Here is a 121,896-nt window from a genome sequence, read left to right as displayed (position 1 = left end):
ATTCTTTGAATTGGAGCAGCTGAGCTGACATGTGGCTCACTTGCCAGTTTCTGAAACTGCAGTGCTGGGGAACTCTAGGATTTTGATATTCAAACTCTGTATTTGTACCGCCAACATTTAACCTCACATTCCAGGGCGGGGTTGGGCTCAGAGCCCGGGACATTCCAAAAAGCATTCCAGCCAGCAAGGCCCTGGAGGTAGACCCACAGTGAGTGCATCCACACTAAAGGCTGGTAAAAATATCTCTGCATTCCCATTCACGTTTCTAGTAAGCAAAATACAGGGAGTACGAGTTACAGATCTCCCTATACCCATGGACCACACTTTGGCAGGGATCATTATAAATACTCTCTGCAGCATCACTACCAAAAAATAAATATAACTGCTTTTTAATGGTACCCCTGGGACAAAAATCCCGCTAGTTGCTTCACAGAGTTCCGCAGGATTAACAGCAAAACATTTTCACCAAGCAAATACTTAAAAATAGAGCATGGCTTTCATTGGTGTTGGCCAAGTATATTCACACCACATTAAAAAAAATTATAAAAAAAGTTTCTGAAAAGTACAGCTAAATATCCTCCAACCCAGCTGTGGTCTCAACTGACACCCTATTCAAGAATGCTGAAGTGCAATGGCTGGATTGGTAAATACTGCAGAAGTCAGCGTATTTTTCTGAAAACAATAAAAAAACCTGCCACCTTCTGTTTCTGGAAGGTACAGCAGGGAAGAGAAGCAGGGCAGAAACTGACAGTAACCAGTTGCTCTTAAAAGCAATGAGAACGTAAGGATTTCTAGGAGGAAAGCACTGGAGTAATTACCTCGCCACCAGTACTGAGACGGAAACACATACGATAAATACAGTTATCCTATCTGTAGAACTGGTTAGCATGAATTGAATCAAAGCAGGGTAAGCTGTCACACATTAGTTGTAACAGAATCATAAGGAATCAAAGTATGTAACAGGAATACATTAAATCACAACATTCTGACAAGTGCGTACACACACACACATATATATTTTTTATATATATATATATATATGTGCAACTTTGATTCTTCCTGAAGCTGATCAAAGGTGTCAAATGTTACTTTCTAGCCATTTACCAGAATTACAGCCCTTCTATATTTAGCACTACAAGCTCATTCCAACAGACTGACTCCTCACTCCCATTTTCACAGGCTCCATTTGGCCTATCCATAACTACAGCACAGACAACCCCGTCAATGTGTACAACCAGTGCAGACAATTAAGAGGAGTAAGTGTAACATTGGCAACCATGTAATAATTTCAGAAAGTATTTGAAAACATGCAGTTATTAGAAAACAGAAACCTTTAGCACACCCATTTGATTTAATACATACACTTTGCAGACTAGTGTTAACATAGAATTTGTTTCACTCTTACAAATCTATGCAGCCAGTTTTATCCACCTGTCTCCATCAACCAAGCCAAGGTACATATTCTGTAATAAAAGATGAGTAGTAAAGCACCTCCAGGCTGGTACTTACACCACCTGTGTTAAGGCATCTATCTTCAACTACAGTTACATGTGAATTTTTGACAGCATCCTGCAGAAATCTGCTAGCCTGTTCAAATGAACCCAAGATTTACAACTTCTCAAGCAGCACTGGAACATCCACCTTTCACCACAAACCTGTGTTCTGAATTGCATGGAGTCACTGTCTGGAAGGAAGCAATATGAAAAGTCTGCACAGGCTGAACCTCACTAAGGAGGCAGGAGGGTGCACATTCACATCCCATGACAAAATACCAGAAATAAAAACCCCCAGGGTACAAATACTGCTATGAAGGCCTTGGCTCCTAAATTGAATAATCCTATCTCTCTTCTGTAAGAAGTTCAAGTCAGCAGTGGCACACTTTCTCCTGAGTAATCTCTGGGTTTTTTCTGAGTCAAAAGAGAAACATAATGCTTCTCTCATGACTGAGTTATCTACAAACTCATCCCAATCCACTGTAACTTCCACTGATCCACAGTAATTGCTGTCATACAAGTCCATGCTGTACTTAGACACCACCATCTATATTGCCCAAAGATTCAATTTTCCTTTTATACAGACAACGATGACAAGACTAAGCCAGATCCTTCTGTGTGGCAGGACAAGAGGCAATGGGCACAAACTGAAATACCATGTAGAAAAAGGGAAAAAACCCCACTTTTCCTTACCTTAAGGGTGCTCAAACACTAGAACAGGTTGCCAAGAAAGGTTGTGGAGTCTCAATCCTTGAAGTTGTGCAAAATCCAGCTAAGACACAGTCCTGGAAAACCTGCCCTTGTTCACCCTGCTTTGAGCACAGGGTTTGGACCACACAATCTGCAGAGGTCCTTTCCACATTCAAACATTCCATGATTCTATTACATTAAACCTTGCAAACCACACTGGTAGCAGGACCTAAAAATGACTTTTTCTTTATTATTAAGGCTCCCACACTTCTGACAAAAGTAAGATATCCAGATAGAACTTATAATAGGAAAAGGGCTACTTCTGAAATTTCTGATTAATACTGCAAATTTTTTTAGTGCTTCAGAGTAAAACTGTAGCACTAAAATGATATCAATTGTAAACATATTTAAATGCATTTACTGCAATGTACAAATTGAACAAGAAAAACTTTCTTCTTCCCAGACTGCATAGATTTACTGCAAAGTACTCTAATCAAAACAGCAGACATTTGAACTTCACAAGCCTGAATATTATCTGATGAGATATTGTTCTTCCTTTTTAAAAGAATGGTTTAATTTGGCACTATCACTTGAGGAATCAAATACAACCAAATGAATTATATCTTGTACATTCTTTATACAAAGTACTTTAGAGATCATGATACATCCCCATCGTTTTGTTTTCAGACCAGAGCTGATAATCTCAAGATCCTTTGCACTGTTGAGGGAAACCAAGTCACCATTTCAATAAACTGTTAATAACAGAAATCTCTGAATTCTTTTGGCATTCTTTTGAAGATTCGGAACTCTAATTTAAATCAGACAAGCTCGGCTGAGTTGCCATGCATCAGACAAGGTCTATATCCTCTCTTGGCATATAGAATTTACTTATAGTTTACTCTAATAGGAAGTTGTGATGATAGAGAACCAAGAAGAGAACATGGGCCTTTGATCAAGACCCCTGCATCACCAACAGCTGATTACTGAGACTAACAAGGTCACACTTCAAGAACACACAAGGCCCTATTTGAATGGCCATTACTGCAAGTAATAGAGATATTTGTGAGGACTTTCAAGTTCAAAAGACAAAAACTCAAAGGGCCTTCATTCAACAAAGTCATTGCTACCAGGCTTGGCTCCAGCTCCTTACTGGAAAGACACAATTGTTAACACCTAAGACCAGGAAAGGATGGTTAATTCTACTGTCATACTTCTGAAGGGTAAAATGTAGAAATCATCACAGAAAAACATTATTTTAATGCTTCTCTTACAATCTTTAAGTTCTTCCCTCTACGAGGGGTGTAACCAAAGCTTGCAAAGCATGCATAAAACTCAGTTGACACAACCATGTCTACTTTGCTATTAATTATTTTCCTACATTGATTTTTCTGATTAACTACACAATTCCAATATACAGTTCTGTTCCTCTGCTTGTGGATGATGTATTAACACATCTCTTACTAGCACACTGTAGACTTATTAAAAATAAAAAACAGGTAATGAAACCAATGACAAAATTGCTTTGAAAATACCTGATATTTTAAAAAAGTTTATTATTGGGATTAACTTCTCCATGTTCTTTAAAATCAAGTTGCTAATTATCATCTGAAAGGCACCATAGGGACAGTGAGTGGTGAACAGTAAACATCTCAGTGGCATTTTTCACAACTGGGAAATTTATCTGTCTCTGGGAGAATCCAAGTGAAATGTGAACAGCAAGATATACAAACAGGAGCTCATTTGTGGCTGCATGGACCTCTAATTTCCATGCTATCGTGGCATCTTTGGCACATCCATGTCAGAAGCTTCTTCAATAAAATTAGCTCTTTTCTGGGAAGGTTCAGCAAGCTCCTCTCCCGAGTCTCTGCTAATCACACACTCCTGCTCTCCCCTCTTGCGCTTGTTCATCAGGTGATTCTCTCCCTCGCAGAGCTTTCCCTCTGGGACACCCAATGTTCTCAGACAGACAATAGCTGCAGCCTGTTCTGCCAGCTTCTTGGACTTGTCCCTGAAGAGCAAGCACACAGAGCACACATAAAAGTAGAAACTGAGGTCTCTGCACTGCCAAGAGACCATTTCCTGTCTCTGATGCAACACCATGAAACAAACCGCATTTGTAGCCGAGGACAAAACAGGTCAGATCCAGAAATTATTTCAGTCTTGCTAGATGTCAAGTGTTGATACCTCACTCCTGATGCAATATTCCTAGACTATCTGTTTCTATCAGGTCTTGTCTCTCAAACTCCATTTCAAAGGTACATGGTCAATGTGTGTTTGGCTCACACAATCCTCAGACAGGTAACTTCTACAAATCTGATCACTAAACAAAACTGAGTTATGAAGGATCATTTTCTTCAAAGAGGCTCAGGCGTAAGTATATTTTCTGGCAGATGTACAAGTTCATTGATGCTGACAAAAGCAGGAACTGGTCCATAATAATAAAAAATTCTGTCACTTCTGAGCAAGACTGCACATCACACGTTTGTGGAAGTCAGTATTTGACAACATTATCTTCTCAAAATTTCGTATCAGCTGAGCATAACTTCCTAAAGTCTCTGAACAGAAAGGCTGCAAAGCAGATGTGTGCACTTGTCCTGTTTTAAATGTTCAATGCTGAGCTCTAGCTTTGCAGTTAAATCAAGATCACCTTAGGTGCAAATGCCTCAAGTCAACTCCAGTATTAATAGATGATTGTATAAAATATCATCATGAAACTTTAGAGCAGCCCTGGATGTAGCTGCTAATTAACTGTGATCTCCAAGAACTCAGTGTACTGTCCTCTGCTTCACTGGATACAGACACTTAGTCCTGACCTCTTATTGGGAATGGATCTGCTGTAGTGCCTGAAGACAACCTCCTCCAACATCCCCCCTCTGCCTCCCTTGGCTTCTTTCTGAACTCGTCACTTACAGAATGGAACTGGGTCACCTATTTGCTCCCCCTCCAATACAACTCGTGGACTAACACAAAGTGAATTAAAATCTGTAACTGTTTACTTGATTGTGCCAGTGCTTATTTCCTCTTGTCACATTCAATTCTCACAAGTTTTTAATCCTTTCTCCCTCCTAGAAGTAACTTTAGAAGGTAGCTTTAACTAGATTTTTATCAAAGTCAACTGGAATATCCATTTAATGCAAGTTTTTAAGCAACATTTCAGAAACAAAAATCCAGCTGAAAAACCCATTAAGGAAGGCTTACCACAGGGTTGATCGATATTTTCGCTCAGCTACTGTCACTACTGAACAGAATAATCTATCCAGTGGTCTTTGAACCTGTACAAAAAATGAATTAATAGGAGAGGGGATGTCAAAAACCAGTCATGTAATTTACAGAAGAAACAACATCATCAACATTCCTTCACAGGTATAAAGACAAGAACAACAAGTAACATAACTTTAAAATCATCCTAATTCACACCATACATTTCACCATACATATTCAATATTGTTAAAACTGTAAATATTTTTGCTTTACAAAAATAAAAAGTAATCAAATAATGTCTGCATCTAACCAAACAGGTGCTCCTGTCCCATACAGTTCCTATCTGTAACCGTGTGCAACAAAAGCGAAAACATTCCAAGACTTAATTTTTTACTTCACAGTAGCAGTAAAAGCAAGTCAGTCATGGGCTCCTATATAATGACCAAGCAGTTACAGCAATTTCTTTCAAAAAATCAGAAGCAGACTGAAGGTCTGAGTTTTAATTTTTTATTTTCTAATAAAATAAGCTGCTATTTTCATACCTATGTGCACTACCATTTCTGCAGCTGCTTTCTGAAAGAGCTACTACACCAGACTGGCAAGCAGAATTTCTCACTACTTTGAGTCCTAAAATACTTAATTTCATACACAAGGCAAAGGAAGAGGTTTGAAAGGGTTTTACATTGACTCACAGTTTCATAAACAGGCTGGGGATGCTTTTCTTTCCTGCACCATTCCAGAAGATACATTTTTGGAGTGATCTGTGGTGGATACTCTCGCCTAGACAAAAAAATTTGTGGTCAACAACTGTGCACAATGTTCTGTTTTAAAACAGACAGCACTGCTTAGTGTATTACTTCTAGCAGTTATTTGAGCTCATAATTTGAGCTCAAATTATGAAAAAGATGCTTCTTCCTCATTTGATAACTCAAGTAATAAGTGTGGCAAAACATCTAAAATAATAAAGTTTTCTATTAATTCTTCCCAAACATTTACATCCTGTAGTAATACAGGTAGAGAAGAGATACTTACCAGAAAGGAGATTCTAACTAAATAGGTGACACAGAAGAGAGATATAGTTTGGTACTGCTTATTATAAGCATCAATTAAATATTAGTAGAAGAAAGGAGAAGCTGCTTCTGTTACGAAGCAGTAATTAAATGAAAAAAGGGTAGGAAATGTAGGAATTTATTCAGTTACTGACACAGAATTACAGCCCCTTGCACATGGCAGAGCAAAAAAAACATTATAAAATCTGTATTCAGTTCTCAAGGAGTCAGGTAATATATCCTCTAATATTCAAGCATTGTAACTGGATTTGTGGAGCATTTTACATATCACACTCTTCTTGAGCTGTTTGATAGGTCTATATGCAAAACCAGCAAACACGAGTTTAACACTGAAAGTAACAGCAATTCTATAGGCTTCAGAGATTACAATTAAATTATAAAAAATAGAATTCAATTCCATGAATTAATTTTTTGAGGAATAGCTTATGGTGGAACATATTTAGAAGACTTCAGATAAGCATGTTATCTACTTAGAAGACTATTAAGAAATTTGTTCAGCACTTCTTATAGAAAAATTATTATGTTTTGCTCAAGTTTCACTAAAAATAACTGAACTCCACATTTTTGTAATACACATTTCTACATAGAGATGTTATTTTTTTTGTTTTAGAGCACTCAGAACCTGTAACAAGCTAACTGAGAGAATTAAGCAGTCTCAGGAAGGCTGGAACTAAAGGACATCCTACAACATTCAAATGGCACAGGAAGAGTGTTGATTACACAATGATGATCACTTACTGCTTCATAGGAATTCACTAAGTGCTGTTTTGCAAAATCATCATTTTCAAAAAACTGGTAAGACACTGTCAACCTCACAGTTATTATTCAGAGATGCAAGAGAGTGAAAAACTTGATTTGCATGCTTACTTGTCAAATCTAACAGCCATCTTTATGACATCTGGATCTTCCATTTGGTCATCTTCATCCTGCATCTTGGTTTCTAAAGATTTCTTTGCTTCAAAAATAGCTGTGGTTTCTTCATAGAAGTCACCCATTTCAAAGGCTTCACTATTCAAACAGAATTCCTTTATATTAGAAATCAGTTTATACATTTTTGTATCACATTTATGACAGAAAAAGAAAATGTAGAAATTAATTGTGTTTATAGTATATTTTAAGAGTACAGAGAATGAAGTGTGGCTACATTCTGCACAGTGACATTACACTGTTTCTCTTTCAATCCTTACCAATCATTGTTGAGCTACAAGTAGATAAGGAATGTTCTGATTTCCAACACTACACATGCAATTTGTAGCCTGGAAGTGCAGGCAGAATCAGTCAGAAATACAGATCCTACAATGTTCATGTTAGTAGCTCATTTAATAACTTGCAGTTGGATAAATCAGCAAACAAACATCTCAGAGTGACTCCTGGTGCATCAGTTCCACAAGGGCAATACAAGCAAAAAGTAGGAAAAATATTCTTCTAATTCTAGTGAATTAAAATACTATAAGCAATAAACTCTACAGCATCCAAAACCCTCAAAATCTCACACTTTCTGACTTCAGAGTATTATTCACAAGCCTGAATAAAGAGAAGAAGCAACTAGGAATTTAGGCAAAGGTAAAAGCCTCAAATCCTTTTAAATTTCAAATTCATGGCAGGCTGGATCTACTTTGAAAAACTGAGACTGTTGATTTTCTGCAGATGATAATGGCAATAAAACCTGCAGTATAAAAGAAACTTTTACTTTCTGTTATGTGATGCTGGTTGATATGGGGCTATTCAATGACAAAATGAATTCTGCCCACAAAGCCACCTCCAATGCTCCAAGCAAAAAAGCAGTGAAGCTGAACAATACAAACTTATGCTTCTAAGGGAAGGCAATTTATTACATACTGCTATGTAAATGTTTTGTGGGAAGAGCAGCAGGCTGTTCTCCTGCATTCAGCACTGAGGTTAAAGCTCAAATGGCTGTAACCCGTCCTCACCACCAGGAGACAGCAGAATTATGCACGATTTTTGTCTGAAGATTAAACTGGTGCATTTTTAAAAACTGAATGTTCCTCAGTTATCTGGACATGAAACAGGTTGTTCAGAACAGGGGTTAAAAGACCAAATTTGCTGGCAGAAAGCAGTTTCATAAATTTACAAATGGCTCTCTCTGTCCCCCTCTCCTGCACACACATTGCTTCAGCCCATTTTGAAGTTGGTATTGCATCACATGCACAAAAACTGAGAGAGGTTGATTTTGGAAGCCCCTAAAGAATTGTTAGACATAGCACATAAAGCCCATAGTTTTACACTAGATCTCTGTCCAGTGTTTATGTGTATGAACTGTGACATCTCTAATTACCTGTGAAATCTGTTACTTTACAGGATTTCTTTTACATACTATGCATTGCTATCCATACAGCAGAAAACACCACCACCCTTCGGGCTAAGACTTTACTGAAGTTGCAAAAGATTTGAGTTCCAATCTGTACTGTATCTTTTTTCCTAAACTCTAAATCTATGATCAAAATAGACAGTCTGTTAGCACACTAAAATATGTTAAATTCTTTAAGTTGCCAAAGTGAAAAAGTTTAAATGTTGTTCACGGATTCCACCCCTCCTTTAAGAATAATGAAGTCTAGCTCCCTTTATACATGCAATACAAATTCCCCTCATTGTACTGTAATGTAAAAATCATGGACAGAATTATTTATAGAAAGCCAAAATTGTTAAAGGGCAATAAAATGGCAAAAAGACTGCAGGCATTTCCATCCATTTTGAACATGAACAGAATGATGATTAGGGTTTGCTAGAAACCAATAAATTCTTTTTCAAAATATTTCAAGCTTTCAACATTTCCATCCATTTCCATACACATTAGATCTCAAACAGTTTCAGACTGTTCATTTTATAAAAACCAAGGAGAATCTTCCCCTCCCTTCCATCAGAATTATAAGACACAACATGGATATGATACATGCAAGCTCAGAACTTTATTTTGTTCAGTTTGGGATGTGTTCAAACCTGAATTCCCCTAATTCTGTGCAAATTCTTTTTTCACTAGCCTATTTTATGGTTTCTCTCAAAATTTTTGTTCTTTCATTTCTGTCTCTCCCACTGAGAAATTTCATCCAGACTATTTCAGATATGCAGGATGACAAGATTCCTTAAAGCTACTGTATTTCCTCAAAAAGACTGCCATCATACATTAGGCTATTCCAGGTATGAAAAGCAGCACAGAAAATTACAGTTAAGTACCAGACAACCCTGATACATAATTTTGAGTTTCTAAGTGTTCACTTTAAATATATTATAAATATTCCAGTAACATTAAAAACCCCACATGCAAAAGAGAAAGCTAAATCAAATAAATATCCTTGGAAGAAGACAAGTTCCACAAAATTTCACACAAGCTGAAATTTTTCTTAATCACTTAATGCAAATACTGGATAAATGCCTGTCACTCAGTGAAGCACCACTCAAATTAATGTGCTGAATATAGAGAGTTTTAGGGTTAAAGATTTAACATCTGAACATGGAGGAAACCTGGGAAAGTTTACTCTGTTATTTCACATCTCCCATCTGGATTTTTTGGGGTTATTTTTGGGGTTTTTGCAACTTCTCCTGACAGTGTGAAATGCCAGGCAGAGCTAGATAGAGAAGAGGTGTGCAAGTTTGACAGAGTCCAACTCCTTTTGTGAAGTCCATGCTTACCAGATTTCCTGTGTGGATTGTGCAGCGTGCAACTTCTTACCCTGAGTGGTTTCCAACTGTTCTCTCAACATCTGACACAAGCAGTATTTAGTGTTGGTGTAGTGATTGTCGTATCTCACTGCCTGATGGAAAGAGACCAAGAATTTAAAAACACACCAAACAGATTTATCTTCTATACTGCACATGGTCTCTTGATGACTTTCACAATCATTTTTGAAAGGCAAACCACACTGTATTCTCCTCAGTAACATATACAACACTACCCATGAATGTGACTATAATCTGACTATTCTGGCATGATTCATCAACTAAAGTTCAACTGACTCACATACTTCTGAAGAAAGAGTTGACCTGTTTACATCATTGACAAGCAATGTACTGATATTTTAGTAAGTAACTGGTTAATAGCAAGCTCAATTAAAAAAAACCAATTTGAATTGATGACATGATCAAAGTTACAGATTTCTAATTTCCTATTACGTCGTTAAAATTTTGTCCTTTGAATAATGGATAAAACTTTATATATTAGATGACTTGGCTAATAGAGCTACAGTACTACAATACAGCATTACTTTAATGGCAAATCATTCCCTTTGCTCCCCTGCTTCTTGACAGTATTTGTGAAAAGTAATTAATTTCTAAAAGTGAATCTAGGAGCAACTGAGTATTTAATACTCCTTCACTTTTCTGTTCAATGTTGTAAATTTGATACTGTATACTGTATATAATAATCTGTTCCAATGTACAACTGGGACTTTGAAAGAGTTAGACTACATATTTTTAAATTTCTTGGCATTTTTGATAGCCTGGTAAGTCGCATAAATGTTCCCTAGAAAATAGGGCTAAAAAGCATTTTGTGAATACAGATTTCTGAAGATTTTTTTTCTGAATGAAATCAAACAGAGGAAGCAGGGGTTGATTGCAGGGCTCATGCACTATGTTAAAACACCCCCAGAACCAAGTCTTTGAAATGAACAGGAGTTAAGATACTGCAGGAAGATTTGGCTTAACAGTTCTAGACCATGTTAATTACAAGTAAGATCTTAATAAAACATACATATTTGATGTAATCTTGCATGACATCCTTCAAGGGGCAAAACCCCTCTTTTCTGAAGATGGAGGGGTTCCACATGGCAGCACGAGCAATCATGACTGATGAGGCAGCTGTTGCTTTCTGGAAGGTCTCAATGTCTGCATATTCTTTGATGAAGTCATGAGATCCTCCACTAAAAATTAACAATTAATGTAATTAATCATGGTTCTTTTTCCTGCACTTGGAAATCTTAAGTTCATCTGACCATAATGAGCTAATTAGTCCAACTTACTTTGCTATTACTGGAATGGAGACAGCTTCAGATATAGCCTTGATCACATCACAGTGGACAGGGTGCTGGGGCCTCTCCTCCTTCTTCCTTTCCAACAAACAAGAAAAAAAGACAAGACCAAAGATTTTCTGTGGAATTTACAGATCTCTACACCACAGCAGACATGACACAAGGATTATTGGGATATACTTGTTTCAGATTATTTATTTTATATATTTGATATTTTAGATACAAAGTATGCAGGATAATTTTAGTTTTATTTGGTCTTTGAGAAAAATATTTAGGAAAAGAACAGCAAGCAGTTCAATTCCCTAATTACTGACTTGATTTTCTAGAACATCAATTCAGTCAACAGTTGAAATCAGAACCACATATTACATTTAGAGTACAGAGTACACTCACATCAGTCATATCATACTGTGCTACAGTCATCAACAAACCAAAACAATCTTTCTTGCCTAAGATTAATTTACCTTCCATGGACTGCAATGGCAGCAATGCCAGTTTTCTCTATCCTCTTCACCAGATTCACAGTATCCTCAACCTGAGGGATAAGACAGACTGACATGATTTTAATTCAAAGCAAAAGGAGTACCTATCAGGTGATCATTGTACAAACAAATGCTGCAAGTCTTTTATCAAGAGGGATGTGATTCCTGTCTTTCATCAACAACACAATACCTGTAACCATTTAATACATACTTCAGTTAAAGAACTTTGGAAAAAGTGCTATGGAAAAAAATAAGAACCCATTTTCAATGCTTCCTTGAACCTACAGATTACAAACTTTCTCAAACCAGCTGACATAATACTCTGCAGAAGGAGAATATTTTCCAACAGGTTCTCAGACTGTCAATTGAAAATGATTGGAACACTTCATTAGCAAGTCCTCTCTAATGACTGCTCCTAAATTGTAATTAAAATGCTTTTCAGTAAGAGGATGTCTTCTGAAATCAACCTAACATGCAATCACACAACCTTAAATATTCCTTTCAAATGTCTCTTAAAAATGTCAATCAGCATCTAAAAAATTCTAAGGATATTCATACATGCCCAGTAAATCAAAAGGACCAGTCTTCAAAGAGGTATATCTTCAAAGAGGTAAAATGCTCTTAAAAAGCAGAAATAAAATTGACACACTGCTGCATTAGCCAGTCTTATGTACCTTTAGGGAAAGGTAAGGAAATGAAAAAAGGTAAGGCAAAATTTCCTTTCAAAAGCTGGAGGAGTATCTGTGGCTCATCCCAAACATATCAGATTTAGTCTTTGGAAACTGTAACGTGTCCCAGCTGGCAGGGATGCAGAGCCAGAAGCTCTCCTGCTGTTCTGATGGGTGACATTATGCAAAACCAGCTTGAAACAAAAAGGTGCCAGTTCACTGATTTAATACTTCAGAACCAAAATTATCTTAGACTGGGTTACTGATTCTTTTCACACAAGCTTCTTTTATTTATCCCAACACATAAATGACTTCTGAACAAAGCTGGCTCAGGTACAGTTCATCCATCTATTTAGGTCATATGCAATCACAGTATCTAGGCAGGTAATTAAATACCCAATTGCAAAATAATCAGTCTTTAAAAGAGAAGGTCCATCATCTCTTGGAGGTTTAAAAATATGTAGGGAATTCATCTGCAAAATAAAAAAAAGCAGCAAGGAAACTACATCAGGTATAAAAAACCTCTGGAAAAAGATTCTGAAAAAGACAAACCCTGTAACTTCATTGGCTGTTCTAAGAGCAAGAACAGGAACATAGTATGGAAGAAAAATTAGTCTGAGAGAACAGAAAACAATCATCTATTGGCTACCCCATGTGAAAAACAGGAATTAACAGCATCTACTGGCTGCTTGAGGGGTTCTCAAGGCTGCTCTACACTCTTTTGTACCTCTATGACATAAAAATTACTCATGAAATTTACAGGATAAAAGCCTCTGTGCCCCTGCATATCATGGAATCTGACAAGCCCACACTCAGTCTCTTGCACCCCAGGCCAGATAACCATTCAGGCTGGGACAGCATCCCAAACAGAAATTTTAATTCCAAGTGCTATTTCACAGCAACAGGTGTACAGTGAAACATACTACAACAACACATGTTCTAACTGATAGTAAATCAGAGAAATAACAGATGAACACTTCAGTACAACGATTTATGTTCTTACTGAGGGCAAAATACGGATTTTGCAGGTTACTGGTTTACAAATTCCTTTAACAAGAGTGGTCAATATCTGAAAAAAAAAAGAAGACAAAAACCTGATCACAACAGTGGCATTACTAAAACTCTCCTCCTTTCTCTCCTGAAAAGAAGTTAGAATAAAGTAATACTGTTTACAGAGTAACCTCTATAAGAGTCTTGCATGCCAGACAGATATTCACAGTCTGTAACTGAACACACAATTCTATTCAGTAGATACACAAGCCTACTTCTAGTCTAAGGCATTTTTTACTTCCACTTCTTTGTTAATTTCAAGATTAGATTTTTAGAGATTTTTAGGATTTTTAGAGAGCAATTAACCGCTGCTGGAGTTTTAACACTGCTTTTAATATGATGTGACCAGTGGACCCTGATAATTTCAAACTACATGTAAAACACAGACACGTAAAACTTGCACCACGCTGAATGTTTTTAAACTGAAAAAAAAGAAGGTAGCAATTTTATAGTCCAGATAATGGCAAGGAGAACTAAATCAGGAATATTTCTCTATAATCTTAACTCCAGTGTCCTAAACTGAGTATTCCACTCTAGTGATCACAGATTTGCTGCCTATGGAACTCATTCCTGCTGCCAGTAGGGGACAGTGCACAATTCTTTCCCAGGCAGCTGCAGCCCCACCAGGTGATACTCACAGACTCTATTTTGTCAGGATCAGACAGCAGTGCTGCTCCCATCCCTCCCTGGGAAAACAGACAGAAGCTGTTATCCACTAGGCAAACACGCTTTTCAGCTCAGTTGTTTTGCCTAATAGCAGGCCACAACAAAAGCACAATGTTATATTAAGGAAAAAAATGGCAAAATTTAAAATGCAGGACTGTCAGTGAACACCTTGGTGCAACATTTCTTAGACCCATATCAGAATAATCAAGCAGTAATTCAGGGCATCAACTTGCTCTCATCACTTTGGGGAGCAGACAGGATTTCAAAAGCTATTTTTAGCAAATATAATCATCCATTTTCCCCTCATTAAGTGACAGCTGAACAAATTTATTGTTTTAATATTACACATTACAGTTGAGAGGTCTTTAAGTCAGTACTTTCTGTCTACTCACTACATTTTAAAAAGAGACTAAGACAAATTAAGTGCCTTTATTGAACAGAAATAATGAACAATTAACATAATGATGAACAATTTAATATTTTAGCTGTTCTTCCCACCCTGTTTCATCTGCATACATAGATACAGGGGCCAACAACATTTTTGTACCCAGAACTATTGTTGGAGAATAGCCATTCACCAGCAGTTGAACTTCTGATCTTTCACCCTAGTACAAGATGGATACTTTAGTGTTTTGTTCTTAATTATGGTTCTGTGGAGCATTTGACATCAAAATGGAGTACCATGGTCCAATTTATTGATCCTTTATCTCTACACCAAGTGGCTTTACAGTCCTAACAACCAGTTTGAATGCTCTGTTCCAGTCACAGATACAGGACTAATTTACAGCTCCATGTGCTTTATTACAAAGAAAAAGAAATCTCCCAGGTTTTAACTGATCCATTATCCTACCATTTAAAACTGACAAATAATTGAATTCAGTGTTACTAAATTGTGAACTGGTTTTTGCCATCTATTTGCTCAGATGACAAATTTTGATCTCAATTTTTATTAAGGCTAGGCAGAACATATTTCATTCACCCAACAAATTAATGACTTCAGAAAAACATTAAAAAACCCTAAACAAATCCCTTCATTTTATCTAGCCTTTAAGAATTTAATTTTCTAACAGCCTATGTTATTTTACTGTATTAGGGCCATGACACCTTCTAGAGTGTTCTGTTTACTACAAAAAATCAAATTTAATTTTTCTCTGCATCAAAATGTTACTGTTTTAATATGAAAACCAGGCCATGTATTCCACATTCCATACCTCCAAGACAGAAAAGGTTCATTTAAGAGTAATCAAAATCCACTTGCCTTAGTAGAATATTCTTTTGGGCATCCCATGTTGATATCAATACCAGCCACATCACTCTCTCTGAAAGAGAAGGGAAAATTAGATATTTTTAGCATATTAGAACAAGAATCAAGAAACAGATATCCTTACAGGTAATTTGTTCCATCTTCATTAAGGCTTAAATGAGAACTTAAGGTAAAGTTTACTTGAACTTCTGAATTTTTAGCTTCTCATTTAGTTAAATATATAAATCTTAATGATGATCTGAAGATCAGATTGTCCACAGGTTTCAATAACCAGTGCTGTGCAGAAGCTGCAAATACTCATCTCAAATACCTTCTATATACTTAATCCTATATAAAGTATATCCACCAGTATCACTACAGCAAGTCCCATTGAAACTTCCATCTATTTAAAAACCACCTTTTTGAGAGCCACTTTCATTTCTGCACAATACATTACTGGAGGCTTTAAACCACAAATAGAAAGGGACATTTTCAGGTATATTGGTCTTGCAGCTGTGCAATAGCCAGGGCAATTCATACTGGAGAGATCAAGGACACACTTCCACAAGCAAAAAGCCATCCCAGCACAGAATTTATGCAGCTGCATTTCCCTAATGCCCCAGGAATCAAGAAAAGTGCCCTGCACTTTTCCTATGCCCTAAATCATAAAAACCTGTCTTCTATAATAATTCATCTGTACAAAAAATGCCAGACAAACCCATGGTGGGAAGAGAGTGGGAGAAGATGACTTACACAAGCTTAGCTACTGCCAGGGCTCTTTCAGCATCTGCTGAACCCTGTTGATAAAAGAAAAGGATTTATAATTACAATATCATCAAATTAATAAAAAACCAAGGTGCTTACTTGCACATGTGTACAAGTATATTTGTTCTGAGCATTGAGTATAGAGACCCACTCAGAGGCACACTGAATACTTAACACATTCACCTACAGCATGTACTGGAGTCAACCACTGGGTGATAAAAGGTGATACAAAAAAGGATCCAAAGAGGTCTGACTGACCTCTTCACCCACAGCAATATCAAATGTTCTTAGTCCTTCAGCAATAGACATCTATTTTAATGTTATTAAGAAGCTCCACTAAAAACAATTCTACAGACTCTACAAGCAACCTATTTCAGGGCTACATTACCACTGTAAAAGGTCTTTTCAGCACCTAATGGAGTCCACTCATGCTTCTCCCTCCCTCCAAGCCCATCATCTCTTGTCCTACACAGAATGGTCTCTAAGAGCAAATTTCTGTCTTTTTCTCTTCAGCAGAGGGAATGTTTAATCCATTTGTGCAATACTAATGCACAAATTAATCCTCTCTTGTTTATACTAAACAATGCCATTTCTTTCAGTCTTTCCAGTGAGACTGCTTACAGGACAGTGTAAAACTTCAGCGTGTGGTCAGACATCAGCACAATTTATTTTCCACATCCATAAGTTCAGAAATATATCTAAGATATCTGTTACAAAAACAAGCTGCTGGAGAGCAGAGAGCTTATCTTAATCACCTCTGCTGAAAACAGCTCTAAGGAAAGCTTACAATGTAGAATCTTGATTTGTAGCAACAGCTCAGAAATTCCACAACACATTTAGTTTGAAACTTTACCTGCCCCTGAAACACCAAGAAAATGACAGTCTGCATCAGGGAGAGCTGGTTCAGACAGACATCAATGTGTCACCAGCACTACCACGTTTTACTGAGTTGTTAGAAGAGTATCTGGTTTCTTACCATTTGGAAGACAACACGTTCTCTCTCTCTTTCACAAGTTCTGAAAACAATTCTATCATTTGGTGCAACAAAGTCCACTGTTTCAAGCACTTCTGTATGAAATGAGAAACAGATAAAACAGACAAAATTCTATACAAATGTAAAAATGTTAAAAAATCATATAATGTAATTTGTATATAAATGAAATGCCATCAAAGTAATTTGATGTTCTTTGAAAAGAATCAAAGCCCAATCATGACTCAGCCAGAATGAACAGTACTATTTTTGGGAAGGCGCAGGAGGAGAGAGGAGATTTGTAGTGAACTTCTGTTTCCCAGCAGGGACACAGCAAACAACTGTTTCTATGCCACTCAAAAAGGGCCAGGTTTCAAAGATACCTTTTTAAGAACTTGCAGTGACAATCATGTTGTTCCAAGTCCAGCCCATGGACTTAAAGTTAATAAATGAATGATAAATGGTGAGTTCTTGTATGCATTGCTTCCTTATTGTAATGGATGAAAAGGTGTGTATATTATCATGTCACAAGCAGCTAACATTTAAAAAGATTCATGATTGGAAACTGTCTCTACTGCAGTCCAAACTGGAAGTCTGAAACTACAGAGCAGCAGACAGGTCTAAGGTAGCACTTCAAAAGCTCATTGTAAGCCCTAGACACAATTCAGTGAGATTATATGTACTGATACATCACTGTAGTCACTAGGAAAAAAGCTTCAGAGAAATAATTACCCTTTATCTTAACTAGAAAAGAGACTTCTTACAGGAATTATCAAAAGAAATGCCATGCTTACCATTTACAACCCTCTTACACTGCAGCATCTTTATGTCAATCAGCTCCTGAGTAGAAAGTAGAAAGAAAAATCTCAGTGAGTTGAATTGTTTCAGCCAGCTAGCTCTAAACAGTTGCCCATTTTATTAAATAATTATCTAGACAGACCAAATTCTCTGAGCAACCTGTCCCAGTACCTCAGCACCCTCTGGTTAAAGAGCTTCTAAATAATATCTAATCTAAAGCTCTCCTCTGTTTAGTTTAAAATGGTTCCCTCTTGTCCAATCACTACCTGTCCTTGTAAAATGTTCCTTTCCCTCTTTTAAAAGCCCCCTTTAACTGCTGGAAGGGCTCAACAAGGTCTCCTCAGAGAGAACAATCTCGACTCTCTCAGCCTGTATTTGTAGGCTGCTCCAGCAGTCTGATCATCACTGTGGCCTCCTCTGGATCCACTCTAACAGGTACACATAGGTTTTTTTGCTGAGGATCCCAGACCTCAATTTCAGCCAGCTTTAAAAAAGACGTAGAAAAAACAAAGAGAGCAATGGTATGACTGAAATATATGGATACACAGCAGAACTAACCAGATGAGACATGAAGTCAGTCTTCAAAGTTCTTTCAAAGTTCTGACTCTACTGAAAAAAAAATACAACAACAACAAAATACTACGCCCTGAACACAAATAAAAGTACAACTTGAGGAAATTGTCATGGTGTTTTGTCTAAATTACTTTAAGTTACTGAACAGCCTTAAAACATGGATTTGCCATAACTTGAGAATGGCTCAGAGAAACGTCTCAAGACATAGAGATTCTTTCCTCATTTTAAATGGAAAACTGTGTGCAAAAAGAACAAGTCATACAGTGAAAAAAGTCCATTTGTACTTTACTTCATGGCAATGTTATTAGACAAACTGCTCCTTCTCCATACCTCACAGTACACGATATCGGCACCATAGTCCAGAGCAAGCAGCCGCATTGGCAGCGTTCCCACTCGCACCATTGGAGCCAGGATCTTCTTTCCTCCAAAGCACAGCGGTGTGTTCACCGTCATTCCTGTCGCTGTACCACCTGAAAGGGAGAGCCCAGGGGGACCGCCATGGAGTGTCATTTCCTTTGCCGGGAAGGGCCGGTGGGTGCCCCGCGGGTGTGACAGGGTTCGCCGGGCAGCGGGGACCGGGCTCACCCAGCGTGAGGGAGCCGGGGGATGCTCCCCGCCTCACGGGCTCCCGAGCGAGCGAGGGGCCCGCGCCGCCCCCGCCACAGCACCTCAGGGCCGCGTCTGCTCCCGCGGCGGCGGCGGGAGAAGGCTCTCGGCCGGCAGCGGGAAAAGGCGAGAGAAGAGAGCGGCACCGTCCGCCACACTCACCCTCCTCGCGTGGCTCCGCCGCGGCTCCGCGGGGCGGGGAGAGCCGGGGCCAGCGCCTCTTTCAGGCGTCATCGGGCAGCGCCGCCGCCCCATGTGCGGCCGCGATGGCGCTGGGCCGGGCCGGGCCGGCGCTCGCCCTCCCGCTGCTGCTGCCGCGGCGGCCGGCGGGCAGCGGGGCGGCGGCGGCGGCGGGGAGCCCGCAGCCCCCCGGGGCCGTGGTGCGCGTCCCCTGGGCCCTGCGGCAGCGCCTGCAGCGGGGCGCGCAGCGCCGGCGGCGCCAGCAGGGCGAGGCGGCGGCGCCGCGTCCCGGGAAGCTGCTGCTGCGGAGCCGGCGGCCGGAGCTGAGCCAGCCCCGCTGGCAGACCGTGGGGCGCTGGGAGCAGCCGCCGCTGGTGTCGGCGGGCTGGAAGCACCGCAAGGCGTACGGGGATTACTTCCAGCTGGAGCCCTCGCAGGAGGCGGCTCCCGCCCTGCAGGCGCCGCCGGCTGAGGCGGGACAGGGCCCGACCTTCGCCGAGCTGGGGCTGCAGCCGGCGCTGCTGGCCGGCCTGGAGCGGCTCTCCATCGACCGGCCCACGGCCGTGCAGCGCCTCGCCATCCCCGCGCTGCGCCGCGGCCGCAGCGCGCTGTGCGCCGCCGAGACGGGCAGCGGGAAGACGCTGGCGTACCTGCTGCCGCTGCTGGAGCGCCTGCTGGGCCGCCCCGAGGCGCCGGCGGGGGCGGCGGGGCCGGCGGCGCCCCGCGGGCTGGTGGTGCTGCCGTCGCGGGAGCTGGCGGCGCAGGTGGGCGCGGTGGCGGCGGCGCTGTGCGCGCCCGCGGGGCTGGCGGTGCGCGGCCTCACGGGCGGCGGGGCCGCGGGCGGGCTGCGCGGGCAGCTGCGGGCGCCGCCGCCCGGGCCCGCCGTGCTGCTGGGCACCCCCGGAGCGCTGCGGGAGGCGCTGCGGCGGCGCTTCCTGGCCCTGCAGAGGCTGCGCTGGATGGTGCTGGACGAGGCGGACGCGCTGATGGACGAGTCCTTCACGGAGCTGCTGGAGGAGATCCTGGCACACGCGCCCCTGGCCGCCGGCGCTCCCGGGCCGAGCGGTCCCCACGAGGAGAGGACGCAGGTGGTGGTGGTCGGAGCCACCTTCCCCGCGGGGCTCAGCGAGACTCTGGCCAAGTTCACGGACGTGGGCCGGTTTGTCAGCCTGAGCACCCAGAGCCTGCACCGCCTGCCGCCTCACGTCCAGCAGAAGTTCGTCCGCCTCAAAGGCCGGGACAAGCTGCCCGAACTGCTGCAGCTGCTCAAAGAGCGCCCATCATCTGGCGGGGCCGTTCTCATCTTCTGCAACAGTGCCAGCACTGTCAACTGGCTGGGCTATATCCTGGACGACCACAAAATCAAGCACCTGAGGCTGCAGGGGCAGATGTCGGCAGCGGCTAGAGCTGGTATCTTTGCCTCTTTCCAGAAGGGTGACGTGTCTGTCCTTGTGTGCACTGACCTTGCCTCGCGGGGGCTGGACACCAGCAGTGTGCAGCTGGTGGTCAACTATGACTTCCCGGACACCCTGCAGGACTACCTGCACCGTGCCGGGAGAGTTGGCCGCGTTGGGAGCAAGGCACCCGGGGCTGTGGTTAGTTTTGTCACCCATCGCTGGGATGTGGACCTGGTACGGAAAATAGAGACCGCAGCCCGGAAGAGGATGGGTCTCCCAGGAATGGACTCTATTGATAAACCTTCCCCTAAAGGAGGCTGATTCAGGTTGCCAGGCATTCCCTGGTAGGAGCTTACCTTGAGGTCATTCAGGCAGAGTGAGCTGCTGTGTGTAAGGCAGATTGGAAGAATAAAGTTTCAGAACCAGGTGATCAGGTTAACTTCGTGCACTGTTCTGGAAGCTGCAGTATTCATATGCACAGCCATCACAGCATGGGGCTTTCACAAAGGAAACTAGTAAGTGAGTAACAGAATGCTTTTGGAGAATATTGAAGAACAACATCATCGGTTGATATGGTTTACTTATTTTGAGACATAATTCAAATCCAAATGAAAGTATGTCTGTATGATATATACAGCTCTGTTGCATTTCATTACTGCCCACCACCATCAGCTAACATTCGTTATTAAAATTTAAAAATTGCTACTGTGGCAGGAGAAAAAAACCTGACTGGTTACAGACTAAGGGACAAAGGATACTTGATTTTCTTGTGATGTAGCAGTTCGTTCAGAGAATTCTAGCCCAGGTGCCTGTAAACTACAGCGGGAATGAGAAGACACAATAATGCTCTTTCAAAGGCCTTAATTTGTTATTTTATGGTTACCTTTCACTGAGAAATAGGATCTTGCTCCTTCATGTTATATTAAATAAAAATTAAGAAGCCCTAAAGTGTTTCCTGCACATTTTTTCTGCATACCGTAATGCATACCGTAATATCCAGTTTCTGAATTGACTGAAAGAACCCAAAAAACCTCAACCCCAACACACTGGAAGATGTCTTCTGTTAAATGAAAGAAGTGTGTTGACTCACAGGTTCTAGTGACTCATGTCTGAGTGTAGGATTTCTTTTGAATGTGGTGCCTTTGTCCTATTTTGCTTCAAACCAACAGAGTTGAAGTGAGGCTGAGGTTATTTCATATCTAGCTGCTAGTTTGTATCCATGGTAAATAATCACACCAATAAGCATTTTAGCTCTGATTTCTGTTGGAGTGATTTGCCACAACCCTTTCTTTTAGTGGCTGTTTTTCCCATGCTATCCACTTTTGGCTGTGCAATCACTTGGAATATATATATAGATATCTACATTATGGTGTATGAGAAGATGACAGCATTGGATCTAAATCTAGTTCCTAAGGAAATACTTCACTGGATCTACTCTTAGTATATTGAGAGTAAAAGTTAAAGAGAAGTCACCCAAGGATCAGGCAATGGCTTTATCCTATTGTACATGTGCTCTGTTAGTATTGTATGCTTAAGGGACTCTTAAAGGAAGTGACAAACTGCAGTAAAATTATTTAATAGCTCTCAAATTTTAGAAATATTGTGAAAGAGTGATCCAGTTGGAGACTGGAAACCCATTCAGTGCACAAACAGCAAGTAATTTGTAGTTCTAACTTCTGTAACTCACATTTTTACAGTCTATGAACAGGTCAGTCTGGATTGCAGCACACAGAAATACTAAATTAGACAACACAGTGAAATAATGAAATTCTTTCAGCCATTTGCTTCTTACTTTTGAAGTAATATGCACTTTATATAGTTACAAGAAGTAACTTTGAGCTTGTTACAAATGCCGTTACCTGTTTGTTGTTAGAACACTTGATCACAACAGTTCATTAAAAAAAACCCCAAACAAAAAACCCCAAAAAACCCTCATCACCAATTTCAAGCATTTATATACTAAAGTGGCTAATAAAAAGCCTTGGGTGGATAGACTCAAAAGAACACTGTATTTACCAACAAAACCTTTTGTAGACAGTACTTTCAAACAGAATCACAGGTTTTTGAAGCTACATTGAGAAATACCATTTTCCTATTGTTGCTCACCAAGAGACAGTGTGGGAGCCAGTGATTAACAGCAGTAATTACACACAGGAGCACACAGACACTCAGAGCCTGGGATGTATAAGCTGATACAGAGCCACCAAATGCAGACAGCCACGCCACTGACACATCATGTGAAAGGTGTAATTGCTCAATAGGTAAATGCTACAGCAAAGCTTTCAAGGAGATTTAGAGACCCTACCACTGGTAGTGAGCTAAGTGTGTATGCAGCTCACACGTGGTCAAATTTGTTGAAGAAACTAAGACATCCAAAGACTTCAGTTTGACCCAAACTGCTCTCTGAATGTCACATCACTCATTCACATCTCAATATCTGTCTATGGACATCATTAACTGCTGTCTTCTTGCCTGTACATATTCTACCTTCTGTGTAAAACCTATTTTAGATCCTATGGTCATAATTAGAACTTCATTTGGGCTGCCTCTTATGGGCATTCAGATGATTCTGTTGCACATAGCCCAGTGTCTAGCAAGGTCCCCTAGGACAGGCCCTGTCCTGTATCATCACAGTGAGAGGGAAATATATCTCCCACCACTCCAGAACCTGGAAAGTCCACACTTCTGCAGACTCCACTGCTCCCTGGAATGCACTTGTATGCTTGTTCTCTCCTCCTCTTCCTCCTGGAACACGTCTGTGAGCCCAGCTTACACGTTGGTGGTGGAGTGGGTGGTGGAGAAGTTCTCCATGCGCACCCTGGCCAGTTTCTCAGCGGAGGCCGGCCGCAGGAGGAGCCTGCAGGTGAAGACTTGGCGGCAGGCCTTGCGGAAATTCTCCGAGAGGAACGCGTAGAGGATGGGGTTGATGCAAGAGTTCCCGTAGGCCAAGCAGTGAGAGATGATGCGGAAGGTGAAGGAGATGTTGTTCAGGGGAAAGTGCCCAAACTCTGCCCACATGGTGATGACGTGGTGTGGCAGCCAGGAGAGCAGGAACACAGCAACCACGAGAAGCACCGTCTGCGCTGTCTGGAAAAGAGAAGATCGTGTGGCAAATGGTCACAGTGATCAAGCGAGTCTGTCAAATAGGTCTCTCAAATATGCTTCTATTAATTTTGGGAGGCAATAACCTGTAGGTTCATTGTATACCTGGCATGCTCCAGGTTTTTCCTTGTTTCACCTCCCAGAATGCTGTCTGACAGCTGAGCTAACAAAGATACTCCTCTGAGAATGAACAAACTACCCTGCCAAGCATCCTCAAACCAACCATGCTAGGTTTAAGGACATCAACAGATGATGTCCTTAAAAATAGACTGGAATGATTAGAAGTTGATGAGACTGAAAGACAGAGACCTAGGTGGTCTCATGGGGCCCAGCTCACCCACTGGGGTATGGTGGGTACCAAAGAAATGATTAATAAACAGGTCCCATCATTAGCTTTCACCAGCAATAATGGTGCTACTTCTTTACCCTCTAGCAATGTTAAGTAGCTTAGGCTTGTTACCCAGGCAACCTTTCATAGCATCCATCTGCTTAAATTAGGGGGCTGCAAGCACTGAAATATTCTTTTGAATAAGGCTTATATACCTAGCCTTTCCTCCCTTTTATTGTGAAATAACAAACTGTGCATTTAACATAGGGCTGAGTATTACACAATGGGTTTGCAATGAAATAGCAACAATAGGTTGTTATGTAATAGCACAGAGCTGTTTCTGGGCTCCAGCTTTTTGGGATTTTGCAGGTGGAAAACACAGACAATACTAGAGCACTAATGTACATAATTCATGACTCAAGAAACAGGTTTTGGAAATGGAACTTGTGTCTGTTTTTTCAAGTTAGGGAACATGTAGTTAAGTAGTTAAGTTTTAATGTGATAACTTTGCTGTAGCTTAAACTGTTACTGTAGACTGTGACCAGCTGATGCAAATAATTTCTGTACTGTTTGAGCTTCTTCCATGAGCTGTGATAGTCTGCACACTTACTGCATTACTGTTGATCAAGTTGTCCCCACTTTGGGGGAGAAACCTCATTCAGGAGGAGGATGAAGTCTTTAACATTTAATTCTGTTTTGTGCTGCTGTCCTTGATTAGCTTCTAATGAATCGGGCATTTTGTCAAGGGCAAAATTAAGATTGCCCTGTAAAGAGTCAAATGCTTCAAGTATTCCATGGATTTACATATTTTAGGAAGAAATACCTGAATATTAGATTAATAAACATTCCCAAGATTAAAATATAGAGTGGACAGAACAGTCTAGAGGGGTAGAGGGCTTTTCACTTTCCTAATTTAGTCCCAGTTGGAGGGAGCCTAGCTGCACATCATTTTTCAGAGCTGATCAGACCATCCATTTCTACTGTGCACCTCAGCCACACAGAAATGGGAAAGAACATTTAATTAGTTTTTTTATTAAACAGTACTGGCTTGCAGACAGACTGGGCTTCATTAGTGAGACAACTGCTGTTTCCTGAATATGGTGAGATTATTTTCCTCCTTTTTTCTTCCATAATTCTAAATGAAAAAGCATAAAGAAGCATAAAGGAGCCTATGCCTGTTCTTCCACACCATCTTATCAGCAATTGACTCTTTTCACTAAGATGTCTGATATCTGATTATGTGATTTACTGATAAATCTTTTCTCCTATTATGCTCATTTCTAACTTGCATATTTTCTTCCTTAAAGTTTTAGAGGCAGTTGATGCGCATTTTTACTGCCCCAGACTTCATTATGGTAAACTACAGAGTTACAGACATCACTATAAGTTGTAATTTACTGTAGTGAAGACTTGGAAAAAATGTAGTGACCCCTGGTGCCTCAAGCATTTGTTTTTAGATACTGCAGGTACCCTGTGCCAGTGCCCAGGAAAGACATGTGGCTGTGCAATATATCACTGCACTGCTGGAGGAACCTACCAACCTCTGACGAAGAGAATTTTTGTGCCTTTAGATTCAGGTATACCCAACTGAGAACATGCCTTTGCTCAGAGCCCATCTGTGAGCCAACACACAAAGTGAAAACTGCCAGTTTCTTCACTCCTGGTGCCATGTTCTTGTTTGCTTTGTTGGCAAATCTGACTGCCCCTGATGGATTTACAAACATTCTTTTCCTTTTTGTTTCTAACAGAAAGGTCCCAAGCACAATCTGATCTCCAGAAACATGCCCATAACTTAGTGATAAATGCAAAATGTTCTGAAAATGGCATACCTACTTTTAAGTAACTTAAATGTTGGATAGCAGCTGTCTCTGCTTCAGATCACACACATCTTTTAATTACTATTGAAGCACTTCTCATTGCCCTTTGGTTTTTGGTTTTTTGGTTTTTTTAATTACACTTGAGTCTAATTCTACTCTTCAGTGATCTGAAAACCACACTGAAAGTATTCTTTTTCATTGTTCTGTCTTCTTTCTTGGAGACAGGAATGGCAGCTGGATGTCGTGAAGAAGAGAAAGGACTGAAGTAAATGTATTTTCAGATGTTATCAGTTCATTTTGATTACTTGGTTTATGTGCTAAGAGGGACTCTTCATTTCCCAGCAATTTGCTTGCACTGTTCCAACTGCCCATCTGCACATCTCTCATTCTGGGATTATCCACTAATTTCCTCTGTTGGTGCCCTTGAAACTTATTTACTTTCTATTCACAAATGCTTTATGAGCATTGTGATGTTTCTATTATCCCCTAATTGGTAATGATGCTCATAATTCCTGCTGCCTTGGGCTCCTGTTAACCAATTAACATGCAGGATTTCACTTCTGAATTCTATTCTCTTGCTCAATGGATCCCAGGATCTTCCATGTTCCTTTGCTGTATTTACTGTTGTTCAAATGCCAAGGCCTTGAACATCACTTAAGTCTACATGAAAACCTTCAATTTGCATGAACAATAGCCAAATAATTACCTTAGGTACAGGAAAGCAGTTACAGTGCACTCTTATCTGCCTCTCTTGGCCAAGATGTTCAGGAATACCCGTCTAAGTTCAGGTTTTACCTCAGGCTCCTGTGTGACCTTCAAAGTGCAACACCTTGGGGTTGTCCCAAATAAACTCCATGTGTCTTTGTGTTTCCTCAGCTCTGGAAGCAATGACCAGCTGGTTTGCTTACCCACCAGGTAAGCACGGCTCACCTTTTTATTGCAGATAACCAAGAGAAAAGCATACTACTAATTTGTTATCTTTAAGTGGCTAATTTGGTCTGTTAATTGAAGCATTTGGCATCAAGGTCCCACAACTCCTACTATCCTTTCAAGGGAGCTTGCAGAATAGCTGTGAAATTCACATCCCCAGACACATTCTTGAACTTGAAAAAGCATTTCAGATTGTTCAGTTTGCAAGGCTTGTTATTTGTTCTTTAAAGATGCACAAGACAGAACTGAGTAAACACTGAGGAACCCTGGTGTGCTCCAGAGGCCAGTGACACACCACAGGGCCATGCTAGACCTTAGTTTGCATTGATTTCTATCATTAAATCATCTTATTTAAGGCAGATGTACAAGCAGAGTTCCTGGGGCTGGGCTCTTATGAAACATTTTGCAGCACTGTCAGACAGTTAACTTTCTTTGGAACCAAATTACAGACTTGCTGCACTCTGCATAGTTCAGAAAAGAGGTAACAGAGTCTATTAAGAAATATACTTAATTGTCAAAGAGGGGTGCACAGAATTTCTCAGCATGTGGTCTTGCTGGCTGGCCTCAAAAAATGATTATCCAAACTTCAAAGGAGAATCCTGCAGCATCACACCATCTGATTTTCAAGGGTGGCAGGCTTGTACAGCTAGTATGGCATTAAATGGGGAAACAGCCAGTCATGTATCTCTTCTGCAGGCATAGACTTAGCTCATCATGCAGAATTTCAGCCTAGGCATGCAAAAAGTTCTAAACATCTTCCTTGCTCTAATGCATAAATGATACATATAAATGGAAAAGCACTCTAAATTGAGCACGTCCAACATTTGACACGTAGATGGCAAAGTTCTATAAAAATTTCAAAGTGGTAATCTGAATTAAGGGTCAAATTCTTTTAATAATGGAATGGGAAGTCAGGATGCAGCAAACTCTGTGCAAGGGAATTTTTTGCAAAGTTTCATGTGTGCATAAATTGAAAAGGTTACTGGAGTTTGAACATAACCATCCTGTGACTTAAAACAAAACCTTTTGGGTCTTTTTCTTTCCTTTTTTGTGATATGTGCCTGTATGTCATTTGTAGGATTCTGCTAAAGACAGACTTGTTCTTTTCAGCAGGTATTTGAACATTGACTTGGAGAGGGTGACAGCTGCCAGAGCTCTCTGGACCATTCATAAACTGGACCCATACTAACAAAATCTGGTTGTGACTGACTTTACCATAGTGGGTCTAATCATTGCCCATGAGTTGTTTATCCTAAAAACCAGGGCCCTCTTAAGCTGCCCTTTTAGCACCTACGTATCTTCAAATAACAGACTTTGAGTACAATGCTGTGGCAAATGGGACAATGCCAGGCAGCAGAAAGATCACCAGTAAGGGAAGGGAAAAGGGACTTTGCAAGCATCGTGCAGAGAATAAAATCCATGCTGAAACCCCAGCTGTCTTGTGGCACTGTGGTCTCAGAGACAACAGCTGGGTCTTCAGACCCTGCTGAAGTGAAGCCTGGTGTTGCAGACTTTCATAGAGAGAAGATGCTTCATATAGCAGTGGGAACTTTTTGACCAGACCCCGTTGAGAGGAAATGGAGTGGCAATGCGACTCTGTAGGTGTATGTGGCAGAGTTCCTCTTAACAGTGTGGATAGCCAAACCCCTCCCACTGATTAAACTTTTCACTGGGTTTTGTTTCCATACTGTGACAACAGCCAGAGCTATCACACGTTTGCCTACTGGTGCTCTGCTGGAGCAGGCAGCACACACCAGGGAGGGAAGGGAGCACAGCTGGAGGTAGCAGGCACTGGCAACTATGCTGTGTCACAAAAAGGCAGAAAGGGGTAGAGAATCAAGCAAGAGACTTCTTGGAAAAATGAATTCTTAGTACTGTGGTTCATTATGCTTTGTTTCCTGTTTCCATGGGTTTTATTTATTTAAAAATAAAAGGTTGTTTTTTCTGGGGTTTTTTTGTTTTTGTTTTTTTGGTTTTTTGGGGTTTTTTTTTTGTTTTTTTTTTTCATTTTAAAGGCATAGATACAAATTACTGATACAGCATGATCTTTAAATGGGGAGGTTGAGCTACAGTACTGGGCTCCAGTAATATGCTTCACATACTTGGAGTCAGTTAAATCCAGGATTATTTTACTTTCTTTGCTACAGCAATGCAGCTAGGAAAGTCATGCATGTACTTGCACAACACTGGGACTTTTCATTTGGCTGTGCCATCATCATCTCTTTAGAAATCCGTTTAGCTCTGGGTCCAGCAGTGTCCCACTTGTTCTGTAAATGTTTGTCTTATTGAGGTGCACATGCTGTTTCCAGATTTCCAGGATGTACTAATAGCAGATAAAATACCAGCTCCTTTTGATCTTTCAGGTGGCTTTAATTTGGATTTGTCCCAGTAACGCTTCTTACTACATTTCTGTGTTCTATGGCTCAAACTATGTGAGTAAGGATGATGTCTCTTCTGCCTGTTTCAGGGTTATATGAGCTGGGGGTGGAGGGACTGGTGTTACACCTCCAGCAAGGTCAATGAAAGCTAAAGATCCAGAAATCGGCCTTGACATTTAAAAAACCTTACCTGGTAATACTATTTTTTCAGAAGCAGCCTTTAATGGAGAATAATGGCAATGTGTTTCCAGTCAACATGTAGAATGCTGCTTATGGCAAGACCATTTCCAGAGTTCTATGGCATTTGCTTTCTTTCTTAACTATGTTTTATCTTGAAGTGTTCAATCTCAAGGAGAGTTCTTACAGCTTCTGAAATGCTGAGTGACAGAGCAAACTGTTTGCAGTGGTAATGTTGGCAACAGTTTCACTGGAAAATCTTGTTCAACAAGGACTCTGAGTCTGCAATTTGATTCTTTTGAGACCTTTACTCACATATGGAGCCCAGATAAGCATTGGGAGATTTGAACAGAAAGCTGTTTGCAAAATTTGCTATTTACCTGTTTAAAAACAGAACACCACCAAACCCACAAACCAAACAGAAAAAAACCAAACCAAGCCTAAAAGAAAACCCTAAAAAGAGCAAACCCAAGCCCCATTCTCTTGGGAGTAGAAGGAGGATAGTAGCTCAAATGCCCTGTTTTCTTGAAATTATAGGAATGAAGCAGGAACTGCATGGTCATAATTTCAGACTATCCTCTTTTTTATGAACATGACACCTTGTTTTCCATATCAGTTTGGTGAAGACATACTGTGAATTAACAGATGTGACTCAGACAGTTTTATCACCTCATGTGGGAAGACTTGGCTGTTGTGCTACACTTTCTGTCACAGCTCAAGGCAATCAGGGTTTAGCCACTGAAGTCAGACATATTTCAGAACAACCTCACTGTTCTGTATATACTAAATTAATCTTCCAAATGTGGATCAAGATTCATTTGTCAAACATCTTTCAGTTAAATAAGCAAAAGCTGTTCACTTAATCCCTGATGAATTTTATTAAACCCAAACACAACTACTTTCACAAATGGACTAAGTACTTATGAAGGAAGCTAGATTAACAGAACTGACAGGCATCCATGAGTTTTCCATCAGGCTCTAGTGTGAAGTGTTCTTAAGACTATGTACTTTAAAATACTGACTCCCACTCTTGTGTTTCAAGCATGCTTTGAAAGCATATGCAGGAACTGAATGTGTCTGCAACCAACCCAAGGAAGTCTCCCTAAGAAGTCCTGAGTAGTGTTTGCAACAAAAAATACTTGAAGTAAGTACAGTAAAGAAGATGCTTGGCATGCAGGGAGGCTAGATGGACAATTTCTACACAGACAGTGCTGGAAGGAGATTTATTGTGAAGGATGATGTGTGTGTGTAGAGGAATGTATTTGCTTTTTCTTTTATCTGAAGGATCATCTATTTAACTAGGCTTAACGGTGCCACATGGAACAAGAATTGCTATTGAGTGTTTCATTATTATGGCCAGGGAAATACTTAAGGAGAGAGAGGGAGGAAGAAGTGCTGTACCACTAGCTTGTTTTAACAGGTAAAATCAAAGGTGTTTTTTAAAGTTGATCTTCTTGGCAATATCTAATAAAACTAAGGGTTGAAGAAACTGTAAAGCTATTTTTTCATCCAACTCCACAGAACAAATCTGAAAACAACACAAGTGGATACATTGAAAAAAGTGTCATAAATGAAATTCTTAACTTCTTTCCAGAAAATCCAGTAGTAATTTTCAACTGTTGTTAGCATTCTCTTAAAAATTAGCAACAAAATAGGCAGTGTGCCATTCATATGTAGGTAAGGAAATTCTGGAGAGAAATTTAAACCAACCAGTTTAGGGATTTGTAGGTTATTTTGAGACCTAAAGCAACTTTTCAAACTTGTGAAATGATTCTATGTGGAATGACAGTGCTTCTTAGCACTTTATTTGCTGCATGTTACATTATTAAAATTGTCAACAGATCTTGGTTGCCTTTTCTCATGATAGCTGTTAAACACACAAAACTGTGACCCTGCTTGCTCTTTGTAGTCTGCACTATTGATCCAGAAATTAGACTCTTGATTTTGACATTTTAGTTCACAGTTTATCTGCAGCAGCATCAGTATTCATCAAAAAGTCAGCAGGCAAAATAAGACATGCTGCTCTTCAACACAGTCTGTTCCATCTGGGTCTGGTGCTGTTCCTGCAGCAGGCACTACACAGCAGCTCATTGCTGCATAAGGTGTTGCCTTAGAAAAGGTGGTTAAAATGTTTATCAGAACCTACTTGAAGTTAGATGAACACAGAAAACATGTTCAAAAGCACTCTGAGGGGAAAGGGGAAGTAACACTCGTGTAGTAAACATTGTTTGTGGTGTATTATAACTTCTACAGTTACTGTGTTATGAGATAATATTACAAATACCAGTTGAGTTCTATCCTTACAGACAGTGTAGGTGCAGACCAGTTATGAATTGGTCCTCATAAGTATATTGCAAACAAAACTGAGTGTATGCTAGAGAATGTAATGAACCAGTAGAAACTACATATAATCTACAATTAAATCTGGTTAGGATTCATAGGCAAAGAGGACTGGCAGAAACTGTAACGGCTCTAAATTAACTGGAATCAGCACAGACCAGGCTGAGCACTTTACAAACCTGGTATATCTATTGTATTATAGTCAATGTACAGATTAAACCAAAGATATTTACCTTCTTCTTTGATCTCTCTGACTTCTTGGAAATGTTCTTTACTTTCGTATGGAGATGGTATAAAACCTTAGGGGGAAAAAAGGAGCAATATGTTGAATGGGAAATTGAAATTTGTATATTAATACTTGAACTCTTCATACAAGAAGCATAATTTTAAAATAATTGTTTTAATATGACTTCAAAGATGAATTTGATGCTTTCAGACTTTTAATTCTAAGCTCTCCACTTTCAAGAGACAAGGTTTGGAAAGAGCATTAAACCTGCTAAGCTTTCAGTAGTTCAGCATATATTAAGAGCTCAGCTGGCATTATACTGAAGTCCACAGGAGTTTTCAGATGGACTTTGAATTTTATATTGAGCCTCAGACTGTCTTCATTTATTCCCTAGTATGATGATACACATGGGCAGAGGGCAGGCTGCCAGTCCTGTACCCTGGTGGGACTGTCCTGCCACTCCTGAAGGCAGCACAAACAAATGCAGTGGTAGGAGTGGGTCACCCTCCAGAGGGAGTCATAAGGAGTGCTAGAAAACTCTAGGTAATTCTCAATTAATGCTTTTGAAACCTGATTACAGCACAGCAATGACCTGCAAATGTTTATCCCTCCAAAGGTTTTTCCTCTTGCCAGTAGCAAACATCTGTTATTCAGAAAGAACAAAATGAAAACTATGAAAAACAGCAAGAATCTTTAAGGGGTTTGGGTATCAGGCTGGATGTCATCTTGGTAGTTGTATTCCTTTTTGTAAGCTGGTGTAATTTCATTCTCTGTTTTCCTCCATTCCCCCTGCCTCAAAAAAGTATTCTGTACCAGGAGAGGGTATGGAAAGGGTTGGATCAGTTATTTGGCTGTGTGCACACACAAGCCACCAAGACTCTGGGATCTTTCCCTCCATTTAAAGATTATTCCCATCCCTGGCACCCACCTTGGCATAGCAGCAGGTGATGAGCAGCAGGGGCAGGAGGTATCCCACCAGCAGGATGGTGATCTTGTACATCTGCTTGGCTGTGGACCCGTTTGCCCAGTGCTCCCAGCAGAAAGAGCTGTTGGGTGCCTGCTGGTGGCCACTCATGAGTGCCTGGTGCTGGGCCACGGGGATGGCAATGAGCAGGGACAGCAGCCAGATGCCCGCCACGCCGAGGGCAGCGTTGCGCTTGCTGCGGATGCAGGGCGAGCGCTTGGCGTGCACCACAGCGATGTACCTGTCCACAGACATGGCCACCAGGGTGAAGATGCTGACCAGCATGGTTGCCATGGCCAAGTAGTGAACCCACTTGCAAAAGAAGGCGCCGAAGATCCATTCTGGCAGGGAGTAGATGGTGGCCTGGAAGGGAACGCAGAAGAGCAGGAAGGAGAAGTCTGCAATGCTTAAGTTCAGGATGAAGATGTTGGTGGCACTGCGCGATGGGCGCCCCCCCGGCCGGAGGCGCCCCAGAACAACCAACACTAACGTGTTTCCCACCATTCCCAGGAGGAAAATCAGCCCAAAAAGCACCGGTACGATCACCACCTCTGGGCCACCCCTGGTTGCTCCTGCCCAGCATGTTGGGACCTCTGTTTGGCTGGTCTCAAGGCTGCACTTGCTGGTGTTGGCTCCAAGGGCAAGCACAAAGTTGTTTTCCTGCTCCTCCATGGGGCCAGGCAAGGAGTAGTCACTGCAGCCCTGACTGCTGACAGCTACGGCTGTGTTTGGTAGGGGTGGCCAGAGGTGAGCTTTTGCCTTTTCCAGTGCTGTGTCTTTCCTTTGAGGAGTAATTTTCTTCAGATGATCCTTCCAAGTTCTCTCTGTCTCTGGTGCAGATTATTCCAGGGACTAGCAAAAAAAGGAGTTGATGAATTTGTGTCATCCAAGAGGGGGCAGCCAGGTTTGGCAGTCGGGGCTGGTGCAGCAGAGAAAAGGTCCGTGCCAGAAGAGCGGAGGATGAGGCTGCCCTGGAGCTCGGAGCAGCGGCAGAGCAGCAGCAGCCCGGCTTCCACACGCCCCTCCTCTTCTGCTGCCCTCCCACTCTCCATGGATCTGTGGCAGCCGTACCTGCTTTCCCAGCTCCACGCTGAGCTGTGGCAGAGAGAACAAATGCTGACTGTGACCTGAGCCCTTCAGAAAACAACCCCTGCCTGGCTTTGTCCCCATGCATTGCTACTCATGGGGGGGAAGAGCAAAGCAGCAGTTCTCATCCAAAGCATGGATGAGCAGCAGCTGCTGAGCAATAGTGTGTTCAGTGAGGGGCAGCGCTGTTACTGGCTGCAGAAGAAGGAAAAAAGCTAAAATACTTTATTTTCATCAACAGAGAACTGATTTTGTTTATTTGTTTCATAGTCTTCAATGCTCTCATTAGAGCATAAAGCCATCTGAATAGTTGTGTTTCCAACACAAAAACTGGGAGAGCTTTAGATTCAGCAATGGGTCTTGCCACTTCTGGGATATCTGCCCAAATTCCTTAGTGCCTGAATATTCATGGACCCTGTTGATCCAGCATCGAAGACACTTGGGGTTCAGTCCAGTAGTGCAAACAGATTCTCCACTGGAAAAGGACATGTTCAGTCTTAGTAGCTGTGAGCAGCTGTAATCTTCTTTGCCAGGGAACAGAGATTTTTTTTTTTAACAGAAGTTTTATTAAAGATTAATAGCTCAGTTACTGTGTTTTTAATGCTTACCTATAGAATTAGTACATATGTTTTAGAAGGTACTAAGTAGGTTAGTTCTAATGATTTGTTTTCTCACATTTCTTAAGGGATTCTGCAGGTAATGAGGAGGGAAAAAAGTTTAGGCAAATGTTAACAGTACCTGCACACAGTGATTTATGGATGCACAGGAGTACCCACCTCTATTTTCAGTGGTTACAACTCCAGGCACTTGGTCAGAGTGGGCACTACAGGCTTTTGTGAATGGGAGGGTTCAACTGGGGGAGCCCTTTAATTTTAGAAATAAAGTTCCGGAACTGAGACTTGCCCTGACTTGTGATTTTTTCCTAAGCTCTTGTTGAGAGGGGACAGTGCTGCCTTCTGTAGCCTGCTCTGATCATACCCTTGCTCAAAAGGGAGCTCAATCCCTTATTTCCCCCACAGCTTTGGGGTGCTTCCAGGGTGAGGCCAGGGAGGAAAGATGTCTAAGCTGCAATGGAAGCAATGATCTCCCCTGTCATGAGCAGATCACCGTGGCTGGACCTGAGCCCACTGCAGCTCCTTGCCCTGGCAGAGTGGCACAGTGGCACAGTGGCACAGTGGCACAGGACACCCTGGGGTCTCCCAGTCCCGAATTTCTGTGTTTGCTGGCTCTCTGTGGGACTGTGCCAGCTGCGGGGCTGTGCTGCAGCCCGAGTGCCACCTACTGACACGTCCCCTCCCTGGCTGCCTTCGCCAGCTCTCCAGCCCTCCTGCCCCTCCAACACTCAGCTCAGTACCCACCTCTGCCTGCTGGGGTTTTCTCTCGTCCTTATGCACACCCACCCCCCTTAAATCATGAAACTTAAACATATTTGCCTTTCTCCTTTTGTGATAATGTGTGTCCACTGTAAGGTTACTTCTTGTAATATTATTCACATAACTATGTGTAACTTTTTAGAGAAGGTTATTGAAAGTGATTTCAATGGCTATCTTTGTATTTTCGATGTTTGGGGGTTTTGTGGTTTTGTTTTTCCTCTTTTTTTTAGTGGACAGTATACCAGAAAGAATTATTTTAAAAGAACCTATAACAATCACAGCACATGAGAATATGCATTTTAGCCTTTTAGTGGGTTTGGGCAAAGTATTAAAACCTGCAACATCTGTGGTTTCCACTGCAGGGGATTCGAGACAATGCATGAAGGAATTTAAGAATTGTTTGTGTCAAACAAACACAGTTTTGCAGATCTGAAAGATCTCATGGCACACCAAACAGAACATGGGCAGGGAATAGCACAGTTTTGGCAGTGAGGAGGGACAGATCACAGGATTGTTTAGATTTGTAAAAAAACCACTAAAATTCAACAATTACTTCAATTCTTACAGAAGGAATATTCGAGTTCTGTGAAGTGTTTTAACTGGGGTAGGGGGAAGAAAGGTGATTATTCTGGAAAGAAAGTGGCAGTCACCTGCTGAATTAGACATCAAAAAACTATGAAGCTCAGCTTGCCTTCATTAGGGAACTGAGATGCTGTAAATCTGATTTCAGATGCAGCTTGGCTGGTGTGGAAGTATTTCGGGTGGAACTTACTCAGGAGGAAGTAATTTCCAGTGTAAATTTACATGCCTTGCTGAAATCTTATCCTGAAAGTATGTTTACCATGGCAGCCAAAAGTTTAACAAACATAAAGATTCCTTCTTCTGTTTCTTTTGTTGTGCCACTTCTCCACTGCTTTAAATCATGTGGTTTTGACTGTGAGAAATCTCCTGTCCCTGAGAATTCCCTATCCAAACACAGTCAGAAGGGAACTGACCATGCCAAGATAAAGTACTTGCCACAAGACCTGTTCATTAGCCCAACTAGCAGGAGAAGGTCAAGTCACTTGAATATGTACAGGAGCATAAATAACAAGTGAACCTGTAATATCTGATTTGCTGGGAACACTCACATTATGTGTGGTATTTTAAAATTCACAGTGCTTCATCTGGAAACCAGAAACAATTAATGGCCTGTAGATGGAACTGCATGAAATAGCTGTAAAAATTCTGCTGTTCTTTAGAAATTCAGTTGCTCCTTAGATGAAGACAACAAATATTTAAACATGAGTGGGAGGACAGAGGAAAAGGACCCTGAACAATCTCTGTGACAGGAAAAAAAAGTAGAAGTCTGCCATCACAGATGATCAAGATCAAGAACGAACTGGAAGCCAGATGCTGTTGCTTTTGTCTGAGATGATTTGGGCTAAAAGCATTGGATTTCATCCCTGACTAAACAGGCATCAGATGTATCTTGTTGAGAGAGGATAGTACTGGACCTCTATGAGCAAATTTGCAATCCCAGAGTAAGGAGAAGTGTGTCAATCTTAAGAATAAGAGTGGGGAAAAAAAAAACCCAAAACATTAAATAGTAGTATTTAAATGGTAACATTTTTAGCTTGTGTAGGTACAAACCAATTTGTCCATTTTCTGATTGCTAATGGGTGCTTCAGCTCCTAATTGCACTGAATATCACACATGTTGTAAACCACTCCTACTCTTTTGAAGGCATGGTTCAGCTTTTTGATACCTGTGCATTAGCTCTCTAAGCCTCGTGACTTTGGAGTGGAAGGAGGGCACTGAAACATAACAGCAAGCAAGACTTTCCTGTTTCTCTGGAGAATGTGGGTTACATCTCAGATTCAGATCCATTTAAAGACAAACAAGCATCCGGATCAAAAGCCTGTTTGTGGCTTTGGGTTCAGCAGCTCTTGGTGCTTTTTGAAAGGCTGATTGAGGCTGAAAAGCCCTTTAGGCTGACTAATGAACTACCCAGATGCAACTGGGAAACAAGCAGGGGTAGCTCAGAAGCCTTTGCACTTTGCTCACACCAACCCTTTCCAGTTATGATCCCGAGTGGAAAGAGAAGGTGCAGTGACCATTCCTCTTCAAGTATGACCCCAAGAGAGGCAGGAGGTCCTGTTGACTGCTCTGCCTATTTGTCCCCAAAAATGAGAGCCCAGATTCAATTCCTTTCCGACTCCACATAATCCTTTTCCTGAGCTGCATCTAAACAGCTCCTGAGGGAACTGAAACCTCCATCCCCTGGGAGTTACCTGTCCACCAGGCGCCAAGCCGAGCTGCACGGGGTAGCAGGGCTCATGGAGGAGCTGTGCAGAAGTGCTGCAGCAAGCACAAAACTCCCAGGGCAAGAATATGAAAATCCCTGCACCTTTTGTGACCTGTAACCTTTGAGTCTCTTCAGTGAAGGATCAGAATTGAACTTATGTATCTCACTCTGGCCATTAAGTCCTCACATGACTTCCCTGTGTCGTCCTTACTGGACAGGTAACTGGCTACAAATACCCTACAAATTCCTTTTGCCTTACCTAGAATTTAAATTAAAAATAGAACAACTTCATTTAAACAGCCAAAAGCTTTATATCCACACTGTTGCCAAACTTTTTTCCGCAGTGTAGTTTTTGATAAGGCAGGTAAAATTGTTTAACCAAGTTTGTTATTCATTTATGACCAACGGATTGAGTAAAAAATCATGATTTTGGTTCTAACAGAAATTATGTTGGAATAAAGTTACAAAAAGAGAAGACTGGTTGGCATACAGTGTTGGCAGATACATATAAAACTAGGACAGGAATCTGTGAAAATCATAATAAACCTCAAAACAGAGTGCTTGTTGATACTTGTTTAGTATTCTGTAGGGAATAAGGAACATATTCTGGTTTATGTGAATAGATTCAAGACAATGTACCTCTTCCTGTGTGCTCCTGTGGTTTTTGTGCTTCTCTGTGAAGTCAGAGGAGACAAAGTGATCTCTCACAGTTTGGCCTTAGCACAGAAGAACACGATGTCTTCATCTGGGTCCTAATGTGATATATTTGTGAATACAGATGTGCCTTTATACAAAGGACGATCAGATCCCAGTGCAGAGTCTGAGACTCACTCGTGCTGTGGAAGCCAGGAGCACAATGTCACCCTGGAGAGGGGCTGCTCCCTGCTCAGTACTAGCCTGGGGTTTATGTGAGCAAGGTAAGGGAATACCACAGCTTCAGTGCAGTGTGTGAGCCTGGTCCGTGCTGGTTTGGAAACCAGACCGTTCTGTGAGAACATGAGAACATTTAGTTAGCTTCCCATGGTGATAAACTGATTTAAGGCTAGTTCACAAATCTGTTTTTCCTGTGCATGTATCAATTTGACTTTACCAAACTCTTTGGGTCAGATCACTTGTCCACTCATCTCCTGATGCTTTTCTGTGTGTAACAGGATGTGTGACAGCTGGCCAGCTCTGCAGCACAACAAAATCCTGCAACAGCTCTGGGAAAGTCCTGGAGCCTTCCTGTGCAAACAACCCTTTTACTCAGTCACTCCAGACTGTATCCCAAAATGCTGCCTGTAACAAAAGGGGAGATGTAAGTGTACATGCTGTGCTTTCATACCATCTTAGCAAAAAGTTTCCATGGTGATTTGCTCTCATTGCTGCAAGGGAGCTCTCTTTCCAATAGAACCACAACAAATTTCTATCTACTGCCTCATTGAAATCACTGCCAAATTCCTCAGTTAAAGAGACCTCTTCTTAAGCATCACAATATGTTGTGAAAAACACCTCAGAAATAATGGATCCTAGGTTGAAAAATTTTCTGGTCTAACAAAGACATCCCAAGGCAAAAGTACTTGGAAGTTTCTTAACACTTGTGTAAAAAAAAAAAATCTCTCTCTATATGTGTCTGTATATATATAAATATATATATACTTAGGATCTCTTATTTGCACACAGCTCTGAATGTTCAAGACCATCTGATTGTTCATGTCAGATTCTGAGGCAGCTAACTGAAAACGATTGCAGTGAATTCTAGATTTTTCTGAAAGTCTCTGACAGACTGAATGAGCAACTTTACTTAGTTTCCAGTTTGTTCAATGTGGTCTGAGCAAGAGACACAACCAGTCAATTTATTTCCATGCTCCATTTAACTTTATGATGCTTCTGAGGTAGGAAAATAAACACTACCTGTATGTGTGCCCAGCACTGCTGTTTGCAGATGCACAAAAAGGAGAAGTCTTTGCTTAAGCCTTTCAGAATTGCTAATGAAGAGACTGGCACACAACTGATTATTTAGAAAGCTGGTATAAGAACCCACACTCTTCTAATATCCTAGTGTGTGCTGGCAAGCTTAAAGTTAAAAGTGGTTGAAAGCTTCTGCTCATAAGCATAGGAATGAATAAGAAATTAATAAGAATCTTTGGTCAGGGATTACCTGGACACCATCTGCAGATCAGGCAAGGATGACAATTTTTAGGCATCCCTCCAAAACTCAAAGTAAAGTCTTTGAAACACTAAGAAAAAGAAAAAAAAAGAAAGAAAAAAAAAAAAAAAAAAAAAAAAAAAAAAAAAAAAAAGAAAGAAAGAAAGAAAAAAACCCAACCCGTTTTTAGGTAGCAAAAATGAAGCTAATTAAACTTGCTCTAAATGGGATTTTCTCATTGATACCAAAGTGATTGGCTCTTCTCAGAAACCTGTGCTAAATAGGAAACATGGCATTCAGTGGAGCTTGCTGCCCTGCCTGGCTGTGGGTGCCCAATGCCACAAGGGCAGCACCTGCTTTAAATAGGTATGAATGGCTTTGCTTTTCCTGAAAAATTGGAGTGGGAAGTGTCAGAAACTGAGCTTTGAAAATTCTGCTTTTAAACAGGAAAGTATTTTTTTCCTTTTCTTTTTTTTTCAGTGTTTCTGGAAGCCTTTTCAGATAAAATTCTCAAACTGAGTAGGCAACAACTTTTGTTGTCCTTGAGGCTTTTGTGACCTCTTCAACTGCCCTTCAAAAAAGATTTTTCTTTTCATTTCCTTGGGTGGGGGAACAACCTCCAAATAAAAGAGCCCACCTGTCTGAAGCAAGCTGGTTTGCATCCTGGCTCTCAGAAATCATCTCCAGTCCTGCCAATTAGCAATCTGTCATCAGATCATAGGCTATGTACTATTTTAATGGGGAAGCTTCTGCCACCTCGTGGCAAGAACTTTCACCTTGCTCGAATCAAAAGAGTTAAAGTGGATACCTGATACCTTTAGAGAACAAATGTATAGCTAAACAAACAGAGGCCTTGCTTGGTTTGCTTTGCTGTTTGGGCATTATCAATTGTAAATATTAACGCTATTTTAAAATAAACATAATATAAATTACCAGATAAGCTTATTGCACCTATTTTTTCCACTGCTGCTTTCTCCATCTTTGTTTCCAAGAAAGTAAGAAATTAATTCTGTCAGAGTATTGAGCCAGGAGAGTCCACAGCAACTTTGATATTTTTAGAAAAACTTGTTGACAAGACACATTGATGGGTGTCAGAATAGTATTAATTTGTGTTCATCCTGAAAGGTATCTGCATTCATTATGGACTATTTGCTTCCATCTATAGGCAATATTCAACTCTAGCTTCCTTCTAAGGGGCTTTGGTGATATCTTGATGTGCTTCATGAAGTATTTTCTCTGTGAAGAGAAAAACTTATCTTGGTCCTTCCTGTTTCTTTTGTGCTTGGTAACTGGTGTCAGTTGATGTGGTTCTGTGTGTTCACGTGCTGAGGGTGCATCCTCTGAACTGCCTCCAGGGCGCTGCTCAAATCAGTCATGAAACTGGGGCAGCTTCAGGCACCATGGCAAAAAGAAGGTTTTTATTACTTGGTTTTTAACCTCTGTGATCTCCCAAGATTAACATTTCTCATAAGGTCTCACCTCAGAAATATATTGCAACCATGCTTTAAATCATGATTTAAACAGATTAAACTTACCAAAGGACCTCCCATCACCACCCCCTTCAAGTGTGAATTCACTTCATTTTAGGGAGTGAAACTAAGGCTGAGATAGTAGAATAAACAGATGGAGCTCAATTTGCAATAGTTAAGATTGCCTGTATTGCTATTTTTATGCAAATTGAAATCCTGGTACACAGAATTTCCTCTTCCTAACATGTTGTAACAGTTTCTAATTAAACCACTTGACACCTGCACTCAAGAAATGCCAAATTGACTGCCCTGGAGATTGCAATCTTCACATAGAAGTAAGACAGCAAGTTTGAATACTTGATAGGCAGGACTTACAATGTTATGTTAATGTGGCTCGTCCCTAAGCAATTGCAATGGGGTTTTAAAGCTGGTTCACACACAGAACTACATCTATCTCAAATGCTGAAATGCTATTGTGTAGTGTAGATGGTGCCAGGAGCTGGTAGAAGAGAAGAAAATTACAGTTAAAAGTGACTGCTGCAATAGGCATCTGCATTTACAAAGTCCTGTTTCCCAGCTGTAGTCATCTACAGTTCAATCCGTGCTGATAGTAAAAACTACCAGTGGTTTGGATGTGTAAGTACTGAAATTAATGAAGATGCTCTGGGCTGGAACAAGCCTTCCTAGTGGGAAAAGCAGTTCCAACACATCATGTTATCCCTCTGCCTCCTGCCACTGATTTGAGTGTGAGTGCTGCAGTTATTTTATAGCTTCTCAGCTTGCTCCAAAGGTGAATACAACATGGACAGCTATTATCAGGGAGAGACAGCTGTGTAACAACATTCTGGCCAACAAAGGTGGCTCTTGGGATACTTATTAGGAGACCAGTCCTGCCAGATGAACTCTGCAGGAAAGATGTACATCACAAACACCACACTGTAAGAATTATAATACACAGACAGCTGCTAACACTAATCCAGGGCTATTGGAATAAAATTATAGAAGGAACCTCATTATGAGCCAAAGGAAGCATCCGGCATTTAGCAGCTTTAAAAATCAGTTATGTTCTGAATCTGCAAAGAGGTGAGCTGTTAAAGGCTCAAGAAGGTGCTTAGTGGCTCAGCAAAAGCTGTTATTGAGCAAGGAGTTCGTGAGCTTAGATTTTCTTCAAGCATGTGAAAACAGTTTTAGGTAGAAATCAGATCAGAGATTTAACTTGACTTTGCAAGGAGAGAAAATTCAGAAAATAGGAAAAATAAACTGCAAGATATGTGATATTTAATTACTCTCCATAGAGATGAGAATCTTAAAAGTTTAAAATTAGCAATGAAATATGGTCTAGAACTAGACCATGAATGGAAAAGGAATCTGAACCTGATAACTGTTGCTCTAATTTCAATATGAAAGATATTTTCCAGTCATAGGAAAATATGACTTTCAGGCTCTAGCCTGGATCAAACTTCAGATTAGAAAGAGCAAACATTTGTCCTTTTTTTGTTATTTCATTTGTATTGTTTAGGGTTCTCTAGTCCAGAGAAGTGCATAATAAATGTTTATAAGTGGAGTTCACCAAATCAGTGATGGGCAGCAGAGTTCCCAGGAACGTGGGGGTTTCTGTTTAAGTTTCCCAGTTAGTGGGAATAGAGGATTGGTGATGAATGTGTGTTCCACTTAAGACGTGACTTGCACAACTGGTCTGTGGGAGATTTGATCATGAGGCTTGGTAATTTCTCCGCAATGGAATCATAAACAAAAGCATGATGCCCTTTTGGTTTCCAGTAAAAAATAAGAAATGAAATAAAAATTCTGATAAGCAAACCTTACCTCTTGTGAAAGTCTAGCATCAGGGTTTTGCATATATTTCTTTGTTTTCAAACTTTCATGTTTGAAAGGGAGTGAAAAGCCACAGTAAGTTCAGAGACACAATTATTTTTGGAAAGGTCACCAGTAGCTTGTGACTATTTTGACCTCTACAAATACAATACAATGGCACTGTAAGTCCTGGATAAATACAGGAGGTGCAGTAATAAGAGGTAAGTATTGAATGGCTTAAGTGCAGTCAGTGTCAATAAGCAAGCACTGGAACAAGGGCCTGGAAAGGCTGTATGATTTTTTCATTGAAGATATCAAAAGTTCCACTGGGTGAGGTCCTGAGCAACCTAATCTAACTTTGGAATTACCTGGGATCGAGTGGCTGGACTAGATGACATCCCACCAAAAAGCCCTTCCAACCTGCATTATTCCGTGGTGAGAGGCACCTATTTCTGAACATACAAACAGTGATTTTAACACATCCTCTGCTAGTGAGCAGAGGCACAGTGACTGCACAGCCAGGCTGCCACGAGGGGGGGAAATGCTGGGTTTTTAAGGAGGCACAGCAAAAGCCTTGCGGGGCTCCCACGTGGGTGTAGCTGAGCTGAAAGCTCCGCTCTCGCATCTCGGAGAGTGGCGATTTCCAAATGCCTGTTGTGTGTGCAGCCTGTGACACCAGCTAAAGACACAGAGGAGGTTCCTTGGTGGCTGCTGTGATGCCAGGCAGAGCCAGTGCCAAGCTTTAGCTGTTGTGTCCAGCACAGCGGAATGTGGATTTCGACCCGGCTGCATTATCTGAAAAGGTAACTGCTCCAAGGAGCCCCTAGATAAACAAAAGAACAGCTACAAATCCTATTTCAGCTTCCACTTCTCAGCTCTGCTCAGTCAGCATGGGAAAAAGCTGAGTGGGTTTTGTATTTTAAATGTTGTTTAAATAGGGATGCTAATATGCCGTGTTGTTAATTTTGTGTAGTGCTTACAATACTTCTTCAGTTTTCAAGTACTGATCTCTAAATGATGATTTAATTGCCAATCTTTTCTTATACCTAAACAGTTTCAAAGGTAAATGAGTCTTACTGTGAAAGTATAAAGAATGTTTTGCATGAAACTCTCAGTTTACTCTCAGATACTTTGAGATAGCAAGTCTATAGAAAATTCTTGTGGCTACAAAACTGCATTTTTGTACTCATACACAGAAAAGAGATTTGGTAATGTATAGATAAAAATAATTTATTTTAGCAGTCAAACCACTGGAAGAACACACAGTTCCTGCTGAAAAAGATTCCTGAAAATTGCTGTTGAATTCAGGAAAAAACGGTAAATATTTGGACCAAAACCTACAGAGTGTATGAGTTTTTATAGCCCCAGAACAGTTTTATTGTGTGCAAAATTAAGCATTTTGAACTGACACATTATATGAACTTCTATATGTACATGATGCCAGTGCAGACAATAAGCTATAAACCCTAAGTTTTTCCTTTATAGTCCTTTTGTCAGGATTTGGCAGAGTTCTAGAGATTCAAGCTGAAGATCTGTCCTGTAATTTGGTTTGAGGAATTTGCAACCAAAACATGCCTAAAGAAACTAATTTGTCTTTGTGGTACTAACTTCTTAGAATTCTTCTGCTTGGGCAGTTTTTTGACCTTTTCTTTTTAACATTTTGCATGCTGAGCTGCCACAAACAAATTTAACATTTTCTAGATTAGAGATACAAAGATTTATTTCCCTGTGGTAACAAAGTTTGCATTTGTGGTAAAAGGGTAAGTCTGTATTTGTGCTTTGACATTTGAAGGAAATCTCTATGGTTGCAACAGAGCAGAAAAGAAACAACTTCTGATTGCCCTCTAATCTTTATGGTTTTGTAGATGTGCTGTGCCACTAAAGTTTTTAGTCCCACAATGCACGTGTATTTCTGATGCATATTTATGGAAGAAAACCTACTCTAAGACTGTTCTGCTCTGGGAGGAAGGATTTTGAGGATGGCTGTGTTTCCAGCAGTCACTGTTCCTTTCACCCCATCTGATTTTCTGTGTGTTTTAAGAAGACAGTTTATTCAGAAGCAGTTCACTTCTCAGCTGTCTCAGAAAACAGCTTCAGGGCTCCTTTCAGTGTGGGGTTTCCCACAGAAAGAGAACAAGCAAGTTAATATAAAGCAAAAGCTCTCTTCTGCTGCTCTTTTGGAAGCTGTTTTTGGGAGGTGTGAGTCCAGGGTGAGACAGGCTCAGCCTGCCAGCTCTGACTGGGCAATTGGTTCTCTTCAGCACTGAGCTGGTGGCAGCAGGGTTAAAGACAGATCATTATGTAAAAGAGCACAATAGCCAGAGACCCTAAAATCTTAGGGAGAATGTAGCAGTTTCAGAGGTTCCAATGCTACCTTCCCTCTGTTTACTATTATTTATTTGTTTTCTTCTTTCCTCCTCCAGAATTCACACCAGCCTTATCAGAAGGAGGGGCATTCAACTCTGTCTGCACTGTTGAGCCTCCAGCCTCTGCAGACTGGAATTTTTGCTGTTTCATTGTCATCAGTGTGGTATCTCTGTGCTCTAGCACTGGAAGATGGAAATGATGAGAAACACAGCAAAGTTGTTGTGGCTGCTGAGGCTTTTTTCTGATATTGTGCCATTCACCTGTGAGAAATCTGTGAGAGAAAGAGCTATTGAGCTGATGCAAGATGCACGTTTGATCGATGGGTATATAAAATATGTTCAACTAAACCCTCTTTGTGAGTCCTGACAAGTGAGGAGGAAATGCTGAAGTGTGTAGAGTAGCAGAGACATGGGCTGTTAGGAGCACGTAACACTGAGCTAATGTTGCAGTGATTTATTGGGAAGGAATTTTGGTTCAGAGGGTGCTTAATGTAGGATTGTGTTACTCTAAACACCAGTGTGATTTTCTGGCCACGTGTCACAGTTTAACCCCAGCTGGCAACTGAGCCCCACACAGCCCTTCCTCACTTGTCCCTCTGGTGAGGTGAGGGAGAGGATCAGAAAAATGAGAAAACTTGTGAGTTGAGACAAAACTTAATAAGGAACGCAAAAACCACGCACAAACAGAGAAAAACGAGGAATTAATTCACTACTTCTCATGACTAAGGTGTTCAGCCATCCACAGGAAGCAGGGCTCCATCACACATAACATTTCCTTGGAAAGATAAACATCATAATTCTGAATGTCCCCTGCCTTCCTTCTCTCCAACTTCATATGCTCAGCGTGACTCATATGGTCTGGAACATGCCTTTGGCCAGCTGGGGTCAGCTGTTTCACTGGGAGTGTCCACTCCCCACTCATTGTACACCCCCAAACTGCTCGCTGGGATGGGGTGAGAAACAGAAAAGGCAGAAAAGCAGAGTGACTTTTAGGCATCTATTGCTGCAAGGATTATTGGCAATTAACCATCCAAGGGACTACAAACAGTGGAAGAGGTTACACTTGGGTTAGAAAGGGAAAACCTTATTTCTATCACAAGCCCTATTTGTTTTCCATTCTAGCCACAATGACTTTGTGCTGCAGCTGAGAATACTTTACCAAAATAGACTCAGTGGAGTCAACTTAAGAGAACTCAACACGACCCGCACAAACCTTGTGAAACTTCAGGCTGGTTATGTGGGAGCTCAGGTATGTACTGCTGTGGTGGTGAGGCTCAGGCTGCATTTCTACATTTACTTCCTTCCCAGCCACAAAAGTACTACTAGCCCTGATTTGGATTCTTTATGTTGGAAAATAAAAAAAATAATAGAACTGAAAAGCCATGGACACTCTCTCATGATAGCTGTGTTTCAAAAGCTTGGGGTTTATAATTCAGGTACTCTTAGTCAAAACAGCAGCATTTGTTTTGTAATACATGAATTAAAGGAAGCTTATATTTGCTTTTCTGCATGATCTGTTGGGTAGCTGAGTGTATCTGGGGGCTTTAATCTTGTCTGGAGTGGGTATTTTGCCTTGCATCATAACTCTTCCTTTGGGGAAAACGCTATAGTGGCAACTCCCTTGTAAACTGCAGGAAGTTATTTTGGTGTGTGCTCCTGAACTATGAGCAAACAGAAGTTTCCAAGTGAAAACACAGGTTATCTGGTTTACTTGTCAATGTCTCTTTCAGTTTTGGTCAGTGTATGTTCTTTGCAGCGCTCAGAACAAGGACGCTGTGCGCCTGACCTTAGAGCAAATCGATGTCGTCAAGAGGATGTGCAACAGCTACGAGGAGCTGGAACTTGTGACGACTTCCCAAGGTGATGCTCCTTCTCTTAAAAGAATTTTGTAAAATGTGATTGCAGGAGAGATGCAGAGATGCAACCAGACAAATTATCCTGCTTTAAAGAGTAACTTCAACATTTCCTCTGAACCACCATGCACAGCCCTGGTCCTCTGCAGTCATGAGAAAATCTGCCATATAAACATGTACTCTGTAAGCTCCAATTCCATGCAAATGTCTTTATTATTGCTTGCAATTTACAATTGCTGCTGGGTAGAGCTGGCTTCTTATGTGCCATGGAATTACTTTGGAATTACCTCCCTTTGTGTTTTCCAGGTATCTCTGACAGTAGAAGGATTGCATGTTTGATTGGGATAGAAGGTGGCCACTCCATTGACAGCAGTTTGGCCACACTGAGGATGTACTATGACCTGGGTGTTCGTTACATGACTTTAACACACTCCTGCAACACTCCTTGGTAACTATTGTGCATATTTTTGTGTGACTGTCTAATGCAAAGGAGTGGCAGCTGCACTGGGGGAGCTATAGATTAGACACAAACTTATCCCGTGAAAGGCTTTGAACCAAATCAAGGTGATAGGTTTGGGGGGTAAATCCTTTGCCATGTGTACAGTGGGAGACTACATCCATTATGTAGCGCTTGTTGTGATCATAATTTGGACACTTGACAATCTGCTTGTCTCAAATTCCTTCACAAACATCAGCCTTAGTGAACCTGAAAGCAGTTACGAACATAAAAATCACTGCTTGAACAAGATGCTTATTATGTAACTCATTATCCCCACATTTGGCTATGTGATACTGTAATAATTTTTCTTGTGTGTAGTGTAAGAGTTTCCAGCTGCTGATACTGTGTTCTTCAGAATAATATGATGTTTCTTCTTCCTCACTCCCCCTTTTAAGGTCTGAATCATCCTCTAAAGGAATACACAACTTTTATCCTAGTGTTACTGGTCTGACTGCATTTGGCCAAGTAAGGATCTCTTTCAAATGTTGATCTGGGCAATCTGTCATGCAACTTCTGACCTTATCTTCTCAAAAGCAAATTGTCATTAAAAATTAATTACTGGAAGTTCTTGATAGTTAGGAATTGATCAGGATTTAGTCAAACCAAATTCTCTGACTTGTTTCTTAGGGTAAAAGAAGTGTTAGATTTAATTAAAATTGTTTTAATACAGATGTATGAATTCATATGTGCAAGCAGTAAGATGTGAATAATATTTCCAATGACTTTTTTTTTTTTTTAGATTGACTAAGTTTTTGAAGTTTTGAGCATGTGGTGGCATGCTGGCTAATTATAGGTGAATAAATCACTAATGAATTAATATGTACATAGAAACCAATACAGGCACAGCATCTTTATGACTAGCTAACAGCTGCAGAATTAATCTATCTGTTTACATATACTGGCTAAATGGCTTCCTTTCAGGAAACTTAATACTGACACTGTTGTCTGTACATCTGTTGTAGGAAGTGGTAAAGGAGATGAATCGCCTGGGTATGCTGATAGATTTATCTCACACTTCATACTCCACAGCAAAAGCTGCACTCAATATCTCAAAAGCACCAGTAATTTTCAGCCACTCGTCAGCATTTTCTGTTTGTAACCACTCAAGAAATGTTCCTGATGATATCCTCCAGCAACTGGTGAGTGACATGATTCTCGGGTTTGTTTTTGGAGGAAGGAATTTGTTGGTTTTGCTTCTTGGGTGTTTTGTTTTTGGTTTTAATGGCAATGTTTGTGTGAGCTGCAGCAAATGTGCTTTCAAATCATGATGTTTACTTTTCATCTCCTCATCCCCAAATTCGATTTAGAAGCAGATCCTTGATCAGCAGCTTACAATTGCTTCTGAGACATTTTCTTTGGGTTGTGTTTAGCCTTTGACTATAAAAATGAAGTGTTTGCAAATATTTTGAAATGCTGGTTGAGTTTGTTTGATGTAGTCACTGCACTTCTCCTGATTCAGTCTACATGAAATAAAATGAACCCAGGGGAAAGGACAAGGAGGCAAAGCCTTGTGTTGCCATCTGAACTTGGCTTAGTGTTGCTGTTCTCACTGATGGATGAGTGTAGAAGATCCTACATTAGATGGCCATGAAGTTTGCAGGGCACGAGTGTTCACTCATCACCTGTTGTCTGTTCATATCTTTCAGAAAAAGAACAAGGGAATTATCATGGTGACTTTCAATGCAGATGTATTGGCCTGTGGCAGAAAAGTTGTTAATATTTCTACCCTTGCAGGTTTGATGCTCATACACTGTAGTTTTTGTGTGCTCTAGGAATCTGTATGAATTCTATGAATATCTTGGTGCATGCATAATTTTCAAGGTCATGTAAATGACGCTGCTTATTTATTCCATCCACACCTTAGCCCAGCTCTAGGTACTTTTTGGGCTAATACTTCCTAAACAATAACAACTGGTACAAGATGTGTGTATAGCTGGAGGACACGATGCTCACAAACAGAGCCAGCAACCATTAATCCCAAAGTAGTTGTTACTGTCTGGAAAACACCTTAAGCCTCTATAATTAAGAGTGGGAAACATAGGTATGAAATGGATAATGAAAATTCTCTTGGTATAATTGGGCCACTTGTTAGGAATGAATGTGCTGTGATGATCATGTCTCTCTCCTCATTTGCATTTCATCAGTGTAGCTGATACTTTGAAGGTTGCTGCCTGATGTGGCGTCTTTGACTTTTTTAAAAAGGATTTGATCAAGAACCCACGATTAAGGAGAGCTGTTACCTAGTGCCAATATGTGTGAACTGTAATATTTCGTTTTTGCTAGATGCTTAGATACTGTTTTCTTGATATTTTCTTTCAGATCATTTTGACCATATAAAGAAAATTGCAGGCTCAGAATCGATAGGAATTGGCGGTGACTATGATGGAGTGGAACGGTTAGTAAAGCACATACATTGATATCTGCTCCTTGAATTATGTGGGCTTTGATTCATTTAAGGGAAAAAAAGAAGGCAGACTAAAAAAACTGGTATCAGATTATGTTGTAATGAGAAATAAATTGAGTTCTATGAAAGAGGGGCACAGTGATTCCTTTTTAGAACTGCATGAAGAAGTGCTACAAATGCAGAAATTGATCCTCATGGAACAGAAAAATAACAAAAATATTGGTTATCTCAAAACAATGTCAAAGTCCCATGGAAATACAGTTTAAAACTGCTGTTTAATGCAGGTTTGGCATCTTTTTATTTCTAAATTTCTTTTTATTCTCACAAGAATTAGCACAAGGCATAGATCAGGTTTTCTTTTTATTTCTTCACTAGAGGGCTCTGAATAGGTTTCTTTCCACTGCCTAGACAATTAGCTTAATTCAAACCAATATTATTATTCTAATTTTTTTAAAAAAAAATACTTTGTAAACAACAGGGTTCACAAAATCACCTGCAACTCCAGAGCTCATCCTGTGTTTGTAGGTTTCCTTTTGTTCTCAGTTACATGAGTGGATTGCCCCAACTTCATCTGTGGTGCAGATGTTTCCTCTTACTCTAAAGGGCAGATGAAAAGTGTGAATTAATGCATACATATATTTCTGGGTTTTTTCCCCCCTTTTGTTCCAATATCCTCCCATGTTGTTGTTTTGCCACTATAGAAGTGCATCTTCATTCCAGTTGTGTTCTGTTTATTGGGTCCTATGTGAAGAAAAAGCCTTTTGTTGTGTCCCAGTCCTGTTTCTGTTTGTCAGCTGACTTCTCAGAGGAAGAATTGGGTTGAAAGGGAGCTCACATCAAAAGTCAATATGTGCAAAAGGCTAATTACAAACCTTTCTCTCCAATTTGTCAGTGATGAATGCTGAATACTCTTGTGTTACTCTTGCCAACAGCTTTCCTGAGGGACTGGAAGATGTCTCTAAATACCCTTCTTTGATAGAGGAGCTTCTCAGAAGAGGATGGAATGAAACTGAACTGAAAGGAGTCCTAAGGGAGAACTTTCTCCGTGTCTTCAGGGAAGTAGAAAATGTAAGATTAAAATTCAAACTGAATCTTGATTCTTACCAAGAGGGAAAGAAGAACAGTTGGTGTTTTGTTGTTTATTTTTGGGTGGGTTTTTTATTTGGTTGTGGTTTTTTTTTTCCATTTTATGTGTTTTGTTTTGGAGGGCTTTTTTTGTTCAATGAGAAAGATCTGAGGGAATGTAAGCACCTAATTCAGTAAATCCAAATGCTGGGAAAGAAACCAAAATGGCAAGAGAGCATCAGCAGCATAAAGGAAAATGAGAGAGAGCAAACAAAGCTCTTTGCAAGTTTTTCCCTCTGCAGTAATCTGATAAGCACACATCAGTGACTCCTAAATGGAATCACTTCATGGTTTGGAGAAACCGCGGATGTACCAGCACCGCAGCCTGGCTGTGCTCGCTGGGGCAGGAAGGAATGTTGACTCCTGCAAATCAATTTAATTCTTGTCATGGGATTGGGCTGCTGTTCAAAAGGCTTCTGCCATGGCCACATCACTAACAAGCCATAAACATAACAGCTAAATCACAACGAGCTTTAAGTGTAAATGGTAGAAGTTAATCCAGAAGGATGAGGGAGGAGACGAGGGAAGGAGACTGGATAAGACCAGGGCCTCCTCAGTGGTAACTATTCCAAATGCCTCTGCTGAAACTTGCAGACTGTTTGCCTTCTACTGCTTTAATTTACAGGGATAAGTAAGTAGATATTACACACAAAACCTTATAGACAACAGATATTTCACAGTGACTTTTCTTCCACTTGTCTTTTTCGGGCATGTTGGATGAACAGAAATTAGGGAAATTTGTACTATTCCAGTTAACCTGCCAAAATATCTACATAATGCTGACTTCATTGTGTGGCAGACTGACATTATGAAGAGGCTCAAATGCATCACACCTAACCAATCTGTGGGATCTAGTAATGTTTTTTCCCTTCTAAATTAGAGATGTTGAAGCTCTGTCTTGAGAGTGTGAGCTCCCTTCAGGGAAGAAAGCCCATGAGTTTGTTGTCTCCATATGTGGAGAGAGCCAAGACAAAGAACAGCCAGACCTGTGACTCTTGCCTCTAATGTATCTGTGCTGAATTCTGGGAAGTGTTTCATGGGAATGCAAACAGCAGAATAATGATGTTGATTTCCTCACATTCAGATGTGGTTTTGCAATACAGCTTGGCTTGGGTAACTTGAAATAGCATTGAATTTGCTAGCTGCATAAAGCTTTTTGCTGTTTTGTCAGTCTGGCTTTCAGGGAAAACCTTTTCAATTTTTATAGGTGCGCAACACTTTTGGAGCAATGGATGTAGGTGAAAGTGAAATTCTTCAAGAAGTACAGAATTCCTGTCGCCTAGACCTTCGTAAGCCTCAGCTTCAGTCATCCAGGTCTTTTGGATTTCCTTCTGTGGCACAACCTTTTAGTCTGACACTGGCATCAGGTTTAATGCTGTATTATGTGTCATAAGATCTATGGAGTCCAGAGAGAGATTTATGGAGTACTCTGCAATTCAACTACTTATCTTTCAATGATTTGTTAATGGAAAACAATAATAAATTTTAATCATAATCTCTACAAATTCATCTGCATACTTGAAATATCATGTAAATTATAAATGATGTAGCAAAAGCATTTAGAACTTGAAGTGTTAAATTCTGTATCATCTTGGCTAGACTAGGACCAACACTGTTAATGGAAAATATTCACATTTAAAGAATAAATTCTGTAATACTTGATGCATGGTTTTGGTACCCATATTGTGGAATAAAATACTGGAGTCCAGAACCAGCAGTTCCACACGGAAACTAGAGATTATGGTTAAGACATGTGTGCCAAGAAGTTTCCAAATATTACTTCTTGTTAAATCATACAACTTCCATCAGTAGTTGATGGCTTACTCAGAGCAGACCATCCCCTGCCATATGGAGAAGAGTGCTCTTTTGGTTTGCTTGGGGTTTTGTTTTGTTTTCTAAGATGACAAGATGAGTGACAAGCCTATTCCAGTTCAAACTGCATGCCTATAACTAGCTGTAGAGAGCCATCCTGCAGTGCTAAACTCTTATTTTTGAGTCCTGACCAGGACAGTGGGCAACTGGACAGCTACTGAAGGGTGGAGGTAGGTCTCTTACATTCAGGTGCAGGCAATGTTATAGATACCTTTCTATAATTTGAGGACAGCCTGTTTGCAGCATTTTCATGATGATGGGAGCAAGAACAAGTCAAGAATTCTGGTTAGTAAGAGGGTTGTGGAAATCCTTTTGACATTTAAACAATTTATCATTATCAGTAACATCTTTTATTAACTCTTTTCTATTCTAGCTGGCTAAAATCAGACCATGGCCAGTGGATTCATAGACATGAGATTAGACAGAGATCTTTTTGTTATAAATCTGCTGGTTTGGCCTTTGGAATACATTTTGAAATACACAAGGTATGTGAGGTTAGAAGCTCTTGTTGCAGAGAAGAGCTTATTTTGAGATAGGCCTGTTCTTCATAGGCTCAAACATGACATTTTAGTCAAATACACTGAGATTCATTAGGAATTTATAAGATGGCAGCACCACATCTTTGTATGGTCAGTTTCCAGTGCTTGCTGGTAAATGCTTTCCCATGATACTTGCTCTTAATTGTGATTTTATGACACCAATTTTTATTTACTGGTAAGACATCTGCAGAATTTAGCCTTAGTGTAGAATAAAAGCCCTGTAATTGATCTGAGGAAAGCATTTGTAAACACGCAAAGTATTTAACAACTGAAAGGGAAAGCTGAGTGTGAACAGGATGAAGAAAACAGCATATCAGTTTTTTTCTAGAGGAATTTGAGACTGTTCCCACCATCCATTTCTGCACTCTGTGTACAAGTGGGGTTTCTGGAAGGACCCTGTTCCTTTATAGCTTCAAAATTAAGCTTCATTAATTCTTTTCATAAGATGGTCTCCTAAATAAATATAAATATAAATAAATATATTCTAATTATACTCCTGTATGTTACCAAATTCTTTACAAATCATGTGGAACAATCTAGTTGTACACAAGCCAACTTGTAAAGAACAGTTTCTCAATAAATACTGATCCTGGATATGCATGTAGGAAAGGGAATTACTGATTCAGAAGTCTGGCCTCCCTGGTATTGCTTGACTGTCATCAGAGCATGTTTTACTGGTAAAATGACGAATTCAGTAGGGCAAATGTTTAATTCCTATCAGTACTCTTTCTAATAGGTTCAAAAGCCATTGGAAAACTGCCATCCATGGTTTCTTTTCTCAGAACTAGTACTCTGATATTTCTTTCCTTACACAAAATGTAAGATGCTTCTTTATTCCTTCCAGCTGTTTTCTTTATACTGTGTTGTCACTTTACTGCCTGCTAATTTTTACTTCTTTACCTTCCCATACTACAGCATGGACCAAAAATATATATTCCTTTTCATAAAAATACATCAAATACTTTTATATGACTTGTCTTATTTATAACGTGTTGCACTTATTTGTTGACTGCTTCTGCAATGAGTAATTTGTAACCTTGTGGCAAAACACAGACATGAAATTTCAATAAAATATCATTTAAAATTGTGTAAGGATACTGGTGTACTCTCACAGAACAATATGGATGTTCAGAGGCCCACGAGGCCCTGAAAGAACCATGCACCCCAGGCAGAAGGGAGGCCAGAGCATCACAGGGACTCTGGGTTGATAACAGAGGGAAGGGTTGCCCCTTCCACTGCAGGCAGGGGAAATTCAAGCAGGTTTAATCCTGGATGTAGGCAGTCAGCTAAATTCAGATACTGCTAAACCCATCCAAGCAAAGGCCCATGGGAGGGATGAGTCACTGCAGTGAGTCCATGAGGACAGTGTCACCTGCAGCAAATCCCTGCTCAGGATGTCAAGGCACAGAGAACAAGGCCTGGGGAACCAGGCAGGGTTAGGATCACCTCTGCCTCACAGCACCTCTCAAAGACGTGTCCTGATCCAGAAGTTCCTTTTCCAGTTACAATGGTAATTCAGAATGCTTCAAATAAGCTGCTTATGTGAAACAAAATCAGAAGCCAAAGTCAACAGATGAAATCTTGTCCACTGATTATCCATGTCATCTAGCTTATTTAATGGATGCAGCTAATTTATTTTTATTAAATGATCAAAACCACACAACTTGAAACATGGTAGAAAGTCATCTTATTAGAAATTAATTTCAAAAGTAAAATCATGTAAGATACAGCTGTGACTGGTCTCAGAAAAACTAGTGACCCTTCACTCTAGTGCTGGCGTCTCCAGCCCTGACAGCAGCTTGTAGTATTCACAACTCTGCATTTGTAACAGCTCAAGCATAAAATGATTGTGCTCTGTTTTCTACCTCCCAATGGGAGGATGATTCATGCTGCAATTGAATGCCTTTGCCCTGCCCCAATTAATAACAGCCATTTGCATTGGAAATTTGAAGGCATTCAAGTTCAGCTGACAGATTCTATCATGGCTGGTAACAGTGAAGTACGAGATATAACTGAGACAGAAACTTTATAATAAGCTTTGTTGGTTGCCAAAAGAAAGAATGCAAGTCATGACTTACCTCTTCTAAATAATGAGTTGGGCTAACACGAATTCTGAAAATATTTATTACTATTTCTGTAAATCTCAAAATCTATGTATTATAAAGCACTTTAGTCTGATTTTCAAAGTTGAAGGCCTCTTAAACAATTGAAGGCTCATGCTTTTACATATGTGATATGAAGAGCCAAGAACTACAGGCAAAATATTGATGCAGACTATTGATTTGGTTCTAAAAGGTTGGCGCCAGGGCCCTTCCCCTAGTACTATGCTCTTCCTGAATAATAGACTGTAGCATCCACAGAAATAAATAACTTCAGCTCTGAGTCGTCTCATCTGGGCAAGTGGTGATGCTGGAAACCAAACCTCCAAAGTCTGCTGCTGCTCTGACACACGTGACAGCTCTGTCACCTCAAATCTGAGCAGTTCAGGTCCTGCATCAAACTTCACCCAGCAGGTGACTTGTGTGGTCCAAGGAAGGACTCCTGCATGTTTTACATTGGATACAAACTGCTCTACACTCCTTGCATGCCATTGAGCTGCTCCAGCAACATGCCAGCGTATTTCTGTTTCAAGGTCAGCAAACACTGTGCATTAGGTCTAACCACCTATACAAATATGAGTTTATTACTTTGTTTGATTTTGCACCTAAGGTTCAGCGGGCATATGCACCATAGAACGAACCTTTTCCTCCTTCAAGGGATTCCTGCTGCTCGTGTCAGTGACTGGGTTAACCATGCTCATTGTTAGGGGAGGGGAGGAGTGAAAAAGCAAAGTGAGATTGCAGCAGCTTGGATTTCTTTCATTGGCTATTGAAAGCAGCAGTTGTGTTTACCCTTCTCTGGATTTATACATATGGAAATGATCAAACTGCTTCAAATTCTGAAACTGTAACATGTTTAAACTACAAAAGAATTAAATAACCAGAATATTCTTCCCACTGATAGTGGTTTTCATTTGCTCTTAAGATTTGTTGGATTTAATTTGCAGACCCAGAGGAGTATTTTAGTTAGTATTTTCAGGACAGACTTTGATCCTGGATAACCCTACTTGGACTGTTCTGGAAGGCTTGATTCAGTGGCTCAAGAATTATCTTTTTCTTTTTTTTCTTCCTTTTTTTTTTTTTTTTTTTTAAATTCCTTTTTTTAAATCTGGTCTTGATTTTTTGTCTCGCTATTTTACCTAAAAGCTTTATATCCACATAGAACAATTTGACATGGGAATGGTTATTTGCTGCTATTATAGTTATCTTTTTTTTAATCTTATGTCACCAGAGAAATGAAAAAAGTTCCTCACTAAACTTCACATTTATTTATAACTTCATTATGACTTTTTTTTTTTCTTCCCCAAAGCCAAAGCAACAACAAACCCCTCCTTCCAAAACCTGTGACCTCAGAGAGGTATTGGACTTGGTTCAGTTGCTTGTCATGAGACAACAAATAGTGGAGGGGAGAAAAGAAACAAGCTAAGTAAACAATGTTCAGCATTTATCTTACAACAGAAAAACATTGCTGCTTCTAACTAAGGCTCTGGTCCTAACAATCAGAACTCAAATGAGAGGGCACTTAATTCTGCTCTTTTGTTGTTGTTTCTCCCCAGATTGTTTTATAAACTCCATTAAGATGATTCTTTCCTCTGTATAATGGGCATTTTCCTCTGAAGCCCATTCTCAGCACCTGGTCTGTTTACATAAAATATTTCTTTTGTTGATTTTGCAATTAAAGGAAAACATAAAGCCCAGGAAACAAGAATTCAAGTTCCCCTGAGGGCTGTTGCTGAGAAATAAAATAAAGATCAAACTGAGATTAAAACTGAAGTTAATACAAGTCTTATCACACAATTCAAAAGAAGGTTCCTTTAGACTGGAATACAAACATTTGTAAAAAGTTTAAAACAGCTTTGGATTTGGATTAATCTTCCTGAGTTGCCTCCTGTAGATAAACATAGCATCTCAATAATCTTGTCTAGGCCTGTGCTCAGTTTCTTCTCTGAACCCTTTATTAAAAATTAAATAGACCATGACAAACCTACCCAGGCTAAAAATGTAACTGATCTGAAAATTGATCTGCAGAGTAGTATTCCTTCCAGCATCTTAATTCTCCACTAAAAATTACTGCCATGTTTAACAAATTTGTTGTAGAAAACCTTGATACAGTTCTTATTTGAATGTGCAGAACCTGTGTGAGTAGGGAAGAAATGGTATCTCAAAGACTAGGCAACTTTTCAGTTTCTAAAGATGAGATTAAGGTTTCCTTGTAGAAATGGCTATTCCATGTATCAAACACAGTTATAAACAGTTCTACAAATGAAGCAGAAGTTCCTTAAAGTAAATAAACTTTGAAGGTAAGTGGCACCATAGTGTCCTCTTGTGGTCTTTTCATGTTTAAGCTGTGATACATTTCCCAGCAAAACAGCAGAATTCTCAGTTGTGTTTAGCAGAAGAGCTCCTGTCTTGCTATGATGTGGCCTTTCCTCGCCTCACTGTTCTCCTGGAAATGGCCTGGAAATTGCCTCTCCTACAAGCATTTCTTACATGGATGCTCATGTCATGGTCCTCTCCAAAGGATCTCCTCCAGCCACTGCCTGCCCTTGTCGTGGGAACTGGATCCTGGTTTTTACGAGTGAGAAACCTTTACAGGCAGCCTGGCAGTTCCAGCCTGCTCTGTCCACAAGGCTGGCGTGATCCTTGCACGTGGAGAAGCAGGAATGTGCTGAAAACCAAAGTTCACTATGGTGAAATGCTGGCCATGAACTGGCAGAATCCCTGCCAAGCCTGATGCCCTGGGAAACTGTACCTTGGCAGTGGTGAAATTTGTTTTGTTATTTTATTTCTGATGGTCAGCTCTTGGCGATTTGTCATCCAGGTTCCACTCTAGTGGGAAAAATCTTTCAAAACAATAAATAAGTTATAGATTCCTTACTGTGTTAGAGGCAACATAATTTTAGAGATGAATTTAAAAAAATTATCTGAACTGCAATGCTATGACTTATTCTTACAAATTATACTTTTTGCTTAGCCTTGATTCGTCTAGTTGGAAAAATTAAACTATTTTAAATTAGATATCTCTACATGAAATTCAGGAAGAAAGGAAGATAAGAAAAGCTGTCCTCAAACAGAGTTTCAGATGCTTTGTCTATCCTTTAAACAGATGGGAAATCACTTGCTTTGAGAAGGAATTGAAATGATGCTGCCTTTTGTTGTTTGATTGAGGTTAACATCACGTGTGGCAAGTCTGGAAGTTCCCAACACTCCAGAGCTCGTGTACCAGGCCCTTCCAAGGTGTGCAGCACACCCCTCACGAGGGCTGGACCTTGCAAGTGCCAATGCTGATGGTAATTCTGTGCTCACTCTCTGCTGGGATGGCTGCATGAGCACCACAGGGAACCTTGGGCACTGCCTGCCAGAGAGGGATGAAACTCCTGCACATGAGCCAGGCCTGTGCGGCAGCTGAGGATGTGTGCAGCCAGTGTCTCACGCTGGCTGGAAAAGCCAAGCTCCTTTTTAATGCTTCAGAGGTGTTCACCTGCAGTAAAAAGTGTTCAGGGCAAACTTGACCTCACCTGCCTGCCCTGAGGATTTACATCAGGTCCACAGAGTTTACTGAACTGGTAGAGTCAGGGTTTCTCACAGAGCCTTTGAGCTGAACACCACAGCTGCCTGCTGTGCAAGGGCACTGACCTTCCAGCTGGAGGCTTTACCTGCTTAAGGTACTTCACAAATATCCAGTGGCTTACTAAAGAAGAACTGAACTGTGTCTTTGATTACATGATTTGTAGTTAGTACCAATTTAAAAGCAGTTCCTGGTTGTGTATCAGAGGGGAGATGATGGATTTGCTGATCTTTAGGCTGCTGATTTCACTGATGCTGTAAATGTACACTAGAGCACTGAAAATACAGACCTTTTTATCTTCTAATAAGCCTTCTAATAATCTAATAAGATACTGCAGAGCTGAACTCACTGTTTTTGGCTGTGAAACCACCAGGCTTTTTTCTCAGAAGTGCAGTTTTTCTCTGTTGATATTGGAGTGGGGTGTGAGGAAAGATGAAAAAAAAGAAAGTAGAAATTAAAATTAATGTCTCTGCTTTTTGTTTTCACTGACCAGTCTGTCAGAAACCACAACCCCAAATTCTAATAAGCTTTGTGAAAAACAGGTAATTTTCATCCCTTTTATTTAATGAGAAGATAGCAATGCTGTTTCAGGTAATTATTGTAGTACTGTAGGTCATGCAGTTTCATTCCAGCATCTTATTCATATCAGACCACTTTTGAGCTTATGATGGTCACTGATACCATTCAGAGTAACAGTTACTTATTATAATCAGAAAAAAAATGTTAATCATCCAGATTGAAATTATGTTCTCTTACAAACCAGATGCAGACCCAGAGGAGTATTTTAGTATTTGTAGTATTTGTATTGTACCCATACCAACAAAGTTGGTATGGGTAGATGACTTCTCAGCTCTAAATGTGGTGTTTCTGCAAGTCAGTAAAGAACCTTTGTCCCTAGACAAAAGAAATATTTTTGCTTCAATAGACTTGAATGCTTTCCTAGGGCTCAATTCTCTCCTAGGACATTTGGATAGTTTCCATTCCAGAGAAGGGAGTTGCTGGTACATGTGCATGAGCCTCAATTTTTTAAAAACTTTTTCTGCTCATGGGTCACAATTTCAGTACCACTGATTTTATGATTCTAAAATGTTTTGTGATGGCACAGATGCAGTTTTGGTGCCTGAAGAGTGGTGTCTCCTTGCAACATCTACTTTCAAATGTGCCATGAGGGGCAAGCACCCAGCTCAATACCTCTTCCTGAACAAGCATGACTTAAAAAACATTAACTTTGGAGACGTATTTCTTACAGTCCCTGTCTCCTTTTTCTCAGCCAGCTTATTTAGAACAGATATTTTCTTTCAAAAGCTTTATAAAGTGGAAAAGAGGAAAGAAGACGGAACATGAACAAATGTGCTTAATGGTGAATTAACATCTTGCCCCTTTTCTATATAAAATTATTTTTCCCTTATCAGTTAATTTTCCTGTTTTCTTGGTGGGGTTTAGCTTGTTGGGTCAAACCTTTCATGAAAGCTGAGGAAACATAATTCAGAGGGTAAACCAGAAGACGCTACTTCTCAGCCCGTTGTTCTACTTTCCTCTGGGGAGAAAAATTATTGCTTGCCCAGAGAAATTTCAAGTAAAACTTTATAGACCTCAGGGGACCACATTTACAAACATGTTCTTTTTAGGGTTACTGGGGGAAAAAAAAAATCTCACCCTAGGTCTTCAAGAAACTAGAGTTTTCAATAGAGGAAATTCTGTTGCTTTTTTTTCCCAATCTCCTCCAAAACTGATAAGGCTGTTTACAAGATACACATGGCCATATGAAGATCCTTGTTGTTTCCCCCAACAGAGCAAAGCATCAAAAGTAAAATGCAGGCTACATGAAAGCACAGGAGTCTTAGAAGTCTTTCCACCTGTCTGATCAATACCAAGAGGTGTAATTACTCTGACTTGCCCCAGAGGTGGTCCACCAGCAACCCTGTGTGAAGTGAACTGAGAGACCTGTACCCCCTTGGAGCAGCCGCTCCACAGCATGGATCCTTCATTTCTATTTCAAACCCCAACTAATTAAAAGTAGACTTATCAGTCAGTTCTTGTGAACAAAGCATTCTCCCTCACGTTGGTCTCTCTCCCGCTCATTAGAAATTTTTCTTTCTCTCAGTGACTGGGGGGATGCTCTGTCAAAAAGGCAGGACATAGAAAGCTGGGGGTAAGCTGGTTCTGAGCACAAGAGAGGTCCAGCCTTAGCCTCTTCTGCTCTAAGCTTTGTATCCTCCTGTGGACTCCTGTGGGATCTGAAGACAGATCTGTGCTGGAATGTCTTGTCACTGTACACCCATTTCTTGATTAGGGAATACTTTAAGTCTACACAACTAGTTTGAATTGACAGTCCATAGTAAAACACACAAACTATTTATTAAAGTTTTTTCCTGATGATTATACAACACATTAAAAAGAGATCCTTCTACTGTCAAGGCCAGCTTTCAAACACAGACAATAAATGGCACTATCAACTACTAATTCACATTTAAACTTCATGTGAAGGCTACCATATTCGAAATGAAGGCCAGATACCCACTGCTGGCGCCAGCTCCTACAAATGTGAAGGCAAAATCTAATTTTGCTCCCTCGGGGGGAGGAGGTCGGGTGGCTGGCGCGCCCCGAGCTTTAGGGAGGGGATGTCACCGCTGCGCCTGCAGAGTGGGACCCAACAATGGTGTCCCCCGGCTCCGCAGCCCCTGTCGGAGCGGCAGGGCCGCAGTCCATCCGTCTGCTGCCTTAGCACCGGCTGCTTTGCACGGAGCACCAACACCCCGGGCCGGCCCGCCTGCGGATGCCCGCAGCAGCGCCGTGCCCGCTCCCCCGCTCTGCCGCGTTCCCCGAGCCGGGGTTTGCTCCGCTTGCCACGGCCCTGCCCAGGCTTCCGTGCCGGGGGAGCCGAGAGCGAGCACAAAGGAAACCACGGCGCTGCCACCGCAGGCACAGGAAGCGGGGACAGCTGCGCATGGCCCGGTACCGGCACATGGCCCGGTACCCGCACATGGCCCGGTACCGGCATTCTGCGCACACCCGGCTCTCCGGCAGCCCCTGCGCCTCCCGCCTGTTCCGCAAGCCCCACGCCGGACTGGAGCCGGCTGCTGGGAGCCGTGACATCCCTAACCAGTGCTGTGGCCGCCCGGCCCGGCGGGGCTCTCGGGTCCCCTGCCCGCGGCTCACACGCTGATGCCTGCCCGCACCACCCCGTCCCTCCATGCGTTCCGGGACCCCCCAGCCCCATCCCCGCCGCCGCTCTCTGCGCATCGCTCCTGCCTAGCAAATGGCGGCGGCGGGGGAGGGAGCCCGGGGCACGGCTGAGGGGAAATTCCCCCCCGAGGCGGCCCGGCAGCGCCCGCAAGGGAGGGCGGCGGGCGGAGGGCGCCCGCCCCTCCCCGCTCCCGCCGCCCCCGGGCCCGCTCCTGTCACGATGAACGCGGGAGGAAGGCTCCCCCTTCTCCCCGCCGGCCTCGCCGCCTCCGGCCCCTCCTCCGCGCCCCCGCCGCTGAGCGCGGCCGCCCGGCGGAGCGACCCCCGCCCCCGCGCCCGGTGCTCGCCCGGCGGCCCCGGGGGCGGCGGGATCCGCGCCGCCCCGGCGCTGGCTCTGGAATGGGTGGAGTTGAGGAGCGCGGTTTCCTGAGAGGAAGTGACCGCACGGGGCAGGAATGCGCCGCCGGCTCCGCGCCGCGTCCCGCCTGCCTCGCCGCGGTGCCGCGGGGAGCCCTCTCCGCCCCGCCAGCCATGCCGCACTTCACCGTGGTGCCGGTGGAGGACAAGCCCCGCGCCGAGTACGACAGCGTAGAAGGGCTCAGCTGGGTGGACTACCGCGAGCCGGCCGCGGCGCCCGCCCCCGGCGACTCCTACGACACCGTCAGCTCCGACGGTGAGCGGGCACGGCCGGGCGGGGGGCGGCGGTGCCCACGCTCCGGGGGCTCGGCCGAGCCCGGCTCCGGGCCCCGGCGCCGCCGGCCGCGGCACAGACAAAGGCGGGGGCGCCGGCGGCAGCTGCCGGGCTGCTCGGGGCGCCGCGCCCGGGGGAGGAGCCCCCCGTGTGCGCCGGGCGGGCGGCGGCTCCGCTGTTGCCACGGGCGGGATGCAGGAGCCCGGCGCGCCGGGCAGCGCTGCCCCGCTGTCAGCCGGGCCGGGCCGGGCCGGGCGGCGCAGCCCGCCCGCCGCACCGGGGATGCTCTGGGCGCGGGGTTCCCCGGAGAGCACGGGAGCCAGCCCGGGGTTCCCTCCGCCCCCCCCGGCGCTCGGTGATAGCCCGGGGTGCAGCGGGGAGCGGGGCTGGCCCGGGGTATAGCTCTTATCGGTGCTCCCACAGGCTGCCGTCTCCGGAGGTGATAAGAGTACGTGGAGATAGGCTCAGATGTTTTCAGTGGTCCACTGCCAAAATAAACGGGTGATAGAGAATTCAGTTAAATTAGCTGAATTTAACGGTGTCTGCTTTACTTGTTTATATCACCTTAAAAACCGCGGCTGCCCAGCAAGGTCTCTCCCGCAAGCCGGGCCCTTGAATACTACAGCAAGTGCTTTGTGCTCGTGTGGCTCTCACAACTGCTCCTGCCCGGCAGAGCTGCTTTTTCATAGGGGTTAATTTATTCCAATTACTGAAGAAGATCACGTAAGTAGGAGGGGATTTTGGGTGGTGAGAAGTACATTCTTTACCTAGGCAGCTGATATCAGTGCTCAGCCTGTCGGTGTTTTGCTGTGACTTTTGGATATAAATCACTTTAAATACAGTGAGTGTTTCTAGTGGGAATGTGAAGGACACTTGGATTTGGGCAGTGGTGGAGTTCTGGTACAAGGTTGTTTTAGCTCTTTGTGCAATCTGTTCTTTCTTTTTCTCCTGCCTTGGTTATGTTTAGCTTTCTGTAACCTTTAGGAAGAGGATCTTCCCATAGGTTCATCTGATGAATCTGACTTGCTCCCTGTGAATCATGCGTGACTCTAGGCAACAAAAGAAAAAGCAGTAAACACCTGACCTGTTCTTCCTTGCCTGTGCAGTCAAACTTTTCAGACTGTGAATGTTATTGAATGTACAGTAATCCCTGAAGGGAGCCTGCACTGCTCAGGCCTGTGCTGAACAAAGGCAACAGGGTTATTTTGCTGAGTGATACTCAAGTGTCATAAGAACAAAGTTCAGTTCCTGCCTCATTAACTTGCTCATTTCCCTGAGAACATGCGTTTCAATCTCCAGTATGTGTGCATTGCGAATTTCTTTCTTTCTTTGTATCATTTTCAAGGAAATTTTAGATTTTGAGCACCAAGTAGCTTACATAGCCCTAGTGCCCGTTCTTTCCATGCCTAGCGTGGGTGTTCTAGGATGATGAAAGGGACGTGCTTTTCCCAAGCTGTCTATTACCAGAGATAATTTGAGGCACTAGCCCTAAAGGCTGTGCAGGGCCTTTATTTGTTTTGTAAAGTAGGGCAGTTTTACTCTCAGGCTGCTCACCATATAGTCCCTGTGGGTATGAAAGTCACAGGTGTTTTTTACCCATCTCGGCAGGCCGGGGTGGACACCTTGTGGAATGCTTTTTCCAGTAACTAGCTTTGGCCATGGGTTGGTAAGTGTGGCTTGTGGAAGCTGCTGCCATGGTGGATAAAGGAAGATCAGCTCAAACCACCTCTTATTTGGGTAGGAGGCTGCCTGTAGGATGTGTGCAACCAGCACACTTGAGGATTCCCACTTGGCTTCCATCACAGTCCGTCAGTCACTGGCAAGCTGAGGCCTCTAGTGTGCTGCTGTGCACAGCCATGCTGCTGGGAGTTAGCTGAGTCTCTCTGTTTTAAAGCTGATAGATATCTAGTAATTTCTCTACTAATATATGTTAGCTAGTTCTATTTCTGTTTGAACTCTAACTGCCTTCCATTTTTTAATTTACTCTCACAGTAATTAAATATTGTTTCATATCCTCGGGGTGTGCCTATAAAGATATGTGTCTTGCCTACCTGTACAGACAAGCATGTTCTTCCCTACTAGCCTTTTCTGTCTCTTCCTAGGTTTCTTGGGTTTGCAGCTCTATAGAGAGCAATCTGAACTCAATCTGGAGTTATTCCTTTCAGTTTTGGTTCTGCAGCCCGTGCAGGGAGCCTGGCCTCTCACACAGGGGGTGTTGGTGGTGTGACACAGCAGAGGTGGAAGCTCCCGTTGATGCAGAGTCCCTCAGAGCTGTTCACTGGCTGCAGGCTGGAGGCAGGAGGGTGACCCTGCAGACCCTTCTGTGGCAGCTGATTACGGGGCTCAGGGAGTGATCTGTTGGTGTTGGTGATGCCCCTGATTCGAGATAAGATAAACTGTTGGACTTGAGTGCAGAGTTCAAGTTTTAGGCTGTGTCTTTGCCGAAGTGCACGCGGTGATGCTGACCCGTGGATGCACACAGAGCTACCCCAGCCCTGCCCGTGGCCCAGGCTCTCTGTGCCACCCACCACAGGCACTGTCAGAAGCTGGTTGCAGTTATTCTAGTGAACCTTCTGCTGGGAAGATTCTGTTTTGTCAGCTTGCTGTTGGGAACCTGATTTCAGGACTTGTTTGGATTGCTCAGTTTGACTGGATTGGTTGAGGTGACTCAGTAAGGACATGGCTCTTCCAGAGCGTGCTCATGGCACTGTCACTGTTTATAGCTGCCCTCTAACAGTCTGCAGAGTAGTGGCTGTATTGTCCAGTACTCATGCACAATATCTTAGGCTGTTGCTTATGATTCTGATGGATGCTTTTTTTGGTTTGCCTTTGTTTGTCATATTCCTATTTTTGAAGGGTTTTTTCCTGAATTTTGCTTTTTTTAGGACATCAAGTGATAGGGTGTCATCTAAACTCTACAGATGTGAAACTGTTCAGTGACAGAATTTCTTGTCAACCATTTCCATAAGAAGACATTAGTCACTGTGCAATAATTTAGCCTTGTCAGATAGTTCCAGTGCTTGCTTATGAATAAAATCAGCCTTTTATTTCTAAGTAGGTCCCACTGACTGCCACTGTTTGTAATAGACTTTGACATCTTTCATTTAGTAAAAGAAGTACAAAGAATTATCCTGTGATCCTATGATAAACACTTGAGCTCTTCTTTATGGATCGTCAGGGATGAGAAATGTGAATTTGGCATCCCCTCTGTCTTTGAAATAAAGCCAGCATATTAGGTTGGGTACACAGGGCAAAAAGAGGAACAGTGGGGTCTGAATAGTGTTTAAAAAACCAAATACATTTTGCTTTAATAGGAATCTCAGCTCCACAGTCATTGTGCACCCAGTTAACCAAAGTGTGGCAGTGTCATGTGTCCTGAGGGAAGTTACTTATCTTCCCTTGACTTTTCTGTGGAAATGAGACACTAATCAGCTTGGTGTCACTAACTAGCTTTGGTCAGCTGCCACCCTTGGTTTTTGCCAAGAATTGCTCTGCTGATGTTCCAGTTATCATCACATGGCTTCCTCCAAGCCCTGAGTTCTCTAACTAGACTTGAGACCTTTACCTCGAGCTCCCATTATGTGCCAGTGTTCAGTGTTCTTGTGCAGCAGCAGATTGTGCTGCTCATTTGCAGTGAGCTGTTCTGGAAAATGTGGGTAAAGTTCTGGTGTGATAGCAGTGTGCTTTTACTTTAAACTTCCTGGTTCGCTGCTTTAATGTGTGGTAACTTACTAGTAAAGATTTTCAGTCTTTTGCAAGACTTGAAGCTAAGCTCACATGAAATGTGTCTGAAGATACTTTTAATGGGGACACATAAATCATTCAAAAATTCTTCTTCAAAGTGCTTAATTCTTACATGTAGGTGTTTTGGCAAAGTCCAGAGATAAGATAAAATTAGTCATGTAATAAATTAGGCACTAGAGCTAAATAGGACAACAGAAACATACCCAAATAGCATTTAAGTCAAGAGCTTCTGCTGGCAGCAGTGTGGCTGCATGGCACTGTTGTGGTGGTCCTAGTGGAAGATTTTTGCATAACCTCTGTAGCACCAGCGTCTTCAGCACTTTTTGTATTGCCTAAAAGCCAGAGAAAGAAGTCATAGAGGAGGCAGCCTGGGGTGCAGTTGAGGCAGAACCTCTGAATTGTTTCAGAGAAAAGAAAGTAACCTGAGAGTAGCAATACTGATGTCAGTGAACTGCCTTTTCTGGTGATTTAACTATTATTGTACTGAAAATGGGATGGAGACTGCATCCTCTTCAGTGTAGTTGCATTTTGATGAGGAAGGGTTTTTTTTTCTGTTCTGCTGGCATCTGGTCTCCCCTCTCTGAAAAGTATGATGTGTAAATTTGGAAGTATTAAAGGCATCCTGTCAGTACTAAATATGTCAATATTTATTTCTTTTCAGAGAGGGTACTTCTGGGATCCACAGCAATAGTTATGGTTTTCAGTGCAGGTCCTGAAAGAGGTCTTAGCAGCAGGGTTGTACTTTAGAAGTCCGGGGAGGTTTTTTGTTGTTAGGGCTTTTTTTTTTCCTTTTAATTCCTTTTTAGAATTATTTTTCTTTCTGTTTGAGCAATCAGCAATTAGCACAGCACTGATTGCAGTGCTAAATTCCAGAATGCTTTTCTCAACAATACAGGTGCATAGAGAAGTGGACTCTTGCGTCAGATAAGGAGAGATAAGAGTTCAATTGGCATGTGAAAAATGAGAGTGGAAAAGTGCTTTGTTACTTAATTAGCTGTTTATAATAGCTGGGTGGGTGAAGGAGGTGGAATATACTTTCTTTACACCCTGTAGTCAAAGGAATTTTTCTGAGGAGCTCATTTTCTTGGTCGAAACCTCTAGTTTCTTTTATCAGTTTGTAATGCAGTAAGGTTTAATTTGTTAAAATACTTGTTAGGAAAACAAAAACAGTTCTTGTTGCTGCATAAACTGCTGATTTTGCAAAGCATGTCTCGTACTTCTAATTTGTGCAGTGATTAGGACCGAGCTGGAGAGGCTGCAGCTGTCCAGTACCAAGGGGATCGTGGTGCCAGCTGCTGGTGCACAGGACACTTAGCTAAATATAGCAAACATGGGCCTTTTTGTGGGCTCTCTGGTATTTCAGTTATTTGAAAAAGCTCTGGGAAGAGTCTTTGTGATATGTCTAAGTGATGTGAAAGCAGCTCCCGTACCCGTGGGTGCGTGGGTCTGCATCTTGCAAAAAGCTTAGAGGAGAGTGTTAAAAAAACCCCAAACAACCCTCTGTTGGGCTTTTGCAGCTGCAGATTTTTTTTGTGTTTTGGAGAACACCTGCCTTATAAGGCTAAGCAGTTGTACATGAAAAGACATGTATTTTGTGCCTAATTTTCTCTGCCCATGCTTGCTAAGTGACCATTTCAAACTTGAATTGAGACTAAGTTTGAGAATATTTTAATAATATTTATTATGAAGTTGTATCTCCTATACAATCTCAGAACTTTTCTGAAGAATTTTAAGTACATTTTTGTATGTCTTGTGTTTGTATTACATCTCTCATGGATAAAATTGATCTCTGTGTGTTGTTCAATTTCCCTCTACAAATTTCTTCAGTGTTTCACTTCCTCAAAGAAAATAGTGACATCTGCTTTCTTTTCCTTGCTGCAAGAAAATTAAAGCATAAGTTTTTGCATGCTTGTCAATGTAGAATTTCATTTTGGCTTTTGCTCTGAAGTTTGATGTGGAGTGAATTCTAAGGTAGTTTGCAGTCTCATTGATTAGGAAATGTAGCCAGATGTAATAAATGCTGCTGGCTGAGGCTGGCAACCACCTTGAGAAGCATCAGAGTTAGTGATCACTGCCTGGTTTTGAGCTGGGTCTAGCAGGATGGGGGATTCCCAGTGCCACAGGGAGAGGAAAGCTGCATTTGGTGAGTCTCCCCTTCCTAGAGCAAGTTGAGAATTTACATCTGGTTTTGATTGTGATGCAACAAATAATGTGCAGACTGCTTTAAATTACAGAAAAATTGCTGTTATCAGTACACGGAGCAAAGTTTCTTTGATCAAAAAAGGCCTGTGTCTTCAACTTGTTGGTTCAAGGTTGCTCTTTAAATACTTTGTACTGTGACCTGAATTAGAGAAAAAAAAATGCACCATTTTAAGACATAGTTTAAAGCCTCTTTGAATTACATTTTAGGGGCCTTCCTTTGTCTTCAGTAACCTCTGAATCAGAAATTTTGCATCTCTTGATTGTACTAAGCTGATTTTTATTCTCAGATAATAAAATTTCAGGGTTTTTTGGTCGTTGTTGTTTGATTTAGTAAAACCTCTTTCTTAATTATTAGTTTTCAATAGGCAACTGTTTAAATGCTGCCCAGTGATCCCTTAGCAATGAGTAGTACTGTTCTTGTTCTTTCAGTTGAGCTGCTTTGGATGGTTTCTTTCAGCATACTTGGATTTTGTCATGCATGGAGGACTGAGCATCTTTCACAGTGGCTGCTGTAGTGATTGCCAAGCAAATAATATCTTTGTTTTCAGCAAGCAAAATAACAGAATACATACACATAAAATGTTAGTCTTTTCACAGACTCAAAACACATGACAGTTAATAAGTCTATCTTTAAGTTTAAAAGGTCTACACAAAAATACAGCCCTTACAATGCACGTAGGGTAAACCTCTCTGGAATTTGAATGTGACAACATTTTGTATACTGTAACTGCACATATATAAATGTAACTGTCTGGAGGTTATTTTGTAGCTTGTTCACTGCCTATTTGTCCCCTATAGCTTTTATTTTAAACACTGTTTCACAAGCTTAAATCTGTCACTTCTGAACCATAATAAGTTCTTGGAGTGAATGGAGTAGCATTTTTTTCCTAACAGGCCTTTAATAAAGCTTTAGATATTGTGGTGGGTGCTAGGTAGGGCTTGGAAAAGAAGGTTGTTTGCTTTCCAGCAGTCTTAAATCACGTCTGAGCAGCAGAGGTACAGGTCAGAACAGTTCTGGGAATACATTTTTTCAATTTTTTGTTGCTGTTAAATGTACCTGGTGGAGTTCTTTCTTAATCATCTTTTGATCTTTGTGCTCTGTAGGATAGAGAGATAGAATTTGACATGCAGAATAAAGTGCCAATTGCCCCAAAAAAGCTTTTACTCAATTAGCTTGTGGATGAATGGGGAAGTTTGATAAGTTGGCAGTTGTGCTTTGCTGGCTGGAGGCAGCTTTAGACTTGTTGGAAATGTAAATGAAATGGCATTTTGCTGAGCAGAAGATGAGGGGCCAGTGCCAGGCAGGGCTGGGCAGGGATGAGGGAGGAGGAGGCTGGTACTGGAGAGGGTGATCATCATCCCAGCTCTACTGATGGTCCCAGGGCTGCTCCAGGAAGCTCCTCTGTGTAGGGTGTGGTGTGCCAGCATTCCCACAGGTATTCACATTTGGGGTTTGCCTGATGTCTCCTGGATTTCTGGCCCACAGCTCCATTCTCTAAGGTGCAGAATGCCTGATTTGCCCCTTTCTCTCCACGCAGGTGACCTGCAGTGTCCCAGAAGCGCAGCTCTTCCATTGATTGGCACATGGTCTGTGCTGTCATGAGGATGCAATCCATCGATGTTTGAAAATGAGAGTCAGAGCCGTGAGCTGTGTTGGGCTGGCTGGCAGGGCTCTGGCAGGGTTGAATAAGCAGATGCTGGCAGAGGAGCAGTGATGCAGGGCTGTGTGTGGGGCTGAGGCACACTGTGCTGTGCATAGGCTCAAGGGAATTACCCCTCAACAAAACTACACCTTTTTTTTTTTTTTTCCCTGTGGTCTAATTACCAACCTTCGGTTTCATCTCCTACCGGTACCCAGCAAATTCTTCTGTTTAGCTGAGGGATTTAGAACGTCCTGCAATCACTGCATTCTTATCTTGAAGCACACCATACAAACTTCTGACTTTCACTTCCATGTGAAAGGGAAAAACATTTTTATGGTGTGCCATTAGGAGCTGCTCATTTGCTGAGTTAAGAAGGGCAAACCTGTTGAGACTTGCTCTTGCGTACTTTAAATTGCTGATTGCTGCAGTAAAACACAATTTTTATGCCCCGGAGTATAATTGTTTTCCATAAAATTATCTATAGCAATGCTACTTTGTTTTATGACCCTGTCTCTGCTTGCAAGCTGGGTAGCCCTGAGCTTCGTTACTGTGTGCAAAGTCCACACAAAGTCTGGATTTCCATGCAGGAGGTCAGATTTGAGTCAGGACTAGGAGTAATGCAGGAGGACGGCATAGCTGCTGCTTTTTCTGATGGAGGACAGCACATTACTGTTTCCCCTCTGCCTTCTACCTTTGCATTCAGGAGCTTTGTCTTGCTTATCCTCTTCTAAATAGCATAATTGATCTTACTTTTTCTACTACTTGCTGTAGTATATATTTGTGTCCAGAGCTGACACAAAGGTAGAAGCTGGTTAATTGTCTTGCAGGTCTGATTTTAGAACCTACTGCTTGTGTGTATTTTTGGCTTTGTTCTGCTAAGGTTTAAACTGTCCAGTTTGTTATTTCACAATGTGAAGTGTTTGGCAGTAGCACCACTTGACCACCTCCCATCCCAACCTCCTCCCTCAGCAGCATCCCCTCCTTTCCCTTGGTTCCTGTTCGTGTTCTGCACCCTTTACTGGGGCACGGCTGTTTTGAGAGCATCACGAGCCAACCCTTGCTTCAGCTCCTGCATGGAGCTTTTATCTTGACTTCTTTGTCTAGGCCAGCACAAACCACTCACTCTTTGTGTTTCTGTGTTCCCAGGAAATGTGGTGACAAGGTCAGGGGTTAATTTCTGCAACATGGTAGCCAATCATGGTATCAGGTACACTAATCAGGTGTACAATCAGCTATATCAATCAATCATAGCTGAGCCATGTTTGGTAAATCCCAATTCTGTGTAACCAGACAGTGGGATGATTGCCTGCCTTGTGTGAAGATGCCTTTTAGCACACTTGCAAGGAGCTTTAAAGCTGCAACTCAAGCCACACAGAGAGAATTATTTAATTGCAGTATTTTGCCTTTGCCCTTTTAAGACACTGTAATGTAGACTTTGTGGTAGAAGCATATATTTAGCAGGAGCAAACTCACTATGATACATCTTGGGATGTTTTCTGACTTAGATTATGCTCCAGCTGCCTAATTCCTGACTGGTGAAGCAGAAAAGTGATCTAATGTTGCTGATTACTCCTTGAAGAGTTTCTCCAAGCGAGTGTGTTATACTTACTTTGCTCTGGTGCTCTCACAAGCTGATGAACTTTCTGTAAAATTATGGTAAAAGCCACTGGGGCTTCTCCAGATATCTGACTTTGTCTTGGTCTGTGCTGTGTAGCACTAGGTGAAATGTGTTGTGCTGTTTTGGGAAACTTGTGGGCTCTTTGTAAATGTGTGTCAAAATATTTGTATTTTAGAAGAACGGTGGTTTGCTGTTTATCATGTGCAATGTCAGAGCTCTCTCTACCCTCTAAAATGTTCAGTGGGAAGGAGTGACTCCCTTTGCTTGGAGAAGTCTCGTGCTGACTTGTACTTTCTCTAAGTATTATGACCAGGGTTGAGAGTGAGTTTTGGCTGTTTGTAGCAATTCACACTGAAAGGTCATCCTTGGATTTCAGCCTTGAACTCTACACAGGCTTAACTTCTTTTTTTTCTTTTCTTTCCCTCCTCCTTAAAATGCCCTCCTGCTTTCCTTTTTCCTTGGCTTAAAAAAAAAAAATCTCTCATGAACTTTGTTTTCTCATGGAACTCAGTACTTCTCAAATGTAAGAAATATCTGATATTCAGCACTTTCTGTACGAGTTAACTAATGACATTCAGGATTTCACAATCAGCTTCTAAGTGGTTACCAATGTCTTTCTGCAGTCTTCAGGAATGGATAGTGGATAGATGTCTGTAAATGTACATTGTGTGGTATGCAATGCACAGAATGTACATGCATTGAAATGTTCAAAGTAATTAAATCTCCTCTCTTCTGTTATTTTCTCCATGTCTGGAGCATATTTAGCATCCCGGGTCTTACCTTATTTCTTTCCTTGTTCTCTGTAGGAAGTTTTTTGAGCTGGTGGCAAACTGGCTGTTAGTGGTCACTGTTCCCATGTGCTTTCTCTCACTGCAGGGTTTGTGCCTGTACAGTTGTTTCTTTGGTCTATGTTGAGCTGGAGGAGAGAACAGGTATGTCCAAAATTCTGATGTGTGTTTTTTGGACATCTTTTTTTTTGTTGTTCTCTTTTTTGTAAAGCCATGGTCAGTTGAACAGGTATAGAGCTGAAAAGAATTTTCTGTGTTTGGTATCAGAAAGGTGAATTTGAATTGAGTATTGCATGGAATCTGCATACTGGTCTCACAGATGTGTGTTGCAGTCTTTCAGAGAAAGTGAGAACATTTTGTAGCAACACAAGAGGCTTTTCTTGAGGCAGGGAAAATACCAGAAAGCTGCTCCCTATATTTTGATAGAAGGTATGCTGTATCTGAGGTGCCCTCATGCCTGTGAAGGGATAGAGTTTCAGGGAGGATAATCATGAGAAATGGTTTTGGAGTCGTTCCACATGAAAGAACCTCTGAAGTGGATTACAGTGAAATAAAAGTTGTTTTTCTAGTGATTCTTTTTCATCTGGCAGTGACAGGTTATATTATGAAAGCTCCCAAGTGATGTGAGTTCCTAAATGCAGTTTCTCAAAAGTGACTTGGCACCTTTAATTACGCAGGTATTCCTGGTGACTGCACCTAGCTCATCATGTAGATAAGTCCTAGTGAGGTGTGTGCTGCTGTCCAGAGGACTCCTTGTGAATGGGCAGAATGGTGGGGGCTCTGTTAATTATGAAGTGCTTAGAATCATTAAGTTAATATTTCTTGTGTGTCTTACATAAACCTCCCATTTCATCCTGCTGTTGCGAGGTTGGTTTTTTTTTTTGTGATCTTGCGTGTGGTTCATCCATTAATGGGTCATCATATTCTGATGTATTGAAGATGGAAAGAAACAGATCACTGTTTTCACTGGATAGCTGAAATGCCTGCAGGGCTAATGTCACAGAGCTGCACTGGCATTAGCAGGTTTAAAACCCTGTCTGATTCCACACCCAACAAGCAGCAGATTTGTAGCATGCTTTTCTGAGTAAGTGTGCAAACAACTGCAATGCCTCTTAAATGTGGCTGGGCTTGGATTTGACAAGTAGCATTTTCTGTAAGATCCTGGTATTTGTGTATTTTCTCAGTGTTGAAGGGATTGTAATGCCAGGATTATATCAGTGTCAGCTTAGCTTTCTGTAAGGAATTCTTGCTTCCTGGAAGGGATCAGTCCAGTTCAACATTGCAGCCAGCACTTTGTCAGAGCAGGTAGAGAAAGTTCTTTTGGAAATACAGTATTACTAAAATTGTCCAATCCTCAGGACATCCCAGAGGAAGCATTTACTAAAGCATGTGCTAAGAGCTGGAAGAAGAATAATGGTAAACCAAGTTACTGAAAATGTCAAAGAGCTATTGCTGAAGGGTAAGTACTTTATGTTGATATTAGCACCTACAAAGAATTGTAGTGTTTTGAAACTATCAGTGTATCTTAACTGAAAAATAAAGTCGTAGTGCTTTCTGAAACAGAAGATTATTAAATTGTTAAATCCTTCGAGTTGTGTAGGGTCAGTCAACTTGATGGGTAGGGCTGTTCTCTAATCTAGTTCTGCAAAGTACAGTAGAAGTCTTCACACATGTTTATCTAGGGATAAATCCAAGATCTGTGCTTAATTGTATACTTAATTTTGTGCACTGCTCCAGCCTGTCTGTTGCATAGGGTGTTGTCTGGGAAAGTTTTGGCTGTTTGTTTCAGGCAGAGCACAAGCATGTGCCATCTTTTGAGCTCTGAACTGGTTCAGAGGAATGACTATATTACCAATAATAGAGTTTTTTGTTTTATTTTTTTGGGTACAATTATGCTTTGTTTGTGTCACTTCTATAGGTGCTATAACTATTGCTGGTGATAAATGTGTACTACAATGTAGTGTGTAATAAGTCCTAACAATCACAGCTTTACTAGCTGGGTAAAATCCAGTAAACTCAAAACCATATTGACAGTGTCAATTAACAGCGAAGTAAATAATGTTATTACATAGCATAATAATGTTATAATAGCGAATGAACAGCATATACTATTAAAATGAGCAGGAATGTCAATAGTTTGGTGTTTACGCTGCAGTTTCTGATGGAAGTGTGTGTCTGGAGCAGGCAGTGAGGGTGCAGTGAGTCTGATGTTTGAGTCTGTGTTTCACCTGCAGAGGATCTCAGAGCTATGCAGGGAGAGATCTGTCCTTTCATTCTGCTGTGCTTTCCTCTCTTAAGCCTTATTGTTGTGTGAGTTCTTATCTAGTGTGACTTTGGCCTTTATTTTCATAAAATACTGGGTCAGCTTGGACTTTACAGCTTGTGCTTTCTGCCACCTTCAGTGAAAAAGACCTGGTCTTGTGTGAATTGGCATTACCAGATTTCAGTTAGTTATTCCATTAGCAATGCCTAGTTTGTAGTGTGAATGAGTTTTATCTAACTAGATGCAATGCTGATTATCTCCTATTTCTGGTGTAAATGGTGACCTATTTCTGGTCTGAAGAGTGGAGATTGCAGGGTTCTTGGACTGCTGGCAAAGTCCAGGAAGAGTGTTGAGGTTTTTCTGTTTCTCAGCAATGCTCAGAGCTGCAGGTCTTGATGGCCTGTGAGTGATGAGCAGAGCACTCTGAACATCACACAGCCTTTGGGAGAACAGTGTGAGCATTATCCTTATTGACATCTGGGAAATGGTGTCTCAAGAACTGGTAAAAACAAACCAAACCCCCAAAGTGTGATAAAAATGGGCATATAACAGCTTTTTATATTAAAACTTTATCCATAGGGCTGTGAACAAATGTCCCCAAAATAATCTGACCAATAAAACCTGATTGTGCAATAATTTCTGTTTGCAGCAATCTCGTTGTTTCTCCAATTTTTTTTCCCAGTAGAATACCTACTTTGGGCATATTAATTTGTTTCTAGGTCTTGTGAGAACAGTTAAGTGTAGTAAACCTATTTTGATTTTGTGGTCAAATATCAAAGTAATTTTTTTCTTAATTACCACTTGTGTAGAAATTTGCAAAACATACTGACACATGAAAATCTGAGAAAGCACAAATGAATCAGAACAGAACTAACTTGCTTTCCAAAGTGGGATAAATTTTGCCTAATGTAAATCATCTATAAATTAGGGTTTTATTTAGGTTAGGCTGTCTTTAGAGGTAATTTGCAGCATGTCAAGGTGCATGCTCAGGAGAGGCACTCCAGGGGTAGCTAACGGAGCCATCTCTTTCTGACTGAGAATCACACTTGTGTGATTAGCTGGCTCTAACAGCCTGCTGTTTAGATTGCTCATATTAAGGGAAACCCACAGCAACTGCTTGGGTATCAACTCTGGTTTCTAATCTTAGATTCCAGTGTTACTGGTAGATGAAATATTGTAAATATGAATATTTTCTTGTTGTCATTAAAAAAGGTCAGAGAAGTGTGTTCCCCATGCATGAAAGCGGCTCAGTTTGTGCCCTTAACTCTCACAGGTTTTGTGGGCAGTGACAATTTTGAAATAGTGTCTGAATAACAGCAAGACGTGGTGTTAGCTGCTAGACAGGCTATTTCATCACAAGTTTGTTGTGGTGGACACAAAGGAGTCTGTACATGCACAGCACAATTACAAGTGAGATACTAACTCTTGTGCTGCTCCAGAAATTAAATCACATCGAGGGGAGGAGTGGTGGGCTGTCCTTCGAGCTGGTTTTCTAGGAAATACCTGCTGTTTGTTAGCTATAGAGGGGTAAATAAACCAACGTGTTTCTTGGTCAAGCCGAGCGTTTCAGTTCCAACTCTGACTTGAACTCTGATTTGCACTGGAATTATGTGAGGAAATAAGTCCCTCACTTAAGAGTTGGTACTTCTGGCAGTCCTGCATGCCATCCCCACGGGTCCCAGCAGTGTCTGGAGCTTTGTCCAGCTCTCCTGCCTGCAGAGCGTGTTGGAGGCTGTGTTCCTCCTGAGGTGCTGTGAGCAGCTGGCATTGGCTCAGTGATGATGTGCCTGTAGAAGCAAAGTGGCAGGAGTTTCTTGTCAAAGTTCATCCCTCTCCAGAATTTGCATTTTCTTTAATGTTTTAACCTTGCTGTAGCTTAATTGGCATTCTCTGTTCACTTTATCTGTGTGGGCTGGACTAAAGCTGGTCAGGCTCTGTCCATCTGTGCCTTCAGCACATCTTAACTTGCCGGGTAGATAAAGTTTCCAGAAGAAGTAAGCGAGCATCTCTGGCTTAGTCATGTCCTGATGAAAGAATCTGTAGTTTTTAAAAGATGGACTAATTTCTGCTTCTTTACCTGCATGTGGTGAAGTAGGGGAGTGGTGGTTTTTTGTAAGGGAGTTTAAAACCTGGCAGTAGAGAAAAGCAAAGCCTTGACAAGTCAAGTCATGTAACTGCTCTTGCCACCCTCTCAATGATTATTTTAGTCTGGCAGAGCAGACCTTATAATTGTGAAGCTTCCTGGTCTTTTCTTTGCAATGGTCTCACTGTGCCTAATTGTTCAGCTTTCATTTATCCTCACTAATCTGTCTTTTAGTTACTTTCATATATGTCTTTTTTTGTAATTCTCTCTAAATTCTGGGTTTCATCCCTCAGTTACTTAAGAAAGCACATTGATACACAATGGCTTGCACAAAAGACTTGCTTTCAGCATGCTCAAGCAGTGAAACTGTGTCTGGCCTAATCCTCTTCCAGAAGGAAAGCAGTAACATGAATAGTGTCCTCCATGCTCTTAATCCTTTTTAATTTTTTTTTTTTTTTTTTTTTTAGTAAAGACAATGTTAACCTTTTGGAAAAGAACAAAATAAAACAAGTTGGTAGAATATCTACTACAGTTTAGTCACAGTGTTTTTTCTTAGCTCTGACGCAAACGTTTGGACATTCATTTATTGCTTTTGTTCTGTTTCCCAAGCCTGTGTGTTTGTATGTGTGGGAGAACGCACACTTGAGGGTTTTAGGTTTTGTTCTCTGGATCATCTCTGATTTTTTAAGGAACTCAGGTGGTCCACAGGATGAGGAATTTGTTCTCTGGACCTGTGCCCATATCTGATTAGGGGAGTAGAATGTTCAGGGAACTGTGCTGGAGAAGTTTAGATACACTGTATAGTTGAAGTGGTGGCTGCAGATAGAATTATCTGGTTTGGGAGAGAACTGGTAGCCTTCAGAAATAAAATGCCTTAATTATCGAAAGATAATGACGACTGAGAAGCAATGAAACAAGTGAAGAGGAAACATTAGCCTACTTGGAATACAGCTTGAATACCTCAAAATTTGAGATTAATTAGGGACTAAGGCAAATAAATTATTCTCTGTTGCAGAGTATTTAGCTCACCCTTTGAGAAATGTTCCTTGCGAATCAATCTCGCATGATGAAAGCTAACACCACGTAGCTGCTGGCCAGGACCAAAGAGTTGATAAGTAAGAATGTGGAAATCTGTGCGCATGTCACAGGATGGTGCTGGCCCAGGAGACCTCGTGCCTCAGGATGTGAACTGTCCTCGGGTGAAGCTGGGGCAAGAATTCCCCAGGGTAGCTTTCCGAGGTCACATCCGCTCCCTCCCAAAGCTGATGGACATAACGCGCCCTTCCCATGCAAGTAAGTCTCTTTGAAGCTGCTGCTGCTGCTCACTGGCAGAGAGAATATGCTGGAAAAATTGTTTTCTTGCAGACTGTGCTGCAGTCTGGTGTCTCCTGTCAGAGTACTGTTGTGATTGCTGTTGAGGAAATGGTCGTTTGCTGGAGGTTTTACTCCTGAAATGGAAACACAAGATGAGAAGAGGGAAAGTGGGAGGGTTTGATTTAGAATATGTCTATAAAGAAGAGATTGCATTCAGCATGCAGCTGTGATGAAGATGATTTTTGGCTGTCATTTGATCAGCTGTATTTAAGTTAGCAATGTGATAGTCTTGAATTAGCACACATCTCTGCAGCACCAGTTCTGCTTCTTGGTGATGTGGAACTGGGATGTCATTGTAGAGAACTTGCAGATGAACTTACACTCCTTCACCTCCTGTTGAACGTGTACAGTGTTTGAGAGGGACTTTGGAGAGGCACTTCATTAGATCAGCAGGAAAGTTCACTTTTATTTTTGCACTGTCTGCAGTGATTCATATTTGTGTTATTTCAGGACAATGGAGCTAGTGCTGTGAATGTGGTAAAAAGCCAGTTGTACTTCTCTATCATCTGAACCATCAAGAGGAAAATGTGCCCTAGCAATTGCAAAATCAATACTATATTTCCAGTCACTAGTTCTACTGAATTTCCTATTCAGTTTGGGCTTCCTGTGTGCAGGTATATATAGCCAGCATGCCAAGGGGTCAAATTTGGAACAAAAGTCTAATGGGCAGGGTCTGAGTGATGCTTGAACATACAAATAGAGAATAAGAGAGAAGATGGAAGCTCTTTAGAGAGACGGGGGGTCCTCTGATATTTCAATTATGAAATATTCACTGGTGGTAAAATGAAGATGCATCTAAAAAATAACACCAATGAAGTAGAAGATTCACCTGAAGTCATTGGTCTTTGTCAGGCTCAGGGAGATGGTGTCACGTAATCTTTCTGAACTAAGGAGAGGTTATGTGGATTATGGTAACAAGGGCATTTTATTGGTAACAAGCAAAAGAATTACCATCTTGTTTAAAAAACTGAGATTGAATGTGTGGATGTCTTGGCAACAGCAGGAATTTGAACATGAAAGGGTTGAGAGGTTCTCTAAGTGTTACAAGTAAAAGAACACCCATTATACTCACTGGAGACAGTGATGAGGTAGGGTTCCTGATGGAAGAAGGAAAACTAAGGCAGCAAAGAATTGCTTTAAAAATCACTTGGTGATTTAAAAAAAAAACCAAAAACCACCCCCCCCCAAAAAAAAAACCAAACAAACCCCCCCAAAAAACCAAAACAAAAAAACACACACACACAAAAAACCACCCAAAAAAACACACCAAGAAAACCCAAAAAAACCCAAAAAAAACCCCCACACCAAAAAAAACCAGGCTGATATTTCAAACTTTCAGGCACTAGAGCCATATAGGATTTCCTATATAGTGTATATAGGAATGGAGGAAACGAACCAAAGTTGCTCATGACCTTACTGTGTTTGATAAGTGTAATGAGGAAGGTACTGCAGAGACCAGAGTCTAGAAGAATCAAGCAGACAGTATTTCTCTTGATGTCATAATTTGCACCATCATTTGTGCCCAATTTAATGAGTAAAAGGTATATGGCAGATAACTCCATTTCCTCAGCAAAAATTGTAAATGTACTTTAACCACAACAGGATGAGGGGACTGCAGCACACACTGCAGCAAAATTGATCTGGTATATTCCAGTACAGGCACAACAATAATAAACAAGCAGTTTTTGCAGATTTTTACCTTTGCTAAAGTTGATAACCATTTGATTTTGATGCTGTGTTGTTAAGCTTACTGATGTTTTTCTAGTAATGTAAAAAATTCTACAATTACAGCAAGTGAGTATCTCTTATGGGTAGTTGGGGTCAGCGAATAAGCTGAGCCCCCTTGTTCAAGGCAGCTGCTCATTAACATTTTGGGGTTAATTATCAGAGCTCTGAGAAAGACAGTAGACACATAAACACCATAGGCTGCCCTTTTCATATATTTTTGGTCAGCTAAATATTTACTTAGAGAAGCTTTAAAATGCCTCTGTTCTTTCTGAATATTGTTTTTCCAACAGTTTTGTTCAAAGCACCTGTCAGCAATTTCCAGAAGATTGTGCTGCTTTCCATGCATGCCTTCCCCTCAGTAGGACTGAATGTTCTCATAATTTTTTAGCTTATAACAATCACTTCTGTAACAGTGCAGTTTGTGCTGATCACTGTGAGTAGGGGAGGAAGGACTCTTCTCTTTGCCTGTTAAGTTCATTTTGTAAGTTAATTCAAATTTCAAAATACAGAGAGATTTTCACTTGAATTATATTAAAATAATTTAGTGTAGCCTGGTTGAAGTGATTACCATAATCATTGAAAAGGTTCACCCAAAAATCCAACTGTTTAATATCTTGCTTTTGGTGTATTCAGTGTTCAATATTTTAACTTGCAGTATTTTCATTTGAGATAATAATGTATTTTCTTTCATTTTGAATTTCTGTAGTGGTTACATCTTCTGTAAATAGAAAAAGGTATTCCTTGGATTAATTCTTTCCTAAGGAGATGCTCTTGGAAATCATTAATTTGTATTGGCTGAGAGAGCAGGGAGTGAAGAGGTACAGGCAAAAGAAAAGAATTTTTGTTTGTTGAGCAGAGGGTAATGGGAGACCTAGGTTCAAGAACTTCTTTTGAAGCGCTTGGAAATAAATTTAATTTTTTTTCCCCTCAGAGGTTGTTTTAAACTATAGTGCCCTTGGTTGGTTTTTTTTTTTGTTTTGTTTTTTGTTTTGGGGTTTTTTTTTTTTTTTGGTTGTTGTTGTTGTTGTTGTTTTTTTTACTGCTTGCTACAGAAAGCTCTGCTAATCTTCCATGTTCTTTTTTTTTTTAAAACATTGCTCACTCCCATTGCATATGGGAGTGCTCTGATTTTAATGTACCTGATATTAACTTTTAATTAAGCATAAGAGGAGCCTGAAGAATGCACAGCTTAAGTGTTCAAAACAGTGAGGGTAAAGGCATGAGGTTGCTAAATATCTGGGATTAGTGGGCATAGTGGATAACAAAGAGCATTTAAGAACTGAAAAGGTGCTTTGGGGGCTGCTTTACCTGTTTGCCATTACAGAACCTTGTCTTTGAAGTGTTCAGTCTGACCAACTCTAACTGGGTTGGACATACAGCTCAAAGGTTGCTGTTAGCATTAGCAGTGATTGCTAAAAGCACAGGAGCTGTCCTGGTGCTTGTCACTGTCCTGTATAAAAAACAATTAGAGAAGTGAGCACTAGAGTGAAGGCATGGATAGCTGTGACCCTACTCGTAAATTTTATTTTGAGGTGGCTTTTTATTCTAGTTGAATGAAACAGAGGAGTAAAAATAGAAATAACTCTACCTTGAGAGTAACACCTTTGATACTGCTAACATTGTGGGAGTTGAGATACTATAAAGAAATATACTCAATTAACAAAATGAGTTTATTCCCTATGGATTCTTCAAGGTTACAGTCTCATTCTCTGCTTATCAAAACCTGCTTCTTTTTTTTCTTCACAGGTCATGGCAACCATAAAGAAAACAGTCCTTTCCTAAACAATTCAGAAGCTGGCAAGGGAGGTGATTACTATGACAGAAACCTGGCCTTGTTTGAGGTAATTTCTAGCTGCTTTTTGTACTCTTCTGTGGGACTAAGTAGAGGGAGGATCCATCAGGATCCCAAAGGCCATGCTCCTCTGCTGAACACGGGTACATATTGTCTCAACCCCTTTCTGGAAGGAGATGTAATCAGGCATTTAAACATGTGAACTGCAGGTCAGATCCCAGGAAGGAATAAGAAAAGGGGTGCTTGGCTCATGTCATCCCTTTAGGGATGATCCCATTTGGGGTCAGTTTCTGCATCATGTACAGAGCACATAATGCCTCTGATCCATCAGAAACTGTTCCAGGTGATACCTAAAGACATGATAAAGCTGCAGACAGTGAAATCTTTCTCAATTGGTTTTTATTTATTTTGTGGAAAGTTTTTTCTCTTTACAATGCATTCCTTATTGTTCTATCAGATGTGCAAGACTTTAATTTTAAAGAGAAAGGGAAAGGGAATGGTTTTGTTCTGGGGCTTTTTTTGTCCCCTCTGTCCCTAAACCAGGAACAGAAATTGGATAGGATGAGTATAAAAGTGGGAGGCCCTCCATGCGTGTGGCTTCTGGGAATTTTGTCTGGATCCACATGTGTTAGATAACATAGTTTGGAAAATGTAATAAAATCATCAGAGTGCGTACATGTCTACAATGAGCAGAGTTTAATCACTAAATCTCTGATTTGTTTGGCAGCCTGACCTTTTTAGAAGTGTATCTGTTGATGTAAGTTGACGTTAGAGATACATGCAAGGTAGAGATTCATTTTCTCCCAGTTCTAAGGCTCAGACTTCTTCATTGCTGTAATTATGCATTTCAGCACCTAAGGAGAATGATTCACGTGGTGCAGACATTTTGGCATGGCCTTTTCCTATCGGAGTTGCCCTCCTTTCAGAAAATTAAAACCTCTCATCAGTGGTTCAACCACACTGAAATACTCTCTCATTCCCTGGATGATTTTCCTGCTGTGTTCCCTGGGAGCCTCAGGCTTGCCCAGGAAGGCGTGATCTCAGCCACTCTTCAGAAAAGCTGTGAACTGCACAAGTTGACTGCTTGTCTTCTTCCACAGGAAGAACTTGATATACGACCAAAAGTGTCATCTCTGCTTGGCAAGTTGGTCAACTACACAAACCTTACCCAAGGTGTCAAGGAACATGAAGAAGCAGAAAGCACTGATGGATCGAAGAAGAAAGTATCAAAAGTAAGTAAGGATTCTCCCCATGGCCAAAACCGATGAATGGGATGATTCCCTGTGTGATTTTTGGAGAGCTGGCCTCCCTTCTGCTTTTTCTTAAGCTCTCTCAGGAGCCACGACAATGTTGCAAAGAAATGCCACAGAAGCTGAGGGGAGCCAGCAGTTACCAGGGAACTGGGGCAGAGGTGCTGGTTAAAGCTGTGCACTGCAGTGCAATTCCTTATGCTTGGTGCTGATTTTGATAGAAGGGGATAGGCTTCTGGGGGGATACAAATAAAAACTAAACCACCTCCCAGCTTTTCCTAGTGCTGTTTTAGGTTCCCAGTGGTATCTGACACATCTCTACAAGCCTGGCAGGTAATGACACAGGGTTTGCAGGAGACAACACCCGTCTAGAGTGGTGGGTGGAGGTCAGATTGGACACCCTGGGGCAGCTCAGGAGTCATTGTGGTGTCAGGCACTCAGGCAGCTGAATTCTGCCCCAAAGCATCTGCATTTGGATGGGTGGCCCACGGGGCTGGCCCTGGAATGGCTGCAGCACTGAGGTTTGAGTACTGGTGGCTGATTTCTATCAGGAGGGCAGTGTTTAAGTGCTCCTCTCTCCTCTGCAGAGCCGCAGGTGCTTTGGTTACCGCTGCACCTGCGAGTGTTGAGGTTGCATTTTATGGTTTGCAGGCATGTCAATTGTTTGCAAGTTCTTTCAAAAGAAAGGTTTCCAAAGAAGCTAAGATAGCACTTAAATTCTGCAGGTTTTATAGCACTGCCCTGAAGTTGGAGCCCTTTCAGCAAGAGATGGCAGTGATAATGTTGCAGACCAAGAGTGCTCCCAGGGAGTGTGCACGTTACCCCGTGCTGAATGCCCTTACTCACACTCCACCTCCCTGCTCTGCAGTTTTACACTGAGGGATAACAAAGTTGTTTTGTCAACGTGAAGCTTAAAATTCAATTTTATTTGAGACCACATGCACTAAAAGTGCTGCAGTATTGTGGTTAATTTGACATCATGACAGGGCTGAGCTAAGGTCATCTGGGTGAAGTAGCTGCATTCTGGTCCTATAAACTGACATTAAAAAAGTAATTTAAACATTTTAGTTATGATTTTCTTTTGTGTGGTTCTTGATATTATACTAATGGCTGAGTCTAGTCCAAAGCTTTTACCTTTGCATTACTAATAAGGAATGTCAGCTGCATCTCTGTTTTAGCTTGCTTTTGCTGGGAATAATGTCAGGCATCAGATACTAATATGGTATTATTGCATAATCTAAAATAATTTTCATCCTCTTGCTATCAGAAGCACATTGATTATTTCCCTGACAAAAGTAGAATGGTGGAGGATACAATAGATATAGTTCTTGTGATTGTGAGGAAGTTCTGATCACTTTTGGTCTTTATTTCCTTATTAATTGCCTGACCAGAATACCAGGATAAGATGCAGAGCAACCTGGAAGCTAGTCCCTTGCTTCACTGATGGAAAAGGGATTGGGAGAATTTGGCAATGGCACTGTAGTAAACAGTTGGTTAAAATGTATATAAAACTTCACAAGGTAAAAATGGGGCAAATACCAGAAAACTGAGAACTTGTTTTCAGTCCCTGGTAGAGTATAATGCATGGTATAATGTTAATATTTCTACATTTAGATATGATTCATGCTTGCATATTTTCAAGCTGTTTACTGCCATTAAAAAGGACTATTATCTTTATTAAAGCTTTGCTTCTATGGAAAAATGGAGTTCAGGTTTAGTAACTGTGTTTTCCTGAATTATGCTTTCCCATGTCCCAAAAATGTGTGTTCACAGACTTCTCAGATGTTTTTTGTGGGATGGGTTGGGTGACCTTTCCAAAAGTGACAGTATCATGCTGTATTAATATCTCAGTGTTTTCTGTGTAAACACTGCCGTTTCCTTAGGCAAACCTTTGTCTGCATGTCTGTCTCTGGGATAAATCAGCTGCAATATCAGAACTGCAGGTTGAATTTCTTCTCCCTCTCTTGCCATGAGCAATAGAAAATTCTGAATATCATGCAGAATTTAAGACAATTGAAAACCTTGGCCAATAATTATACCCATTAAACCCAGGAAATTTAAAAGCAGTAGCTGGACAAGGGTATGGATTGAAGGCAGAAACTGTGCAAACAGGATTCTTCTACATACTTCTTTTTAATCATCTTTGAAATATAAATCACTGTGCTGCTGTTACCTTATCCTTCCCATTTGAGCATGAGGACAGAAGTCTGGCAGTCCATTCCAGCACCAGCAGGTCTGTTCTGAGTGGATAAAACACTGTTAACCCACCCATTGGTGAGCGCTGCACTGGGTGTGCTCAGCTGGTGTCACAAAGTGTGACCTGCCTGTCACTTGCTGGAGCTGGCATCTCATGGGCAAGAGCTGGAGCAAGGCAGATGAGCAGGCTCTAGATCTGCTATTTAAAAATGAACTGAAGAAAGCAATCCTTTCAGTGAGTGACTGTAATTCTCTGAGCAGGTAAGGCAGGTCTCTCAGGGAGGACCTTTTGGCACCTAGCACAGCCCTGCCTGCCAAATCATATCCTTTCAGACTAAGTTCATTTCAGTGCAAGACATCTTAATATGAACATATTATCTTGTTTCAGCAACCCCACTAAAATACTTTTGGCAGTAGCATTCACTGTTAGGTACACATCTGTAAAATTGACACAGCTCCAATGTAATAAGGTGGAAATTGGGTTGCTTTTTCTTTTCTAAATACAGTCCTGCCATAAAGCACTTAACAGAGCTATAGAAATATCCCCTTCTCATGAAAAATTAGATAAACTGTTTTAGTTCATGTATCTTTAACAGGGCAGTTCATTTCTGTGCTGCTGTCTGTCCTCATGCTACAGAGCCCCTGTGAGAGCTGTCATTGCTGATCAATGGCCCTCAGCCCTGCAGCCAAGTGCTTTAATAACCCATCACACTGGCACAATGGAAATAGTGTCCTTCAGACTCAGATCAATATTTACATAAATTATGTGTCTGCAGCTGATGAGAGTGAGCAGAAACATGACCTGCATCACTGAAATTGAGACTGTTTTCGAGATTTTTCTGTCCCTTCTTGGTTGTTCTAAAACAATGTTCTTCAAAATGTCCCTCTTCTATTTCCTTTATGCAGCACGGGGTGTTACATCTTTTCATGTGGTTGCTGTTGAGGCTGAACATAATAACACCCTTGTTTCAGGTCACATTCTGGTGAAACTTCAGCACTGGTTTAGTATCACTTAGTGATGATTAGATGCTATAAAAAAGGATCAAGTCACTGCAGATTACTGGTGTTAAGTATTTCTGTGAACGAGCTGGTTCAAGTAATACTTGTAAATCATTCTTTCTTATGAGTATTCTTTTTCCCACAGGGTAAAGTAATCCAGGCTAAACTCTTGTGCCTGAGATAGAGTTAGTAATTCGTGCTTGGGCAGACACTTGGGCATTTCCTAGGCTGCTCTGCTCCGCAGTGGTCTCACAAGTGTACAAGTAATGCACAATTTCTCTTCCTCTGTGGTGGAGGTGAGCTTGTAACTCGATAGGCTTGAGAGGCCCCTTAGGAGGGATGGGGAGAGGATGATGGAGCAAAGCTGCAGGGACCACATAGGGCAGAGATGGGAAAGAGCTGAGCCAAAGTGGATTCTTATGCAAAGGAAGCAGGTGATGGGAGGTGTGTAAAGGGAAGGCTGAAATCTCACCTGCTTTCATAGTGTGTGCAGGACTGTCACATGGAAAACCAGTAACCATGGTCCGTTCACTTCTCCTGTGTAGGAGCAGAAGGATGGACTTCTTTTCTTTTCCCAGATGCCAGTTTAGACAAACTCTGTCTCCTTTATGCTGAGATACCCACATGTCTGATAAATTCACTTGATGGGTTCAGAGATGTTGTGAGGGAGGGACTGGTGGATGAATGGTCAGATAGATGATGATAAAATTATGTGGAATGTTTCCTTGAGAGGCAAAGTGTGCATTAATGTGACAGTGGGAAGCCCCTGTGCTGGGCAGTATCTGCCCAGTACCTGGCAGCATTATTTAGTGCTTTCTGAGTTTATGTTTAAGGGGTTAAAGACACAGTGTGAAACAGATGAAAGTGTTGGAATCAAAAGTATCTACATCTTCCCTTCCTTGAGGAAACAAGCACACTGTAAATAAAACTCCATGGAGATCCTCCTCAGTCATAGCACTGGAATAACTCAGTAAAAAATCCTTACCTTGCCCTGATCAGGACATTTATGTATCAAGTGTAATTTCTGTTACTATCAGACAACAATTCCTTTTGTCCTCACACATAATCCTGCCAAAGCTGATCAGGTTAGATGTTTAGGATGGTAATTTTTATAAAGTGGCTGGTGATGGATTAGGGAATTACTTTTTTTGGTACTATGCTTGCAGGTCTCCACTGTAAACCCTCAGCACGTGATTCTGTGCCCACTTTCCTTCAGGAGGTTCACCTGGGCTGTGTATGAGAAAAGTCTGGTTGATCTGTTTCAGCTTTAGTCACACAAGAAATTCAAAGCTGACTTCAAAAAAATCAGTCAGCAGCTCCTGGCACTTCTGACAAAGAGTGGTTCAGATCCTGTTCTTGGGCACAGTTTTGTTTCACGTGTGGCAGGGCAGGTTCCTAGTGCAGATGAGGAAATTCTGGATTGTAACATGTAATTGCAAGTTGAAGCACAAAATGTCTTGGTTGCTTTTGACCTGGTGATCTTACAAACATGTCATTCTTTAAGGGTTTTGCTTTGTGTAGTGAAATATACTCTTGAATTACCTTATGTAAAGGTTTTGGCACACATTTTATTGCTTGTCTTCCTGTTGCTGTGGGTTCATGACTTCTTTTGTCTATAAAGGTGCTATTTATTTTTGCATCTAGTTAATGCTGTGTGGAGTCAAATTTGAACAAGTTTTGTCATCTCCCTTTAATATCCTTCTCATTTGAATGATTGTTCAAGGGCTTCTTTAAATGCTGTCTATCTAATGTGTTTTGGAATTCATGTTTATTTATGGAAGGGAGTACGAAAAGGGATGAGCCTTTCAGAAGTGACACTCTATTCCCCCTGTGTTTTAGAATTCAGTGTAATTTTAAATGCAAAAGGAAACCTTAAAAAGCAGAAGCAATGAAATATCTTGGCAGGAAACCACAGAGATTTGGGACTCTGAAATGCTGCTGGTGCCAGGTATACCAATGCAGCAAACATTTTTATATTCCTTGGAATAAAGCTCTGAGCAGTGGCACTTTGATGCCATTATTTTGGGTGATTGTTCTGCAGGATGCTGTGTGGAAGGCCAGTCATCTGCAGTTCCTGTAAAGTCACATAACTTGTGTTTTCTCAGTCACTGTGAAAAGTAATTCAGAGTCTGATGCTGACACTGAACTTAAGAAAGGGTAGAACCATTAGTTTTATATGGAATATATAAAGTGAAAGAAAATACATTATCCATGTCTCCAGATTGCTTCCAAATCTTTTCTAGTTGTAACATGACAAAAGTATGTTTGCCTTGAAACTAATCTGTGAACTCTGGGCAGTAGGGTGAGGATCTGTCTTACTTGGGGTCTGCAGCACTCAACACATTTCATACTAAAAATTCTATGGATCTACAAAAAACCCAAGTAAATATATCTCCTGTTGTTACTAGGCAGTGTTAAATGCTGAGGATAATTATTTCAGTATGTGACAGGGTCAGCATTTTGTTCAGAAATTCATGATTTTGGAGTTTATGTTGTGTTTGTTGAAGTCCAGCACAACAGTATTTGAGTGTGCCTACCTTAGGTTTCCCAGGTTTCTGGCCTTTAAAAAGCTGAACTTCAAGGCCTGTTTGGTTATCTCTGCTTTGAATAATTTCAGTTAATGAATGTTAACATTTTTTTTTCCAGTCACCCAGCATGGGCACCCTGATGGGGGTGTATTTGCCGTGCATGCAGAATATCTTTGGGGTTATTCTCTTCCTTCGGCTGACGTGGATGGTGGGAATGGCTGGAGTTCTTCAGTCCTTCCTGATTGTATTGCTTTGCTGCTGTTGTGTAAGTACTTAGGGACAGTAATGCATGTGACATGACCCCTGGGAAGCTACTGAGAGCCTTGGGCAGGCTGCATTGTAGGTGCTTGTGTAAAGAAAAGTCAGACTTAAGCCAGGCACCTTTGCCATGTTCATAGCTGCAGGATTTTTAAAAATTTCTTTTTACTGTTACTTCAGAACTGGCAAACTGCAGTGTAAATACAGTCTTATAAATAGTATTTGTTCAGCAAATAGCTGTTTTCCATGCCTGCCCCAGGTGAGGGCTGCCTGCCTTGCTGGAGCAGCCCTGGTTGGGTTTGCAGTCTGCAGATGGAGGAACACCTGCATTCCCTTATCTTGCTTTGTCTGCAGACACTCACTGTTTGACCTGATAAAGCAGGGCCATCTCTCAAACAGAAGTCTCAACAGCTCACTGATTAAATTCCTGCTGCCCTTGTTTTCTTTTAGATAATGACAGGCAGAATAAACAGAAATGCTGTATCGTATATGCAGTGGCAGCTTTATTTTATCAAGAAATAAGTTATGTTTTAAAAAATGTTGTTGACACAATTGCTTCCTTTTCCCAGACTATGTTGACAACCATATCAATGAGTGCAATTGCCACAAACGGTGTCGTTCCAGGTAAGTGTAGCTAGCAAATGTCTCAGTTGTGTTAAAAAGGTAAAAAACCTTCCAAAACCTAAGTCACTATAAGCTGTTGACATGGTTTTATTCTAGAGAAATTTGCTTAATGCAGAATACAAATCATGAATTCATATCTAGTATTTAGATATCAGTCAGGCTAAAGATCAATTTATTTGGTTTTACCCATGTGCTAGCAAAAAAGATGCTTCAGTTGAACCTCAAAGTAGCAGGTGCACTGTATATAATTCTGTTATATTCTTTTTGTGAATATTTAAACATTTATAGCAATAAATTATAATTTTGCTCTCACTTTTCTTGTTTCACAGCTGGTGGCTCCTACTTCATGATATCCAGGTCATTGGGCCCAGAGTTTGGTGGAGCTGTAGGGCTGTGTTTTTATTTGGGAACAACATTTGCAGGAGCCATGTATATCCTTGGTGCCATTGAGATTTTATTGGTGAGTAGTACCAGAGTGGTCCTACTTTAAAGGCAAATAACATACAGAAAGTGCCCCAGTATTCTTGTCCCATATTTGTATACATATTTACAGGAAGAGACTGGAAGGTGTCCAGTTCCTTGGTGTCCAGTTCTTTACCTCTAATGCTTCCCTGTGGAAGCTGCACCCTCTGAGAATGCAGCCTGGGAGCTCTTCTGACACAGATGAAAGTGTGCCTTAATGCAAGACCCATGCTCGTCTTTGATAAAGCTGGCTCAGTTGTACTGCTGGCATAGAAAGGGCTGTTATCTCTTGACTTCCCCTGGCAAAGACTCCCAGTGAGGATTCTGCAGATTCCATGAATGCAAAGTGATTCACATTTCTAGTGCAGGTACACAATCCCAGACAGAGTTCTGTTCCTCCAGCTCACTTCTGCTTTCTCCTGTTTCAGACATACATTGTGCCACAAGCAGCAATTTTTCACCCCTCTGGTGTCCACGATGTATCCAGTGCCATGCTGAACAACATGAGGGTGTATGGCACTGTGTTCCTCCTCCTGATGGCAGTGGTGGTGTTCGTGGGTGTGAAGTATGTGAACAAATTTGCCTCCCTCTTCTTGGCCTGTGTGGTAATATCCATCCTGTCCATTTACGCTGGAGCTATCAAGTCCATCTTCGATCCACCTGAATTTCCGTGAGTAACGTTTCTGGGGGCAGGTTGTAGCTTTGCCTGTGGGTCTGGAAGCTGGGCTCTAGTGTAGGTTACTTAAAGCTGGTGCCTGGTATGTTGTTGAAGCTGCCTTTTTTCCCATATTTCTAGCTGTGTGTAATGACAGTGTACAGAGCTCACGGAGCTGAAGTTTCTTAGGTTAAAATGAACATGTTATTGCACTTTTTAAACTGTTGGTTGGAGGAAGCCTCGTGGTGAGGCTGATGGAGGCTGACTCTGCTTCCTGCAGAGCCGATCTCCTGGCCTGCAGCTGCTGGGATGTGAGTGCTGGTGTTGGGTGATTGGGGCAGTTCTTGGGGAGCAGGTCCCTTTCCCCAGGCCAGCCAGACACCACACGCTGCCTTCGTGGTGGGAAATTTGTGGTGTGGGCAACTCCTGCTGAGAAACTGGGCAGCTCTTGGGAGTGTGGTGTGGGGCAGGGTGAGGCTCCAAAAACCTTTCCCTGCTCTGTGAGGAGCCTGCCCTGGACCCAGCACGAGCTCCTTGGCATGGTGGACCTGAACATGGAATCAGCTTCTTGAACTGGGAGCTGGAGCAGCGATAGTGGGGATGGGTGTGTTTTACCAGGAATACAAACTGTAATTGCTGATACTGCTGACAAGAGATGAATGGAATGGAAATAGAGGAGTTGGATCTGCATAATTATTCACATCTTGAAATGCTTTGACCATAACTAAGTACTTGCAGCCCTCAAGGGTTCCCTTTGGATATTTAAGGCCCAATGATTATAGTGTTTTACAACAGTGAAGGTTTACAGCAGTAAAACAATGGCTCTACATTCCCCTCATTATCTCTTAGATTGTTCTTGAATGTTTTCCCTATCTTTCTTCCTGGACTGTATTCCTCTTTTTTTCTGAAGTAACAAGATAGTGTATTTATTTTTAATTTTGTAGGGGAAGGCTTTTTGGAATTACAGTTCACAGGCTTGCGAACCATGCAGAAACAGCCTTGTGTTTTCCATTTTCCTGTCTTCAGTGATCAATAAGACCTGTGAAAGAATTCAAATGGAATTAAAATTAAAATGGAAGAAACTTTATTTTCCTGTGGGTGTTTTCTGACAGTGGGAAGAAAAGCTGAATGAACTTTTAGTAGCAGGAAGCTGTTACATTACATCACTGTCTTGTGGAATTGTCTTTGACAAGTGGATTAAAAATTTTTCAGTGCTGAAATAAATGATGTTTGTGGTTAGATGAAATGCAACAGGCAGTGGAGGATTTTAGGAATTAAACACAGACCTGCTGACAAGAAGAACCTTTGCTTATTGTGATTTTAATATATGTTCCTATTTCTGAATCTAAAATGTCTATATTGCAATTCAAGTGTTGCAATAAGATTCTAAATATCTTTGGGTTAATGAGATTAATGAGATTCCAAATATCTTTAGATATTCTAAATAGCTAGTAATTTGAATTCTAGTACTCTTCACATTTCTTCCACTCCAGTAGTTCTGTTCAATAAAATAAAAGAAACCAACCTCAAACAACAACAACAAAACCCCCAAATTCTCCTAATTGTTCCCTTTTATTGTTTAAGATAAATCAATCAAATTCCATGAATCAAAAAAGTAGCTTTATACTTCTGGCCCTCAAAGGGAACAGAAAGTCTTTGTCATGCTACAACCATCCTTTTGAAGGAGAGAAATGATGTAGCACAGTAGAGCAGCTTGAAGATTCCACATGGTATAAAAAATAAATATAGACAAGTGTGCATTTCATGTTCCCAGTAACTTCCAGTAACTCTGGTGTTCATGTTTCCCTTCCAGGATTTGCATGTTGGGCAACAGGACCCTGTCAAGAGATAACTTTAATGTTTGTGCCAAAACTGTAATTAAGGATAACGTAACTGTGGCCTCTGATCTTTGGGCGCTCTTCTGCCACACCACAAACTTAACCACCGAGCACTGTGATGAATATTTCCTAATGAACAATGTCTCAGAGATAGCAGGAATCCCAGGAGCTGCTAGTGGCATTTTAATAGGTATGGTAAAACATTTTTTTTCCCTTAAAGAGGAGGCATGTGGAGCAGCTGAAATGGGTCAAACTCTTCCCTGCTGGTTAAGAAAAAAGGAATGAAGAAATGTAATTACAGTGAAGAAAATTACCTTCAATGAAGAAGTCCAGTCTTATTACCTTTAAAAAGAAGAGATGGAACTTCTATCCTGATACAGTACCTATCTCCTGTAAAATTGATTAAATTTCCCTTGTTCATCTCATAATTTCAGCATGAAGTCAGCTGTAATTTTAAGTTACACTAACATGAATAATTTATTAAAATTTTTCAGAACTCTGTAGTGACAGCTCTCTGCTTTAGACAGGTTAAGATAAGAGTACTTGTGTAGAAATAATGTGTCTCCTTTGCCCACTCCTGAATAAAGTATAATTGAAAAGTGTTCATTATTGAAATGAACACCAGGATCAGCTGCTTTGTGCCGGTGCTGAGTGCCAGAGGTTCCCATTTTCACAGAAACCAGCAGCCTGGTTTCTAGGATTACAAGAAGACTCAGCATTTGTTAGTGAAATTTCAAATGCCAAACATATAATTCTGTAATTCTTCTACTGACTAAAGAACAAGCCCATTTCTGTCTAGAAAACTGGTTGATATTGCTACTTTGCATTCTCTGAGCTACTGTGTGGTATGGTGGCTCATAAAATAGTCAGTGTATTTCCTTGGGTTGAAATAGGTATGAGGTTAAAAGAATTTTACATTTAGTAATAATAAACTTTAAATTGCTTAGACTTCTGTAGACTGTTGATACATATTTATGGTTTTCCTGTGTTGATCACTGAATTGCATTTGTAATCCGCAATTGTAAACCCATTGTAATGAGAACATGCTTTTCTTCTCTGTGGTGTGATAATAACCTTGAAGACAACTTATGGAGCAATTATTTGGAGAAAGGAGAGATCCTGGAGAGAGCACATCAGCCCTCTGTGGATGTAGCAGGCCAGAAGAACAACCTGCACCTGTACGTGCTCTCAGATATCACTACGTCGTTCATGGTGCTGGTTGGCATCTTCTTCCCTTCAGTGACTGGTGAGAATGGGGCATGAGGGCCCTTCCTGGGGCTCTGGGCTTCCTCCCCAGCTGTGATCTTACCAAAATGTTCTTTCAGGTATCATGGCTGGTTCAAACAGATCGGGGGACCTCAAAGATGCACAGAAATCCATCCCTGTTGGAACAATCCTTGCCATTGTCACCACATCACTAGTCTGTATCCTTTAAAATTACACTGCTGGTACATTGTATCTGATTTCTGGAACTGCTTTCAGCTCCTCAAATTGCCAGTGCAAGTATGGTTGGCCAGTGGAAAAAAAAAAACCCAAAACAACAACAGAACATTAATTTTTGAGCTGAAATAATTGTAATTATTTTCCTGTTATTTTCCATTCCCCTTTTTGTGCTGAGTTCTTTTCTTTTGCATTCTCATTGCTGTACTTTACTACACAGTGATCTATAGCTTTTCAGGCTGGTGGTGTACTTGCAAATTTTATTTTAGGTTCCAGTGAAACTTTAGGATGAGGAGAGGCTTTAATGGAAGAGTTCATAAATTTCATTTTAAAAAAAGCCTTTTCTTTGGAGTGACTTTAAAGAGTATAGGTTTTCTTGAACATTTTAGAACAAGATAAACTGGAGTCAGAAGTTGGATTAAATGTTCCCAAGTGTTTTTTCAGCTCTTCAGGGCTTAGGACAACAGGAGCTTTGATTAGGAAGGACTGTCTTTATCTTTGCTCTCCTGCTCAAGAAGAGATGAGCCAAGATCTTCCAACTTTATCTAGCTCTTTGTGTTCTAAAGGGCAATTTATCAACATAGAATACTAAAAAAAAAGGTCAGGAGAGCTTTCCAGTCTCACCCAAAGGGCAGCTGGCCAGGATGGTGACTCTCCTGGAAATTCTGCTGTTTCATTCCTGTTTTTTGCCAAAACTTGCCAGGCTGTAAATCAGGATCCAGCTTGCTTGTCCCAGCTCTTTAGGAGCGCAGCCTTTCTCTGCTAACTGACCTTGTACCAAGAAGTCAGCATTTCCTGTGGACATAATGAATATTAAAACAGGTCACAGCCTTAACCCAGCTCTGCTGGCAGCTCAGGCCTCCCCCAGTGGGTCACTGGATGTGTCCATGTTCATGTGCCACCCTGGGGGAGGCTGACACTGTCTCTTTCAGCAGCAATGTTTCTCATTTTATTGCAGTTTATAACTTATATTGCATTTCAGGGGTAGAATTCAAGATTTAACCATTTGTGTGAACTTAATTCACAAGATCAAAAACTTTACTGGAATGCCAGATCCAAACAGCCTGCATCCCCAATGCAGAAGCAGTACAGTTAATAACAAACCTGATAGTCAAAGATTTATTGGTGATGTGAATGCCAGCAGAGATACAAAAAAAGAATGTGCAAGGTAATGGTTTGCTGTATTTGTTCAAAATATCTTCAGACACAGGAGGGGAAGAGAGAAAAGAAAGATTTTAATATCAGCTTTTGTACTAGCAGAATTTTAAATTGACATTTTAGTATAAAAATGCATAATTTGATTTTGTCTCCTTTATCATAGCATTTAAACCAGTCCTTTTTAAAAACTGAAACTTAGAACTATTCTCTAATATTAAAAGGTGTATGTGAGCAATGAGACATTAATTTCCTTGCCAGCTTTTCCACATACTTGTGGAGAAGCTGAAGTGCAAATGCCACGGGATGAAGGCACTTACTGTCCTTTCCACAGTACTTTCATCTGCCATGTCTAAATAAATTCTATTTCCTTAGCACACTGTCCTCCAGACTTCAGTTGTGTGTTGTTATTTGGAGCCTGCATAGAAGGTGTTGTCCTGAGAGATAAGTAAGTGTTACTGCTTTAATGCTCTCCTTTGATTTTCTTTTTTTTTTTGCAGTGTGAGTGTTTTGTCTTGCCTGTTTTGTCTGCATGCCCCACTGCTCTCCTTGTTTTTTTAATTTTTTTTAATTTGTTTTTTAATTTTTTCCTTCTGGGTGCCTTTTAAACCATATTTGTATGTAAATTGTAAACACTGTTTTTGGAATCTTCTTGATTCTATTTGATATTTTCTGGCCTGGTACCCTCAGATTTTCCATCCTATGTCTTAGTTCTTACATTTTTTTGGTGATAGTAGAACATAAATTTGTGATAATACAAGAATTTTAAAATATGCATCATGAAATGTTGAAATCAAGCTGCAGACACTTTCAATCACTATATCAGAAATAACTCATATTGTTTGCTACATTCTAGCAAATAATCTAGTGTTTTCTAGTTAAGAAAATAATAGAGTATTATTAATAATAGAATGTAGCGATTAAAATATGGTGTTATTAATAACAGTATTTAAATGACATGTCAAACTGACCCCAAAGCCCCAGACACGAGTGACAGAGGGTCCTTGGGACACGGTGCCTGAGTGTCTCCTGCCCGCAGGTACGGCGACGCGGTGAACAAGAACCTGGTGGTGGGCACGCTGTCGTGGCCCTCGCCCTGGGTCATCGTCATCGGCTCCTTCTTCTCCACGTGTGGGGCAGGATTGCAGAGCCTCACCGGGGCCCCCCGCCTGCTGCAGGCCATAGCCAAGGACAACATCATCCCCTTCCTCTGGGTGTGTACACCTTAAAGGGCTTTCTGCTCCTGCTGCCTCACCAGCTGGCTTCATGCTCCTAAAATCAGATTTATTCTCTCCAGTTTGCCCAGCGCTGAAGTGAGGGGCAGGTTTTTTTTTGATGGGTTTTTTCCTTTTGTTGAAAACAAAGAATACTTTTAAGGGTTTTTAACTAGACTTATGGGGTAATTTTATCAAGAAGTCAAACATCTAATTCTGTGAAGCATGGCAAGCCATTGGAATAATTTGACTCCTTGCTCTAGAGAAGGAAGTATGTAGGAGAATTACTGTTATTTTTAAAAATACAGTTTGCTTTCCTCCCATCACAACTTTATGAAATACTTGGAAGATATGCTTAATGTTTCTGTTTCTTCAGATCTTTGGTCATGGGAAAGCAAATGGTGAACCGACGTGGGCTCTTCTGTTAACGGCATTAATTGCTGAGTTAGGAATCCTTATTGCTTCACTGGACATGGTGGCTCCAATTCTCTCAATGTAAGAAACAGCCTGGTTTCTGTCTTGGGGAGGGTATAGGAATTACTCTTGAGTTTTGGTAGTTTGATTGTCTTTCAGAACTGTATCTTAAACCAGTAAAGCAAATTAGCTGGTTTCCACTTCTGTAATTTCTGTTATTCCTTTGACTTCAGGCTCTGCATGTAAATCTATTTATTTCTACTCTGGAGTATTCTGTGAATAAGCAAGTTTATATTATATATTTGTTTGGTTTGGAAAAACATTTTAACCACAGAACAAAGCATTATGTTGTGAACAGATCTAACTTGATCCAATTTAAAAATTGTTCTAGCGACTTCATGGTGATAATAAAAATCAGAGGGGTAGGGGGACATGGCATGTGACAGAGCAGCGGGATTTTGACTTGAAATCAATCATGTAATTACAATATATGCCAGGATCTATAAATGGGCTTGCTAAAAGGTTTTGCACTTTGGTTTTGCAGGTTTTTCTTGATGTGTTACCTCTTTGTTAATCTGGCGTGTGCAGTCCAGACACTGCTGCGAACCCCGAACTGGCGGCCACGCTTCAAGTACTACCACTGGTGAGTGAAGGGCTGGCAGCTCTGACTTGCAGTCTGCACCTGGAACCTTCCCCAGGAGGGCAGGAGCATCTTCTGCTTCTCTGGTTATCAGTTGTACACAAGAGCCAGACTCAGATATTTCATGACACAAGACTTTCATTTTAACAGCAGGATACTAAAACTGGTGGGACTGGGGAGATCCGTTGGAGGCTTTGCTTTCACTGCCAGTTCAGCAGAGACAGTTTAAAGAAAATAGAGCAAGAATGTAATTGACTTGTTTTTTAAGCTTTTCTGCCCCACTACCTATTAATACCTTTGCTTTTTGTTTTAGGGCCCTGTCATTTTTAGGCATGAGTATTTGCCTGGCACTGATGTTCATTTCATCTTGGTATTATGCTTTGGTAGCTATGCTGATTGCAGGCATGATTTACAAGTACATTGAATACCAAGGGTAAGTATTAACTGGATAAGAAAGGGTAAGAAGGAGGCTGGATTTCTTTAAAGAATTATCTCTAGTCTTCACATTTGGAAAAGGAACTGTCCAGAGATGACTTGGAGGGTTTTCCTTATCAGTTAATTTTTGTTTTCATTGTTTTACTGTGTCACTGCTAAGCAAAAACCCCTGAAATACTTTGTTGTTAAGCCTCTAAAGGTGTTAGGTGAAACCTGAATCACAGGAAGGAGAAAACTGGTTGGGATCTATCTGCTGTGTACTGCACATGATTACTTCAGGCCCAGAACAGCTGATGCCAACCCTTATGTTCCCATTTATCTGCTGCAAAGGTCTGTCTAGAACAGTCCTTGAAAAATTGAGTCTGCTGCTTGGGTTGCTGGAGATCAGCATTGAATGGAGTCAGGCTGTAGTGTGGCTTTATAACTTCATTTGGCCTAATAACTAAATTGTGTGTTGAAATGCCAGATGCTTGCATACACTTGGGAAGTGTTTTCTGTAGTATTGATTACAAATTAAGCCCAGAATGGTGGTTCATCATATATGTATATATATTGTACTGGAACGTTTTCACTTTTCTTATGTGATCTGTGATATTGCTGACATGCATGTACAAATGATAAATGTAGATGCAGTGCATGCTGCGTGTCACGTTGTTAAACTCATTGTAGGGTGCTCAGATTCTGTAGCCTGTCTGTATGTGTTCAGATCTCTGTAGCCTGTCTGTAAGTGTTCAGATCTCTGTAAGTGTTCAGATCTCTGTAGCCTCTCTGTAAGTGCTCAGATGTCTGTAGCCTGTCTGTAAGTGCTCAGATCTCTGTAGCCTGTCTGTAAGTGTTCAGATCTCTGTAGCCTGTCTCTAAGTGCTCAGATCTCTGTAGCCTCTCTGTAAGTGCTCAGATCTCTGTAGCCTGTCTGTAAGTGTCCAGTGAAGTGGAGCCAGGTGTTGGCTGACCTGTTTGTCCCTCACAGAGCAGAGAAGGAGTGGGGTGATGGCATCCGGGGCCTGTCGCTCAGCGCAGCCAGATACGCTCTGCTCAGGCTGGAGGAGGGCCCTCCACACACCAAGAACTGGAGGTACTCACCTTGGACTAATGGAATGGCTGTCGTGGGGATCTGCTTACACTAAAGGAATTAAACTGGACCCTAAACAAGATGTGTGAATGAATTTAGATGCCCAGAATATTTTAAAGAGGCGTTGAGTTTGTAGTAAGCTGTCGCTGCCGAGCCCTGCTGTGTAGCCCCTGTATGGGCAGACCTTTAGTGCCCTTTGGATCTTTAACTGGGCTCCAAATTGGTGAATTCAGAACCTGGGGAAACTGGAGGTCTGTGAATACAGAGGTGTAGAGGCCAAGAAATGAACAGTGGCCAACATTTTTCCTTCTGATGTCATCCCTTCTTGATGTTGAGAACAGATTAAGTGGGCAAGAACCCTCCTCTTGGCTGCACAACCCTTGGGCTCTGAGCAAGAGCAACAGGAATCTATCAAAGACAGAGTTTTATTAAGTCTTTTATAAATCTTTTTCTACTTGTTAGCCAGACAGAAAGCAACTCGATTGTGTAGCAATACCTTTAGGAAGAGAAGGGAGGTGGGATCTGTGTTTAGGTAAAAATATTTGTATTTTCCATGTGCCAGGTTTCTGGATACAGAATACAGATATTTTCTTGGCACAAATATCCAGTTAAATCTGGGAGAACAGCCCTACAGTATGAACACTGTGTGTGCTCCAGTAGTACTTAAAAGAGCCTTGAAAAACATACCTGTAAATAAAACACTAATGCAAGCCTCTCAAGCTGGGTATATCAGCAGGTTTTATTGCTGTCAGCACAGTGCAGCAGCAGAATTCCTACAGTTTCACATCTGCTTTTAACCAAGAGAAACAAGATATTAAGTAAAACTCCCGAATGTGTGAGATACAGAAAGAATGTTTCAGAGTTAATATTCCAGCACAATATAAGTGATGGGAGGCAGTTTTTTACATGTGTTATTGTTAAAGCTTTCGTTAAAAAATGTCTTGTCTTTTTTATTTTCTGCAGGCCTCAGTTGCTGGTGCTTCTGAAACTTGATGAAGATTTGCATGTGAAATACCCTAGACTGTTAACATTTGCATCCCAGCTGAAGGCTGGTAAAGGTTTGACTATCATAGGATCAGTCATCCAAGGGAATTTCCTGGAAACTTACGGAGAGGCCCAGGCTGCTGAGCAGGTCAGTGTCTTAAATCCTGAAGTGGAAAGGGGTGAGTGGGCAGTAACGCAAAATTTTGTTTCCTAATTATATGTGGAAAAAAGTGTCTTAACAAGACTTCCATGAAACACAGAACAAGTTCAGCAGTACCACAGCTGTTCAGTAAAGGACTTGCATACATGTTTCAGCTGCCAGTTGTGCCTTTGGGAATGCAAGATCAATGCTCACAATGTTTGTAAACAGCCTTACTGCATAAAACTGCCTTCATTTATAGGAAATAATTACTGTAGAAGTTTCTGTATGCTGTTTAATGGAGGGAAGAGGACCATTTAGTTTTCTGAATATTCCAAGTAAAAAGTTTTTTTTACTGAAAGAGTAATAAAGTACTAGAATGGTCTGCCTGAGGAGGTGGTGGAGTCACCATGCCTGGATGTGTTTAACAAAAGACTGGATGTGGCACTTGGAGCCATGGTTTAGTTGAGGTGTTAGGGCTGGGTTGGAATTGGTGATCTTAAAGGTCTCTTCCAACATAGTGATTCTGTGATTTCAGTAACTGTTCAACTTAGCAAATTCTTCTTCAGTGTGTTGATAAATCTATTACAAAAAGCATGGAAAGATGGTCCTGAAATTTTTAAAAGAAATTATTTAATCTTCCTCATTATGTAAACATGACATCATAGCCCTATTTATATCTGTATAACATCAGCATAATTATTTGCTTCCCCAGAGACTTTTTCTGTAGGAAAAATGGTACAAAAGGAAAATTAGTTCGTGGGCTATGTGTTGATCAAGTTTATTTAGTTTTTAAACAAATAAAAGATATACTTGCTAGTGTGGGGGATTTGGTGCTTATATTTGTAAATTTAATATAACACAGCATGTTACATGGGAATCTGAAACTGGAAATCTAAATGAAGTCAACTGGCCTTGGGTTTAAAAAGGTGTTACAGGATTAGAAAATAGAAAGTAAAATAGTAACACAGATATCACTATCTACTACTATGTATAAGAGATGATAGCACAAACCAAAAAATCTGTACTTTAATCTGTTAGAAATGATTATGTTTGGAAAGAAACTGTGTTTTAAACAAGTGGTGTTTTCTCTTTTGTTTTATAAAGGAAACCTAATGAGCAGAACTTTGCATTATAATATGCTTTACGTATGGACATATGAACCAGGAGTTTACATTGTAATCTCATGACAGAGAAATATTAGCAGTTCCTTTTGGAAAGGAAAACTGAGATTTTTCTTTGTCTGTCTTGCAGACTATTAAGAATATGATGGAAATTGAGAAGGTTAAAGGATTTTGTCAAGTAGTTGTAGCCAATAAGGTTCGAGAGGGAATTGCTCACTTGATCCAGTCCTGTGGACTCGGTGGCATGAAGCACAACACTGTGGTTTTGGGGTGGCCCTATGGCTGGAGACAGAGTGAAGATCCAAGGTCCTGGAAGACATTTATAGGTGAGCTTTAAAGGTTTGGTGTGATCAGACATTGTGAACAGAGGTGTTTATCACACACATGGTACCCACAGAGGATTTTAACAGAATTCTTGTAAGATTGGGTTTGGGTTTGTCTTTTTTTTCTAGTATTGATGGAGAAGCAGATATTTTCTCACAAAACTCTGTTTGAAATACCTGTTCCTGTAGGTAAAAGACCTAAGGAAGATCTTCAAAGGTTAATCTAGCAGCTAAAACTCATGTGTCTAATGAATGGTTAAAAAATTACGGGCTTACAACATGCTGGTTTTGTGGCAAAGTATATTTATTTCCTAGACAATCTCTGTTTTGTCACTGATTCTAACCTATCCTTCACTAGTGGATAACACTCTCCTTGCCTCTGTCTCTCTCCTCCTACTGTGGTCCAGTTACTTAATCAAATTAGAGCAGAGCAGATGCTGTCTCCTCATACTTAGCTTTGAAGGTTGCTGCTTTTCTTTCGAGTGTGAAATAAGGATTGTGTTCCTGTGAGTCTGCTTTATCCAGGCTTTGTCACTTGGACTTACCTGTCTGTACAAGCCTTGCTGTACATACTTTTCTTTATTTAAGTGATGACTTTTAGGATTTACTGAACTTGCTCAATGAGTAGCGTTTTTCTAACCATAAATGGCTCTTGCAGAATTGGAAGTAAATGTGTTCTCCCCCTCCTGGGCAGGTACTGTTCGCTGCACAACTGCAGCTCACCTGGCTCTGCTGGTTCCCAAAAATGTGTCCTTCTACCCCAGCAACCATGAGCGTTACAACGAAGGCAACATTGATGTGTGGTGGATTGTGCACGATGGAGGCATGCTGATGTTGCTTCCTTTTCTTCTCAAACAGCACAAAGTAAGCAGCTATGCAGAGAATGTCCCCCACCTATTTCTGCTTTCTTTAGTTTAAAGAAACCTCGTCCAGTTGTAGAGCCTGTATTGATAAATGAGAGTGGGTACTTTGCTAAGTTTCTGTTTTGTAGAGCAAAGTATCATTGGTTCAAATAACTGAGAGTTTGTGTTCCCTCACCAGGTTTGGAGAAAATGCAAAATGAGAATTTTTACTGTTGCTCAGATGGATGATAACAGCATCCAGATGAAGAAGGATTTGGCTACTTTCCTCTATCAACTCCGAATAGAGGCAGAGGTAGAAGTGGTAGAAATGGTAAGGGAATTAAGCCCACTTCTCACTTTATTGTGTACATGGTGATGTTTGCTTATGACTTGATTACAAGCACGATATCTGTCCTTATTTCTGCAGCACAATAGTGATATCTCAGCGTATACTTACGAGAGAACTCTTATGATGGAGCAGAGATCTCAGATGCTGAGGCAAATGAGGCTGACAAAAACAGAGAGGGAAAGGGAGGTATGTCATTTGTGGTTGTTCTCTATGGGCTGCTGAGGGGGATGACACAAAGTGCCTTCCTTAGTAGTGTGTCATGTAGCTGCTGCTTAAATTTAACTCCTCTGCTCTAAACATGTAAGGAAATACTTTTAGTGTAGCTTTTTTTGTTTCCCAAAATTGCTTGTAGCTCCTGTTTCTTTCTTTATGTGGGATATCCGGTATTTGTCTCAATTTATAGCATATCCTGTTTTCCTGCTGAAGATGTCTTTCCAGTTTGGGCTTAGAGGACATGTAACTATGATGTCTATGACATGTAGCTTTGAGAGATGATCCATCTTTTCTGCATGTGTTTGTCAAGGTTTTTATTTTCGTTTTCAGTTTTGAGCTGGTCTTGTCTGTTTTATCTGCCCATGTCATGATGTGAGCTGGATACTTTTTCTTGTATGGATACAGGCTTCTGTCAGTGCAAATTCTGCTTGGCTTACACCCATCAAAACTGTTAAGAGTCAGTTTGGTGTGTAAGACTTCAGCTAGGACTGATTCCTGGTATCAGGACTCTCCTGAAGGCTAAATTGAAGGAGCAAAATAAAAGATACAGTGGAACAAAAAGTCTGTAATTATTTAAAGAGCACCAGGTAGCATAAAATTAAGTCTCTGAGTCCTCCTTGTCACTCATGTGCCCTCCAGGCTCAGCTTGTAAAGGACAGACATTCAATAGCACGTCTGGAGAGCCTCTACTCAGATGAGGAAGATGAGGCAGACCCTGTTCCTGAGAATATCCAGATGACCTGGACAAAAGAGAAATGTGATGCTGAGAAGAGGAACCGAGGCAGTGCTGTGGGAAGCTTTAGAGATCTCATCACCATTAAACCGTGAGTCTTGTCTAAGTCTACACTTTGCATCTCTTGAAGCTCTACATGTGCTGTTCTTTTGTTATCTTTTGTTTCCTAATCCTTGGTTTGGACTTGTGTTATAAACATTGAGACCTGGCTATGAAAAGACAGCAGTTAGCCTCCCCAGAAATCTCTAACCAATCAAATGTGCACATATCCCTCAATATTTCACTTGGTATAGCCAAATTCTAAATTGGAACTGTTAAATCCTTTAACAACTTCCCTCCTCTCTTCCAAATACCTCAATAAAACACACTGATAATTTCACTGATCTAATCAGAATTTAAAAAATAGATCATTTCACAGTCTAGTGGGGATGTTTAACGCATAAAGGAAGAAGCTGTGGGGATGGTGATGAGTGACTTGGAATAGCATCTGTGTGTGATAAACCCTCTGAGACTTGCTGCTGCAGGAGCACTGACATGTAACAACAGCTGTGGTACTGTGTGTGCCCCCTGAAGAGTGAGAAGTAAAGGTCTATTTTGGCTTTGTGTAAAACTGTGTGAATCTCCTGTGACTTCTTTGATGTCCTGCGTCTCACATGAAGAGCTCAGTCAGTTTTGCATACTTGGCAAAGTTCCAGATTTTTCTTCCTCATAAATCAGAATTCAAATCTGTTTTAGGCTGAATCATACTGTAGAAATTCTGCTGAATTTGGTGTTAACTACCTGTACTTTTTCCTCTTCCATGCTTTCAGAGGGTGGGAAAACTTGTAAGTTTGTTATTTAAATTAGAAGTACATTAAGATGATTGAGGGGAAAGACTTAATTTTCTCAGCTAAAAGCAAGAAAATTTTGTGTACTGATGGAAGAAAAGGCACTAGAGTTGAGCAGTCTTAGCAGTGTTTTAAAGGGAGCAGGATTAGCTACTTAAGCTAAGTATCATTATAAATAGGATGTAACAAACTACAAGAGTTGTCCTGACGAGAACTAAGAGTAGAAAACAATTCCTGTCTGAACCTATTTTCCTAAGCAGAGCATGACACAAGCAGGAGGAAACATTATTCATTTGGAGAAGCTCTCAATCCACAAAACTGCTAGGATGTTATTTCTGGCAGTTTCTGGGCACTAAACAAGCCCTTTCTTGTAGCCTACACCTTCAAATCACTGGGGAGATGCCAGTTTTAAATATCACTTTAGAGAGAACCAAACCTTTAGTTTTCAACTCCCTTTCCAAAACTATGCATAGCTAACAACTGTTATGATCCTGCTGCTGGTTTTTTCCTCACTTCCTGTAAACATAATTTGAACTCAGTGTTATCCCTGGCTTTCTGAAGCTGATGTGGTGATGACAGTGGGTGTCCTTGCTCCAAATTAAATAAGACCATGAAGTAACAGAGAGGTAATTTACACTGGGTAAATTATTCTGTTAGTATAATAAACATGGTTCTTCCCACTGCGTCTTCCTCTTTCTGTGTATATAAATTATTTCTTTGCAAATCTGAATATTCAGAAGAACAGCAAGGTTACTAAAGAGTTTCACATATCATGCAAAGCTGAATCCATGAAACCACAGATTCATATTTAATTTGTTTCTACTAATACTTATTTTTACTATATTAACATGAAGACAAAGCTCAAGTAGAAAAGCCTCAAAAGTATATATATATATTCGTCTTTTGATAAGTTTATTTCTGTATTGCATTTCCTTTTATGTTACCAAAATAATGGCTGATTTCCTGTAAGAAGGAAATATTCCCTGGCATAAAATGCTCAGAGGTTACTTTTGAGTTTTGTTCCTGCATGAATTGAAGTTATTTTGTGTAATATATTGCAAACAATTAGTGCTTTTACCTCTCTTAGCCTGGATTCTTGTGGAGCAGAGGCATATGAGATTATGCTGCACCTATTTCCCTTTTCTCCCCTTACTTTTGAACTGAGTGGCTACTCAAGTTTGAAAGTGTGACTGAGATTCTAAAGACACCTGGGTAGAAGTGTTTCTGAGAAACAGCCAGGCAGAGAGGTTGATTAGTGTCCTGAGGGAGGGCTTCACATCCTTGTAACACTGCAGAAAAGCCCTTTGCCTCCAGCCCGTTCCGGGCTGCCATCCTGTGTTACGTGACTGCAGTGTGTAGCAGCCCAGCCTTTCTCTGGAGATGCCAACTGCTGTTCAGCACAAGAGGGAGGTGTGCCCTGGGCACCTGGGCTGAGCAGGGCGGTGCCAGGCTCCTGCTTGGCTCCCAGGGGGATTTGGGTGCTGCTGAGAGTGGAGAGGTGCCTGCTCTGGGGCACGGCCCTGCAGTCACCACTGTGCCTGATGGAAGAGCACATCCCCTCGTGCAACTGTGTTTTAATTTCTTATGCAACACTAAATCATCTTGATCAATCATCTGTATTATCTTTGAAGAGCAGTGTAACTTTCTAAACTGGAGACTTGACTCCAGAGATCTTAAAGCCAGCGGACTAGCTGTACCTGAGTAAGTCTGGGAACAGTCTTTTGTGTCTTCATCGTAAAGTTAGAAGAAAATCACTGTGTTGAGTTGACATTTAACAGAGTATTTAGGACATTTGAGTGTGCTTTTAAAGGACCTTTTTAATAATTCAGTGTTCAGAGGCGTGTTTCTAACAGTAAGTCTGAATGTGCTTCTTCTGCAGGAACCAGTCTAATGTCCGAAGGATGCACACAGCAGTGAAGCTAAATGAAGTCATTGTAAATAGATCCCATGATGCCAGACTTGTGCTCCTCAACATGCCTGGTCCTCCAAAGAACACCGATGGAGATGAAAACTGTATCCTTTCAGGCAAGGCCTGGGCCACACAGAAGGTTTTTCTTTAATCTGTTCTCTTGAATTCTCTTGAATTGAATTTGTCCACCAGTGCTGTAATATGTGACAAAGTGTCCCCTGAGTGGAGGGTACTGGCTTGTGGCTGTAAGGCAGTGATTGCTCAAAGGAAAAAGTGCCACAAACTCGCAGAATTTTGGTACTTAGAGGGGTACTTGCACTAAATGATGTCAGAGCTGAGGCCTGTGAGCTGGGCATGGTCTAATCACTGTGTGTTTTGGTTTTGATACCTTTTGTCCTTGACTTTGCTGAAACAGACATGGAGTTCCTGGAAGTGTTGACAGAGGGCCTGGAGAGGGTATTACTTGTTAGAGGTGGCGGCCGAGAAGTCATCACCATTTACTCCTGATGTAGAAGCTTCTAACCCTGGTCTATGTTAATCTTCCTGACCATTACGGACATTCCAGTTCTAAACGGAGAAGAAAAAAAGGATTTTTGCCTTTTTTCTCATCCAGTCCTGTTCATTGTTTTTCCATTTGCAACATACATATCTTTTGGGATTGCAGTATTTGTTACACCATCCAATTAGCAACATGAATTGTGAAGCTGCCACATTATTCAGTTTCTGCTTTGGTACCCCAGCCTTTGTGCATGTAGTTTTAACACTAAACCTATTTTTAGTCAGCACTGCTACGTGCAGTATTTTTAGTAACTGTATGTAAAGTTAGGACATGAAAGCCAGTTACTGTAAAAAGATTTAAAAAGCTTTTTATATTAGGTTTGGGGGATAGAAGTGCATTATATAGCAGCTAGTTTCTGCTGAAGTTCAGCTATAAAGCATTTTCTAAGAGCACACTAAATTGTAAGAGAGGACTGAAAAAGCTTTCCTTTTCTGGGTTTATTTCCAGAACTAAACTCTCAGTATTGGGTAAGAATTTATACTTTTAATACATTTATTGATAGAGATTTAAATAAATTATGTTGATATAGTTGAAATTATGTATGTAGCTTGCTATAAGTTTTGTTGCTTCTGAGACTTCAGGTTCTGTGAGGCCAGATCCCTATTTATTTTTGTATTTATTTGTCAGAAATATTGGATATGCAGATGCAGACTGTTTAGGAGAACAGAGATCTCACAATAAATTCTGAATCACCAGTGGATTGAAGGACAAGTCCTGTGCAGTTCTTCCATGCTTTAAATTTCTTGCAGACCACCCATCAAAGGTACATTAGTATGTTGGAGTCCCATGTAGAGCCAGGTGCTATGCTGCACGCACAGCAGTGGGATTGCACTTGCACAAGTACAGGGACCTGCTGCTTATTGTATGCTTTCTGCCCTTAGAGGGAAAAGAGGAAAAGAAGATCTATATTAACCAATAAGTCTCTGGAGATTTTATCAAGCCCATTAAGTTGTACCTTATGTACAGAACATTCGTATTTTTTCAATAAAATGTTGCATACACTTTGAACGTGCTCTCTGTTCTGTGTGTGAGGGTGCGTTGTGCAGGAGGAGCCTCTGCCCTGTCCAGCCTTGGCACTGCTGGGGCCGCCAGGTGAGGGCCAGGGGGCTGGGGCTGGGTTGGTGCTCACTCAGCTGGCACATGTGGTACCTCCTAAGGCTACCATAGATGATCTGGCTGTCCTGTGGAAAGTCTGAAGCTTGGGAACTGCTTTCAAGTGTCCTTGAGAGACTCCCCGGTGAGAAAGGTGAGCACCCCCAGGAGACTTTGGGAGCCCATGCAAATTCTTGTCCCCTTGTTGGTTCTTTCCCCAGCCTGTTAACCTAATCCCCACTCGCATTGGTCCCAGTTCTATATGTACCCTCTGAGTTCTGTATAAATTTAGCTCTCCCTGGGCATTCAGGGTTCCTTGGACCCTGGGAGCCTTAGAATAAAGAAGACCCTGAGGAGAAGAACCCACCTCGTGTGCTGTTTCTTCCTGCATCGCTTGACTTCCCCTGGAGTATGGCAGCTGCTCACAAGGAGCTGAAGTCACTCTCCCCCACCCAAGAGTGCCTGAGCTCCTGGCACACAGGATGTCCTGACAAAGGTGCTTCTGCCAGGGACTGCCGCGGCACCTGAAGCCCCACCAGGCCCACTCAGCCACGGCAGGCACAGGTCCTGCCCAGGGGAGCTGCCAGCTTAGACCTGAGGGCAGCTGGGGGTGTGTGTGAGCAGTAAAGCCTCCAGGGCACTGCCAGAACCCACAGCCACGCAGAACTCTGCCCCTGTGGCTATTGAGCACACACAGCCTGGTTGTCCCTCAAGGTTTCTCTGTCTGGGAGAGTGGTGATCCCATACCACGGACAGGTGTGAACAATGTTCCAGGGAACTGGAAGAAAGGTGGGAATTGACACATCTCTGACCTGTGGGCTCCTGCTAGGTGGTCTCTTGTGGTACTCCTGGGTGTTTCACTGATCACAGCATGACGAATTTGTCTGAGAGACGCAAATCTGAGAAACTATTGAGGCTTTTGTCTTGAATAACTTGATAAAAAGGCTTTTCATAGGAGTTTTAGAGTTGAAGCCTGTTTGTTCTCTGTAAAGGACACACCTGATGGGAACAGGATAGTATTCATTTGTGCCAAGATCCCTTTGAGACAACAGCCAGGAAATACGTCTGGGGTGTGCTCTCTATTGGGTATTTTTTTATTTTAACAAGTCTTTGCTTTTTTTATTTTGAAACCCAAAATTAATGTCATGCTTTCAAACCGATGGAAAGAATAAAGCTTTCTTATTTGCAAATACTGTGCTATTTGTACAGATTATTTTTACATCTTCGGAGCACTGAATAATGGAGTCCAAGTGTACAGCAATTTTGATATTTAATACCTATTTGCAAACATTCTTTTATAGGAGTAATACTATGAAATCTTTCGTTCCTCAGACTTTTACAAATGTGATCTCATTCAAGCACTTTGAGAAATACATATACCTCCTTATGAAATTTTATGCAATTGGATGATGATTTCACCTCATTAAAGGATTTCAGTGCCATCTGTTACCTGACCCAAGTATCCTGTTTGGGGCTTATTGTGTTTTAACATCAAAGCAACCGAGTGAATCTCTTTACAAATACAGTAGATTGGGTTTTCAGAGGCGATTACAGACCATGGGGATTGAAAACCTCCATGCTAATTCAGCATTGTGAGGACCCTAAGGATTTTATAGGTTTCAATTATGTAAACCTTCATTTCATCCAGAAGAAGGTTCATAATAAGTTCCTCTGAGACCTTGTTCACAGCGTGAAAAAGGTTGTGTAAGAAAAGATCACTGAAAAAAGAGGTAATTTCTATCTGAGTCTTCTGTGAGGGTACCTGAATGGTCATCTTCCATTCTTGTTCCTATGCTAGGACCCTATTTGGTAAGGAGATGAGAACACAGCAACTCAAATACAGTGTGACAGCGTTGATTTTAGCTCTCCACCCATTGGTATAAGGAATTACACTTGGAACATCGACGGCACAGTTTTAATAGTCAGTGAGCAGTTTAGGAGCCCTCCTGAGGGAGCAGGGAGCGCCCTTGGCGGAACGCGCCCACCCCGCCCGGCCCGGCCTGCCCTGCCCTGCCCGCCGCGCCCCGCCAGGGGGCGCCGCCCGCCGCCCGTGCGGCTCCCGGGCCGGGCTCGGGCCGCGAGCTCTGGGCGGGCTCGGGCCGAGATCTCTGGGCAGGCTCGGGCCGAGATCTGTGGGCGGGCTCGGGCCGCGATCTCTGGGCGGGCTCGGGCCGTGCCCCCGGGGCGGGCTCGGGCCGAGATCTGTGGGCGGGCTCGGGCCGTGCCCCCGGGGCGGGCTCGGGCCGCGGTCTGTGGGCGGGCTCGGGCCGAGATCTGTGGGCGGGCTCGGGCCGTGCCCCCGGGGCGGGCTCGGGCCGCGATCTCTGGGCAGGCTCGGGCCGCGCTCCCTCCTGCCGCTCCTCCAGGAGCGCTTCCCTGCTCTGCATGCGCTCATAGCCAATGAAACGCACTAAATTTAAAGGTTTTCTCTTCCACTTTTCTCCTGCCCTGTCCCCGTTTCTCATTTTCTCATTTGCGTCATCCGTAATAATGCTTGCTTCTTCAGTAGTTCCCCTGGGAGGGGGAAAACTGCCTCATGCTGCGCTCGGGAGGTCGTAAGTTCTCGTTCCACTCCGGTGTAATTACCGTCCTGCACAGCGCGGGTCAGATAGGGCACCTGTGGGCAGATCCTGCCGGTACAAAGTGCTGCTTTTCCCCGGGGAGTGGTTCCCCGTTGCTCTGGATCTCCCGGGTCAGACAGCACAGTCAGACCCACAGCAGGCGGTGTGTTTGGGAGGAAAGTTCCCCACCGGAGTCACAGTCTGTATTCCAAGCTCTCTGAACAGAACACACCCTGTAGTGGACAGCTGACTAAAATGGAGTCTGCGGTTGGCGACGTCTGTCTAAAATTCTCTCTCCACTCTTGAAATAATGCAAGTAGGGCTCTTGCTGTTGGGAACAGCATCTTTAAGGGCACATCTCTTCCTCTAGCCAGGGAAGGTGCCTGCAGCTGAGCAGACACTGCTTACTCCTGGCAGGTCTGATGTTCTTTCCTCGGTCAGCTCCTGAGTGCTTCAAGAAGTGCCAGCCAGTGCAGTCACTGTGTGTGCTGGGCTGCAGCTCAGCTGAGACCCGGGTGAAAGCCTAACAAATAGGACAGTCTCAAAAGTAAAGGCATCCCTGGGTAGGGCTGAGCGGCAACAGGAGCTATCCCCAGCTGCCCTCTGCACAGGTCTGAGCTTCTCCTGCCCTTCCCTGCACCATCTCATGGGATTCTTAAAAGAGCCACCAGTACTTGACACTACAAGGTCTAAGGCTCTCCAGCTTGCCATGATTTCTGCCATTCTCTGGCAATATCAATAACACAGATATCAGCATTGAAATGGAAATGTTTCAAGAAGTGTCCATGGCCCACAGTGATGGAATTGATAATTGTTAACAATATTAGAGACCTCAGGTCTGTGTCATACAATAGGCCAGTGATGTCTGAAACAATTTGCTAAATATTGCAATTAATTTGATCCTGCTTTTAAATTTACAGTTATGATTAAAGTTTTGATTTGCTTTCTCTTAGATGAATACCCCACTCTCCTCAAACTGGTTAATAAGGAATCAATTGCTGAGGCTTAAAAAAAAAAGAAATTCACTACAGGAACATTATAGATCTAAGCAAAATATGTAAATAGTTCCCATCAAAATAAGCTGCCTACAATCAGGACTGAATATATTTTTATTTGGCTCCTTTCATGTCCTTCACCAGGGTCTGCACAATCTGTCCCCACAATATAACTCTTTGTGGCTTATCTGCTCTTTTCTCTTTCAAGGACAAGTACAATCAGCCTCCTCAGAGGCCAGCTGTGCTAGGGGTGAAGTGTGGCCCTGCTTATTGTTTATGGACTTTAAATTAGCTCAATTTTCATTAGAGTGGCTTCAGCTTTGTTTTTCATGACAGTGTGTTTAGTTGGGCTCTACTTGTAACAATTTTCACAAATTGCTTGCATTTATGGAGATATTTCTCACCTCAAAAGAGCCTATTGAAGTGGTCAGCCAGGTCAGTAACTAAAATGAACATACTGAAAATAAAAAGCAGAGAGAAAGAGAGAGAGAGAGAGGGAGACTGGCTTTCTCCAGCCTGTCTCTTAGGTGATTCAGTTTAACTCTTATGCATAGTTTTTAACTAAATTTGAAGCTGTGTAAGACTGCCTTGAGCAAAGCTTAGCAGGTATGTTAGTACCAGAGTAGTGCATCATTTCTATAACACTGGGTGGTTTTTTTTGGGGTTTTTTTTGGTTTTTTTTTTTTTTTTTTTTTTTGTTCTCAGATTTTAAAATCAGCTACTTCAAATAGACCTGATTTACTTCTTGTGTTTGGACCTACCCTTCATCTACTTAATTCTTTCTGCCACCTGTTGTGTCAGTAATTAATGAAAACTGGCATAAGCCCCACATCACTGGGCAAAACAGAAGTATTTTATTTCAGTGTCTGTGCAGTCAGGCCATACATCTTAAGAAAGCACACTGACAGTGGATAATATTGTCTTGGAACTCAGTACAGCCTTAAGTGCTAAGTCCAATTCTGATGTTTGCTTCTTCTGCTGTCTCATGCACAAAACTTTCTGCCTTTCTGTATAGGCTGTACCTTGGTACAATGGCAGCCCAGAATGGTGGCTTTGGAGGAAAAAGCTGATTGCTTCAGTAAAAGTTAAAAGATTTTTCACTCTGATGTCCACTTGACTCCTATGGGTATAAACTTGTATGTAAGATCAAGGAGATTAATTCCAAATACAGAGTGTGATCTAAAGCACATGTCAGCTTTAATTGTGTATAAATAAATTTTATTGGGGTTGAAAACTGTCAGACAGATCTAGTTACTCAAAATGTGTCTGTAAAGATGAGTACTTTTGGAAAGGAAGTGGAGAAAGGACAGGTATGTGATATAAGTATGCCAAGTCATAAATTCTAGAGTGTACTCTAAAGCATTGCATTTACGTCTTCACATATTCCCCTCCCCTTCAGCTGTCCTCTAATACTAAGAGTGGCCTTTGTTGTCCTGAAACACCAGTTTTGCACAAAGAATATGGGAAGACAGAGATAATGCTAAATGCAATCTTGCCCCCAATATTTGAAGCTGTGTTAATTACCCAAGAGTGGGAACAGCCTTGCCCTCCAAGTTACGGGTGTGATAGAGAGTGAGTTAGCTGATTAGAGTCAGTTGGAGTTTGTTGGCTGTGCTGTGAGAAGGAAGGGACAGGGGCTTGTGTGAGGGACAGACAGGGTAAGATGTCATACGAGAGTCAGACAGGGTTAGGGGGCTGTGCTTGGGACAGGAAGGAGCCAGCAGGAACTGCAGAAGGAAGAGAGAAGAAGGAAAGAGCCAGAGCTGCCCATGGGAGGCCACATAGAAAAGGTATGAGGGGCTTTTAGATAACAAGGTGCTGATGCTTGAAGCCTTTTTTGGTGTCAGTTGTACCTCCTCCATCATCAGAACAAAAATGACTGTGAAAGTGACAGAGATACTCTTTACTATTATTTCTTACCTACACAGAAGGAACAAGTTACAGAAACCTTGTTGGGAGACCGAAGTTAGAGGCAGTCTTATTTCTGTGTTAATTCACCCCTGTCAGTGAAATCTGCAGAGAGAACAAATCCTGTTAGAATTCACAGGAGTTGTTCAACTGGACATCTGGGATTATGCTGAGTTTATTTCAGCAGTACTATGTGTCGAGTGTCTTTCCATATTGCAATTCAGTGCTGTAGGGTTCTGAAATGACTAAATTTGCCTGTATGGTTTTTTTAGCTAATACAGCACAATGTGCCAATGTTTTATCAAGTCACATTTAGTGTTGCAATCCAGTTAAAGAGAGGCAGATTTTAGTGCAGAGTCTGTAAGGAAGAAAAAGCCACTCCTAATCTCTTCAAAGTCTAACACGATTAAGAGACTGACCCTCCTCACACCAGGCTTAAGTATCAAAATCTAATTAGAATGTCATTAGTAACCATATGCCCACAATCAAATCTTGGGTACTGCACCTTGCCTGCCAGTATTTTTAGGGAAACTCAATAATGTCTTTAAATTAGGCATACAATGTGGCAAATCTTCTAAGAAGCAGAAAAGGCAGCTTAGGAAAAAAAATTTAGAAGTCGATAGTCCTACAGATAAGAGGCATGAAGGAAAAAGTTCAAATGTTTTGGCAGGGTTGACCTTCTGTTGATGCTGACATTTCTTTTGCTTTAAGGTACTAATATTAACCAGGAAATTGATCTCACCTTTGTAACTAAAGTATTAGACATGCTTCAACCCCAGATGACCAAGTCATTTTGTATACTGGCATCATCAAAGAAACCCATGTCAAACACTTACAAAGAGACTCTAACTGCAAACCTGCTGTATTCAGGTACCTACTCTGTGACATCTATACATTTCTTGGGCCAACTTTTCACTGATGAACACTTGATGATCAATTTAAAATCAGAAATTACTCCAAACGCAATACTGTGATCTGAGTTACTGGACTAAAATGCAACTTGGATGAAAATTGAGGTACTTTTCATAGGTTATTTGTACCAAAAATAAAACAAACAAAAAGAAACCCTAACTGTGCACAGATAGCACTGCTGAGTTAAAGGAAGACGCTGGAGTTTTTCTTGTTTGAACTCCTGACCATGATTAGAAACTTCACTTGGCAGCACAAATATATGATCTTGCTTGTTACTTGATACTGCTTTTTAAAACAATTTTACTGTGTACAAGGTAGACAGCAACAGTCTATAAGCCCATCCTATATTTCATATTACCGCACCAAAAGGGAAAGTGCCTGTGGCTGAGAGAAGGCTCTTACTGGGTTTCTGGTTCTGTGTGTTGTTGCTGTTTGTTTGCCTTGTTATACATATATATATACACACTAGTAAGAAACTGCTGTTCCTTTCCCCATATCTTTGCCTGAAAGCCCTGTAGTTTTGAAGTTATGATAATTTGGAGGGAAGGGAATCATATGTTCTTTCACAAGGGAAGTTCCTGCCTTCCATGGCAGACACCTGACTTTCAAACCAAAACACCTGAGGATGCTGCCAACAGTGCCTTCAGCTGACAGCTGCTGCTTAAAGATGTGCTATCCCGTTACCTAGCTGACCCTTTTGTGATTTCCTGAGCAGCCAGGATCACGAGAAATATCTGCTGAGTTAAAGATGATTTAATTCACACAGCAAATCTAGAAGGACAAAAATATAGAACAGGAAATTGCTGCCTTCAATTCCTACAACAGGCCCTATCATTTGATAATAAAGTAACCAGCATTCCTTTGCTTGACTGACTTCCAAACAGTTATTGCATAATCTGTTCCCTTGTTAGACCATGTGCAACACTAAGGAAAGAAAAGGCGGCAACTTCTGGTTAAATACTCAAGTTCTAGCGTGTCTTAAAAAACCACTACAACAACAAACAAGCTTCAATTGCTTTCCCAACAGTGAGTAAATGGTATAAACAGTCTTGTTTGTCCTTTGTGCATGGGATGAAAAGAAAATGAGGCTCAATTCCCTCAGCTGAAGCAGACCAGATGAAAAGCATAGGGAAAGATCAGATTCAGAAGACTCAAACTTTTTAATGTGCTGTACAGCCTGCAAGAAAGGGGAAACTGCAGAATATGTCAGTTATAATTTGGTATTACTTCCTCTTACAATATCATATTCTCTATTCATGGTGAGGTAAAGGGAATTTAATATCCATTCTAAACCCTTCTGTGGAGTAGACTTTGTTTGAGTTTGGGTGTAGCTTGCTTGAGCAAGTAAATATCCTTGTGACACTGTGAGAAGGATTATCCATGTGTAGGTGTTAAATGGTGCTCTTGGAGCACTGAGCTTTAATCACTTTGACAGCTTGTGTGTAGCTGTGGCTCTGCTGCCTGGAAACTTTCTTAAAAAGCTTGTCCAAACAACAACCAAATTAAAAGGTGCCTGTGTAGGAATAAATACAACTTCAATTTTTCTTGCAGTGTTCATTCTTTGAGAACACTTGTCATATTTTATCACAAAGTATGTTTTGAGACTAAACACAAAAGCCCCTAGCAAATGCAGAGGTTGTGTTAGTTCTAGTTGTTCACATGGACATAATGGGTAAGTTTAGACAGTTGTGCTATTGTTACTGATGAATATACAATATCTTCCCTCTACCTTAAATGCTACAGCTGATACCCAAGTAGGCCTGTAGGCATTAAAAGAGAAGGTGGAGACAATTTTAAGTTTTCTTTTGCACTGACAAATGGCATTTGCTATAGGCACGTTACCTGTGAATCTAATTCCAGATATTTAAATAGATGGTAGACCTTGACCTCTCATTCCTTCAGGCAGCTGGTTAGACAGGAACATTTAGGAAAACAGCACTGACTGCTGGGACCTGGATCTCTTAATGTTTTTGTCCTCTGTTCTCCTTTGAACACTGCCTGTTGCTTTTTAAAATTGATTGGAGGAGAAGAACCAGATGCAGTCTATCTAGAGATTCATAAAAATAACCAAAATTTAAGGACTTGATTTTTAATCAGGACACCTTTGGGGCCCTTCAAGAATTCTTCTCTGGCAATTACAGAAGATTGGTGAAAAAGCAATGGCAGGTCACAGGACTTGAACTACAACTAATGATAGCTGTTACTGAACGAGGCACAAAGGTGTAGCCCTGAGCAATGTACCTTTTAAAGCTGTGGCAGATCTGTGTGCAAGGTGACTACTTGTAAATCCACAAATTTGAGATTTAGATAAGCATTTAGCTTCTGCAAGCTCGGTTTCCTTGCTGAGGCTGTCACCACCACGGGACAGATCTCGGGTGACCAAGGGTTTTTGTGGCTCAGGCTGCTGTTGGTGCCACGTGGCTGGAAGTGCCTTGGGGTGGCACCTGCATCCCCGGGCACTGGGGAGGAGAAGCTGCATTGTACACTCCATACAGGAGGGCTCACCTGAACAGAGACTGAAATATATACTCTGAAATTCAAAATATGGTAAATAAATCAAATAGATCACCTGCTTTGCAAGAGGCACTGTGAGGGATTAGTTTCAAATGTTGGCAAGTACAAAGTTTAGGTGCTCTAATAGAAGATTATTTTTTTATTGTTATTCTGTTATTAACAAAGAGCAGTTTTGTGCATATGGTGACATTTCTTAGCGCTGGAGAACAGAAGACAAATACAAGAAGCAAAAAAATCTCCAAATCCAGGGGCTAGGTTTATCATTATCATTAACAGCTATCATTAGCTGTAATTCAAATCCTGTGACCTGGGGAGCTGTGTGAAAGTAGAGATGCCTTCTCACTGAAAGCCAGGCTCTGGGCAAGGATATGCTAATAAACTAGGTTTTAAACTAGCCCATAGACTTTGGTTGGAAAATTCTGTGACTGTATAAAACTTTGGAGTTTTATGAGTACTTCAGTTATTTTTTTTGTTGCAATGAAACAAGAAGAACCTTTTTATTTCTCAGAGAGAAACTGAATTTCTTTTTTCTGTACATGAGTTTATCCTACTTACAAAAAGCCCCTTAGATCTTTCTAGCTGGCAAATCATGTATAGTTTAGATTGCCTTTAATACATGAGAAATTGGTATTAGAATCTGGGCAAGCAAATTCCAAAAACTATGAACAGTAGGATATCTGTTGTGTAGTACTCCTAGTGGGTTGGAAAAATTTCCCCCCTTGTATATGAAATCCTATGTGAGAATATTGAATCAACCTTCTAAATAATTACAGTCAAAAGTTATAGATTATGTGTACTTATTTTTACTCTTATGATTCATTAGGAGATATTGTATTTGATACTGTTGTCTTTTTACATAGGCTGTTTGCCCCTAAAAATAAGACTTCTAAATGGCTTTTGTGTTCTTTTTTTTTTAGTTTTACTGCTGAGACCTGGGTGAAATGGCCCAAAGAAAAATTTTCAAGCTCTTCAAGGAGCAGCCTACGAACTCACAGAATTGGAACTTCCTACAACAATCATGTCATCAAGGCAAGCCCAAAACTTAAATAAAACACCTAGAGCTACAGGTACTACAGAAACAAGTCTTAAGGGTAAAATAGATTTAATGCCTTTTTGTGTTATTATTTGCTGCTTGCAGTTACACACTCTGTTCTGATCGTCTGATTGATTTTACTAGTATAATTCATGAAATTATCAGGTATTTTATGTATTGCAGCATGGCAGCTTTTCTAAAACCATTCTTTTTGAGCATATCTGGCATATAAACAATTCTGCTGATCCTAGCTGGTTGTATAAGTTACTCTCTCATTAGAATTAAGGACTTCATTTTGACCTGTTTAATTTATTGCTCTAAGAAAATGTTAAAGGGTGTGCTATTGACAGTCTCAGCTTTTATTTTCTTGACTTTTGAGTATGACATTGTGTCAATATTATGCTTTATAGAAAAACTCCTCGTAGTGGCTTTACTTAACTATAAAGCCTTCGAAGAGGGGATACAACTATAAAATGGAAAAAAAGCACTTAGGTTTTTCTCAGGAAGGGAGCTGGAGAGGCTCATGACCTGGTAGCAAAGAAGCTCCTTTGAGGAGAGCATTTTGTGTCCCGTTGAACATGGGTGCCCCCGTGTGTTGTGTGTGCTGACAATGCACAGCCTTGTGGCTTGTGTCAGTAGGCCTTTTTTTAGCCAAAACAAATGTTTGGAAGTTTCACCACATTTGAATAATAGAACTGGAGACCAATCTTCATCCATCATTTGTTATGGCGCAAGAATTCCAGGTAAGCTCATTTCAAATACTGAGTTATGTGGCTTCAAACACAAGCTGTGTCCTGTGATAAACTTCCATTAAATAGTTAGTCTATATTACAGTGTTGTTGGTGCTTTATAGTGATTTCCGGAGTGACCAGATTAATCAGAAGTATTGCAGAAGTTTCTTTTAGTGGCTTGGATGAATTTTTTCTGAATTCTTGTTGTGTTGATGTGGTCACTTCAATAATTTGGAGGAGTAGACCGTGGAATGCTGCCATGGTCCTGCCCCGCTCACGGGCTGCAGTTTCCCACCCCTGCGTGTCCCTGCTGCTGTAGTTTTCCATTGAGGCTGTTTTTCTGGGAACACCCTTGAAGCCAGATCGCTAAAGTCACCAGAGTTAAAAACCCCTGAAATTGCTGGAGAGCTGCGGTCTGTGGAGGATGCGTGAGACAATGACCCGCGAGCTGCCTTTGCAGGAATAACAAATGCTGGAATGTGGCCTGGATTCCCTGCTGGGCACTGACGGAAATGCTCACAGGGCAGTTTGTTCATTTGTTCTAAGGCACTGAATAAGGTTATCCTTGTTATGACTGCAGCTATGGCAAGAAGGCACAGCAAAGCCTCCAAAGGGTGTCACTTGTGTTCTCAATCCAAACAATCAAATACTTTAACTCCCTCTGGAAGTGGAGTTAGTCTTTCCTGTCTGTGGAACTCAATGCAGAAAGGTGCAGAAGTCTGGTTTAGAGGAAAGCCCTCCTTTGAATTTCAGTGTGATCAGGAACATGTGAATTAGATGGTTACAAGAAAACAGAAATCCACTGACAACAAAAAAATAATAAGTGACAGAGCTTAGTGGGAAGAAACAAATCCCCTGACTGCCTGTGAGATGTCTGTGACAGCTTTTGCCATGGGTCAGCCCGCTGGGATATCTTGATTTAGGAGGAGTGCAGGCATCTTCTGCTGCAGTTTCATCAAGCAGTGTTAGCTCTCTTTTTGTGTATTCCCATTGCAGGCTGCTATGCATTGTCTGTGACACTATTTACTGTGATGACTGTCCTGTCAGCATTTCATCTGGAAAGCAGTTTATTGGAATAAATGAATCTCTTGCATTCTCTGCTCTCTCTCAAGTGGTATCAATAGTTTTGTTGGCAGTAATAGATTTTCTAATACTCATCATGATCCAGCTAAGGAATTGGTTGTTCTTCAAGTATCTCTCAAACTTCTGTGAATTTTCTGAAGTTTTGTTTTAAATGCTTGTTTCAAGTTCATATTTGGACATGTAGAAATAATGTTTACTTAGAAATAACATTACTAAAAACAACAATTGGGCAATTAGTTACTCTTACCAGGAATATATTTTACTTCTGAAAAAAAAATTAAACTTTTTTCAAATTACTAGTATGCTTTGGCTGCCTACTGAATTGTAGCTGCTATGGAAAATTCCAGGAAAAGGTGTAAAATGATGAGTGAAAAATGTCAAGGGTAATATTGGTTTAATGTGATTTCATTCATACGTTTCTATCCAAAAATGTCTCTTTAGACCATCTGGGAGTTCTGCTGTTGAGTCATGTTAGCCCTTTCTTTTTCACATTTAGTCCATTTTATTTGTACTTCCCAAGTCTATTTTATTTTTCTCATTTTCTTTTACCCTGCTGGTTTGCTCTTTCTTGGCTTTATTTTTAATTAGTTAAACATAAGTGGCCTTTGACATAGCAAAGATTATGAAAACAGTGGGACACTGGTTACTGCTTTGAAAGAGTAAGGCAAATATTTTTGTGTTTGTTCTCCTTTGTCTGTTACCTCGCTCCTGGGGTTGTATTGTCAGTGAGTGAAGTAAAAGAGCCACTTGAAGGGGGAAAGGGAGTTTATTTGGAATCTTTCTGTGTATTATGGCCAGAAGCCCTAATAAATCTTGGTTCCAGTGTGCTATGCAAAGCCACAAATGTGTAATGAGAACATCTGAAGTTTACAGCATGAAGCATTCTGACAAACCAGACCTGGCAGGGAGATGATGTTTTAACAGGGAGGTGATATTTAATTTTATACAGACCAACCACCAGAGATTTTGAGCCAGCATCTAATCATGTTTATCATCTCTTGAAAATCTGTCCTCTTACAATGGGAGCTCCTATATGGACACTGGCCTGCTGGAAAGCTCTCCTTTTATAGTCATTTGATGGTCAGAAGGAGATGGTGGTGGTGAGATCTGAAAGTGTTTCCTGGCTTTGGTGCCAGTCCAGCACTGTAAGCTTGAGAATTTACCCTTTCACTCACTTCAGACCTTGTCAGGTCCAGT

General features: G+C 41.4%; 6 protein-coding genes across 12 annotated transcripts; 3 read left to right on the top strand and 3 right to left on the bottom strand.

Moving 5' to 3' along the window:
* Positions 1-2,394: 2,394 nt before the first annotated feature.
* Positions 2,395-19,220, bottom strand: DUS2 (dihydrouridine synthase 2). Its single transcript, XM_063410667.1, has 15 exons — positions 18,982-19,220; positions 18,075-18,120; positions 17,287-17,378; positions 16,299-16,342; positions 15,561-15,621; positions 14,275-14,322; positions 13,590-13,655; positions 11,901-11,971; positions 11,428-11,514; positions 11,160-11,328; positions 10,103-10,224; positions 7,322-7,462; positions 6,077-6,164; positions 5,382-5,455; positions 2,395-4,191 (listed from the first exon to the last, which is right to left on the bottom strand). Exons 1-15 carry the CDS (start codon positions 19,159-19,161, stop codon positions 3,954-3,956), a joined length of 1,527 nt encoding a protein of 508 aa, XP_063266737.1. The 5' UTR covers positions 19,162-19,220; the 3' UTR covers positions 2,395-3,953.
* Positions 19,116-21,782, top strand: DDX28 (DEAD-box helicase 28). Its single transcript, XM_063410666.1, is given in 5 exon segments — positions 19,116-19,186; positions 19,189-19,296; positions 19,299-19,352; positions 19,355-19,516; positions 19,519-21,782. Coding segments are annotated over 5 exon segments (1,998 nt in total). The 5' UTR covers positions 19,116-19,149; the 3' UTR covers positions 21,156-21,782.
* A 618-nt stretch (positions 21,783-22,400) lies between these two features.
* On the bottom strand, positions 22,401-34,201 carry LOC134557558 (galanin receptor type 1-like). Its single transcript, XM_063410668.1, has 3 exons — positions 33,061-34,201; positions 32,140-32,205; positions 22,401-23,921 (listed from the first exon to the last, which is right to left on the bottom strand). The coding sequence occupies exons 1-3, from the start codon at positions 33,766-33,768 to the stop codon at positions 23,604-23,606; spliced, it is 1,092 nt and encodes a 363-aa protein (XP_063266738.1). The 5' UTR covers positions 33,769-34,201; the 3' UTR covers positions 22,401-23,603.
* A 9,299-nt stretch (positions 34,202-43,500) lies between these two features.
* LOC134557676 (dipeptidase 2-like) lies at positions 43,501-54,996 on the top strand. 5 transcript variants are annotated; one of them, XM_063410862.1, is made up of 12 exons: positions 43,501-44,054; positions 44,494-44,568; positions 45,675-45,941; positions 46,740-46,866; positions 47,348-47,477; positions 47,777-47,918; positions 48,365-48,434; positions 48,932-49,108; positions 49,616-49,703; positions 50,289-50,364; positions 51,306-51,441; positions 52,706-54,996. In XM_063410862.1, exons 3-12 carry the CDS (start codon positions 45,808-45,810, stop codon positions 52,889-52,891), a joined length of 1,266 nt encoding a protein of 421 aa, XP_063266932.1. In that variant the 5' UTR covers positions 43,501-44,054; positions 44,494-44,568; positions 45,675-45,807; the 3' UTR covers positions 52,892-54,996. The 5 variants fall into 5 exon arrangements, with proteins under 5 accessions (XP_063266932.1, XP_063266931.1, XP_063266930.1 ...); XM_063410861.1 differs by having other exon boundaries at positions 44,491-44,568; XM_063410860.1 differs by lacking the exon at positions 44,494-44,568.
* A 546-nt stretch (positions 54,997-55,542) lies between these two features.
* LOC134557410 (collagen alpha-1(I) chain-like) lies at positions 55,543-63,145 on the bottom strand. Its single transcript, XM_063410380.1, has 3 exons — positions 59,926-63,145; positions 58,761-58,851; positions 55,543-58,676 (listed from the first exon to the last, which is right to left on the bottom strand). Exon 1 carries the CDS (start codon positions 62,794-62,796, stop codon positions 62,134-62,136), a length of 663 nt encoding a protein of 220 aa, XP_063266450.1. The 5' UTR covers positions 62,797-63,145; the 3' UTR covers positions 55,543-58,676; positions 58,761-58,851; positions 59,926-62,133.
* SLC12A4 (solute carrier family 12 member 4) lies at positions 63,115-108,878 on the top strand. 3 transcript variants are annotated; one of them, XM_063410377.1, is made up of 24 exons: positions 63,115-63,435; positions 82,643-82,737; positions 83,789-83,920; positions 89,780-89,926; positions 90,489-90,543; positions 90,873-91,003; positions 91,434-91,675; positions 93,474-93,688; positions 94,580-94,744; positions 94,824-94,922; positions 96,484-96,541; positions 97,133-97,307; positions 97,684-97,802; positions 98,266-98,364; positions 98,675-98,794; positions 99,767-99,871; positions 100,832-101,000; positions 102,246-102,441; positions 103,133-103,302; positions 103,480-103,611; positions 103,708-103,815; positions 104,482-104,666; positions 107,282-107,415; positions 107,727-108,878. In XM_063410377.1, exons 1-24 carry the CDS (start codon positions 63,162-63,164, stop codon positions 107,816-107,818), a joined length of 3,417 nt encoding a protein of 1,138 aa, XP_063266447.1. In that variant the 5' UTR covers positions 63,115-63,161; the 3' UTR covers positions 107,819-108,878. The 3 variants fall into 3 exon arrangements, with proteins under 3 accessions (XP_063266447.1, XP_063266449.1, XP_063266448.1); XM_063410379.1 differs by lacking the exon at positions 63,115-63,435 and adding an exon at positions 74,847-74,907; XM_063410378.1 differs by lacking the exon at positions 63,115-63,435 and adding an exon at positions 78,814-79,087.
* The last annotated feature ends 13,018 nt before the right edge of the window (positions 108,879-121,896 follow it).

This window comes from Prinia subflava, chromosome 13, assembly GCF_021018805.1.
Source record: "Prinia subflava isolate CZ2003 ecotype Zambia chromosome 13, Cam_Psub_1.2, whole genome shotgun sequence".
NCBI classification, from domain to species: Eukaryota; Metazoa; Chordata; class Aves; order Passeriformes; family Cisticolidae; genus Prinia; species Prinia subflava.
This window is presented reverse-complemented; position numbering and strand designations above follow the sequence as displayed.

Coding starts and splice junctions, on each gene's coding strand:
- LOC134557410 (XM_063410380.1), bottom strand. CDS start 62,796: ATGGGGCTGGGGGGTCCCGGAACGCATGGAGGGACGGGGTGGTGCGGG.
- DUS2 (XM_063410667.1), bottom strand. CDS start 19,161: ATGACACTCCATGGCGGTCCCCCTGGGCTCTCCCTTTCAGGTGGTACA. Junction 13,656..14,274: donor ATCCTGACAAAATAGAGTCT/GTGAGTATCACC, acceptor TTTTTTTTTCAG/ATATTGACCACTCTTGTTAA. Junction 4,192..5,381: donor AAATATCGATCAACCCTGTG/GTAAGCCTTCCT, acceptor CTTGCTCTTCAG/GGACAAGTCCAAGAAGCTGG.
- LOC134557676 (XM_063410860.1), top strand. CDS start 45,808: ATGGAAATGATGAGAAACACAGCAAAGTTGTTGTGGCTGCTGAGGCTT. Junction 45,942..46,739: donor GATGCACGTTTGATCGATGG/GTATATAAAATA, acceptor TTTCCATTCTAG/CCACAATGACTTTGTGCTGC. Junction 51,442..52,705: donor TCTTCAGGGAAGTAGAAAAT/GTAAGATTAAAA, acceptor CAATTTTTATAG/GTGCGCAACACTTTTGGAGC.
- SLC12A4 (XM_063410377.1), top strand. CDS start 63,162: ATGGGTGGAGTTGAGGAGCGCGGTTTCCTGAGAGGAAGTGACCGCACG. Junction 97,308..97,683: donor ACATCATCCCCTTCCTCTGG/GTGTGTACACCT, acceptor CTGTTTCTTCAG/ATCTTTGGTCATGGGAAAGC. Junction 104,667..107,281: donor GATCTCATCACCATTAAACC/GTGAGTCTTGTC, acceptor CTTCTTCTGCAG/GAACCAGTCTAATGTCCGAA.
- LOC134557558 (XM_063410668.1), bottom strand. CDS start 33,768: ATGGAGGAGCAGGAAAACAACTTTGTGCTTGCCCTTGGAGCCAACACC. Junction 32,206..33,060: donor TCACCTGCTGCTATGCCAAG/GTGGGTGCCAGG, acceptor TTTCCCCCTAAG/GTTTTATACCATCTCCATAC. Junction 23,922..32,139: donor CAGAGAGATCAAAGAAGAAG/GTAAATATCTTT, acceptor TCTCTTTTCCAG/ACAGCGCAGACGGTGCTTCT.